The 144,179-nt window shown below is 44.0% G+C and overlaps 2 protein-coding genes across 2 annotated transcripts; both read right to left on the bottom strand.

Annotated features, from left to right (window-relative positions):
• Positions 1-33,088: 33,088 nt before the first annotated feature.
• Poc1b (POC1 centriolar protein B) lies at positions 33,089-123,595 on the bottom strand. The gene is made up of 12 exons (XM_051206371.1): positions 123,428-123,595; positions 122,833-122,917; positions 105,013-105,184; positions 100,641-100,820; positions 81,736-81,843; positions 81,491-81,606; positions 73,076-73,209; positions 70,506-70,574; positions 69,565-69,717; positions 62,219-62,299; positions 36,378-36,593; positions 33,089-34,007 (listed from the first exon to the last, which is right to left on the bottom strand). The coding sequence occupies exons 1-12, from the start codon at positions 123,440-123,442 to the stop codon at positions 33,903-33,905; spliced, it is 1,434 nt and encodes a 477-aa protein (XP_051062328.1). The 5' UTR covers positions 123,443-123,595; the 3' UTR covers positions 33,089-33,902.
• Galnt4 (polypeptide N-acetylgalactosaminyltransferase 4) lies at positions 117,660-122,720 on the bottom strand. Its single transcript, XM_051206369.1, has one exon. It carries the CDS (start codon positions 122,289-122,291, stop codon positions 120,555-120,557), a length of 1,737 nt encoding a protein of 578 aa, XP_051062326.1. The 5' UTR covers positions 122,292-122,720; the 3' UTR covers positions 117,660-120,554.
• Positions 123,596-144,179: the final 20,584 nt, after the last annotated feature.

Below are 144,179 nucleotides of genomic sequence, written 5' to 3'. Positions count from 1 at the left end.
GTAGAGAGGCATTGAAGGGGTTGCTAATGATATCAATACAGTACTCGTGTATTAAATTATAAAACAATTATTAAAAACCTTCCTATAAAGAAGATGCTGCCCAAACCAATGCTGTCAGAATACACTGTCTAGATGAGTAGGAAGAAAGTCAAGGCAGATGCCTTGTTTTGCTTCCCTGAAAAATTCTTCATCTCACATCCGTGGCCAGTAATCACTAAGACCAGTTGAGCCTGTTTGTTCTGACTCTGGCATCGGCCCTAAGTCCTCCATCCCTCCAGGCTATGCATTGGGTGTTTTTACCAGCATTTGCTTGGGTTTATTCTGCTAACATAAGTTATATTCTACCTCACTTCAATAACCATACCTCACCAAGGGGGTCTTTTCTATCTTCCCGTTGTTTAACACCACAAAGTGCCTGGCGGTGTTTCTATACACTCTTAGGACGGAGCAGAAAACTTATAAATGGTCAGAACTGCCTTGGTGGGATGAGATGCTCCACATTCCATCCAACCACGTGGTCAGTACTCTTTATCCAACCAGTGCCTGCCCATCATTTCCCCGTCATCTCCCATCTACTTTACAAAGCAAGAATTCCATGCATGTCTTTAATCCCAGCACTCAGAAAGCAAAGGCAGGTGATCTCTGTGAGTCTGAGGCCAGCCTGGTCTACAGAGTGAGTTCCAGAACAGCCAGGGCTACATAGAGAAACCCTGTCTGGAGAATTTTTTTTTAAATTAAAATTTAAAAAATAAAATTAAAAAAGTTGGGTGGCTATTTGTTGATAAAGGAGCACTAAGGGTGCCCACATTTAACTTTGTTACCAGACTTTGCACAGGAAATCAAGGTGAGATGGATACTGAGTTGTACCTCAGCACATACCCACAATATGCTGATGGTAGAAGAGGCATTTTAGTGCACTACACAGTCTATTTTAACTTTTCCCAATAGCTTCTAAATATGTCTTCTTCCCTGGATATGAAAGTCCTTGAAGAAAGTACTAAGCATTCATAGTATGGTATCTCCTTCATCGTTGTATGCCCAGACACTGATAGACATGCACAAATTGCTCACTGGAGGAAAGAATGAATCAACTGGATGCTGTGCAATAATTCTTCTGTACACTGTGTAAATTATGCTGTGATTGGTTTGATAAAGAAGCTGACTGGCCAATAGCTGGACAGGATAAGGTTAAGCAGGGAACTATACTAAAGACACTAGGAAGAAGGGCAGGGTCAGAGGAGTTGCCAGCAAGACACAGAGAGGAAACAGGAGGTACAATATGAAAGAGGTAATGCCACGTGGCGGAATGTAGATTAATACATATGGGTTCATTTCAGTTGTAAGAGCCAGTTATTTGGGACCTGTAACTGTAAGAGAATGCTTCATTTTGGCTAGTCTCTAAGCTTTCAGAACAGATTCCCGAATCCAAGGTTCCATCTCAGGAGTCCCTTCTGAGGCAGAGCTCCGCATCACTAAGTTCAGCAGCTGTCACTCTGCTACCCTCCAGGGGCCCATTAAGGGAATGGGGAACCACGAGACAAAGCCTCTCTTTTGAGTTCCACGCCTCTCTGTCTTTCAGCATCACTTTGAGCCTTCTCAGGCTCTCTGCATGTGTACGCCTGGTGCTTAGTGGTTCTCAACGAACTAATATCTAACTATTACATCTGACATAATGAACAGATCCTGCTTTGAAATCTGGTAGGTGCGGGGTCCAACACCAGCTCACCAGTTACTAGCTCTCTGAGCCGGGGTACTTTTAGAAAACTCTCTCTGGGTCTTGGATGACTCATATGTCTGTGACCAGCTCTACAAGTGTGAATGAAAATAACGTAAGCAAAAAAGACACTTTGCTACAATGTCTGGCATGTGACGGGTGTCCAGTGAATGTCAGTTCTGTCCTGACTTGGTGCCTCATAGCTGTAGTGACAGGGACATAAGGGGAAATCATGTACTAGGGTGGGTAATGAAACTGAAAGAGGAAATAAGAAATCCAAAGGAAGGTAACCAGTTGCTCTAACAAAAAATCAAAGTCAGTTATTAGCTTTTTATATACTGCATAGGAGAAAGTTAAAAACGGAAGTTTTGAAGAATATAACAAACAGGATTAGGGAAGAAGTATGCCAATATATTTACCAAAAGAACAACGGACTTAGCTATTTCTCAAGCTAAAATATGCTTCAACAGCACCTCATTGCGTCATCTTAAACTCTTCCCCATGTGTGCACAAGCATACACACACCACACATACACATACACCATGTCATGTTTGTGGAGGTCAAAGGTCAACTTGCAAGAGTGATTTCTCTCCTTCCAGGGATCAAAAAATCAGTTCATTGTCTGGTGGCATGTGCCTTTTTTTTTTTTTTTTTTTTTTTTTTTTTGTGCCACCTCACTGGATTTATTTTGTTTTCCTTAAACAGGCTTTCAACATATTTCCTAGGCTAGCCCAGAACCTGCAACACAGACCAGCTGACGTTCTGATCCCCCTGCCCCAGTCTTCTCAGTGTTGGGGTCACGGGCCTAAGCCCACCAATCCAGGCAAGCATGATATTTCATTGAAAATAATTCTTTCCTAGTATCGCTGTTTTGTTCGCCTCGGACACACTTGGGTGGGATCTTGGGTGCACTACGGCCCGATCGTGCATGTATCACCTAAGAGGTCATCTGTATGGAAACTGGGGATCATAGTCAATCCTGAATCTCAGAGTTGGGCAGCGGCTTCCTTGAAAAAGGCCAGTCCAGCAGCTCTCCTCAGCTCCTTCAGCGCCTTCGTAGTGTTTCGTTTGTCCAATCGATGCGCCGTATGATAGAATGAAACATTTAGTGCAGTCCGTTCTAGAAAACGGACCGAGCAAACACATCGCTGTCGGAACACACAAGCTAAAGCCACCGTGCTGCTGTGGATATGGACTTCAAGTTCTCTCGAGCTAAGTCAAAACTCTGCTGCTTTTGCGGAAAACTACAGACTTTATCTCCTCAAAAGGCCGCTGAATTCAGGGGGAGGGGGAAGGGTTGTAGGTCCTAGTGGTGTCAAGAAAACCCACAAAACCCACTCACCTGGGCTCATAGGGGTTCACAGAGACTGAACCGACAGCTAGGGAGCCTGCATGGGTCTGACCAAGGAAGGCCCTTTGCTTATATGTTACAGTTGCTGTTGCCTGCTCTTAAAACACATTCCCCCTTCCATGTTGCCCCATCCAGCCTTAACAGAAGAGGGGGTGCCTATGTCACTGCGACTTCATTTACCATGGCTGCTCATATCCATGGGAGGCCTGTCTGTATCCGAAGAGAGTCTGTGGAGGGGGGATAGAAGGGGTGGGGGTGGGGGGTGAGGGAAGCTCAGGGGAGATGGGGAAAGGTGAGGGGTGGGAACCGGAAAGAGGAGAGGGGGAAGTTTGGTTGTCTGACATGAGGCAGAATGTAAAGACAAAAACCAAACAAAGAGTCAAGGTGTCTACCGTGTTGGCAGCCAACGTCACTGCCGTTACCCATCTCCGCTTGCCTGCCATTTTAAGCTGTATACCCGGGTGTAGCCTTTCTCGCTCCTGGGTAGAGGGAGCATACACTAGCCTGCTGGTTCAGAGTTTGTAAGAAAGAGAAGGAATGAGGCTGGACCGGAGGCGTTGAGCTACTTCTGCACACCTCTCGTCACAGCAATCATCTCTTCCTGCGAAAGAAGCCGCTGCATGACAGCAGGGTGTGCAAAGAGATCTGACTTTACAAGGGAGCCATGTTTCCCTTAACAAAGAGATGGAAGTAATTTCTCCACCCCAAACAAAGTGAAGCTGGGCACCCAGCTAAAGCTAGGCCCGTGGAATGCTCTTAACCTGGAATTCCAAAGTCCAGAGAAGTGTCACCCACGCAGAATGGTTCAAATAGTGTCGCCTTAGTTGTCTCAGATCACAGGAAACTGCATGACTTCCCAAAGCTGAATTCCTAGCTTTTCTTAGATTTTTTTTGTTTTGTTTTGTTTTTGTTTTAAGAAACCACTCTTTAACTTCTCCTTCTTTACCGTGAGCTATTCTAGATTCTTCCAGTGCATTTGTTTGTTTGCTTAGCATATCCTATGTCAGCTTCTGTTGCTCATATCCCAGGATTCTGACCAAAATAGCTCCTCATATGCTTCCGGCTCCAACATGCAAGGCTAAAGGTTAAACTCTGGGGGTGGGAGGTGGAGTTGCTGGGTCAAATATTTACCAAGCCACCAAGGTCAATTTGTTTTCCTCTCTCAAATGTTGCCTTTACAGTGTCCCTTCCAGAACAACAGCTATGGAAGCCCGAGGATGAAAAAAGACCATGGAGCCAAATTTCCTGGCCTTGAGTTGATTGCAACCACCGGGCTCCCTAGTTCTGCCAATCATGGGTCCTAGAAGCTAGGGGCAAGTTTCATTCTGTCTTAGACAATGACAAAGTGGCACAGTAATTACATGACAGGTTATGACGGAGGAACAGCCACTGGGGTTAGACCAACATGTATTTTGAAAAATCACTGTGTGGGGATGCTTTCAAACTCAACCCTCCTTTAGGAGCCTCTCCCTTGGAAGATCTCTGCTCTGCCCACCCCCACCCCCCCAACCCCTGCCCTTGCACGGTAAATCCAGAGCTTCTCTGTGAGGGCCAGATTGGTGGTTACTTTTATAAAATAAAAGGAAGGAGAAAATGGATTACTCAGAGGATGCATATGAAACATTGCCACCTCCTAATTGCCACATTCCTAATGTGTCCTAATGTGTCCAAATGCACCGTTTCTTCCTTCTTTCCTTCCTCCATCTTCCCTTTCTCCATCTTCTTTCCCTCCCTTCCTACTTCATCTTTGCTCTGGGTGCCAGTTGGCATTCTGTCGGGGAAGTGATGTCTGAGTGTTCTTTCATTCGACAAACATTTACTAAGGACTCACTAAAGGCCATTGGCCATATCCTGTATGAGGCACAGTGGTGAATTAAGCGGGTTACGTCCTGGCCTACTTGAGTTTCTATTCCAGTGGAGAGAGGCAGAAGCAAACAGGATGGTTACAGATCTTCTTGGCCCACAAGGAGAAAATGAGTCTAGAATGGTTGGGGTTTTGGATGTCTTTCCAAGTGGAAATGGGTATTTGTGTAAATTAGCAGTTAGTATGTGACGTAATCTTAAACCAAGGAAATTGCTGATTTCAAAGGAATGCAAAGGGGTAAAAATCTACCAAGGAGGCATTTGTTTCCACAGACTAATTTCAGTGTTTCCTTGTCCTTCCGGTTGAGGACCTTATCACAGAACCTCGCATTTGTGGAATGGTCTGTGGTAATACGGAGGCCCTTCTTGCAGTCGAGAAGTGCTGACCAGGAATTTTCCTGATGTTGCAGATGAAGGAACTAAGGTTTAACTTCTTCAAGCGCAGTCAGTTGTTTCAGATGTAACTGGAAGCTGACCCTTCCCTTTTCCTGGTCACCACCATGGCCCTCACACCCACCCATCTATCTTATCTCCATCTTTTTCATCTATCATAAAGTGCTGTGATGCTGTGGGCTCAGTTCATGTAGGGTCAGCTATTATATTCTGACTGGGGCACACAAAACCCCTTCCCAATATCAATCACGCATCCCTATTGAACACACATACCTGTACTTTGCAACTATGGCTTGTCAAAACTATTATTTTTCACATATATATATATGATGGTGTGGCTAGAGATCATTCAGAAAGATCCATATTTTCAGAGTATTTGTTCATTCATGCATTGTCACAGGAAGTCAGAGGACACATATATCTAATTATTTTACATAAAAATATTAGAAACAGAGATGTTGATGGAATACTCATTATATCAGCCTATGGAATTTAAAGGGCTTCTTCACCTTCCCATACCCATCTTCCTGATTAATTCATCTTTACAAAACTGATCAGGTGGATGGTGGTGGTACATGCCTTTTGTCCCAGCACTCTGTGAGACCAGCCTGGTCTACAAGAGCTAGTTCCCGGACAGCTTCCAAAGCCACAGAGAAAGCCTGTCTCGAAAAAACAAACAAAACCACAAAAAACAAAACTGATCAAGTTGGCGAGAACAGGATGGAAATTACATAAATAATTACAAACCTGTTTTCTTGGCAAACAGAAGCTAAAGTTTTTCTCACATACACTATAAAGCCAGGCAGTATGCGCAAAGTTTCACGGGGTGATCTCATGTTATCATGTACCTTGCCTGTTCATATATAGTCCTATTGCTATAACCATTCATAGATGAGAAAATCAAGGGTCCAAATGGTTAATAAGTTTGTGCCAACATAGTGGTAGAGCCAGCGCCATCTAATTCTGGAATTCTCTTTTCTAGTTACTGTTACTATTACAATACTGTTGTTGTTAATTCATTGGAGTTATAGACAGAGTGAGTCGCAGTTCAGATCCCTATTTCGATGATAGAGATCAGAGCCCCAGGAGGTTAGGGATCTGGTGAAGGCACCAGGCTCTGTTCCCATCACCGGAATCAGACATGCTACCATATCACCTTTCAACTCTCAACTGAAAAGAGACTAGAACATATTTTTTCTGCCTAGAGATATTTTTTAAGATTTTATTTATTAACTATGCATACAGTGTTCTGCCTGCAGGCCAGAATGTTACAGATGGTTGTGAGTAACCATGTGGTAGCTGGGAATTGAACTCAGGATCTTTGGAAGAGCAGCCAGTACTACTCTTAACCTCTGAGCCATCTCTCCAACCCCCTTGCCTAGAAATTACAAAAGAATGTCTTTTGAGAACTTGAATAGAAATATCTATGTCATGTTGAGTGCACTCTTGACAACCTTGTGCTAAAACCTCAGCTATGGGGTTATCTACTAAATCATGAGACATTTGTTTTGTCTTTTTTTTTTTTTTTTTTTTTTTTTTTTTTTTGAGGCAAGGCTTGTGTAGCCTTGGCTGTCCTTGAACTTACTCTGTAGAACAGCTTGGCCTCGAACTCACAGAAAATCTGCCTGCCTCTGACTCCTGAGTGTTGGGATTAAAGGCATGCGCCTCCACCACCTGGCCCAGAAGAGACATTTTTAAGGGATCCTCAACAGGTCATTTTCTAAGAGCCTCCAACCCTTTATGGGTCACTTGGTAAAAGTAGCCACAGAAAAGGATTCTTTTATAATTATGTATTTGTCTCAAGCTTTCATGGGAGTCATCTTTGAAAAACTCATAAGCAGGCAGTTAGTTGTTATAATATGCTGATCATACTAGTTGGAATTTTAGTACTTTTATTTGGATTTTTTTTCCTTTATTTTTTTAATGGCTCCAAATACACACAAACACACACACACACACACACACACAGAGAGAGAGAGAGAGGATGCTAGCAATCTATTATTTCTAAAGGAAACATTTTTAGCTCCAAGAAAATTCCTACTGAATCTGAACCTGTAAGCACAAAAGCTCTCTGTCTGAGGCAAAGGCTGAGCGTCGGCTGTTTCCATTACATTAGCCCATTGATCTGAAGCACCTGTGCTTCTAGAAACATAGGACATTATCAACTCTTTTTTTTTTTTTTTTTTTTACCATTTGTTCAGGAAGTTGTGCTTGGACTAGTAGTATTTATACAGCTGGGTATGCTGACTAGGAAGGAGAAGATCAAAGTGGCTGGTGATTGCATAACATCTGAGATGGGCCCCTGATAATCAATCAAGCCTAGAGCATAAGGGCCTGATTACCAGACAACAGCTTATGCTCCGGGTCAGGATGCTTTGCGGCAGCCAGAGCAGGCAGTAATCCACTTCAGGCAATCGGAGGATCTTTCTTTAGTTCAGTGTCTCTCTCCACTTCATTCTCTGGATAGTGAGCACTCAGAGAAAGCATGAGATGAGAAGCCTAGTATTGAATTTGCATCTGAGGATCCTGAAGTTAAGAGAACACATCCAAATGGGTGTCAGAGGTCTGTGCCATTCAGCTTCACACACACACACACACACACACACACACACACACACACACACACACACACACACACACACACACACACACAGAGCCCCCATAGGCCTGCTCAGACACTTCTAGAGAAGGATGAAGGATGCAGGGCAACTATCTCCTCTCCACGGGAAAGCAACAGGAAGTGCATAAGAAGACCCTCATTAAGGGAAACAATGTTTCTGTCCTCCTGTCCAATCTTAATTGTTCAGTTAAGATCCTGGGGCTGTAAGGAGGGGCAAGACACCCAAACAGGAAGAATCGGATGGTTTAGGCAAAAAGCAATAAAATAAAACAAAATGGAAAGAGCCCCACTTGCCAAATTTAAACACAAAAATAAAACACCAAACAAAACCCGGAGAAAGCAAAGAAGCAGTTTCAACTAAAGGATGCAATGTGCACTCCGGGAGCCCCCAACGCCTTCTCCAGCGAGGGTGGGAACAGCCTTTCAAACCGGGCACCTGGAGCTTGGCAAAGGTCTGTTCTCTGAATGATGTCTGGCCAGCTGTGTGAAATAGAGTCTGCACAAAGGTAGGAGGAAAGGAGGGCCAGCATGCCTCTTCCCTGTCTAGGTTGGAATGCGGCTCTGAGGACTTTAAAGGCTGACAGCTAAATTTAATCAGGGTTAAATCACTGAAACGAAGAAGGCGTTCTTATGCAACAAACGAACAGCCACTCTCCCTACAAGGTAATGAATGGTGCAGGCTCTTAGGAGCGCTCCAGCCATTTGGAAATGTTATGAATTCGTGGGGGGGGGGGGGGAAATGCAGGAAATGTGGAAGTCTAGTTCATTGCTAATGCTGTCTTCCGGGGATTGTAGGCCTGTAGGTTGAACAGCATGGTTCCACAGCTGGTGTGGCATAATGAACTGGGCATGCGCTGGCTCTTGGTGCAGCAAAATGCTCCACCGACAGCACCCTAGCTACATTCCGTTTTTTAACACCACCGTTTCGGCTAAGGAACTCCAAATGTTTTCTGCAAGTGACTCGACCCGGACTCAATGCCATCTCACGATGTGTTTGCCTCACGACAGCTTGGCACTCCATCTGTGCCAGCGCAATAAGTTTAGAGACTATGCAGGTCTACTTCTAGCTGGGGGGGGGGTGGCTTTCCACGTGATTTATTTTCTTTAAAAACAAATGTTAGATCAACAGCAATCAGTCATGAATACTTGGTATGGAGTGATGAAAAGGGCACTTCACCTTTGAAGTTCCCTTCCAAAATCCCATGACCCTTGTCTAACCCTGAGGAAAATATCCAGTGAGCCCATACAGGGAAATAGCCCACAGACCGCACCAGTGTTCCGCAAGTCACCCAGAATAAGGGGAGCCTGAAAAACTGTCAACCCTGGAGGGGCCTCACCAGTCAGTGCAACGAGAAATCTGGATGGGATCCCAGAAGGACATTAGGAAAACAAAGTGTGGAAGTCTGGGTCAAGGGTATGCTGTCGATTTTGTTTCCTTAAGTCGTAGCAACCTGAGTGTATGCACTCAGGTAAAATATTAATAACAGAGGAGGATGTGCCTATGAAAACCTTCCCAGCGTCACAGTTTTCTAGAATTCAAAACTGCTCTAAAAACTGTTTATCAAACAGCAAGTGGGCTACATTATTTCTGTTTGTGCTTCTTCAAAACTACTCCCTCCCATGAGTCCATTTCAGTTTCAGCTTAGGTCAGGATAACGTCTAATTCCCAGGGTCTGCTAACTATTGGAATTTTCCAAGCGGAAAAAACAGGACATAAAGATAAACGTAGTTTAAGGAAAGGAAGGGCAACATAACAAGGAGAATCTTCTAGTTCTTAGCCATCTGCCATACATTCTACAGCTTGGGGTCTGGGAGCTGATGTCCAGCTCTCTCCACGGGTTATTGGATAGTAAAGGAATTTCAAATCTGATTTTGTTCACGGTTTATGGCTTTTTGTTTGTTTTCGTTTTCCGAGACAGGGTTTATCTGTGTAGTCTTGGCTGTCCTGGGACTCACTCTGTAGACCAGGCTGACCTCGAACTCACAGAGATCCACCTGCCTCCGCCTCCCCCATGGTCCAGCCGGTTTATGTGTTTTGATAGGGTGCCCAGTGGGATTTCTAGTAAAGAGGCAGCGAGGATGGAGAGTGGCTGTTTGTACCCAAGCCCATTGCACTACTCAGGCCAGCTGCTTTTCATGTGACACAGGGCCAGATAATATTAGGGCAGTGACCATAAATTCAGACTCTTAAGGTTATGACTTCCTGAAGTGGACCCGGAATAGTGGACCTTTTCTTCTCAAAGGTATGAGATACAGTCAGTGTAGGAGTGGCCCATGGGGCTCGTGACAGCAGAGGCCAGCCTCCGAGAGGTGACTTGCACCTTGCCTGTGGTCTTTAATAATCTGAGATGTTGCTGCTCTCAGCAAGCTCTTTGGTTGTTGCCACGGGACAACATAACAATCTTTGGACCCATAAAGCCCTGAGTTGGACTTGCCTCCTCCAAGTCTGTTATTTCCTGGTTGTGTGACCAGGGTGGGGCTAATTAATTTATCTGACCTTCAGGTATTCCAACGGGGACAAGAGGGCTGGTCACAGGCTTGCCTTGAAGTCATCGAGAGAAGAAACCACTGAAGATTTCTGGAATACAATAAGTCAGCCCTCCCACATTCCCCCTTCCTTTCTCACACAGGTGAGGCAGTGGGCAGCTCAGGCCCTTTCAGAACCACCCTCATGAGGCTCACATCTTCTATCTTCTAGCTTATTAGAGCTAGGTCATTGGTTATCAATGCTCAGCTTTGCAAAGAATCTCCTCTGACGTGTGTAAAATCAAAAATTAATACTCAGCCTCTAATCCCAGCACTTGGGAGGCAGAGGCAGGTGGATCTCTGTGAGTTCAAGGCCAGCCTGGTCTACAGATTGAGTTCCAGGACAGGCTCCAAAGCTACACAGAGAAACCCTGTCTTGAAAAACAAACAACCCCCCCCAAAAAAAAACAAAAAACTGTGTGCCTGTGTGAACTTTTAGGCAGAATCTTTCGTTTGCCATCTTATCCCTAATCTCTATGCTTAGTTAGGTGTATATATCATGGTAGTCAGATGTATTGTGGGGAAGGACATGTGCATCAGAGGAAATGGTTATACAACATAGTCTATCAATCAAAATAGAGGATCATCCAAACTAAGCCCCTAGTAATCAAACTTCTCTTTCTGTTGAATCCCATGGAAAAAAGATCCAACACTAATTGCAACCCTTGAGTATGCTCACTTATATGGGCAGCTGCCACTCCTGATACTGTGTCTGACTTGCCTCGTTGTTTTATGAATAAAGTTTCCTTGCTGCTTTTGAAAATCCACATAAGCCTTAATTTCAACTCTCTGATTAAAAGGCCAAGCAACTGGAAACACTAAGCTCCGTCCCCAGTTGCTGATAAGAATCCTGGAAATAGCATGCTTTTGTTTATGTCAAATTGTGTCTATGCATATATTAGACATTTATTGAGTGTTTCATATATGGAGGGTACAGAGATAGCCAATGAATTAGACACAGGCCCTGAACTTAGAGAGTGCGGTAATGCAAAGAGGCTGGTACACACACAACATAGTTTGATTGACCTTCTAGAAGGAAGTTGCAGGCCTTGTGAGCTAATGTCCAAAAGTCATTTTTACTGTGTTTGGAATATTGTGAGTATCCAATAACAAAATGGTGATGATTGCAGTCAGCCAGTTTCCAGTAGAATCATCTCATCTAAATGCATGTTTCCATGATCCGGATAAAGTCAATCCAGCAACAAGAAATTCCCATCAATTAAAAGAGGTTGCTGTGCCAACATGTAGCAAAGACTGTCAGGTTCCCCGTAGTCCATAAGAACAGGGACTCCGGAGGTCAGTTCTAACCACGCAATGTCATCCCAGTGCAAATGCTGTCAGGCAGAATGAGCTTGCTCTTCTGTACGCCTTGGGTCAGATAAAGCCATTTTCAGGTAAGAGATAAGTCGTGGTAGCTATATGTCTATTTCTGAAAACAACCAAACAGCTGTATATACATACAAAAAAAAAAAAAAACTCTAAAATTTTCCGTAGGCACAGAATTCCTGATTTCCCTCACTGCCTTCAGCAGCCAGGACCTCAGACCCGAACAATGGTTAATGTTTAAAAAAGGTACAGTGTGTTCTGTTTAATGACCTGTTCATTTCCCCTTCCTGCCAGAGCAGGCCTCAAGTAAGAGCTCTTTCTGGGACATGAAAATACACAAGAAGAAATGGTCAGGTCACAGGAAAGTTGCTTAAAGATAAGGGAGCTGCATCTTTAAGGAAACACTCGAGTTGAGTTGGCGTGGACCTCCGTGGGCGTAGGTTTACTGTAGTTTGTGGATATAACCCACAGCCACCACTGAGATGTGTGTCTGGGTTGCAGACAGGAAATACTGCATTAAACTGCAATGGTGGGGTTTCAAAATGCCAAAGAGAGACTCTCCGGGGAGAATTTGGTCAGAGCACCACGGGCCATCAGTTTACCCTCTCATCTGCAGTTGTGAAAAGAATTACATGGTGTAGTCAGTTGTCAAGTCCAGCATCCAGGATGTGTTCAGCCCTCCAGCTATCCACCTTCCTGTCAATTGTCCCATTTCTCACTAATCCTCCATAGCACCGTCTTTGAGGGCCAACCAGCGCAGAGCAGACCCTAACATTTCCCGTACATATCCTCAATCTGATTTCCATCCTACTACGTCTACTTTTGGTCTTTACAACTCCTAACTCATCCTTTCCTGTGACCTTATCAGCCGCAAACAGCAAACCTTCAGCAGTTAGCTATCTGACGATTACTTGTTCATTATGACTATGTGTTTACTTGTGGCTGGCATTGGGCTTGGTTCTGAGGACATAGGTAAATGCAAGTCACTGCCCTCATGGAGGGCACAGTTCACTTGGAAAAAGAATTCTAATAAAATACGGCAAGGGCGAAGGTCAAGACAGGCATGTGTAAGAGAGCCGTCCTCTGGGGTGGAGGAAGGCTTCCTGGAAACACTGATGCCACAGCTGAGTTTTCTGGGAAGAGGAAACATTGAGCAGGTGAAGGAAGATGGGGATGCGCAGATGGATGAGTCTCTAGCCATGTAGGTTGGTAAAGGTTAGATGAACTAGAGCGCCATGTCAGGCTGTTAAGTATGAAACGTTCACTTCATAGGAATTGTCTCTGAACATGGTGGTCTTTGCCTACAGTTGAGTTAAAGGAACTCTCTCCCAGGGCCTTTATTTGTTGTCTTTTCTCTGTGGATCTGTTCTAGTCCCCAGTGGATTTCCAAGGAACACAGTTTACTATTCTGAGAAGTGGTTTTGCACGTTCACTGACCACCTCCGGCCACAATGCCCACCATTGCCCTCGAGATCCTAAGTGGCCATGGAAAGATGTGTCATACTTTAAGTTCAAGCTTACAACCAGCTGTCAGGGGGGCCTCATGTGTCTCTGACTCAATATAGGCATGTGTGTCTGAGTGGAAAACCATCCAGACCTCACACACTCACTCCACAGGTCTCCACAATCTTTCTACCATTCTTGGCTTCTGAAGCCTTTGCTATGATGGTTTATAGTTTGAATTTAAGACCCCACTTAATGATATGATATTAATAAAAATATCATATCAATTAATATGTCTCTGGGCAATAAAAAATATACCAAGTTAAGAATAGAGTGAGGGTTTAGCCATCCTACAGACAGGAGGTAATTATTTTTAATTAAGATTTGAAAGTTGATGTGCTAGATACATTTTACTGATATGCTTCTTAATGCCAACATTGCCAGCCAGCATTGGATGAGCCTCTGTCTTCCTCGACTCATCTGACTTTAAAATGAGGAAGTTTTGTAGGCAACAGACAGTGTGGTTCCAGAGAGGAAGCCTACCTGGCTGAGTCCATCTGCTTCACAGAGAGAAGGCTGGGCTCCTGAAATGAAGGCATGTGTGCACCTTCCCTCGCCTCATATTTCCTGGCGCCTAAGTAAACAGACTCCGTACATCCCGCTGCTTCCAAATTAACATCGTTCATGCTCAGTTAAGTTCCAACTGTCTTCCCCCAAGGCCTAGCTAGGGTCAGAGGTGGAATGAGAGAGAAGAGGTAGAAAAACAGGATAGATTCAAATAAAACAAAAAGACAGAAACCAGCACTGGGCAAATTTTATAGACTCACCTGTCCTAAAACAGCTACTTCAAGGTTATAGCTTTAAAATCACACACACACACACACACACACACACACACACATTCTAAAGAAAGCATCATTTTCTGTTTCATCTCTTCCTTGGAGACTGAGGGGAGGGGGGATGAAATCTGTACGGAGGCCAGTCCTTTTAGGACTCATATAGCAAACAGGAACTTCGTTTCTTATAAGCCAAGGAGAGACCTAAACAAAACTGTACTGTGAGAAGCAAACTATTGACCTTCTTTAAACGCTCCAATTCCAGTTTCCAAACCTTGGTGGTGTCTTAATGAGCAACTTCCCCATGATGAGACGGTTGGAAAAAAAAAAGCCACTTAAGCCCAAGGCATCGCTGAAGACTGAGAAGACAAGCAGTGATTTTTGTATCCTTAGCAACCAGGCCAAACAATCCATTTCCAACATCTTAGAAGATGTATGTGAGCACTTGGAGAAAGCTACATGTCCGTGCTGTCTAGACAGTTATTATATAACTCACCCAAGGCATTTCCTTGTTCATGTTTTCCTGCCTGGAAGGTTCTGGAGAACAAGACAAAAATCCTTGGCCGCCATGATGTTCTTTCTGACTGAGGACTGCTCCAAGTAGGTGTTCAATTCCTGCTTGTTTCTGTACCGTCAGTGGAATGCTTCATTCTTTCCTAACCTTTCCCCTCTCCCAGTCATGTGCATGGGATATCAGGAACTCCTAAATGCTTCTCCAGACTTTAGTGGCCTTTTAACAGGGATGGAAACAGAAACATCAGGGTTGTTCCTTAGCACATGCAGAGATAATTACAGGACAGTGTCTGAATTTCTCAACCAGAGAAGCATCGCTCAGGAGAGTCCCTTCCAGATACCGTTTGAAGTGCAGCTGTGGATAAACCCAAGTCCAAAGCAGTTATCCAGCTGAGGGTGCATTTTACAGATAACTTTATGGTTTTGTTGAAAACACTTCTTTAATCTATTGCAAAATACCAGCAAGCACCCTTTCAGGGATTTATTGATAACCATCAAACACCAAACAGGGAAAGTTTGGGAAGTTCTGAAATTCTTTGGATAGATGAATCCTGCAGATGGAAACAGGGTGTTCAGAATTACCCAGTCTTCCCTTTCACAGGTAAACAAGTTAAAAGCACTGGAAATGCAATCGGTGCCAGATCATAAGGCCAGTTAGAGGTTAAGTAGGATGGATGAACCTGCTTCTGATGGGCAACAGTCTGAGGGATCTACTTCTTTAAAATGTATAATTAAATGCCTACTACATCCTTAGCGTGTTTGAGATACAAAGACTAGCATGGAGTCCCTACAGTAAGGACTACACATCCAAAGAAGGAATGAAAAACAAGGGTCTCTCTGTGTAACAATTTAGACTGATGGACCCCGATCCAAGACCCAGGTAGAGAGTGAGGTACTCACTCTGAGTCCAAAATTTGAACAGACACTGATAAGCTGGCTCAAGACTCGAAAGAAATAGTATCAGCCTTGCTGAGTTTTTTTGTTTGTTTGTTTGTTTTTTATTTTGACTCAGGCTCCCTGTGGCTCAGCACTCGGAAGGCAGAGGCAGACAGATCTCTGAGAGTTCAAGGCCAGCCTGGTCTACAGAGAGAGTTGCAGGACAGCCAAGTAGTGTGGAGCCAATTGATGAACCGTCTATGTCTGCAGCTGGCTAATTCACAAGTCCAAATTCAAACAAAGCACTAGGCTTGATTAATTTTAGCAAGCTATCTTTATGCATTCAGGAAGTTTTCTCTAGTGTGTCCAGTCATTTACTGGCCAGGAGAGGTGTTTATTTGTTTGGTTGGTTTTTGATTTTGAGACAGAGTTTCTCCGTGTAGCCCTGGCTGTCCTGGAACTTGCTCCGTAGGTCACACTGTCCCTGGACTTGTTTTGTAGATCCGGCTGGCCTGTGCCTCCTGAGTGCTGGGATTGAAGGTATGGGCCACCACCAAATAAAGTGACAGGGAAATTCAGGAAAGTGATGAAAGTCAAGACCGCTATCAAAAGGAGCAAAATACCGCTGTCACAGACTGTCATCAAGATGCAACATGGTGTTTTTGAAAGGCTATTTGAATGGGTGTGTGCGGATGGCTGTGCAAAGTCTAAGTAATAACACATCAAGAGAACTGAAAGAAGGTTTTAAAATCACATATAGACTGACTTCTCCAGAGCTACATGCAAATGGCAGCCTAAATGAACTATGGGCTGGGGAGTTCAGAAGCATCGGTATGATAGTGAAGCCGAGATCCTGGACTGGGAATTAGTAGAAGTCATTCCTTAGATAGAAGATATTGGGAAACAGTGAATGAAGACACTCTTTTTTCCTGGAGTGTTGCTAGCAAAAAGGATGACTTTTTAAGGAAGGGAAGGATGAGAATTGTTTGAAGGTTAATGAAAACGCCCCACAGGAAAGAAAAGACTGCTAACAAAGGAGACATTGAAGGAGAACTAGCAGAGCGGTGTGATTGGATGGGCCAGGAGACCCCGATCAGAGCTAAAGAGAAGGCAGCTCTCCGGCCTCAGGGAACAGTTAAGGACATGTCACGGAGTGGAAACTGGGTAGAAGCATTGTGGAAACTTTCAGTAACATCTATTTTCTCACGGAAGCAGGAAGCAATGGTATCAGCTGAGAGGAGGAAGCCTGAAGAGCAGAAGGAATTACCGAAGGAAATGCGATATGGGATCCAGAAATGTGAAGGAAGGAAACAGATATTACTCAGGACAAGGAAAAAAGAAAGAAAAACACCTTTGGACTTTCACTGGGCATCGCTGCATCTATTTCTTAAGGAAACAACCAAGAATCTTTGCCAAGGTGTTTACTGGCAGGAGTTTCCACGACAGGATGGGCTTGGAACAATTGGCTCTAGCAATGGATGGATCAATCAGTGTGGCTCTTTGCCATAAACAGTGAAGATAATAACATACAAAGCTGCAGTCATGGCGCTATAGTCCCAGCCCCTCGGGAAGCCAGGGCGGGAAGATGACATAGTCAAAGCTTGTCTGCACTACAGAGGTCAAGACTAGCCAGGACACACTAGTGAGGACCTGGCTCAAAAGGATAAAAAGGAGTCTGCACTACAGAGGTCAAGACTAGCCAGGACACACTAGTGAGGACCTGGCTCAAAAGGATAAAAAGGACCACTTGCTTGGCACATAGGACCCTGGGTTTAGTCTTCAGTATAAAACAAAAGAAGGAAAAACAGACCATATATTTAGAAGAAAAAGCAACTTTTACATCTATCTGGTAAGTACCTCTGTCAGTCAGGTCAGTCAGCTATGATCCACCAGCTGGCTCCCAAATAACCACACACAGACCTAACACTAACTGTAAGTGCTCGGCTGATAGGTTAGGCTTTTTTTTTTTTTTTTTTTTTTTTTTTTTGCTAGCTCTTATAACTTAAATTAACCCATTTCTATTAATCTAGGTGTTGCCATGAGGCTCATTTACCTCATGTATGTACTTCCCACCCTGCTCACTTTCTGTCTCATGACTCCTCAAACTCCGCCCATCTCCCCAGTGTCTTTAGTCTGGTTTTCCCAACTAACCTTATCCTGTCCTGCTGCAGGCCAGTCAGCTTCTGTATTAAACCAATTTACACTGTGTAAAGAAGGATTATTCCATAGGATATGTCCATGTTTAAATTTGTTCATCTTTCTTAGCATGGATGACAGAATACCATTCTTTTTGGTGACTTTGTTTTTCTCTAGTAAATAGAATGGAAATGCACAATGAAACAAAAACAAAAATCTGTTTCTCTACCATGTGTGTTGTAGGACTATCCTTTTGCACACTGTGAAGATGTGTCTCTGCCAAGGCACCTTCTGATTGGTTTAATAAATGGCCAATAGCTAAGCCGGAGAGGAAACTTCTGGAACTAGGCAGAACTTCTGGAAAGAGATAGGAACTCTGGGAAGAAGAGGGGTAGGATTTGCCAGCCAGACATGGAAGGTAAGATGTAGCAAACTTTCTTTTTGGACTACCTTTAGACTGACAGCCCACAACTAATGACCTGGAGACTTATTAATTACAAAAGCTTGGCCTTAGCTTAGGCCTTTCCACGACTAGATCTTATAACTTAATTAACCCATATTTTTTAAATGTACACTCTGCCATATGGCTCCATTACCCCTCCTTCAGATGGCACAGTCAACTTATTCCAAGTCTACTGGCAGAATCTCATGCTTAAATTCCTCCTCCTAGTTTCTCTCTCTCCCCAAAGGTCCTGTCCATTGCCTCCTGATTAGCTATTAACCATTTAGCTATCTTTTAACCCAATCAGAAGACACCTTTGGCAGAGACACAGTGTAAACAAATATTCCTCAACAGCAATGAGCCACCTGATAGATTAATATAAATGGGATCATTTCAGTTATAAGAGCTAATTGGAAACAAGCCTAAGCCAAGGCCAAGCTTTCAAACTTAATAAGAAGTCTCTGAACCAGGCGGTGGTGGTGGTGCATGCCTGTAATCCCAGCACTCAGGAGGCAGAGACAGGTGGATCTCTTTGAGTTTGAGGCCAGCCTGGTCTACTGAGCGAGTTCCAGGACAGGCTCCAAAGCTGCTAGGAAACCCAGTCTCAACAAAACAAAAACAAGAAACCAAAATGAACAAACAAATAAATAAAAGTACTACTGGACTGAAAAAGCCAAGATTTTGATGAATAGAAATGAATATATATTGGCAATATTGAAGGGAGCAGGCAAAGGCACCTTGACGTAAGTACTGCCATTTTGACTTCAGACTCCATTTTACCTGTAGGGTGAAATGAAATTTAGGTTCCTAAGCCCTAGGGGACCTGAGAAACTTCAATGGATGATCAACCTCTACCCTAACCCATAGAGATAGTTGTTATGCATCTTTAGTTCTCTAGAAACATCATGCCTGTATTCCTAACCACAGAAGGAACAAGTGAATCTGATTGGTTGGACTGAAAGGTTTGCATTGTATGTATGCGGGTTGGCAACGATGGAATACTCAAGGAAGACTGTAATCTCTAAATCCTGATTGGTGGAAATTGTAACTGAAACATGGCTTCTGTGCTTATAAACCCCACTGCTGCTCCTGCTCAGGGCTGTCAGGAGAAACAAGAGCCCCAAGTCTTTGTCCTGCAGCCCTGACCTATCAGTGATCCGCTTTTGTGGTGAATTATTAGTCTCTGGGACCCATACGTGTCATCTCCCTCCTTCTTCATGGCACACAATGGACTAAGTGTAACGCTATAAAGAACTCTTAAAAGGCATCCCTAGATTTAAAGAAATAATTTGTATCATCAGTATTATTTTCTGCCTGCAATACTAAATTATTGATCAGAATGAGTAAAGAGATGTCTGTGTAAAATATTCTGGCTTGCGCATTCAAGAGAGGAGACTAGAAGATGTGGTGGTATATGTAGCCTTTAATATTAGCATTCAGGAGGCAGAAGCAGGTAGATCTCTGTGAGTTCGAGGCCAGTTTGATCTAGAGAGAGAGATCCTGTCTCAAAGGAACAAAAACCAAAAGAGGAGACGGAAATGCTATCTCAGTCTTCTGTCTTACTTTTTATTTTCCACATGTCATATGCTGTTTTTAATCATCGTTAGAAAGAAAATAAAATATTTCATATCCACCTCCTGCATTTTGGCATTAACTCTAATTACCAGTTCAAGGAGTGAGTAATTAACATACAAGGTGACCAAATAAAAATCAACTCTTACAGTCAGTTATTTAGCATATGGAATGTATGTACAGAAGCCAACGCCTGAAGGCAAAGAGAATGTTAGAAGTAATGATTTGGCGAGGAGGGGATCCGGATCCCTTTCATGGGCAGAGTTGTGACCTGGCTGAGCTGGACATTCCGTGCCCACTCAGGTCTGGTAGCTCTTAAGCCTGGGTCCCTGGACTCTATGGAACTTTCTTTTTGGATCCAACTCAGATATTGCCTGTAAATCCTGTGGTGAATGTGTGATGAGGTCTGGATCGCACCTGGATTATGCTGGAAGGTATGGACATGCATAACTAGTGGCTAGGTGCCAGTGGTCTACAGTCATGCCTGCTTGGCCCTGGCTCTTACTACATGTATTCCGGGTATCCCTCTGAGGCTTACCTTGGATTGCGAAATGCAATTATTTTGAATCAAATCACACCTACCGGTTTGTTGGAGGAAACTACTGAAATTTACTGGTAAGAGCATCGTAACTTCGTGCTGGCCAGTCACTCCATGTAAGAACAATGTGGTAGACATTGTGTTCATAGGGTAAAAAAAACCAAAGTTGGTATGAGCTTATAATCCCAGGGCTTGGGAGTTAGAGGTAGAAGATTAAGAGTTACATCAAAAATCTGAAGCCTGCCTTGGTTACTTGAGGCCGGGCGGTGGTGGCACATTCCGTGATCCCAGCACTTGGGAGGCAGAGGCAGGCAGATGTCTAAGTTTGAATCCAGCCTGGTTCCAAGACAGCCAGGGCTACACAGAAAAACCTTGTCTCAGAGAAACAACAACAAACCATAAAACATAAAACAGACAAATAATTCTTCAGACAAATAAATGAGGAATAAATAAGGGACGTGAGTAATATGAAATCACAAAGAATTTTGCTTTTATCCATTTATCATTCATAGCTTAAATTTAAAATGTGTATCACCTCTGACATGACATTAGACAGTTCTCCACTATCTTTCTTTTAAATCAATTGGTTCCCTAGGTCCAACTCTATGGCTTCTGGTGCAGCCTTTCCACGGGGGGGGGGGGGGGAGAAGGGCGCGGTCAGGGGTCTTGGTTCTGCCGGAGGCCCTAACTTTTTTCCAGTGTGCCATTTCCTTTGGAAACAGCTTCCCCAGGACTCATAGTCCCAGTACCACGCCTCTGTCTCTCTGATCCCCTCTCAGCTACTGTTAATGTTTAGACTACCGGGACACATTTGGAAGTTGACACTCATGTAGGATTAAGGTTGGGTCTAGCTGCAAAAAGCAGGGTGGATCAATGGATATGTGAATAGGCAGTAGAAATATGACCTAGAGTAAACTCATGGTTTGATATTACACAATCACATTGTATAATTTGTTTAACAGCAAACTTGGTACTTCCTGAATGTGTCACTCATAATACACCCTTTTCTATTAGGAGAGAAAAAAAATTGTATTTTTCTTCCCACACCTAATCAAGGAAATTATTAAGATGAGGAAATATGATCACTTCAGTACCGTACTTTCTTGGGGTGTATTATTTTTTTCTTGTTCCTGTACAGGGCTGGAGTAAGGACAGCTTATACTTGAAGTGGTGACATTTAATCTCTACTCTATTGTGTCAAGCATATCTGCTTGGTTTTGATTCAAGAGAGCAAGGTGAATGAAATCATACTGGGACAAATTGGCCTTGATTGTCCCCTGATAGGACATTCTGAAGAAACATGACTTTTGCCTCATACCTGGCTAAATGCATATATCATTCAAGGGGACATTTCACACATACCCAAATTCTACAAAATATTGGGTCAAATCTTGGAAAAGCACAGAGGTCACAAACGAGTGCTGATTAGAGACATCAGAAGTAAATGTCACACACAGTCTCAGACTGAGTCTCAGAAGTGGAAGGAAACCCTAGTTTTCCATGTGTATCAGACCAGTAGGTGAATGTGAATGGAACAGGCGTTTTACATTGTGACCTTAGATAACAGCACCATACAAGCATCGACTTCCTGTTCTCATTGACTTGCTTTTGGCCCTACCTCCAGCTCCCAATTGCTGGGATTAGAGGTGTGTGTCACCACGCCTGGCTTATATGCCGCTGGCGCTCTACCAGCTGAGCCACGTCCAGCCCTAACGTCTTGCTTTCACAACTGAACTGTGGTTATGTTGATGTTCTTACTAGAAATTCCCATTGAAAGTTCCACTGGCCTGACACACCTTGTCTCTTGTTTTCAATTGTGTCAGGAAGATGAGCGAATGGTGATCAATCAAAGCTGACAAACTTTAGCAGTGGGAGTTAGGGTAAAAAGTGTATCACAATCTTTTGTATATTTTTTTTCGTCTTTTCTGTAAGTTTGGAGTTTAAGACTAGAAAGTTAAGTGGGGTTTTTGTTGTTTTTCGTTGTTGTTTTGTTGTTTTGGTTTTGTTTGGTTTTGTTTTTTGTTTTGTTTTGTTTTGTTTTTTGAGACAGGGTTTCTCTGTGTGGCTCTTAATGTCCTGGAACTCTTTGTAGAACTCAGTGATCTCCCTACCTCTGTCTCCTGAGTGCTGGGACCAAAGGCATGCACCACTATGCTTAGCCTATTTAGTTTATCTTGAACCCAATTAGGTGACTTAATCATTGATCGAGATTGCTCACAACATTTCATAAAACCCACTGCAAATATCTCTCCCCACAGAGGCAGACATGCTTAAAAGTGTTGCTGAGTAGATTATATGGCAACACCTGAATCTCAGACACGCGCATGTGTCATAGCCATCTGCAGATCTTGCCGAGGACTATGGCTCTGGGGGAATGTTGGCACGTGTGCCTGCATGGTAAGCCGACCTCAGAGCTCGGGAGTGGATCTGGGAAAGGGGACATTCTGCTTCTTGTTCTAGTTTTCTTTCCACACTAAGGTATAAAGCTCGGCAACAACCCAATATGGCATCCCAAACTCTGGTCCTCAAAATACTAAGGTATATCATAAAAACAGAAACAGAGAAACTCCTGTGGGTCCCAGGTTAAAGAAGCCCACATAATGCTTCACATAGGGGTTCTGGTGGGGAATTTATAATCCACATATGCTTATTAATGGCTTTAAAATTCACCCCCTTTTTTTTTTTTCAGCAAGATGTCTCAGAGGGTAAGGGATGTTAACGCCAAGTCCAATGAGCTAGCCTGGATCCCCAGAACTCACATTGTGGGGAGACACTACAGACTTGTAAGTGATCCTCGGACCTGAACCTGTGTGCTGAGCCCTATGTGCATACTTAATCTGCAGTGGGTAACTTTTCCTCCTAAGAGGATAGACACCAACTGGCTGCAAAATCAAAAGCTTCCCCCTTCACAGCCAGATCTGGAACATATCTGGATGACATTAAGAGTCTCGTAGGCACAATCACCTCAGAGGGAAGTGTGACTCTCCCAGTGACCTCCAGGGTACCACTGGTGTGCACTTTACAATGTGGCGAGTGCATGGAAAGGTCATTGGGCTATCCTCAGAATCCCGAAGTGGGATGAGCGGTGCTCTACGCGCTTTGCTATCCCTGGTGACCTGGTCTGGGGCAAGGAAGGGGGGTCCCCTGTGTATTATACCTTCCTCCTCTGGGATGGAGGACAGAGAACTGGGACAGGCGCTCCATCAGGCGCGACAAGGCGTGAGAGGTCAAGAAGACAAGCACACAGGGGCAGCTTAGTGAAACAGCAACTGTTCAGCACGTGGGAGTCCCCGGATTCCATTTCACTAGGACACACGAGGGAAAACACAAAAGACAAGAAAGCCCAACAACAAGTACCCAGCGGGCTTCCCCTGCCCTTCCTCCCTTTACTCAATGCTTTCACACACTTGGGTTTTCCTCTTTCTCTAGCCCCACCCAGGTTTCCTGTCAGCCCTGGCTTTGGCAGACACTACTTAACATTGACCTACATTCAGGACACTTCAGAAAGGAACAGAGTTTGCTTACAGCTTCCTCCCTGGAGCTTGCATTCCAAAGGTTATTTTCTTTTAAGCCTTAATCTTAACCTTTCGCCGCATAACCTTGGAAGAAAACCCTTCTCAGGATTGATCCCCCACAAAGTGCTAAGACCCGAACAATGCATCATCATGATGCTGGCACCCATTTCCAAGTGCCACCAGCCAATTTAAACATTGGTAACTTTGTGTGGGTCAGCCAGGCTGTAATCACACTGGAGCTTTTGGGCTGATCTCATTTGAACAGTAAGCAGAAGCTAATTCAAGTCAAATGGTCTTTCTTTCCCTGTGAAACAGCCAATATTAATATCACAAGTTCAGTGCTTTCACAAGACTGGACTGGCCTTGAATGTGGGCCATCTCTTTCTTGTCCCAAAGTAGATGAGAGGTCCTAGAGCTCAGAGTATCAGCACATCCCAGGCTTGGGAACAGTTGTCTAATTTTATGTGACCTCCCCCCCTCCTTGTGCACGTGTGTGTGTGTGTGTGTGTGTGTGTGTGTGTGTACGTATGCACACGCTCAAATGTGCTGGAGCCTGTGGAGGTCGGAAGTTACCTCACTTGAGATGTCATTCCTAACAGGCCATCTAATCATCCACCTTGTTAGTTGAGGTAGGGCCAATCACTGGCCTGCAAGATTATCCATTGGACTAGCCTTTGAGCCCATCTCTAGACAAAGCGTATTGAAAGTTTTCAGACCAGGTGACCTGAATATTTGGGGACTGCGACAATTCTCGATTCCCACACTTGATCTTGGCTTTAGGTTCAGGTAGTTCAGCCTAGACCATAACTCATTGCTTTCATAAGCCGCATACGCCAAATGCATCTTTAATCCGTCAGCCCCTAGAGCCGAACAGTCCTCAGTCTCCCTGCCTCCTGTTCTGCAGCTCTGCATCAGGTAGCCTAGCTTTATGAGTCCTCACCCCTTCCGTCTGCTAGTCTCCCCCAACGCACACTTCTGAAGTTCTGTCTTACCTCTACACCGGCACCAATGAAGGGTGACCTACTCTACTCAGAGTGGCAAGGTCTCCAGCAGAGTGCACAAAAAATGCAACAACGCATCCCTTTCCATCTTGGGAATGATGGGAATAAAGCCCTCTCTGTGAGTGGTCAGTGGCATGGAAACCAGGCATTGTTGGACCACGCTTGCGCAAGCCAGCAAGGGGTGGGGGGTGGGGGTGACTGCCAGCACGTCCATGGGACGGAATGTGATACTGATTTTCCTCACTAGCCTTCTCCATTGGAGCAGATACTCAACGGTCTAGCTCTTATTCCAAGTTACTGAGGGAGCGGGGGGGGGGGGGGGGGGGGGGGTAGGTAAGTAAATGATAATGTGTCTGAATTGCCAGAAAACAATGAAACACACACACACACACACACACACACACACACACACACACACACACGAGCTGCAAATAACTGAAAGCCTCACAGGGCTTAATCCATTGGGCCAATCTTTAAAGTAATGCAAGGCTGGGCTCTGTTTGTCTACCACAGTACAAAATCTATAATTTTCCTCTAGAACTCTGCTTAGCATGATACAACCATGTTTAAGACTGGAGGTTTTTTAAGTCTTGAAGCACTAGAAGATTTCTCCTCACCCCTCATTAGCCTGCACAAGGGTACATGGGAAATCTGAGCCCCAGGGGAGGCAGGGAAGTGAGTATCTATCTGGCAAATGGAAATGGATTGTCAGGGCCAGGCAAAGTGACAGTTTCCCTGTGTGTAGAATCTGTCACTACATAAAGCTTTATTATTAAAACGAATGGAAAGCTGGGGAGTGATGGTGGTGACGCACGCCTTTAAACCCCAGCTTCTGGAGGCAGACGCATCCCTGAGTTCAGAGCGAGCCTCGGCTACAGAGTCAAAGTGAGCTCCGGGAAGGTCAGGATGACACAGAGAAACCCTGTCTCGTGTGTGTGTGTGTGTGTGTGTGTGTGTGTGTGTGTGTGTGTTGTGTGTGGGGGGGGCATTCTTCTACTTCAGTCTCCTGAGTGTTGATATTATAGTCATGCACCAACACACCAGCTTAATGTGAAATTATTAAGGTCAGGAAAAATACAAGAAAAACTTCCTCTCATGTTGGCACCCAAAGACGCTTCTCAATACATCGTTTTAACTGCTCTAATCCCATTGCATGGAAGAGGTGGTTTTTCTTTTTCTTTTTCTTTCTGCTTAACACATGATTATTGAAGACTATGATTTTTGAGATGTTTAGTGTTTGGAAAAGTTAAATATAAACTACAGATGGCAGCATAGAGCTGAAGAACAGTGGTTTGAGAGTGAGGGATGGTGCTTTTGGCTTGGGTACTGGCCATTGTGGGTTTCCATCTCCTTAAAACAGAAGCAAGCCTCACTGGTTCTGTAGTCTCAAGCCTGGGAGACTTAAACGGAGTCACACTATCTGGATCCAGAGCAAACCTGTAAGCGTGGCCGCAAAGACAGTCGGTCAGGTGAGTCAGAAGTTGCTGCCTGTGACACAGACTACCTAATATTAACAAAGCTCTGTGCAAAAGGTGACACATTACACCAGGCCTCCTGGTTCTCAACAGAAGCCAGAGATTTACCTTTCAATGTAAAGAAACAACAACAACAACAAAACAAAAAAAGTATTAGCAACAAACAAATGAAACAGGAGACCAAATCAAATGTGTCTACTGTTAAGTTTTAAACCAGGGCCAAAGGCTGGGGTGCTTAGTTAACATGTCAAAGCAGACCTGGCTGCCAGGTTCTCCCAGCATCTCTTAGCTCCTACCTGTTACAGGGTATGGATTACAACACACCCCACCCTCTACCCTGAATTCTCCAGCTCAGGGGCAGGGCTGCCCTTCCCCAAAGGCTCTTCCCTACAGAATCCAAACATTTTGGTCACCCACCTCCTAATTCTTGTACTGTTGGTCTCCTGGCCTCTGACCCTAGCTCCCCTCTCTCCCACATGGTCCAGCTCATCTGGTCATGTCCACTCTGGACTCTCCCAGATAACCCTGCCTCTGACTATGCTCTCCCATATATCTACAATAAGCGTTCTCCCCCACCATACCTAAAGTGCAGCCAAGGGTTAGGTTGGTCAAGCTTGATAGGGGATATAGGGAAGGGGGTTAAGAAGGTTGAGTTTGTTGGGAGGTGGCTCACATCTTTAATTCCAGCACTTGGAGGCAGAGGTGGAGGCTGGCTGTGAGTTTGAGGCCAGGACATGCTCCAAAGATACACAAAGAAACCCTACCTCAACAATCAAACAACCCCCCCCCCCAAGGTTGAGCTTGGTGAGGGATGTAGGGAGAGGGGTTAAGAAGGTTGAGGGGGTTTAGGAAGGTTGCCGTATTAAGTGCTGCACCATCACCATGGGAAGATGCCCATTGGTCAATACATAGTTTCCCATTTGTAGCTTTTTACTTTGGCAAGTAATCCCTCCCCTTGCTGGACCAACAAGGCCCTTTGGGAGAGAGCAGGGCTTTGGCTGGCACTAGAAACAAGTCAGGGCCTCCTCTGCTCCCCATCAGATCCAGTGTCTTTTGCCTTAATGGCTGTTTGAGCTGAAAATGAACAGGATTAAGTCTCGGACAGGTGCTGCCCTGCACGAGAATGCCACCGGGAGCGGCTGAGACCGCCTTTCCTCATCAGGCTCCCCTCTTCACACCAGAAACAAGCCTCCTTCTCAGTGGGAGCCTTGCAGAAAGGGGATTTAATAACTTTGAACTTTCCTCCGTGTGAGTGCTTTCCGCCTCTGACAGTCTTTATTAGAGAGTGCTGAAGGAGCAACGCCCCCCTGCAACACCGCCTTTCTAAAGGATTCACCTCAGAGACCTTGATATTCCATCCAGGTGTGGAGTAAACAGGACAGCCCTCTGCTCTATCCTGGGGCTTGGGAAAGCTGCTGTGAAATTCTATAGCAAGGGCCCCCAGCACTTCCCCGACATTCTCTTTGTTCTCCTAACTTTTTATCTCTGAAAAGCAAAGGGATTTCCTCCAGGGATTACGAAGAGGAAGCAGCCTGAGGTAGGATAGTGTTTCATTAGAACTAATTCAGGCAAAAGTATCCTGAAGCCGCCTCAGCAAAAAGTCCTTCCCCCCAACTTTGGGCTGCTCCCCAAAGTCCAGCATCTAGTGGCACAGGCAGGCCCCGCTGAGGTCTCCTCTCAGGATCCCAGCAGGATCCTGGGCAAATGGGGAGGAAGCTGAAGACTGAGTGTCTTACCAGAAAACACGCTTTTCCCCCTCGCGTCTTTCCCCACAAAACTTTCAAGATGTACTATTTTGCGGACACTAAATTATTTTTGAAATAACTTTAAAAGCAGTAGATGCCTCTTCATATGCTTTTGCTTTAAAGAGATGGAGGGAGGAGACCATTTTTTTTTTTTTTTTTTTTTTGTCTCTCCGCCTAGTTATGGAATACATTTAATTTTAAAAAAATCTCAAAATCCTGACTTGCGTTTTAAAACAGGATTCACTATGCAGCCCTGGTTGGCCTCTGGCTCAGAGATCTGCTTGCTTCTGCCTTTTGAATGCTGGGAATAAAGGCAAAGGCTACCACACAGGCTAGGGTGTCTGCTTCTAATAGGAACATGCTTGAGATTTGACCTCAAGGGAAATAGAAATGACCTACCTGTATAATAATATGCACACACACTCCCCCAACCCCCACCCGAGTTGACCTCTGCCTCTTGGCAAGCCATTGACCTATTTTCCTAGTAAGCCCGGGCTGCAGTTATTACCTGGCTGAGTCATAGCTGGAAGATGACCTGGTAATCACACTATGCTCCTAGAGTCCAACGTTCACTGTGCTTTCATAAACTCTTGGTATGTGAAATCTAAAATCTTCGACTTGCTAACACAGGAAAAGCCATTTGGGAAAGCATACCACGTGTTGGTACTGTACTGCCACGTTAAAATCTACTGTAGAGTCATCTAGTTTTTGTCTTATTATTAAATTTGCTCGTGGGTTAATTTTGACTGTTTGTTCAAAACATCTAAATATCCGAGTCACCTTTTCCTTTTGGTGGTAGTTCAGTACTCTAGAGACAGATGGCTTATCTTCCAGTCCTCCTGCATGTGTGAAATTCCTCCCACCCAAGGAAGAATGTGAGGTGAGTATCTGGGCAGGCTTATCTTCACAGAAATAACAGTTAGCAAATACTATTTTTTTTTTTTTTTTTTTTTTTTTTTTGCAAATAGCCAAAGGGCCTGGAAGAAGAGTTGCAGACAAATCTTTCTGACACTCATTCACACTCCATCTCCCTCCTCCACTTCCAGGGCTTGCCAAGCTTGTAGTTAGGATAATCATGGAATTAGTACTCGAAGGCTGTGTTCCTCTGGAGTTATTCAATGGCTAACATTTGGTCAGCACCCTAAGGTTTTCTTTGTATGAAACGCTACTTTCTTTTATGTGTGTATTCTTCTTGTTGAATTTAAAAAACTCAAACATTAATATAGTATTAAATATCACACTTACATTCCAGTGACAATGGAAATCATACTACTTGTAAATGGGGTCCAGTGACACGATGGACAAATAGCAATAACAGCTAACAATTACTAAACACTTTCTGTGACGGCTACTATACTTATCACTTCTCAACCGAGGCGCATAATTATTTTCTCGTTCCAAAAGTAAAGAAACTAAACTTCGTGGATATTTCCCTACAGGCACACTGGTAGAGAACGGCCCAGCTTGAACCTGGCTTCAAAGGCAGCAGGTAACTGCTGAGTTACGGAACAAACAGCAGGGCATGAAAATGCCCACTCATTCTCAAATTCACATACATTAAAAGTTGTTTTTGTGTGTATTGGTGTTTGTTTACATGAGGGTACCCTGGAACTGCAGTTACAGACATCTGTGAGCTGCCGTGTGGGTGCTGGGAGTTGAGCCTGGGTCCTCTGGAAGAGCAGCCAGTGCTCTTAACCACTGATCCATCTCTCCAGCCCTCCACATTTAAAAAATTAACAGAGGCCGTCCCAGTTCACTCACTCTACTTTAAACTGCTTTTGGCTCCAAGAGAAGACCCGCACTTTGAAAAAACCCAAAATGAAAAAATGAAGCCACTCCTTTATTCGACAGCCCTTTGCTGAGCCACTCCTTACGAACCAAAGCTCAAGATGAGAATGCTTGCCTTTTGGGGCGGTCAAACAGAGTGGAGAAGGCAGAGCTGCTGGCCACACCCATGTCAGAGGGCAGATGTGGGATGGTGAGGGTGCCAAGGAAACACAAGAGAAAGAAATCTTGTGAAACACAAGCCATTTAAAGGCGTCTGTGGGCACACAGGTTCCCGAGGACGCTGCCCAATTTTCTAGAGTAAGAATTACAGGAGGTTGGGAGTCACATGGCAAGGTACTGAGAACCAAACTCGGGTCTTTCTGGGAAGAACAGGAAGTGCTTAACTGCAAAGCCATCTTCTCACTCCCCTGTGAGGTGTATGTTTTCTAGGCAGAGAAGAACTGCGGGGGGGGGGGGGGGGTGACAGCAGGCTCAGCCTAGATGGGGGTGAGAACAGATTGCGAAAAGTTAGGCAAGGCTAAGATGCATAGCACTGAGTAAGAGGTAGACCATGTAGAGATAGGCCAAAAGGCCAACTCAGATTTCAGAAAGGGAAAGGCTGGGTACTGATGGCGATTGCCTCGGAATCTATGCAAAAATCCTCAGTGTGTGTGTGTGTGTGTGTGTGTGTGTGTGTGTAGACATCAGGAAGTGGAGATGTCTATCCCAAAAGAGGAATCTCTTCTCCCAGAATTGTGTTCCATAGATTACACCAAGTTCAGTAGCCCAGCTTCTTCATCTTTTTCTTGTTTTGTTCTGGGTTTTGAGATAGGGCTCCCGGGCTTCCCTGTGAAGTCCAGATTGGTCTTGAACCTCTAACTTTCCTGTAGGAGCCTCCTGGGCACTGGGATTCCTGGCACATATCATCCTAACAATTCTCTTCCGTCCAGTTCGAAAACAGAACAAAAATACTGCACTTCAAAATTAAAATCAGAGACTTGGGAGTGAGCTGCAAACTAATCTTTGGCACGCTCAAGTAACAAGCGAGAGGCCATTAGACTGCACTGCCTCATCCTCCTCATGGCCTCAGTTAAACAACTCACTCAGCACAACCCCAGAGCTTCAGCCAATCAGAAAGCACCTTCAGTGGCACCCTAAACTTGCAGATGTTTTCCCTTATGCTGCCTGATGAAACGACAAATGTCTTATCATTTGGCGACGCCTGATTCTTGAGTTACTATTCACCCAAACAATTAATAGAGGAATGGGAACGTGAAAGTAGGAGGGTTAGGACTTCAAGGCCAGCCTGGGCTACAGGAGACCCTGTCTCAAAACAAAACCACAGCTGAGAGGGAAAGGGTCTCAGTTATGGAGCCCTGGCTGGCCTGGAACTCGCTATGTAGACAGAGCTTGTCTCAAGGTCACATATCTCCTCTGCTTCTGCCTCACAAGGACTGAGATTAAAGACATGAACCGCAATGCCCAGCCAAAAAACCTCTTGATAGGCATCACCAAATGTCAGGCCCCAGTCACCACATCCCTTGGCTAGTTGTCACCATTTCAATGAAGTGACTGCCTTTCCTCCCATGGCTCAGATCCAACCACACTAGGAGTGACCACCGTTCATCCCTTCAGCAAGTCTTTTTCAGAGTGTACAAAATACCCGATCATCTCTCCATTTGCTGAATAATCCAAGCCACTGCCATCTCGTGCCTAGGTCACTCCAGGGCACCAGTTGTCTCCCACCCTCCGGTGGCCCCTTCGCACCTGCACAGCTGGCTAGAGTTGTTCTTAAAAAAACCTGTGTCAACAAAGCCTTTGTCTCATCCAGCCATGGTGTGGCACAGACCTGTCATCTGAGTGTTCACCAGGCTGAGGCAGGAGGCTAGCTGGGTTACCGAGAGAGACTGTCTAAAACGCAATTGCAACAGGGTGAGCCTGGTCCCATCTCTTTTGAGCAATGGCTCAAATCTTAACTGCTCATTATCTGCCCAACCCCGGCCCCGATTGGTTCCTCCATCTGGATCATCTTCATTATCTCCCCTCTGGCTGTAGGGCGTCCTTACCTCCCTTGATCGGAATTGTTTGCCTTGAGGGAGTTCTCCAAATGTTCAGCTCCTGTTCATTTGCAGACTCCTGGACAGAAGTAGGAACCCTCCCAGCACTTCCGGTCCCTAGGTAGGGCTTCCTCCATGACACCCACTGTCATCTGACCTGCCTACCTCTCCTGCATACCTGTCTTCCAGGCAGGAATTCTGCCTTGCCATTTCCTGATAGTACTCTGGAGCTGAGACCAATGCCCAGACTGTAGAGGGCCTGCACATCGAAAAGCATTTTGGGAAGTTAGTTGTGAATTTCTTCCTCCTCTGCTCGCGCAATGGCTCCTGAGCAGCCCATTGCAAGAATCTAAGTTTCAAGTGAGTTATGTGAGAGACCACCAAAGGAACCAACTTGCCACAGTTTGATACCATCACTTTCTCCTTTAAAACCTCTTCAGCCAAATGCCTGTTAGCGCTCTAAGAGGAGATACTCCAGTTAGCAAGGACAGTGTGCTGGTGCTGAAGGCCAAGGACATTCCTTAAGAGCTAGAAAGGGGAGGGGGGTGTAAAATGACACTCTTGAAAAGGTTCCAGGGTGTTTTTATTCTCATCATCACCTTTTATCAAGGTTCTGTGGTGTGTGGCCACCTCAGGTGGCCAGAAGCAGCTGAAGCTGGGTCAGTGGTCCCTAAATGGAGGCCTTGGGCCACCAACACAATCACCTTCACTTGTGGCAGACACAGGGCACAGCACAGGGCCCCTTCTGGAGCTGGTGAGTCATACGCTCTAGAGATAAGGCTGGGGAAGCCGGGAGCTCTCCGAGTTTGCCACACGTACGTACTGCAGTCTAGCTGAGTGCAACGATAGCATTTCTAGGTTTTAAACATTTTTGGTTTCAAAGAATTTTTTTTTTTTTTAAGAGAGAAGCGTCTTTATTGTCTGAAGCACAAAAAAGAGTAAACAAAAGTTAGTATTACAGTTCATTTTTTATGTAGTCTTCTCAATGAACGTATAAAAATACAAGGCCACTTAGTTTTGTGAGCTCGTAAAAAAAATGTCTAGACAATCACACAGGACAGAAAAAGCATTTACAACATACAGTGACGTAGAAGATAAAACCAGCTCCTAGGTATAGGATGGAAACTACGTGGAGAAAGGCTTCTCAGTTCTCACACTGCCAGGACTTCATTTTCTGTTCCTTTTCAGTCCACAAACAGCATCTGCCCCTGTTACACACGCGTGTCTGGCTAGCTGCCTCGAATTTGCCTTTTTTCTACTCTGATTTTCATTTTAACATAAAGAAATATTCTTAATTTGTAACCAAGGTCTTTTAGAACTCACTTTCATGTCAAGTCATAATTCATTAAAATAAAAATAGAAGATGCATTCTTTAAAAAAAATAAAAATAGACTTAGTCAGCCACCAGCACTGCCCTAAGTAATAATATACATGATTCATATATATACGTGAGTATATATTTTTTTATCATTTTGGCTTTTTAACACACTGGAATCACACAAACATAATCTCTGTGAACTTTAATCACAAAGTTCAGTATGACCTAGACCACTCAGTGTGTTCGTCTGTAACTCAAGCCTCCTGTGCTTCTCCCGGAAAATGAGGAAAACTCCTGCTCTGTTATGTGTGCCCAGCTCCTAACTAAGCTCCCTCTTGCTGTGGATAGTCTCTGTGAGTACCTTCTCAAAGCAGTTTTTCTGGCCTGAAAGAAATACGGGGTGGCTCAATAACACATTCCCTCCATGTAAGATGCTGTTTGAAAGGAAGTGAATTATTTCACATGGAGGGTGTGTTCACCTAAGAATTACATTCATTATCTTCAGAAATTGCCTGGACATGGTCAATCTGAAATGATTTAACAATGAAATCTAGAGGTCTGGTTGCTTTCCTGGTGGGGCTTTGCACTTTATATAAAACCTGACATTTCAAATATTATGGGGCTGGGGGATTTAAATGCATTTATAACTTTATTAGTGCAATTATAACTGGGAGGCGCTTAAATTGATCCTTGACATTGATTCATGTGTTTAAGTTAGCTCTTAGAAAAATGACTTTGACCTCTTGCTCTGTTACTCGCCCTCTGAAGAAGCTGTGGTAATGAGTGCATGGTGGGGGGGTGGACCGCCTCTGCTACCTGCCCGACCGTGTGAACACTTCTTCGTTTATTGGCCTGTGCTCACACACTCTCTTGGTCAAGTTCTCTGCTGGATGACACTGAAAAGCTTTTGCTGATTCTCAAGGCAGCCTTTCAGCTTATCTTCGGTCAAAGTCAGCCGCTGCTCCAGAATTGAAACGGTCTGGGGGGGAAAGAGAAGGGTGACCCCGTCAGTGCTTTAGAGCGATGCCTGCAGCTCCACGGCACATCTTGCTGGACTTGGGTATCCATCACCTGCCCCCAAATTGGCTAAAACATGGGCCCCAGTCTTACTGTGCTGTTGAGCCCAGGCACAGAGCAAAACATTATCAAGTACTAAAGAAGTTGAAACAAAAACAAAAACCCAACCCAAACAAAACAATTGGTGTGCATGGATGGCCATGAATTTGGGAAACGCCCTTCCATCTGAGATCCTGTCTTCCAGGCCATAGCCAGCGTTCTAAACGACACAGGTGAGCTACAGATTCCCTACTGCTGACATGTCACCACTGGCCATCTTGTCACAGTCCATTCTGCAGTGAAACATCCCTACAGCACTGCAGACTGATGGAAGTGACATTACTATAAAAACACCACGATGGCCAGCGGCTCCCTCGTCCAGGTAAGGGCACTGGCGGCATGGTTGGAGAACTAAAGAGCAAGTGTCTAAGCTGCTGGGCACCAAGGACTTGGCAGAGCCTAGCTCTCCTAACTCCTTCAGCCTAAGTTCACATCCTCATGACAATACAGTCATAGGTTGATGTTAAATTTGGGGGAAATAATTGTGATATTGTCCACTTGCTTATAACTTCTCTTAAAAAAAACAAAAACCCAAAACTCAAAGCCCAAAATCAACAGCCGGGGGTGGGGGGGGGTGGGGGGGTGGTAGTGACGAATATCTTTAGTCCCAGCCCTGGTCTAGAGTGAGTTCCAGGACAGACAGGGATACACATAGGAAGCCTGTCTTGGAAAAACAAAAACAAAACAAAACAAACAAGTAAAATCAAACAACTCAACAACCCCCTTTTCATTATAAACTAATACAGACCAGGAAGCCACACAAAACGTATGTGTTACTTAGCAGTTCCCTTAAGAAACCAGTTGTCACAATTTTACCTTTCCCTGTCTATACCAGCTGACCTTTATAACCACTTTCTTATATCTCCTTGGAACCACAACTTCACGTTGCCAGTTTCAGGTCTTGGCATGTTACTTTTAACCCACAACTTCACACCTCTGTCTGCCTTTCTTTTCTTGGCAGTCAACAATCAGCAGGTTCAGGCCATTTGTACATGCCATTTACAATAATCTATACTTCGGGACTACACTGTTAGGATACAGCTCAGCCTGCTAGCTTCCTCTGCAGATCCTGTGACTAGCACTAGGTTCCTAACCCTTAGTCTGACCAGAGCCACTGGTGATGTATTTTGTCACTAGAGGACACATTGGTAATGCCAGGTGTATCCCCTTCAGTGATGGTTCAGGGACGAATCAAATGGGGAAATGGAAGTGATAATCTATCATTAACATTTTTTCTTAATTGATATATTATATAAATAAGAGTTCCTACAATATTTCTAAGAGTCCAGTGGTAGATGCAGAGTCAGTGTTGACAACAGAGGTAATTCTATACAGGAGGTATTTGGGATTGAAATATTTATTCGGGGCAAGAAACTGACGTTGCTCTCTCTCATACATTTACTCCTTGCTCTGAATGACTCATGGCAATGTGTGCACTGACCAATACTGTACACAGCAAAGATTAAGTGTACACAGTGAGGAGGACAACAGATGTCTCCAAAGGACACAATCAGCGGACAGGGCAGAGAAACTATGATTGCATCCTTTTCAACACAAGACTTCCCTTACATTAGGTATGTATCTCTCAAGAGCTGGGAGATTTTCAGAACAACATTTAAGGAATGGTACTTCTTATTGGTAAAGGCCTCAAGACTGGCTATGATTCTAAAATGGACAGACAAGCCATCTCCCTGGGAAGAAACTCTGGAGAGAGACATCACACACTCAGCAGGCAGAGGATTTTCAGTGAAACACTATAAACTTTGGCAATATTTTGTACTACAAAGGAGTGTTGGCTTACAATAAATTTTTCTTATGCTATTTGATATTTCTTAATAAATGACTAATATACATATACTACATCACAAATTCAAAGGATGAAACATTATTGCTTAAAACCAAATACCATTTATAGCACAAAGTACCACTGCTATTTGCACAGGTGACACAGGATGCCAAAGAGAGCCCAGGATGCTTTGTACACACACACACATGAGAGAGAGAGAGAGAGAGAGAGAGAGAGAGAGAGAGAGAGAGAGAGAGAGAGAGAGACAGAGAGCACTTCTGAGATACTTTGTACAAATTTGCTCAGAATACTATAGCCCTAAGTGTCTTGCTAATGACAATTTGAGTCTGCCTTGCCAGTAAGAACCACCCCTCTTCCCTAGCCTCACATCCTGCTATGCCCAGGCCTGCTCTACACATCTTACCCTAAGGCAGAAGGTCAACCTACCTGTGTTAAAACATTGAGCTGTTCCATGATGTGTTCTAGGGCATCAGTCACAGCAAGAGGTACACTTCTTTGGCTGTCAAAGGGAAGGTCATTTAAGTCTTCTGCTTTCTTCTTCACAGTTGTTGATGCGCAGTCTGGTATTAAGGAAGGGTTCAAGAAATACCCAGAAATGTCTTCACCCTTCTCAGGCGCAGCTCGGCTAGTGGAATCCGTCGTCTTTAAATGCCACGGAAAAGGCAGGGGCAATTAGAGTTTCCAAACTTAAATAACACATACACACATATGCATATATAAATATATATCTAACAGTTCCAGATTACAGTGAATCATTTATCTTCTTCTTTACATAACAGAATTATAAATTACAATTACAATGGAGAAACAAAGCTAACAATAAGTAGAAAAAAATTTACAATGTTCATTCATCTTCTGTGAAGCACTTCCAATATGCCTGTCTCATTAGGGGCTTTTCCATTTAAAAAGGTTGCGGAAGCTGTGTGTTGGTGGCGCTGGCCTTTAACCCCAGCACTCGGGAGGCAGAGGCAAGCAGATCTCTGTGAGTTTGAGGCCAGCCTGGTCTACAGAGTAAGTTTCAGGGCAGGCTCTAAAGCTACACAGAGAAACCCTGTCTCCTTGAAAACAAAGAAAAAGATTGCCAAATGAAGTTTATTTTTCAGTCTAAAATGAACTTCTTCCTCTATTAAGATGACTATTAATTCCACCCCCCCAAAGGAAAATAACAGTTGCTGGTGAAGATGCAGAAAATGTAAGTTGTCACCCTTCACTGGGAAAGCATGAACCGCTGAAGCCGCCATGGGAGGGAGGCTTGGTAATTCCTCAAAACATTAACCATAAAATTGCCATGTGATCCAGCAACCCCACTCCGCAGTACACATCCAAAGGGACTGAGAGCAGAGGCACAGGAGTCCAGAACCCCAACATCCATGGCGGCCATCCTCACAACAGCTTAAAAGGGACCTGACCCATGGGGCTGGAGAGATGGCTCAGTGGTTAAGAGCACTAACCGCTATTCCAGAGGACCTGGGTTCAGTTCCCAGCACTGTCATGGCAGCTCACAATGTCTGTGACTCCAGTTCCAGAGGACCCAATACCCATGGCAAAACACCAATGACATTAAAAAAAAAAAAAAAAAAAAGAAAAGTGTGCAGACAAAATGTGGTACAAACTGCTAGTGAAACTGTATTCGCTGTGAAATGAAATTCTGATAATTCTACCACGGGGGGGGGGGGAACCTTAAAAACATTACGCTAACTGAAGTAACTAGACAAGCAATGACCCATGAACTGAACGCAGTATTTCAAACAGAGTCAGGGATGAAAGTTACTAGTGTCTGGGAGAAAGGGTAATGATATTTATTACTTAATGGGAAAAAAAAAAAAAAAACCCAAAACTTTCTGTTTGGGATGCCAAAAAGTTGTGGAAATGAACAGTATGAACAGTGGAGACAGAACGTAGTGAGTTTTGTGAATGCATCCCCAGTAAACCAAAAAGTGATTAAAAAAAAAAAAGTTACTTCTTTGTTACATATAACTCACTACAATCAAAATCCCCCCAATTAAATAACGGCAAACTACTAGAAAACAAACTTAAGAAACTAATTGCATTTAGAATAGCATAAAAAAGTAAAATATTTAGGGACTGATTAAACAAACTGTAAGCCACCACTAAATGGAATTAAAACTCCAACTGAATGGAAAGACACTTCATATCCTATGCTCACAGATCTGAAAATGAACACCGTTAAGATGCTAACACTGGCCAGGTGTGGTGGCGAATGCCTGTAATCCCAGCACCTGGAAGACTGAGACTGGAGGGCCACAAGTTTCACTACAGCCTGGACTAGCTACATACTGAGATTCTGACATGAAAAATAGCTGTCCCCCCAACACTGGTGAAGGCACTCAGGGCAATCCTTACCAAACTGCCAGCCCTTTTTGTCTTTGCTTTCTCTGTGTAACAGCCTTAGCTGTCCTGGAACTCGCTCTGTAGACCAGGCTAGTCTCAAATTCAAAGAGATCCACCTGCCTGTCTCCTGAGTGCTGGGATTAAAGGTATGCACCACCACAACCTGGCTCCAACTACTTTCCTTTACAGAAAGTTTAAGGTGACCTTAAAATTCACACAGAAGTGTAAAGAACCCACAGAGCTAAAATAGCAGGAGAAAAGAGCCAGACAACATATTGCAAACAGAAAATGTTACCAGCAAATTACAGTCCCTGATGCGGTGTTGAGCTAGGATGTAGCACAATGGTAAGGTTCATGTCTGGTATGTGGCTGGCCCTGTGTTTTGATCCCTAGCACCTTCAAAAGATTCACAGACCAACACGACAGATTTGACAGGTCAAAAATAAACCCATATATTAACATATGGTCAACTGATTTCAGACCACTGCCAAGAAAACTTATTTTGGAAAACAAAAGATGCTGGGGAAACTAGGTACACTTAAAGGAATAAATTTGTAGCTTTACTCCACGCCATATACAATATTAACTCAACAAAGGTCAGAGACTTAAATAGAAGAGCTAAAACTATAAAACTGGTCAAGGTCAGGAAAATTTAGCTCTGTTTCCTTCTACAAGTTTTATAGTTGACTCTGCTACATGGCAATTGTTTTTGGCCACATTCATGGCTATCATGGGATGCATGTGGCCTGGCTTAGATATTCCTGAACTAGACAAAATTTCTTTATGTACAATATCAAAGTCAAGATGACAAAATAATAACTACATTGGACTTTATCATTTGTATGTCTAAGATACCATCAAGATAGCAAAAAACAAATGGAAGAAAACATCTTTGGATCAAATACTTGATAAATAACTTGTACATAGACACAAAGACTTGCAATTCAACTATTAAAGATATATAATCTAATTAAAATGGACAGAATGTTTGAATATACATTTATCTAATGATACGTAAATAGCCAATAAGCTCACAAGCATACGTTGAACTCCATCAGCAACAGCAAATCAAACTACAAGGACATTTACTTCACATGCACTAAGATGGCTGAAATAAATGATACACAATAATAAGTGTGTGTTGGGGGGGTCGGTGCTGAGAACCTGGAACCCTCAGACACTGCTGGTGGGACTGTAAAAATGTAGACATTGGGAAACATTCAATTGAAACACAGAATTACCATATGACTTAGCAATCCCATTCTTAGATATAAACCCAAGTTTATAGTAAAAACATATCCATACAAGCTTGTGTTAGGAACAATCCAAATGTCCAGTGCTGTGATAATAAAGAAATACTATGATTATTTGTTCATAAGGATCGGCTGCTGAATAGTTTCATAACACAGATGAACCTTCTAAGCATTGAGATACATTAAAGAAACTAGACACTGAAGGCTACCTATTACATAATACTCTTTATATAAGACAGTCAAAATGGGAGAGTATGATAATATACTAAAATCAGTGGTTGCCGGGGCTAAATGCAAAGGAAAATAAAGAGACACTGGCAACACACACGGTAGTGATAAAAATGTTCTTAAAGTTCCAAAATTAGTCATAGCAGGGCTCAAGAGACGGGAAGCAGTTATGACCACTGACTACTAGAGGACCTGGGGTTCAATTCCTAGCACCCACAAGGTGGCTCACAACCATTTGTAACTCCTGTGCCTGTGGAAGCTGTATGGGTGTGGTGCACATTCTTACAAAATGCCCACACACCTCAAAATAGATAATTTAAAAATCAGTCATAGTAGCATAACTTAGTGAATTTATTAGATAATAGTGAAAGGCACGTGTCAAAAGAGTCAATTTTATAGTATATAAATTCCCTCATTAGAACACAAGTATAATACATGCCTCAGAGTTTTTGGGTGTCCCCCCATCTTAAATCCAGGGGTCAGGGGTTCTTGGCTGAGGTCTCTCTGGGTATTTCTGTTGATAAGGTGATACGTGGAGCTTGCTGCAAGTTTTTCCGCACACCAGCTGAGCTCACCCTCTCAAGGACCCCACAGGTAGACTCAGATAGCTTCGATGGCCTTCTCTGGTGTCCCAGCAAGGCTGAGTCCTTTCTGACTTCCAAAGTTTACTCTCAGTTTTCAAAGCAAGGAAACAGATGCTGAGCAGCTAAACAGCCTGCCCAAGGACATACATGTCGGAAAGAACCAAGGTTAAGCCTAAAAGATGCTAAAGCTCTCCACATGCCAAACTTTAGGACAAGGCTTCCCACGATACTCTACTATTTTTCAGGAAAGTGAAACTTTCAGATTTCCATCTCATAAAATACAACAATTCACTGTTTGTCAAAAATAATAAAAATAAACCAGAAATCCACTATTATCATCAGCTAAGGTGAGGCCAAGAGCTCTGTGTACTCTAAGGTCTCAACTTAATTACTACAGCAATTCAATCAATGGAGTTGGGCCATACCATTAGTAGGAAAAGAGAGGGGTAAATGACTTAGGAACATAGAAAGTCAAAGCAATAAAGGAACTCCAATAGAGTCTTGTTTGGAGAAAGAAAACAAACAGATTACTATCACAGAATGTATGGGCATGACAAGAGAAGGAAGAAAAAAACCTATCAATCCCCATGCCAAACATCAGTCAACTGATATCTGTATTTCCATCAAAGGAACCAGAGCCTACATATCAGCTGATTCGTCCCTACCAACCAATCCTGCCTTTGCTTCCTGAGTAGAGGAGAAGGATGAGATGCGCACATCATAAATTAACAATAAATTATGTTACCATCAAATTGAAAAGAAGCCATATGTAAGATGCTGTGCTGACAAAGGTCACCAAATGAATCTATGGTACCTCATCTTCCCAAACATTCCTGGTAATGTTTGGTGTAAATGCATAGAGGGCTCTACATCACACCGAATATCTGCCTGTGACAAACATGGCTAGAGCTGAGGGAGCAGAAAACAGAAGACCTTACGACTGAAGAAAGGACACGGCTGTGGAAGGTTCACAAGGAAGCCATCACGCTCCACTCGTCCCCTCTAGTGCTGACATGTGAACAGTGGGGACAGCAAACGCCATCTTCCTGCAGCACAAGGAGCATGCCACACTTGGCACTTCCTTGGCAATGTCTCCAATTCTCCACTTTATGGAAGAAGGCGCCAGGGCAGTCTCCAGTCTAAGAAGTTCTCCTTTGGAGAAGAAACCTACCGTCTCTAAAAAACAACTTGGCAAACAATGCGGCCTAGGCAACGTCCAGACTGAACTGGAGGAGCTCCAAGATCAAGATCCCTGACTGTGGTTAAAAGGACCCATTTTCACTTAACAAAAAATAAATAAATAAATAAATAAATAAATAAATAAATAAATAAATATAAAAAAATAGAGGAAAAGAACAAAGCTGCTACTCGATGTGGACAACCCTGAAAGTCACATTCTGTAGACATATGTCCACCAATTCTTTAAAGGCATTATCACTTACAATAGCTGATACAAATTTAAAACATTTAATTTACATTGTATGTATGTGCATGGGCATCTGTGTGGATTTATGTGGGCTTTGTGGGCAGAAGCCTACAGAGGCCAGAAGACTTCAGGTCCCTCAGAACTGGAATTATAGATGACTGTGAACCTGGGTCCTCTGCATGAGCAATAAGCATGTCTAACTGTTGAGTCATCTCTCCAGCCCCAATATATATATTAATTTTAATTGTCCTGAAGTGAGCATCAGGAGTCTTTATCTTACACACGGAGGTGGCAAATCTCATTTGAACACAGGGTTTGCCGTTACAGCAATTCTGACTAGCCAGCTTGTTCTGGGATCGCCTGCCTATGTGTTCTAAGTGCTGGAATTACACGGGAGGGGCCATCACACCCAGCTGGCATTTATGTGGGTTCTGGGGATCCAAACTCTGGTCTCCTTGCTTACGCAGCACGCACTTTAACTCTGCAGTCATCTCTCTTGCCTTGATGGGAACTATTAAGCATAAGGAAAGCGTAGATAACACAGGCTGGTACAGGTGTACCAATTCATTAATAGGCAAGGTGGCATTAGCAGACACCCTCCTTCCCCCCCCCCCCCGGGCTTTTAGGAAGTGATTTTAAGTGAGACCAGCCAACCTGGTCAGGCAAATTCAGACACTTTGGTGTTGGAAGAGTAGACAGGGAAACAATGAACCCAGCTGGAGTTGTGTGTGTGTGTTTCTTTCTTTTTTCTTTTCTTTTCTTTTTTTTTTTTTTTTTTTTTTTTTTTTTTTTTTTTTGTGGGTAAGCACAAAAGAAGGACAAAGAGTCAAGAGCAGGGATGTAAAGGAACCCAGCAATCTAAGCTGCCCAAATAGACACACAGACACAGGGGACCAGCAATGAAAAGGCAGGAAGTGTGGTGGCTAGAGTCTCTTGGGGGTGGGGGCCTATGCATCATCAGATGGGAGGGGAAGGGCAGAAGTGGTGGTCTCGGTGGGAGGCATCTGTGCAGAGTTTCCCATCAGCACCAAGCCTGTCACCGAGCTCCTCTGAGAACCCTGACAAAGGCAGGATGACTGTCCTTTAAAGGATGACTCCCACTCAACATGTGACTCTTTTCCTAAGATCAAAGCCAGGCTGACCAAAGTGGACGGGAAGCCAGAGGAAGAGCAGTGGCCTCCCCTGCTCAACTGGTCACAGGGTGAACACGGAGAATCCATACTCAGTCTTTAACATTCTCAGAACCCTAGCCTGCGTACTTTGAACAGGAAATCACATGATTTATGTTTTATTATCTATACAGTGTACTACATAATCTTGCAAAAAACGACCCATCTGATCAAGTCTGATGGGCTTCAGTTATTTCTAGCATAAAAATTCGACAAGGCTAAGACAACCACACTCAACCATGATGGATAATCTTCAATGTTAACTTCATAGGGTTTAGAATCACCTTGACATTAGCCTCTGGGCAAGTCTGTCAGGAATTATCTAGATTCGGCCAATAGACGGAGAAGCTGGGTGGCAGCATTCCATGGGCTGGGGTCCTGGATTGAATAAAAAGGAGGAAGCGAGTTGATCCCAAGTATTCAGTGCTTACAACTTGGGCGCTCTCTCTTCTGAATCAAGCCTAAACTAGAGCCGCTGCACACAGATGCTTTCTCAGTATTCCCTGCGAGGTGACGAGCATCTTCACATTATGACCGCCCTACCACGATGGACTGCACTCTCAGCCTCAAAGCCAAAACAGACTCCTCTTTCCTTAAGTTACCTTTGTTGAGACAACAAAACAAGTAAAAAAATACAGCAACAAAACCTACCAACCAGTCAGCCAGCTAAATAAACACATATACAAAACCAGAAGAACACAAAAGCTTTTGGTATAAAGTTTTATGGAGGATTTGAAAAACACATCCCTTATGAAGATGTCAGCTAGGATTATCTGAATGATTTTGGTTCTTTGGAAACAGTTGAGGACACACATCCAGTACTGCCATAGTTTCTAATCATTATTTTTATTTCTATGGAAATTGATCTATTTTGAAGATATGAATGTGTAGAATACTAATACAAATGAGATTTATATAAAGAGATAGAGAGAGAGAACATAAAAGAGGGAGCCATTATTGGTTTGAAGAGAAAACTGAACCTAAAGAAAAGTCTAGAGACCGACAAGACTGACCCCATCTAACAATTTGAGCAACAGTGGAAAGGCTACCATAAATGCCCTTCCCAGATAATGAGATCAACAACTAACTTATCCATGGAGCCCTCATCTAATACCTGTTGGAAACAGAAGCAAACACCCATACCTAAACACTGAATCCAGATGCAGACAGAGAGGACAAGACCAGGTTGCGGAAACACATAGAGACAGCTTACCTGAACAAGGAGGAGCTAACGGGCCCCCCAGACTGATAGCTGGGACTCCAGCATAGGACGGATTCAGGCCCCCCTGAATATGGGTCTCAGCCAGAAGGACTGAGCAGTCTAAGGGACCTCAGACAGTGGGACCAAGATGTATCCTGGTGCACAAAAGGACCTTGCAAACACATCCCCCATGGAGGGATAACTGCCTTAACCTAGAGACAGGAGAGAAGTCCTAGTCCCTACTTCAAATGACTTGACAGATTTACATGACCCCACCTGGATGGCAGACATAAAGCAAAAGATACCCAGCCTATAATCCATAACACCAGAAAAGCTAGAACTCTCTTCCAGAAACAGATGGAAGCAGATGTCGAAATCCACAACTAACCATTGGGATGAACTCTTGGGACGAACTTCTGGAGTACAATCGAAGTGAGGAATGAGTGATAATATGAACAAAGGAGTCAAGCTCCACATTCCGGAGAAATGCACAGAATCAGCTGATCCAAGCTAGTGAGAGATCCCTGACTCAGGTCTGACATAAGATCGAACAAAACTCCCTTAATATAGGTGACAATGGTGCAGCTGGAACAATCTATGAGGCCACTGGCAGTGAGTCCAAGATCTAACGCTAATGCACACACTGACTTAGTGGAGTCTGTTCTATATGAGAGTTACCTTGTTCAGCCTAGACACGGGGATGTGGGGGGGGAGAGGGGCCTTGGTCCCGCCTCAGTGAGATGATGGGACAGACTTAGTAGACTTCCTAGGGGAGGCCTCACCATTTCCCAGGAGCAGATGGGAGGTGGTGGTGGGAGGTAGGGGGGGAGTGGGAAGAAAGGAGGGTAGAACTGGGGTTGGGAAGTAAAAATAAATTAATGAAAAAAAAATGTGAAGTTTGTCAGCTGAAACCCTCATAAGAAAAAAAAAATAACCTCATACTTTCACTTATCACTTCATGATTGAGAAAACACAGACTCTATTACCAGTTCCTCAATGGAAGATCTATTTTCGAATGGCCCACCCGGACTTGGAAAGCTGTGCCACAGCAAACAGCCCTTAATTAATGACTTGAGCCCTGACTACCACATCTGGGGATGGGGACAGAGGCAGTGATGGAAACAGACTCCAAGCTCTCCCTTCCGAATTGACAGCAAGCTACAAGGGCTGCAGATGTTTGCTTTCTCAATATTCCGGGCAAGTGTGACAGCAATAAAGCTTCCTTGCCAGTTCAAAGGAACAATAGATGACCACTACTTTTTGCTACTATTAAACTTCAAAGGGCATTCAGAGTAAGAAATCACACTTCATCTCTCTTTTACAAAGAATTTCACAAGAATAGGAAACATAAATTTCATATATATCATATATATACACATAATATATATAGATATATACATACACATAGTGTATATATACATATACATATACATGTGTATATAATGTGTATGGCAAAAGTGTATAGTTATCTTTCACTGTTTTAAAAAGGTATATATAGATGCAGAGTGGTGGAATGCTTGCCTAAAATGACTCAAGTTCTAGGTTTGATTCCCTACGAATGCAAAAAAGTCAGTTAAACAATGGTGCCTGCTGTTCTTCCAGAAAATCTGAGTTCAGGACCCACCATCTAAGTCAAGACTCAAAACCACCTGTAACTCCAGCTCCAGAGGGTCTGATGCCCTCTTTTGTCTTCTGCTGGCACCTGCACACACACACACACACACACACACACACACACACACACAACTAATTAATTAAAATATACATCTTGAAACTGATATTACTTTTACCAAGATACTTTATATTAAACTAAGTTATACACTAGAAAGAATGGTGAGGGGACAGGGCTGGAGGGGCGGGGCTCGGGAAGCCACAGCTGGTTTAATTTCATTCCTATCATGTCTCAGAGAACTGATCTGTTCACCCTTGAGAATGCAAGCAGGCCACAGTACTCCACTCCAGCACTAATTAATATTCCTCTATGCAACATAGATCCTTGCTGTTCTGTAATAGGTAACGGCTGCTTTCTTTTGTAAAGTTCCAGCTATGCTTTTAAAAACCCAATGGAAATCATATGGAATAACAAACACCACTCTCTCAGCACAGAAACCAGTGTGTACCTTCCCTGACTGCGCCCTTTCCCCCTTACATTATTACAAATCCCTGTCTGTCAATCTAACTCAGTCCTTTGTCACTCACAGACTTTCCTACTAGACCGTCAGTCACATAGTATGGTGTAACATAGGGATTTCTAATAGTTTTAGTAGTCTGTATTAGTTAGACTGTCCACAGCTATGAATACAACTCTATCACTGACCAAGGTGACTTACAGAAGGAAGCGTGTTATGGGGACTTCCAGTTCCCGAGGGACAAGGGTCCATCACTGCCATGGCAGCAAGTATTACAGCAGGCGTGGTGTTGAAGTAGCAGCTGAGAACCCACATCTCAGTCTACAAACAGGATCCACAAGCAAAGACAGAGGGACACTGCGAATGGAGTGTCTCTTTGGAAATCTCAAAGCCCGGCCCCGCTGACACACCTCCTCCAACAACAAACAAAGCCACACCTCCTCACTCTTGCCAAACAGTTCTACCAACGGGGGACCAAGTTTTCAGACATATGAGCCTGGGGGGCCGCTCTCATTCATACCATCACCTGCCCAACAGTATTCCAGTAACTAAGGAAGGCACATCGTGTTTCCCTTCTAGTAATTGCTAACCAACAACACATGCTAGGCTGAGTTTTCTTGTAGACGTCTCCTGTGTGCAGATGAGATGTCTCTAGAGTTGAACCGTTGTCAGTGTTAGCAAATGCTGTTCAGTGTGGTGGAATCAGCTCGCTCTTCGAGTCTCTCATCTACAAAGATATTTAATTATTCCAGGTATAAATTTCTGCCTAACATAGGCAGGAATCCATGTCATGGCCTTAATATCACTGTGTATTTCTTTGGTTACTGGTGAGTTGAGTATATTCAATGTGTACATTAATAAATTCTATACATGTGCCAATTTGTTCTTTTGCGGTGTGTTAAAAATATTTTATGTGTTTTTGAAATGAAAATATAATTACATTGTTTTCTCTATTCTGTTTGTTTCTTCTCTTTAGCTTTTCCCATGTACCTGCTTTCCCCTTGCTTTTAAATTCATACTTTTAAATTCATGTCTTTAATTGTTGTTACACACACACACAGCTAAATATATAAATACAATTTGCTTAGTCTGTGTAAAGTTACTTGTGTATATATGATTTCAGGGCTGACCACTTGGTGTTGGGACAGCCAACTGGTGAGCTCAGACCATTTCCTTAGTTACCTATAAGTCTTTGTCTAGGGTTCAGGTTCCATTTGATTTCCCCCTTCCATGTTAACATGTATATTGGTGTCACTCTTGTGCAGGTCATGTTGAGGCAGCTACGTTGGTGAGAATTCATTGGTGTAGCTTCCCTAGCATTTTTGCAAACGGAAATCTCACAGCAGATTTCCTGGTCCTCTGGCTTTTACAGTCTTTCTGCCCACTTGTGTGCTAGGATCCCTCAGCCTTAAGGAGGAAGTTGTGTTGTAGATTTCTCAGTTAGGTCTTGGCAGCACACGACCAGTCACTCATTCTCTGCATTTCGTTTGGCTGTGGTTTTTCTATAATGGTCTCTGTCTGCTGCAAAGAGACATTTCATTGCTGAGGGACTTTGCTAAGTTTTAATGGGTTTATTTCTATCTTTCCCAGTGTTGGTTTAAGAGCACTCTATACTCGTCCTCTGTTCTTTATGTGCACGATGCACTTAATATTCTGGTTTGTTTTCATTTTTATCCTATAAGTGTTTGTCTTGGGGGTGTTTATCTGTTTGTTGTTTTGAGATTTTTTTTTTTCCTGAGGAACAATCATGCCTCAAACTTGTGATCCTCCTGTTATGATTATCATGAGCCCATGTTGTGAGTCCTGGCATAGGCATCACACCAAGGGTTTATTGTTTGTTTGTTTTTGAGACAGGATTTCTTTCTGTATCAGCCCTGGCTGTCCTGAAACTCACTCTGTAGATCAGGCTGCTCTTGAACTCTCAGAGATCTGCCTGCCTCTGCCTCTGCCTCTGCCTCTGCCTCTGGCAGTTTTAGCTCTTTAGTTTTGTATATACATATTAAAATTCACTCGTGAAGGTTCTTCAAAAATGTTACTGGTCTGATTAATTAGAACTGCTTCATATTTACAAATTGATCTGGGGGAGAATTGACAGTTACATGTTATCCTGACATGGCAGCTGTTACGGTAGTATGTCACTATACACTATGAAGATGTGTCTTTGCCAAGATGCCTTCTGATTGGTTTACTAAAGAGCTGAATGGTCATTAGATAGACAGGAAGAGACTAGGCAGAACTTCCTGGCAAAGAGAGAGGAAGAGGAGATAAATTTAGGTACAAGAGAGCCGACAGATGACTCAGCGAGGAAATAATCGGGGCAAGATGGAAGAGGTTAAAAAGCCACATGGCAAAATGTAGATTAATATAAGTGAGGAAAAACCCGCCTACAGGTAGCCATTCTAATAGTGTCTGAATCATTTCAATGAGTTCTAAGGAAAAGAGCATGCCACCATCCATTTTGTATCCTGCTATGTATATCATAGAAAGCCAGCCAAACCAACAGCTCAAAGCATGCCTTTAAAAAAAGAACAGAAAAAAATCTATCATCTTATGAATGTAAAGTTTACTGAAGATGCATTTTTGAAACATTAGTTTAGGCTTGCTTAATCACTGAGAAAAGTAATATTGGTTATTCTTACAAGACACTATTTGCTGTTTATCAAAACTTCCCATGCCAAAGTTAGCAAAGTATGTTAAGTCATGAGGTAATTCTTAAAAGACACACAGATCAATTAATGTAGCCATTCAGCCACCAGGAAGGTTATTTCCCTGTTGTAAAGGACACGATGCATGTTTGGTCCCCACAGTCTTCTCCAGACGGGTTCTCAATTTCACTCACTGTAAGCTGCCCAGTCTCTGGGCTCCAGTCTGTTTTGGTTCTTACCACACTAAGCAGGATGGTCTCTGCACGAGCTCCTTCTTCCCACCTCGCTCATCTCATCTCCCGCTGAAGCTTAGGCTAGCCCTTCTCAAACTCTAATATGCACAAGTCTCGGGGCTCTGGGTAAAAGGTGTCAGCTGATTTGGTTAAACCTGGGGTGAGGCTGCCTCTTCAATAAGATCTCCTATGATGCTCAGGGCAACCATCCCGTGGTCAGTGTGGAGGAACAATGCTCCAGCTCTCAGGACACTGCCTCGCAGGAGAACCGGCTCTGAGGTCAGCTGGTGCTTCAGATTCACCTTCCTGTGGGCTCATGACACATTCCCCGATAGTTCTTGTTCACCGCTGTAATCCAGTCCAGTCCCCAACCCCCCACTAACCTAGTGTCTGGCTGGTTGTCTCTTGTGAGATGAATACCATCCACTGAATCAGTCCCTGACTTAGGCTGAGTCACCTTCCTCCACGAAGCTGACACCACAGGTCCATTGCCCTAAAATCTTAGCAACCACCCAACTCCAGCTCATCTTCGGTTAACACTCAAGGTATTTTCTGACTCTGCCGATATTCACTCATTGGGGGTTTAAGAGCAATGGCCACAGGCCTGTTTGATTTGCTACATGTTGACTTCTCTACTCTCACAGGCTAGTTGGCACTAGTACAGCCTACTAGTACTCCAGCCAGGCACAGGAGAAGCAGGAAAAAAAAAATCAAACAAATAAAACAACAACAAAAAGCACATGCCAGTCACTGCTGTCAGATCCAAATCTACACCTTAGTGGGAAGGATGGCTCAGAGGAGGGCAGAAGCAGGAGGAAGAGATACACATTGAGAACATCCTTACTTTTTGTCATTATTAAAAAAAAAAAAAAAAAAAAAAGATTGCTTAAGCCAGGTGTGGTGGTGCAAGCAATCCCAGCATTTACAAGGAAGAGACAGGTGAATCTCTTTGAGTTCAAGGCCAGCCTGTTAGACCATAGCAAGCTGCAGGCAGCAAAATCTACAATGAGATTCTGCCTCAAAATAACAGCAACAACATCCATACAGATATTAAAAAAAAAAAAAAAAAACCTGATCTAAATAAAAACATTGCTGAAATTCTTACAAAATTCATTTTTCCTCATATTTAGAAATAAAAGGACTGGCTAAAATGCTATAGGCAAATTATAGGTTAGCAGCTGAGTAGAAAGACTCGAGCTTCTGAATAAAGTAAGTTGCGGTAGGGGGTATAGTACAAGAGTTTAAGTGTACAAAGCATACAACAGGGAGAGGCAACAGAGTTCCTGCCAAGAGAAGTGCCAAAGCAAAAGCTAAAAATAAACAAGCATATGCACAAACATGTGCATAGTTTGGATGTAAAGCCCAGAACCATCATATCCTTTGACTAATACATGAGTAACGGCAATGGTCACATTTAGTATCAGAAGGGAACAGCTCTTGACAATTAAATATATCAATGCATTATCTGAGAAAACACCACTGGTCTCGAAATCAGAAGTTTTCAATACATCCTCACTACAACGGCTTGTGGTTTACTTTTGAAATCAATATTAAAACGACTTCATACAGTCTAACAATTTGGTAGACTTGTTGACATGTTCAATTAAAAATAAATCTGGACTGGGGTTGGAGAGATGACTTAATGGTTCAGTTCTCAGCAACCACACGGTGGCTCACAACCATCTATAGTTTAAAAGATCTGATGCCCTCTTCTGGCTGACCTGTCTGTCTGTCTGTCTGTCTGTCTGTCTGTCTGTCTATCTGTTTGAGACAGTGTTTCTCTGTGTAGCTCTAGTTGTCTGGAGCTCACTTTGTAGACCAGGCTAGTCCTGAACTCAGATCTACCAGCCTCTGCCTCCTAAGTGCTGAGATTAAAGGCGTGGTGTCACCACTGCCCATTGAATTTAATTTAATTGTGTATCAGTGAGATTGTTTTTCCCCTGGATGGGAGTGGGGGAATGCTCCTGACACATTAAGTATCCAAAGTGTAAGACAGAAGAACACCAGATGTAAATGATTACTAGAAAAGTATAGAACAAAATAAAATTTAAAGTACTGTCAATAGGGACTAGCAAGATGGTCCAGCTGCCAAGACTGTGGAGCTGACTTTGATTCCTAAACCCATAATGTGGACGAAAGAACTACTACAGACTATCCTCTGGCCTCCACTCATGGATTATATTCACTCCAACACACACACACACACACACACACACACACACACACACACACACACACGAGTTAGGGTCAGGGTTAGGGTTAACGGAACACATCAGTATATAATGAACTGTACAAACATACACAGTTTCTTCTGGAAGCACAAATCTGGAAGACTGTATTTTTTAGACAAATGTTTCTTCAGCTGACATTCCCAAGTACACAACTTTATCTTAATGATGAATTCACAGTTCTGCTAAAAAATAAGGAGTTATTTTAATTATGTATGACCTCAACATTTTATAAATTATTGTCCCCCATGCATACTTCCAATTTTGGAGTATCATTTAGTCAACATTAGCAAATGCCTGATGTTAGATGACATTTAATAAGCAGAGTTACTAATCCAGCCTTATTCTTTACCAGACTACAGTGAAGAAACACATACTTGGTTAAAGAACGAGAGGAAGGAAACAAAAATTAAGATTCTTAATGACAAGGTAGGTGGCCAAGGTCTTAACTGTTTGGGGAGTAAGGATAAAAGTCCAGTCCAGGGCTTACTTGTCCTAGCTGCATAACTCTGGGCAAACTGCCTGATCGCTTTAAGATGCGCAAACGGCCTGACCTCTTTGAGACTGATTTGGGCAATGAGAGAATCTCTGTGGATGCTTACGTAGGGAGGTATAATAGTAGCAGTACACGAAAAATGAGCCATTTTTATTGGGACCACAGGAATGTGCTGAGAACACATATGAATCTATGTAGTAAAGCTATTAAATACTCATCTGTAATACTTCATTCCCGGATGAGTGGCACACGCTATTAAAATTGGCAATTATTCTCAAATTATCTTATAAGCCGAATGCTAAGCCAAGAGGTGCTCTGGTGGGGTGTTTTCTGGGAACTGGCAAGTAATCCTTAAGTTTACATAGGTGAAGAAAGGGTAAGGACATTTTAAAGCTACAATTAAAGCATTAGAGAAGATCAAACAGGAGACAGAGCTGAAGGTCATTAAAGAGAAAATATATTAGCGAATATAATTCAAATAAGTAAAAAAAGGTGCACCAAGGGCATGTTTTAAATGATCAATCTGCAGCTGATGACTAAATCACTATTTCTAAAATTTAAAAATCTGTTATTAAAAATAAAACTTTAAAAATAATAGAGATGCATTATGGAGTTTGAGAGGAATTTCTGTAGAGTTGAAACAAATCATAAAGATAAAACAATCATTCCCCAAATGTCAATACAGCTATCAAGAGTCAAGACGGAAATGATAAATGAGGAAAGCATGTTTGTAGCTTCCAGCAAAAGGTCAATGTTGTGAATTAAAATGACTTAGAGACCAATTTTTAAATGAACAAAACAATAGATAAATCAGAAAAATATTTTTTAAAAAAAAAAAAGGCAGCCTGAGAAGCATGGATGAATCTCTAAAAATGAAATTAACCTGGCAATACTTCCTGTTTGAAATTAACTTGGTAATACTTCCTATGTATCACAATATAAACGCTTGGCTAGGACGATGGCTGAGCAGGTAAAGGCACTTGTCCCTGAGCCTGACAACCCGAAGACAGAGTGGAAAAAAAGAACTCTTATGTTTGTCTCCATATGCACACATGCAAGTTCTGCCATAAACCTAAGGGAGTTGGCTGTGAGACTGTGTCTCCTGGGAATGCCGGAAGCTACACCCATAAAGTCTCACCAACACGATTGCCCAAACATGAGCGGGACAAGGACAACACTCACGGCCATGTCAGAGTGGACAGGGAAAAAGTCCCAAGGCCTCAGAACTACTGGCAACTGAGACATGCGGAGCATGTCTTCCCCAGGGAAGAACACACCAACTGGGTGTCCCGCACCAAAGGTCAGCCCTGAAAACAAATGCGTAAGTAACATTATGCAGACTGAGCAGGTGATATTCAGGAATATAAACGTGTACACACACGCACGTGATAACCATCAGTAAAAGAGGGCTAAATGGGAGGGTTTGGAGGGAGGATGTGAGGGCTGGGAATGGATTCCAGTTTCCGCTTAACTGCTGAGCCATCTCTCCAGCCACCAGAAAATTCTCTATTGCTACTGAGAGGAAATATATGTACACATATTTTAGAGTGAAATTAATGCCCTGAAGCTCCTTTTAAAAGTTTCTATCCTCTGGCCCAATAGAGCCTCATACAGTACGGAGTGTATTTCTTGGTACCATATCTTTGGAACTGTTCTGTGAGGCAGACTGGCACTTCTGCAAATCACAGCAGATTCCCCTCAGGCTTTGTGAATGGGAGCCGTGAGATGGGGACCCCAGGTCAGTGTAGCAGAGACTTCCTTGCCTGCTCGCTCTTCCCGTCAACCTCTTCTCAGCACCAATTCTGTTCGACCCTGGGTATTTTCAGTGTTAGTTGACCATCAACACCGAAGGTCCCAGTACCTTCAGTGTCTGTCCGCTAGCTCCCAACCAGGAAGACAAGGCCTCTACTTCAAGCTTTTAGATTCTAATGATCCTCTTCCTGGGTGAACAATGTCTGCTTCTGGCGAGGTAAAACATCTGTTTGTTGGATGAGGGCACACATGTGTCTTCTAATTTTTTAAAAAAATTATCATTTATTCTTTATAGAATATAAAAACTGCTGTTTGTAAAAGCATATGCCTGCCACACAGTGATTAAAAGCACGTATTCTAAAGTCAAGTAGAAGTAAGAATCCAGCTTCATTATTTGCTGACTAGATGGCCTGGGGCAAATTTCACAGATGAGGTTAACATATGATAGATAGAAGGCATGGAGAAGGAATTTTAATGAATAGATAAACACACTTTCCACTGTTACAAAATTAAGATTATATGTATGTATGTATGTATGTATGTATGTATGTATGTATATTTACAAGTTCTTCATATGATGTCTGGAGGATTTTCACTTGTGACATAGAAAAATGCAATTTTTGTTCCTTAAACTTTATTTTGAAACAGTTTCAACTTAGGGAACTGTTGCCATAAAAACAGTAACAGAGCAACAGCAATAATAATAACAATGTAGATCCTCTAATTTTGTTACAACTGTCATGTAGCTATAAATCTACACTGGTAAGTAAGTCCCCTCCCCCAATCTCCTGACAAGTTGGTGGAATTGTGGCCTTCCCCTGCACTACGACAATCTATGTTCTAACGAGAAGACTTTCCCTAACATAACCACAGCACTCACTATTATGAAAGCCAGTAACCAACATTGGCCTTCTCACCTAAAATTCAGTCTACATTGAAATTTTGTCAATTTCCACCCTTTGGTTGTGCAGTTGAACCCAGTCCTCAGCTAAGACAGGCTGTTGTCAGTCAGATGTATAGCAGTGTTCTATAGATAGATTTGTCTACCCGGCCAGGACCAAACAGAGATTCACATTAGACACATAATATTCCATCTGCAGACACCCTATCCTTTGTCTAACGAGTGTCTTTTAAAGGACAACTGTTTTATGTTCTTTTCTTGCTGCTGTTGTTCTAAAGTGCTGGGTAAGCATTCCTGTATAGAGATCTTTGTATATTTATATCTTACCCTTCGTTTAGGGTGACTTACTATGTATCACTCCGTCTAGCAGAACAGCATAAGCTCAAATGGCAAAAACTTAACCCAAGGAACTCCTTACAGAGGTCTGGAAGTTTTGTGAAGATAGAGAGAGCTGGGAAGTAGGATGAAATGGTACATACACTGATAATGACATTTTAAAGGTCAGGGACCATAGGAAGGGGACTGGATCGTTACATACTAGACACTCAGAGGGCCCTTGTGAACTAAAACACTTTGTTCCTAAGGAGGGAAGGGGAGTGTTCATTAAAAAGGCATTTTAGAGAGGAGGAGGAAATGCCTGACATTCTTTCTCCATGTCCTCTTCAACCTAAAACAAACAGTAAAGAATCTTGCCACTAGAAACACAAAAACTCACCAAAAAATTGCAGTGATTTGGAAAAAAAAGTTTTAAGGTGCATGTAAACCGGAGTCTTATCATTATCTCAAGTGAAGGAAAAGGAATTAGGAAAAATGAAGTCAAACTACTCTGAAATACGTTAGATGTAAAAATCAAATGAAATAAGTCAGAAGTTTAAGTAAGTATTGGGACTGGCTCGTTGGTTCAGCAACATGGTTCCTTATGTGTGCTTGGGGACGTGCGCTTATGTGCCGTCTATCGTCTTCTATGATGTCTGACTGTCCCAAGAGTAGAAAGGAACTGGAAGGAGACTGGTAGTAGCCCGAATAGCAAGATTATGAGGTTGTGAATGTCTCGGAAGCCCCAGGATTTCACAGCCTGTAACTTCATGGAGAACCAAGGACTGGCGCGTACTATAGCAAACTCACTATGCCCACCCATTGTCAAAGAAGGATCAGAGCCAACTCACTTCAGTAACTCAGACCCTGACGGCGCAGTGCACAGGAGGGGTAAAAGTAAGGTCACTTGATGCCACAGCTCCACAGATGGCCTTGCATTCTCTGGGTGACAGCCAGGAGAAGAGCATTTTCAGAGAGCTACCCCAAGTCATTAATCTCCTGTGTGAGCCCTCTGCTGCTCTTACATTCCTCAGGGTGCTTGTCCTCTCATCCCAGAGGATGTTGCCCTTCCACAGGAAGAGGAAGGAACCAGTTGTCACTGGATGTGTGGGCTGAGAGCTGCGGGCATTTTCCGCATGCCTTTGCCTCAGCTGTGGGAACTGGGGACTCAGCTTGGATTCTCAGGCAGAGGGGAGCTGGCGGTGTGGCCGGGGCAGAGTCACGGCTTAGAAACACAGGAAGTCAAGAAGCAGAACTAAGATCTGCAGCATCAACACCACCAGAGCCCAGAAATGTGCTAGTTTCTAAAGGGATTTGTGATACTTATTCACTAGGCTAGGCAGCCGATAGCGTATTATAAAGAATCCTTTTGTATAGTTTCCTGTTACAGTAAGAATGCACTTAACAGAGAAAAAGAAACCACTATTGTCATCAGTAGTAAAGAAAAAGAAACAAGTACTATCTAACTAGGACAGTTTATATAGATTTGATTCGTATACAATTTTTGGTAAATTCATTAAATCTTTCCCCATGACTTTGAAACATAAAGTATCTCAAATTAGCATTTGGGGGCGGGCTATGCCTGAATGAAATAACCTGGACTTATGATTCTACTGAAGGACAGGTTAATGTAGGTGGAAAAGATGATCCTGGCCTGCACCATTCCCTTCACAGAGAAATGAATTGAAGACGAAAACATGCGAGCTCGTTCAGAAAACAAGGTGCCATGTTCCTTTACCACACTAAACAGTTCTGGTGTTGGAGCTTTAAAATCAATCTCCAAGTACACAAGGGAAAGTCGAGTTTCACACTGAAAAAGTTAGTAGTCTCCCTAACGTGTGGCTGTGGTGTTCTTAAAGAACAAGGATCTAACTGATTTGGCAACTTCCCCCGCCTCTGGTTCTTCTGTTTTAAAGATGGGATCTGAGGAGCTAGAAGACATGTTCTTACTTCGGACAGGAGCCCCGGGAAGATGCAATTTTTCCCTCCTTTATGCACTCTGTTTCCTCAATGCCTTTGACAATTCAGTTGTTTCACATATTTCAATTTTATAAAGAGGACTAAGCTAAAGAGATTTCTTAAATCCTTTAAAATTCCCCTGCTATTCCTACCAAGCACCACCCTCGAATCTAACGTTCAATATCACTGTATAACTCTAATGCATTTTCTATTGGATGAAATAAAGGCCTTTAATGTAAGGAAGCTACACGGAGGGAGGCAGCTGCTAACAGTCAGTCCAGCCTGGGTCCCACAGTCACCTGTGGTGTACGAGTAGGACGCAGACACTCAGGACCACTGAGATGGAGCTAAAAACACAAACCTGCCTGCTTATTATGAGCCACTAGAACATCTGGCTTTAGAAATCATATATGCTAGCCGGGTGGTGGTGGCGCATGCCTTTAATCGCCAGTGCTCTTAACCACTGGGCCACATCCCCAGGCTGCACGTGCATTTTAAGCTGTCAAAGTTATACATTTTAGTTTAGAGACATTTAAGTTTGCAGACACTGTGTTCTTTCAAACAAGTCTTTGCTTACATAAGCAGTTAGGAACTGAAATAACTCCGAACAAGTTACACAATGTTGTCTGGTAACCAGGATGTACTGTTGCCACAACACCCATGGAAATACTCTGTGTGCAAGTCTACTCTCCCTGTGTCCACATATGTGTCAATACAACACTGTTTTCTAGGTAGCATGTGTCATCTGGTTCATATAAGTGGGCAACTTTTCCCTTCCCTTGAATAGGCTGATGGCAAAAATCTTTGCAAAGGAGAAATATGACTCTAACTGACATTGAGCTGTGTACTTCCTGAAGTCACAGAGACAGCAAAGAACCTCTTTTCCCTGGTTCTAGAATTCAAGACAAGAAAACCACAATTATTTTTCTCTTCATGGCTCTTTGTCAAAAGAGGCTGAGCCAGAAGATATGCCCAGCTGCCCTTAGATTATTCAGGGCTACACCTTACTGTCCCCTGGGAGAGGAGATAGGGAATCCCACAGCCGACATCCAATCTGTCAGGAAATCCTCTTGGCTCAACCTTCAAAATGTCTTCCGAGCCCTGCCATCCGTTACCACATCCTCTGAGCCTGCCTGTGTCAGGCCACCAGTGCCCAAGGCGGTTTCCTTCCTTTTCTAGTTACTGCCCTTGTTCCCATTCTACTACAGTACTTCCTTCCTCAAAGGGCACCTGCCATGTGATACCTCTCTCTCTCTCTCCCCCTCCCTCCCTCCCTCCCTCCCTCCCTCTCTCTCTCTCTCTCTCCCTCTCTCTCTCTGTTTCTCTGTGTAACAGTCCTGGAGCTCATTTTGTACACCAGGCTGATCTTGAACTCACAGAGATCCACCTGCTTCTGCCTCCCAAGTGCTTGGGACTAAAGGTGTGCGCCACCATGCCCAGCATAACTGTTGACTTGACCACATGCCTGCATCCTCTTGCTATTGTCCAAAGCCTTCAATGCTTCTCCTCACTTCCTACCACATCATATTTTTAGTCTGACTTGCTGTTTCCCTGACTAGGATGAAGGATAGAGCTTTTCTGGGCAGGCTCTAATCGATTGCTTTCTCTCGTTTCTTTAAAACTGAGAATGGGGACCAGTACAAACTATCTCCTTGATAAATATTTACTGAGGGACATGGATGTATATGAGTGGGCATTCTTTCAGGATTCTGTCACATCTGCCATCTGCTGGGTAAGGCAATGTAAAGGACCCAAACTAGCCAGGTGTGGAGGGAAAAGGCCGAGCGAGTTTAAGTTCACCGAGAACTACAAAGCCACACCTCAGGAGGGGAGGAAAGGAAGTGTGCGTGCGTGCGTGCGTGCATGCGTGTGTGTGCATGTGTATCAGGGAGGAAAGACGTCTGGAAGTAAATTACTGTGCATTTTATTATCATGGTGCACATTTTCAAAACTTTTAAGGGAATATACTAAACTTTGCTTTGCATACCTGAAATCCTAGCCATCTCTGCTCAGGCTGAGGGCTGATTTCTCCTGCAAAAGTCCTCTATTACTGTCTCAGGTGACTAAGAATCTCTTCAGGGACACTGCCCTTACCAACATGTTATTGGAAAGTCTCTATACTTGACATCAAGAACCCTGAGGCTGGTGCTTGTTCCCTCCAAAGCTGGCTGATTTTCCACGACTCTCTCTGAGGCTCATTTTTGTTGCTGTTGTTGTTTTGTTTGTTTGTTTGTTTGTTTTGTTTTGTTTTTTGGTGAACAGCTCACAGCACTGCACAGTCTGACTTTTTTTTTTTTTTTTTTCTTTCAGCAATGTAACTTTAACTTCTCGGTTTATTATAAAGAAATAATTTGACCTGAATTGCTGTCCCCACCTCTAAAGAAAGACATACATGTTACATTTACACTCCGCATCATGGCTGGGATAAAGAGAAAGTATAAAGACTGTCTCAGCTTTTGAGAAGAATCCAGTGTTTGGGCAATCAGAAGAACAACTCTAAGAGTGCTAACCTTGAATTTTTGTTCATCTACATGTAGGACAGACAATAAAACTAATGCACTAAAACTTAAGACCAATTCACCTAAAGGTAATAAGCTTCTCCCCCGACCCCCCAACCCCTGCCCCCTGCCCTCCTGTGTGTCCCTGCAGGTGGAAGCATTCAGGTAAATGTGCAGACCAGAGATCAAATTCAAGTGCCATTCTCAGAAGCCATCCACTGTCTTCTGAGAAGACAGACTGGCCTGGAACTTGCCAACTAGGAGAGACCATGCAGTCAGAGAGCCCCGAGGATCCACAGATCTAGCCTCTCCTCTGCCCGGAATTACTGGCTGTTACCTCCATGCCCAGTTTATACATGGGTTTTGGGAATGCAGACCCTCCTACTTACATGGCCTATACTTTACAGAAGGAGCCATCTCTTTAGTCCCAACAGATGCCTTCAGTGTTAATCATATTCGACAAGAGTGGTGAAGAGAATCTAGGGCACCCTGTGTAGTTATGGTAGATGGCAAATACTAAATGCCTAAGTACAATCTTTTTTTTTTTTTTTTTTTTTTTTTTTTTTTGAGACAGGGTTTCTCTGTCTAGAACTCTGTCATAGAACTCACTCTATAGACCAGGCTGGCCTAAAACTCCCAGAGATCCACCTGGCTTAGCCTCCAGAGGGCTGGGATTAAAGGTGTGCACCACCACTACCCCCACCACCCAGATTATCTTTTCCTAGTACAATCTTGTCTGTGTTAGGGATGGAATCCAGGAGTTTAAACATGCTAGCCAAACCTCAACGGCTGAGCCATATTCCAGCCATCCCTAACTCACAGTTTGATGGCAGAACCTTGGTCTAGGTTTATGAAAATACTGAGTCAAACCAGGATCCCGAAGAAAAGATTCTTTAAAAGGCCAGAAAACTATATAGTAAGACACTTGATACAATCAAAATAAAGATTAAGGCATTTGAGGAGATCAACATTTTAAAACCATGTCTATATGATAGCCACCACCAATCTTTTGCTGAGAGACTTTTTTTTTTGGTGGTGGTGGGGGGGAGTAGAGGATACAACTAAGCTTTAAAAATACAGAATGGTAACATCTTATTTTGACTCCCAAATATATCAAAATTTCTACCAGGCATTAGAGACAGAAGTGTAAACCACAAAGACACCAACCGTTACACTGCATGCCTGGAGGATAGCTAAGTCTCACTTTCGGGTGCCTTCCATGTTCGAGTCGAGTGCCTATGACACACATCCACAGCCCTTCATCTTCTGGCACAATCTTACTATCTAATTCAGGGTGGTCTGGGACTCAAAACCCTCCTCCTCTGACTCCCAATCCTAAGATTAGAGATGTGTGCCACAGGGCTTGGCATCACTACTTTTCAAGTCAACCACCGGCAATGTTTCTTGTCAAGTGAAGTCATTTATGTTGTACCAGCTTTGTTACAAAAATGCAGTTTCACATAATTCAGGCTCCCTTCTTGTGGATAATGAATGCAGTATTCGATCTTGTTTGTGCTTTATAGCAACTGTCAATCTTGGCATGTTTGTTACCCAGCACTCCTTTTCAGAGTCTTACTAGTAAACTAGTTGATGCTGGTATCTCCGGGTTACCGCCAAGGGATAGACAGACACCCTTTTGCCCTAGCTGGTCACAGGCCCATCTTTCACAGCAAACTTGAGGATGCTGAGAGCCCTCAAGCCACGAGTCTTTGCAAAGTTTAAAGGGTGCTCGCAGAGAGCTTGTGTCTCAGTAAGTAGAACAAAAAGTTTCTAGGACAGGAACATTAAACTTCAGTCTGCCGGATGTGTCACAAGGAGGGAGCCCATGCTACAATCTACCTAGGGCAAAACACTCAACTCACTGGAATGCATAAGGTCAAGGGCATATGTTGTAACAAACCCATTGAAGCCTTACGATGGGGAAAACACTGTGGCAAACACTGGGGCAAGTTTTAGAGAGCTCGTCAATGCTTACTTTGACACGTCATTCACTCATGCAGAAATGCTGAGGGTTTATATGCTGGAGCCCTTTAAGTGCACAGGCCAGCTCCACCGGGGGAAGCCCGGCTTTCGCTCTGGTAATGAGCTCCCGGTTGCCACCATGTGGTTCCTGTTACCACTACCTCTCATGAGAACATGTCCTCTGCTGGGCACTAATGCTGAGAGGGCTCTTCGAAAGTGGAGTGTTTCCTGGTGCAGGCAGAACTCCTCTGCAGTTGATACTATTACGGGCAACTACGCTAGTCACTGTATCAGGCTGTGCTTCACCTACAATATGGAACTACATGGCCAGCTCAGGAGCAGGATTGTTGAAGACAACGCTGTCCTTCCGGTTCTTATAGCAAGGCTTGTGCAATCAACTCGGGGACCGGTGATTTGCGTACAAGAGTGAGCAGACTCAGAAGCAAAAGGCTCAAGCTGATTCTGAAGCCTAAAGGCACCCAGCATGTAGAATATCAGATCATTTTTATAAGCAACACTGCAAATATTAGGGATACTTTATTTCTGGGTAATCCATCAAAAGACTAAGAAAAACAAAAGAGAGGAACTGCTGACCTTAGAGCTTCTAAAAGCAAATCCAGAAGGCAAGCATGCAGGTAGTCTATGAAAGCAGTGTAACGCCCCAGGGGCAGGGGCAGGGGCAGGGGCAGGGGCAGGGGCAGGGAGGAGGAGGGAATCAGCCTGAGTTTAAGGTCTTCAAAGGAAAAGCTGTTCTGGGAAGGGTTGCTGCTCCTCCTTGTGGCTGTCTAGAAACTTAGAAATGTTGTGTAAAAGCCTTGCTATGCTGAAATGTTAGGCTACCCAACCCACATTTTATCCCCGCCTCACATACATGTTTAAGGAAATAGATTGTGATAAATAATTTAACGCAGCTGAAGTTAAAGAAAAAGTACTTACTGTGGTAGAATCAAAAGAAAAGACATCCACAACAGGGGGAGAAGAACTCTGCAAATCCATTACCTCAAGTTTTGGATTTATCTGTGTGCACACAGAAAATAAATTAATGTGATATTTTCTATCGTAAAAAACCCACAAATACTAGTTGTAAAAAAAAATAGCACTTAATATATTCTAGAAATAAAGCATATATTTGTTGACATGCACACAACTATTGGCAAAATATGAATTCACTAAACCTACTTACTAGTGGACGTGATACTGACTATGTTGAACATAAGCCAGAACTAGTTCTTTTCACAATATAAAAGCAATGCAATTCACCTACAGAGGAATACTAAAGTAGAAGGACCCACCTCAAAAGATGCAGAAAAAAATCCTAGCCAGTACATTAAAAAGAAAAAAAAAAAAAAGAAAAGAAAAGAAAGAAAATGTTAAGATGTAAGAAGCAGAGGAAGGAATAAACTTATTTTAAAAATGGGTGATTACCTATTGGGAAATAAACAGAATCTACTGCTGTGTACTCGGCCCCTCTAAGAGGACCGAAGAACACTGCTAGCCCCAACCAGCACACGACCCAAATGGATTAAAATACAGACAGATCAAAAGATAGCATTGTAGTACTATAAAACTAAAGAAAATTCACCAGGAATTCATGGGAAAGCCTAGAACTTCTGTTGATGTTAAAGAAGTCTCAAGTAAACAGAAAGCTGTACCACAGACAGTTCAGAAGCAAGGTGCATTATAGATGGGAAATAAACACAGTAAGACACATTGGCTACACTAGCTAACAGACAGCGACCAACAGTTCTAAACACTGGCTAGGTACGTGGATCCCTGCTAGGAAGGGTAGGCAGGAAATAAATAGAACCCAAACGTGTTGTCCACACTGTAGACTATTCCAGAATGAACAGGTAAGATCTTTATTATAACCAGAGTCAGAGAATGACATTTGAAAAGCTGCAAAAGCAAACTACGAGGCAAGGTGTGAAAGCATCTGTGATGACACCTGATATGGGAGATCACAATGAGTATCATAAAATTAACACTTAGAAATGGAACAGAGGCGATATTATGGTATCCAACATAAAAGGGGCAGATATCTAAAATCTATACAAAAAGCTTATAGGCGGAAATGTAGAAAACGGAAAGCCCATGGAAAGCAATGTACATGAGCGAGGGCTAATGAGCTTCCGAAGAGGCTCTCGGCAGCATCACGCATGAGAAAAGTGGAAATTAAAAACCACCACTGGAAAAACTGGAGCGTTTGATCCGTCAGCAATGCCCAGCGCTTTGTAACAGCACGGACCGTGAACCACACTGTGGGGAAGCCGAGTCACTGACATCCACACAGCGGTGAACTATGAGCAGAACACAGCTCTGAACAACATACAAACGTGTCAGTTCATAGTATATGCACATCTCAAGGTTTTTATATGAAATGAAAAGGCTGCTAACAGAAAAAAACAAAACGAAACTCAATACGGTCCAGTTTACCCAAAAGTTCCTGGCCATTCAAAGCGAAACAATATTTAATTACAGAATTGGAAATATGTATGTAGTAAAAGTAGAGAAAAGGGAATGGTTTTCTGGACTAGCACTGAGGGAAGTTGTTTCTAAATTCAAAAGCCCCAAAACATCCCAAATAAAACCCACTCACCCTCAATACAAAGACGTGAACCAAGGACAATAAGGATGGCAGAACTTTCTAGCAAATCTACCAGCACGCAGCACACTTAGGGCCCAGAAGGAAACTCTAGCCGATTGCTCAGTGACAGGACATTTATGAAGGACATACAGCTTAACAGGACTTCTTCACACAAAAACAAAACCAAAAACTGTAGAAAACAAATCAGAGGGGCCTGGAGAGATGGCTCAGGGGTTAAGAGCAGGGACTGATCTTCCAGTGGACCCAGGTTCAATTCTCAGCACCCACATGACAGCTCACAACTGTCTGTAAGTCCAAGATCTGACACCCTCACACAGACATACAGGACATGCATGCAGGCAAACGCCAATGCACATTAAAAAACAAAACAAGTCAGAGAGACAGAGTGAAATAAAGAGCCTCCCAGGCCTGGCAGAGCCTAGGCCAGGTACCAAGTGTAAAAGCTCAGGGTAGGAGAAAAGACAGAGTCAGACTAAAGTTTGACAAAGGCCAAATCACAGAGTGGAGAAATCTGGGAAGACCACGAGGTTGGAGCCTAAGTGTTTTAGAGAGACCCACCTGGGAGAGACAGACACTACTCTAACTGTAGGCTGAGAGCCCACACAAAATAGCCCAGTGGTGGCAGCACACACCTTTAATCCCAGCACTTGGGAGGTGAGGCAGGGGGATCTCAGTGAGTTCAAGGCCAGCCTGGTCCACAAAGTGAGTTCCAGGACAGCCAGGGCTTCACAGAGAAACCCTGTCTCAAATAGCAAAAAAGAAAAGAAAGATCAGAATGACTTTTAAAGTACCCAGGCTTGATGGGCACAGCTGCAGTGGTAATTACTTCATTTGACTCATATATGTGTGTGCCAGCGCATGCACACTTACACATGCGAGTACACCACGCTACATGTGTTACAGGCTTAAGGACAACTTGTGAGAGCTGGTTCTTTGCTTCTACCGTGTGGGTCCCAGTGACTGGACTCAGGATGGCAGGCTGGGCTGCAAGTCCTGTTACCCGCTGAGCCAACTTGCTCGCCTGGTTTTGTTCCAGGGGGCTGACCCACCCTGGCTGTGCATCACAGCTGGCTTTCCTGTGTCTCCCAAGTGTTGTGATTATAGGCACGTGTGTTGCTATGCTCACTCCCATAACTGTAGTTTTAGGGATGTTAGCTATAGCTTCTAATTATCCAGGCCACCGGGGTATAGTGGAGGTGCATGGCTGGAGTTCAGCAGGGATACATTTGAGTACGAGAAAGATGGAGGAAGACTGGCTCAGTCCACCAATGCCTCTTCCTCCTCCCAGCTGTTCCTCAGCAGAAAACAAACTAAGCTCCTCCGCACCCATCCATCTCTGAGAAGAGACACCTGGCTGACTTCATTCTTTTTAATCGAAGGTGAGCTAGCCAGAGATACTTTACTCCTTCCTCTACTGCCACCTAGTGTTGCGATAAAAAACGGTCAACGAGTTAGTTTCCTCTTCTGCAATAGAAAATACTCAGGAAGTTAAGTTAGGAGGAAAGAGGAGCCACCTCCTGAAGGAAAAGAAAAAAAAAAAAAAAAACCCTTTGGAATGTATGTAATTACTAGCATTTTACTACAAGTTAGCAAAAACTGCTGCCACATAAAATCAAGTTGTCTTGAAATGGGTGGAATTGTGCGGCTGGCTTCTCATTGGCTGAACGGGGGGCGGGGGACAACTGTGTAGTCCCTACACACCTGCTCTGAGGGTCTGCATCATGGAGGAGTCCAAGAGCATCAGCACCTGTGCTAATGCAATCGGTAATGTTTCCCTAGACTAGTTCCTACAGGGCAAGGAACAGGTCTTAGGACCTCCGCACAGAGACGTCATCAGTGTCTGCTGATAGGGCCAGCTTTGAACTTGTGTTAAACCAAAGCATGGCAACAGATGGGTAAAGATGCACAATGAGCCACAGTGCCAGGGTCACAACGCCACACTGCCTGCCAGCTGCTAGCTAGCTTCAACTCAGACTCTCTCCAATTCTCACGTGGACAAAAACATTACTGACTTCCAGTATTTCTATTCGTAGCCATATGAAATAATTTATGTAAAGACACAGAAAAGCACTGTATAGGCATTAAGTATTCTTCTTTTGTAAAATTGTGCATGTTATGTCTGTGTGAGGGTGTCAGATCCCTTGGGGTGGGAGTTACAGACAGTTGTGAACTGTCATGTGGATGCTAGGAATTGAACCCAGGTCCTCTGGAGGGGGGAGGGTCAGTGCTTTTAACCTCTGAGCTAACTCTCCAGCCCCCAGGCTTTAGGTATCCTTATTACTATTATTGTGTACTATGATGTAGACCCCTCAGGAGATGTACTGAGGTTAAAGCAGTATAAGCACATACTTCAGGTAGAATTAAAATACAGAACTAGCAGATAGGCAACCATATTTCCATCCTCAATGGTAAAATTCCTAACCTTATTAAGGTAAAAATATGACCTAACCTTATTAAGCAGATGATGCTAAAAATCTGACTTAAGACTTGAAGGTTGATATTGATCACAACAGAAATTTCAACAATGAGTCATGATCGGACTATCAAAAACTATTTAGTTAAATAAAAGGGAATGTCTTGTCCTGCTAAGTAAACATGTTGAATTTCATATGCAATTTATAGATGATGGTAATATTCAAATGGCCATTTTGAAGTTGAAAGCATTCAAGATAATTATCTGATTAGTAATTTTGACTTAAGTACTACGCCTTCTAATAGTCTGCCAAGTTTAGAATAACTACTTGATCCCCTAGTTTCACATGGACATGTCCCTTAGAATGCTTTCTGCTTTTTCCCTTAAGTTCTCAAAAGGGGAGAAGACTACAAAGGGCAGTGTTGTACAAATGTAATATCTCAATCACTCTTTGAGGGCGAAGTTCTTTTTGTCTGTTTTGTTTGCTTGGTTTTTCTTCCTGGAGTAGTACAGGGCAGATGTCTCTCGTGGCAGCTGACCACGTTGCCATGAACTAGAAATGTGTACGGGCTAGGTGAAGACCCCCATGTAAAAACTGTTTTCCCAACGCTGTTTTCATGTTTAATTTTAATTACGGCAGACTGCTGCAACACCATGTGTATCAGTAGGTTAGAGAGGGACACATAAGGGGTACCCACACAGCAAAGCTTCTACGCTCCATGCCTTCTTGCGTGTGGCTCCCTCTAGTGTCTTCTCAGAGCAGTTTGGCTGTCACCCCTCTGTCCATGTAAGGATTAGTAGATTACACATCCGAGACTCATACCAATGGAGCCACTAAAGCTGGTATGCTTGTGGGCTTTGCAAAGACCACATAACTTCATGCAGAATGTGAAGAAAACATATTAAAATATAAATCACAGGGGATTGGTACTGTTCCAAACTCAAAGATTAAACACTCATCACTACTGAAAGAAATTACTTCAATACTTTTTGTTAAAAACAATAATTTTATATATTTTTAAAATTCTGAACACTCAGAATGTTTTCAGCTTTAAAGTATTACTGAAGTAATGTAACTGCACCTTCCTAAAGCTTTGAAAGAAATTTTAACCTAGAGCATTAAGTATTTTCAAACAACTTATCATTAGTAAGCATAGCAATTCTTTCCTTATCTATGCTACATTTATATGAAAGTTTTAGTTTTAAATTAAACAGGTGTCTACATCCATTAATTTGAAGATTTTAAAAATAACTTGATAGTTGGGTGTGGTGGTGTACATCTTTAATCCCAGCACTCAGGAGGCACAGGTAGGTGGATCTCTGTGAGTTTGAGGCCAGCCTCATCTACAGAGTGAGTTCCAGGACAGCCAGGACTGTTATACTGAGAAACCCTGTCTCAAAAACAAAACAAAACAAAACAAAACAAAACAAAAAAAAAACCCAAATAAAATAAAACAAACAAAAAACCACCTCAAAACCCTGATACCCAGTTATTGTTCTAACACTAAAACCTATACTTTCTAAAACAAACAAACAAAACCATTATACTTTGCTTTATTGTGAGCTTACTTTTAAAACGAGATGGCTGGCACTTCTCTGGCACAGCACAGGAGAGTGTTTTACAAAACTCAGTCATGCTAGACAGTTAACTCAAACAGCTATGACACCTCCAGGCAATTGAAACTGGGTACCCGCAGCCAGCTTCCTCTGGACCACATAAACTGTTGACATATTCTCTGCATGATGTGCTGGGCAACTGGCCTCTAGTTCCATAATGAAAGAACAGCTTTTAATAGGCATGTAAGTGCACGTGTGGGAAGCAGTCTGGGTCATCCTGACCGTATCACACAAAGGAGCCTGCCTGGTTGGTTTCAGGGCTCTCGACCAAAGAGTCAGAATAAGCTGCTCAGTCAACCTGTTGACATTTTAAAGTCTAGCTCTCTTACGTGGACGGGGCCGGACAGCAGACCACAGAGCAAACAGCTTGTTTTTGCCTGGGCCTGTAGAGGCTGATGCCAGGGAACTACTACTGGGCTGGGAACACGTAGCTCTACCACACATCACTTGGGTGGGTACCACATAAGTGACACGGCCAGGGGTTTCTTTATCCTGATCAAGCCTAGCAAAGCCCAGCCAAGCCATAGAAATGCTAAAGTAAAGGCCACCAAGGGCCAACAGACTAGCTTTTAACACAAGAAAAATACACTCAAGGAAAATGTATGTATCTCCATATTTATTTAATGTTCTATGTGGTCACAGAAAGCCAACCCATATACTTAACAACTGTAATGCCTGAGGGGTTAAGATCACATTCTTGAGCTACAGAGATGGCTCAGTGGTTAGGAGCACTGGCTGCTCTTCCAGAGGACCTGGGTTCAATTCCCAGCACCCACATAGCAGCTCTCAACCACTTTTAACTCCAGTTCTAGGGTATCTGACGCCCTCTTCTGGCTTCTAAGGGCACTGCATATACATGGCACACACATACATGCAGGCAAACACCCACACACACGAAATAAGAACAAATAATTCTTTTGAAAAATTATATTCTTTTGTTCAAAGAATGAAAGAAAAAATGGGGGCTAGGAAGGTAGCTCTGTGGTGAATCACTTGTAGCATGTTAGTGGCCTTGAATTGGATCTACAGCATCAAACACACAGATACATACACACAAGAGTGCACACACACACACACACACACAAATGACAAAGTATGAACATGTAATAAAGCACAGTGATTAATACTCAGAATATTGTTCAAACGGATAAAAATTACAGAAAATAATTGAAAAGTTAACACTGCCAATAAAAAGTAACAGCAGAAACTCCCAAATACAGCTGGATTACACAAAACTGAAGATGGAGTCTCCTGGGTGTGATGGTAAACACATGGAAGTCTCAGCACTTGGGGATAAGGGATTCCAGGTCAGTCTGAGCTAGCATTGAGACCCCTGTCCCGAAACAAGCAAAGAAGAAAACCCAGGGTATAGGTGTGCCGGCATCGAGTGAGCGTAGCGGAAAGGCCTGAGGACGGTAAGGAAGCCCGATCTAAAGAAGCCACTGAGAAGTGACTCCAAGAGCTATTCCCATTAGTACACACTACTGTACACCCATAGTTTTATTTTAGTAGTGAAAACAGAGTTTCTCAAAGCTCTGCTGTTTGGGGTTTTATATAAATCAGTATAATTTTAAGCATAAGGTTCATATTCAGTACCAGCCCTGCAATGATGGTAAAATATAGGACAGATGAGCACAGCATACTCACTTCAATAATCTCCTTTTTCTCTTCATGGGGATGCGGTGATCGAGGGTAGATGTCGAGAAGGTGTGGTGAGGACTCAAAATGCAATCTTTTGAGGTTTCTTTTATTAGGGTCTTTACAGTGCAATTGATTAAAGTTAGTCCTCCATAACAAGACCTACAGAGAGTCAACGGTGTTGGTAGTTAATGGCCAGCATATGAAATCACAAGGTTAAACATCCAAAGTTGCTCTGAGCACTCAGCATTGTCTATGTGTAGAGATACACGTGTCTGTCACTGTTCTTCAGTATTTAAAGCATGGCAGGGAGGAGATTTAGCATTCTGAATTGCCTTCACGCCCAACTTAAATTTCTACTTTGAGCTGGGTGTGCAGAGTATGCACTTGGGTCAAGCAGTGAAATACAGTGAGACCCTGCCTCAAAAATACTACCCAGACCCAAAGCTAACCTAAACCAAACCAAACCAAATCCTTGCTGAGGTAATATTTTATACACTTAAAACATTTCTCTCTGACCCTCACCAAAAGCCCCACACCCTGCTTTTGACATGACCACTCGCTCATTTTGTTCAATAACCTGGCTATGAATGACTTGTGGTCATCTCATGTAAATGTAGAGTTGCCGTGTCAATGATTTCAATTTATAGCCCTCAGGCAGCTCAACAAGTACAGACAAGATCTTAGGCAGTAACTTGAGTAAAAGGGCAATGAAACTAGGCATTCTGTGGCAACTAAAGGTACTAAGTATAAAATAGAGCAAGAGGAAATACCTGCAGAATTCCTGGAACTATTTCAGCTATGTGACAGCAAACCCAACACTAAGTTAACATAAACCCACTGGTCATCACCTCAACATATACAGGCTACCTAGTGATGAGCGTGCTAAAGACATCAAAGATCTCTTCATGTAAATCAGGTCCTTCCATCCAAATCAAAGATGTACAAACCTGGGCATCTGCACCTCCTGATGTGAACAGTTCTCCATCCTTTGAAAATGTAACAGTAGAGACAGGACCCTAAGAGACAAAGGAAAATGTAACAGTTAAGATAGGACCCTAAGAGACAAAGCAAAATGTAACAGTAAAGACGTAACAGTAAACACAGGACTCTAAGAGACAAAGGAAAATGTAACAGTAAAGACAGGACCCTAAGAGACAAAGGGAAGGGGAGAAATGAGAGCCAACAGGACTGACTGCCACTTCTGCTTTCTAAATTGTCACACAGTGACTAGTGTCTGATGGACACATTCAGCAGCTAACAATGAGTCCAAGTAAAGAACCAACCCAAGCATGTCAGAAACAAGTGATAATAAGCAAAAGAAGGAATGGCTTTTTCTCCTTTGAAGAAAAGCTGGCACATGCATAAGCTGGTAAGAATTTCTCTTAAACTTGTTTCTGGCTTTCTGGTTTGTATTTAACCAATTACTAAAAAAAAACTAAACAACAGATTTGACGTGATGGCACGTAAATACAGGCCATTTCTTGCCCTCAACGGCTCCACTGGGGACCTCTTGTGAAGCAGGTTACAGGGAGCCAGGCCCCAGGAGGAGAGCAGTAAAAGTCAGCAGTACAACCACAAGGGTGAGCAGTGGGGAGGTTACTGAAAGTATCTACGGAGAGACAATAAGCACTTAGAAATGGAAAATTCCTGTGACATCTGCACCTTGCATGAGGTCAGCCCATCAAGATTGGAGGAATTATTTCTCACCTTGCAATATTAACATTTCTTTAATTTTTTTTTGTTTTTTTTTTTTTGTTTTTGTTTTGTTTTGTTTCTCAAGACAGGGTTTCTCTGTGTAGCTTTGGAGCCTGTCCTGGAACTAGTTCTGGCCTCAAACTCATAAATATCCACCTGGTTCTGCCTCCCGAGTGCTGGGATTAAAGGCGTGCGCCACCCACACCTGGCTTCGTTTGCTTAATTTTTAACAAACACTTTAACTAATATGCAAAGTTTTGGAAAGCCCATTTTGCTTTATTCACATATGCCCTGTGTTATGCATTGAATGTCCGTCTGGTGGTGCCGTCTAGGAGGTATGGAGTCTTCGGGAGGTGGAAGTACATGGCTATGGGTGTGTCTCGCAGTTGTATCACCAGGTCCCTCTTCATGTTCTCTCTCTTTCTGCTTCCAGACTAGCAAAGCAATGTGACAGGCTGACCTCGTGACTCTGCTGCCAGGGTAGACTGTTCCCCTTCAGGAACTGGAGTGGAGTGAGCTACTCTCTCTCACTTCAGTTGCCTGCCAGGGTTTCTTATCTCGGCAACAGGATAGTAACTAGGGTGCCCTGTTACAGACTCACAAACACCTCTACCTCTAGATGAAAATGTTACCTGTGTGCAGAGAGTTTTTCTCCTAAATGCTGTTCTGGCTTTTCCCTAATTATGTAGTATTACTTAGCCATTGTTAAGGTTGTATTTGTTTTCCCTGAATGCACGTGTCTCTATGGGACTGAGCCGGTTCTGCTTTGCTCTAACCCTGTTGTAGAACAAAAGACCAGAGCAGGAAGTTGGTTGGCTAGGACAGATCAGACAGGAAGAAGCTTTCTCTTCTAGACCAGAAAGTCCATTCTATACCTTAGAGCTTATATTCACCTAAGGCAGAAGACAAAGACTTTGTTCTAAAAAGTTTACACGTTTGAATATTTTTCCATAAGACTTAATGGACTTAGAAAGTATCAACGTTTTATAAACCAATTGAGAAATAAGACAAAAGAATAAGGACTACCAGAGCCAAGACATCAGCTTCCTCTCCAGTAAGTTTGTTAAAAGCAAACTATTGCCTATCTGGAAGGCAAGTGGGCGTTCTAGAAACAATATTCATAATGAGCCAGGTGTGATGGCCTAGTGACAGGTGACACTGGATAATGACACGTCTTTGTACAAGAATTATCAGTGGAGAACAGTGGGGGCAGGCTTCCCAGTCAAGCGCGGGGAGCAGAAGGTGTTAGGCTCTGATAGCTGAATTTCTCCTAAACTCACCAATAGGACAGAAGAGGGAGGATGGGGAGATGAGAAGCTCAGGGTCAGAGCTAGTGGACTAGCATCCTCTGCATCGTATCCACAGTGTGTGCGCGTGCGCGTGTTACTCCATCTAAGCAGTATAGCCTGTGCTACACACTGACAGAGAAGTAGTATTTACTAACGAATGGCTAAAGTCTCTCATTTGAAAAGTTGCAATAAGTATTATTTTTGGGCGGGTTTTCCAAGACAATATTATTTTTAGGAGTTGCTTCTAGAGATTAAAAAGTTAGAAGTATGCCAGGCAGTAGTGGCACATACCTTTAATCCCAGCACTTGGGAGACAGGTAGATCTCTGTGAGTTCGAGGCCAGTCTGGTCTACAGAGTGAGTTCCAGAACAGCTAGAGCTACACACAGAAACCCTGTCTCAAAAACAAACAAAACTGAAACCTAAACCCAAACCAAATCAAAAACCTCTGAAACTTAAAAGTAAAAAATCAAATCCTAGGAGTAGCAGCAAATGTACATTAGTACTAAAAAAATAATAACTTAGTGTTGATACCGTATGTCCTTGGAGTGTGTATATGAGTCTTCCCTCCACGAGGTCCAGAATCTTGAGTGTTCCATCAGAGGAGGCTGTGACCAGGCTGTTACCCAAAGGGTGGAATGACAGACAGTTCACACCGCAGCTGTGAACTAATAAACACAAAAAATTCAGGAAACAGTGGTTTCTTTATGATATCTTTGACATCATGACTGTAATTTGATATAACTGGCTTCTCTATGACCCTGTTAATCTTTTTCGGAGAATGATTTTTAATTTCGGAGCATTTCCAAACTGCTTGGTTTGCAGCATTACTGTGAAAACAACCAGCCAGAGGCAGCGTCTCGGCCACAGCAACATCACAGCTCACTGAAGCGAGTTAAGTATCCTGACTTCACGTGGCATGAAGCTTCCAGTTAATGAGAATGAATCGCTTCAGAAAGGAGAGCATGTCACACAAAGAGAGCCTTATTGGGTAAAATCTTTAGCCATATTACCAAAGTAACTAACAGCTGACTTTAACAGCTCATATAGGCTCCCTAAATCAGCCTCAGATTAAATGTAAAGAGCAGTTGGGGGTTTGGGATTAGGGAGTGGCGAGTGTGGAGGTGAGTGTGAGGGATAGCCCTTCACTCAAGTATGAGAATTCACGTCTGGACACAGTCCTTCCACTAGGGGGCAATATAATACGATGATCAAAAAGCATGAGAATTCATGTCTGGACACCGTCCTTCCACTAGGAGGCAGTATATAATATGATGGTCCAAAAAAAAAAAAAAAAAAAAAAAAAAAACACGTTTTCCTATACACGATGTTGTCCCACAGTCTTAACTTTATTTCCATCAATTTTCTTACCCTTAAAACGAAAGAAGTAATGATGCCTATTAGGAATAATGTCAGGGTTTGCTTGTTTATATGCTACACAGAAATCATGGCATAAACAAGTGGCAGGTATTATTTCCATGCACAACGATGTGGCTTTAGTATATGGCTAATAGAAACCTAGAAGGCCATCCCCTCTCTTTCCAATTTAGTACACCCACACAGAAGGAAGCTGTTTCCTCCAAGTCAGTTATTCCCATTCATTTGGATTACATCACTTACAGACTCTCCCACAGTGAGACAAGCAGAGCCTGAAAACAACCACAGTAACTTCATTTTTACAGTCCCGGGTTAGTTTTAAAGTCCCTTTATCTCCTCTTCCCAATGTGGCACCTCGGTATTCATCTCTTTAATTGGCACACTGGAGATGTGTGGCCTAGCCAAACTTTTAGAGTTGCTAGGACTAACACTCCTGCCCTAAAAGCTCTGGTGACAGCTCTGTCAAGCTGAACCATGATCCATCAACGACACCTTTTCAGCATCAGCCACTCAAGCAAGTGCAGCCTGGATGGAGAAGACAGATGCCTGGATGGAGAGGACAGACTGGTGATCGCACACAGCAGCTGGAATCACTTTTACTCCAGGAACTTTCCTTATCTCTCACTTTGGCTTTCTGCTTGGATTTGGCGAGGTGGAGAAGGGAGTGGATGGACTCTTGAAGCCCTGAATGCTGACCTTTAAGCTCTCCCATCAATGCACCTTAGCCCTGCCCTTTCTCCTCCCTGTCAGTCTGGAGGCTTTTCTGAGCGACTGGGTTCCTTCTCTGTACTAGTTTGAAGCTCTGCAGTCCCTTGCCTTCTGAGCCACTATGGAGTCTTTAAACCACTTGGGAATTTTCCACTGTGATAGGGATAGTTAAGTTCTATAATTCTGTGTTGGTAACTAGTAGAGAGTGGATATAAGGTATGCCGAGAAATAGCAATGTTTGGGAGATCTTTTTTTTTTCCCCACAGACAAGTATAAATTTATTTAGATACTTTTTTCCTTTTTTTAAAATTTAATGTATTGTTTTGCATGTCGATTCCAGTTCCTCTCTCTCCCTCCCTCCCTCCCTTTTCTCCTCTCTGCCCTCTCTTCAAATGACCTGTCAGATCTACATGACCCCACCAGGATGGCATTGCCCTACATATGGAATTGGGGTGGGGGGATGGGAGGGGAGGGTGGTCTGGGAGATCTTTATATAGTTTGTACAAGCATGGGAATTGAAGTCTGTGCTATCCTGGAACCCCTGGGAAGTATTCTCACTTGTTCTGTGTAGCTCTTTGGTGGCTTATCTGAGATTGCAACGTGAATCATATAAGCTGTTTTCGTGAGCAATACTATTTTTACTCTTTTAGAGTCTATAATAATTGGCTTAATGAAAACTGGATGGCTATAGCAACCATCCAGTTGGAAACTGATTGAACAGAAGAGACGAATGCCTGTTCTGGGTGACTATCGTCTTGATGGGGTGTCAGGCCATGTGCTGCACTGAGGTCTCAAGGGAACCACAAAGCACATTCTGTACTTGGAAGGATCCCAACAGGTTCAGCCAAGAGGTGCTCACTTTGAACTACTCCTTGTTGTTGGGGCTTCCTGAGACATGTCAGAGGGGCTAGCTGTCCCATTGGTGACATTCTAAGAAGGAATCACTATTAAACATTACATCTTACTGTCCCCAAACTCTTGCTCAGTATTTGGACTTGCTTTGGCTTCCAAGATGAGCCACTAGTCAAAAGACTAAGAAAACAGGGACAAAAAAAAAAAAAAAAAACCATACACTAAAATTGCCATTCTTGGCATGTCTAATTTGAAATGTATAAAAGAGAATGTAGAGAATGTTTCTGGGTGATTTTTAGACTACATAAGTAAATAGTAATTGCTGCCTTGTCTGTCTGCCAGCTTACCCCCCCCCCAATTTCTCTACTTTGCTGATACCATTTTGTTCTGTTATTTTGAAAGGAAAATAAAGTAGCTTTTCAAGATCTTTTATTAGTGAGGCCTGACATGTAAGCATTTAAGAGTTAAAAGTAGATGTTGGAATTGAAGGAAGAGAGGGAAAGGTCATTTAAAAACCAAGCTGTTAACACCTGCTTAGATAAGGCTTGAAGGGTGAATTTTAATTTAGTTTTGTTAAGTAGATAATCTTAATTTGTTTCATTCTGTCATAAACCCAATTTGAATTCATTTGTAGTATATTTGGGCTATTAACAAATGTGTTTTTATAAATTGCCAGTGTTTAGAGAAGGAGATTAAGATTGCTTTTTTCTGGAATTTTTGCTGAAAGATTATTTAAAAGTAAATTTATAATTAATACATGGAATTCTATATCCAGGAAATATGAACACATTTAAGCCATATAGATGAAAAACCTATTAAAAGGCATAAGGTATTTTATTTTATTAAGAAATAATTTTTGGACTGGAAATGTAGTAGAGTTGCAAGGCCCTCAGCTTATTTCTCAGTATTCAAAAAAACTACAGTTTCCATGACAAGATTTTTCTCTCTCATCTCTCTCTTGTTTTTGCTTTGTTTTGTTTTTGGTTTATCTTTTCAATTTAGTTTTGATTTGGGGGGCAGAATTTGCAAGGGCTGAGGTGGATGCAAGGGACACAGAGGATATGAATGCATGATGTGAAATCCATAAAGAATAAAGCTTAATAAAAGAAAACAAACAAACAAACAAAAAAACCAATTGCCTAGCTTCAAAAAGCTTTTGGAAAAGGTGTTTCAAAATATAGACTTGTCTACAGGATCTTCTAAGGTCAAAAGTTAATGCATGTTGCAAGAACAGAACCTAACTCTTTATGTCTAAAACAGTAAGACTTTAGAAAGATTATTGCTCTGCTCTTAGTAACTCATACAAAAAAGAGTCGTCATTAAGAACACAGATGCACCTCTGTGAACACAGAGACCATGCTGTCTGTTGATGGTAAGGGCTTTTGACTCAGTCTTAGCAACGCCAAGGTCCACTCAAGTATCTGTTGAGATTAGAGCCCTCAAAGCAATCGATCACCTTAGAAATAACTAATATTTAAATGACATTCTATTACATTTAGTACTTTATATGTCTATGTCTGGAAATAAGAGTGTATCTCTGAATTTCATCTACCTATTATGTGAATAATGCCGACTTAAAACCACACTAGTACCTTCAAAGTTACCAGTAAGTGTTCCTTTAAATATTAATCTGTTTGGCTTGAGCGAGTAAGCATCTTGGTCTTTGATTATGAGATGCACATGTGAATGTAAGTCTGTGTCACTAGTTCTGGGGCCTAAATTTGTAAGCAACCTAAAATTGTACTTTTTGCCTGTTATCTTACTAAATCAAGAATTCCAAACTTTTGCTTCATAAATAAGAGATAAACTTATATTCATGAAATGTGTGGCTCTGGCACTAGTGGCTAATGGGCTCCTTGGTAGGTTGAATGTATTTATGTTTCTCAAATGTATAAGCTTTCTGGAGCGTAAATCTTGAGAGTTGGTGTCGTCTTAGCTAGAACTGTGTTATGTGTGTTCTCTGGGCCAGGCCAGAGGCTGACTTCAGACAGTCAGTCTTCTTTTATCACCCTCCACATTATTTTTTGAGAGATGTTTTCCTCGGAATCTGTGGCTCATCATTTTGGCTGGACGGGATGGACAGCAAATTCCCGGGATTTCCATCTCTGGCCACGCAGTGGGGTTGTGTGTGTGTGTTGCTGCACTGGGTGTCTATGAGTCCTGGGGACCTGAACTCAGGTCCTCACACTTGCACAGAAAACACTTTACCCACTAAGGCATCTCCTCTACTCTCTCTAGAGCTGCTAGTGGTACTAATCTTTCCCAGGCTTGTATTTCCGAGTTCCCCGCTTGTATCTTGACAATTATTTCTAAGCAAAGTTAACTAGAATGCCTCACATAATGTCCTCCAAGCTTACTTCCCTAGTCTTTAACAGCACGGACAACGGGCACCTAAGGGGGACTGCTATGGGACAATCTTTGTACTCTGTAAATGTGTAGTACTCTCATTGGGTAATAAAGAGATGACTGGCCTATAGCAGGGCAGGGAGAGATTAGGCCGGTGAGCCAGACCAGGAGGACACTGGGAAGAAAGGCAGAGTCTCAGGAGACAAGGGAGCAGGACCAGAAGTACATACATGTGGTAAACGAGGCTTGGGGCAGCACATAGACTAATAGCTACAAATAAGCCTGAGCTATTGGCTGAGCACTTGCAAATAATATTAAGTCTCTTGTGTTTGTTTGAGAGCCACTACAGAAAAATGCCACCTACAGGGGACATCTCCAAAGAAGTCCATTTACTGTATTTAGAAAATCTTTGTTTATTCTTAGAAGGCAAAATGACTTCTATGTATATGTTTTTCAGGGTCATTTGTTATCAGGTAATCAATTAGTGTGCTATTCCCTAGGGAAGACCATTTCTTTTCTTCTCACATTCCTTAGTTGCCTGTAGTTCTTTGTCTAGGGTGGGGGCCTCTCGAGCTCTCTCTTTCCATGTCAGCTTGTCTGTTGGGGTCATCCCTGTCAGCTCCTGAGACTTCATGAGTGTGGCTTCTGACATATTTAGGAGACACATATCACAGCAACTCCCCGTTCTCTGACTCTTCGAAAAATCTCTCCACTTCCTCTTCTGCAATGATCCCTGACCCTTAGGTGGAGGGGTTGTATTGTATACATACAAGCAACATGTACAGACTCATAGGTTGTAGTTATGATTTTAGGAACACACACACACACATACACGTTTAATAATGATTAGAGAAAAAGAGACAATGGTTTGAAAAAATTGGGGGAGGGGTGGGATGGGACAGGTGAGGTGGGGGGTAGAGATGTCATGGGGAAGTTTGGGCTTGGAGGCAGGAAAGGGGGGGATAATATAATTTTATTATAATCACAAAAATTAAAAAAAAACTCCCAAAAAAGACAAAATTAAACAGGACTTTTAATATATACAATTAGCCTGTTACTGATAAATTATACCATTCTTTTAGTGGACACAAATTTAAATGTATTTCTGAGAAGAGAATTAGGACAGCTTAATGGTTATAACTCTGTCAACTGCAATACTGGATGCAATGAGATTATCAAGGCCATTTTGTCAATTGTTTAGCTTCCTTTTTTTATAAAAAAAAAAGACTTAATTTAAAATTGTATGTGTTAAGTGTTAATCTGTGCACGTATGTAAGTGCACTGTGTGTGTACCTGATGCCCAGAGGCCAGGGGAGGAAACTAGATCCCTTGAAACTGGAGTTCTAGGCAACTGTGGGTGCTGGGAACTGAACCCATGTCTTTTACAAGATCAGCAAGCTCTTTTATCCACTGAGCCACAGCTCCAGGGTCAATCTACCCACTTCTTGTCATGTTCTAACATGAGTGTTCTAAGATTCTTGGCTCCCTCACTGTTGATCCTTGTCCAAAGCCCTTGGAATCAAACTCGGACAAAATGACCCAATGTGCAGTTAGTTTTGAATCCCATGTCTTTCAATATTTGCTCTTGTTGGTAGTGACTTCTATTTTCCTAGTAAATTTTTTTGACTGCTGTCTGCTAATATTCTGTATAAATACATCTTCTAACAAAATGACCTAAGCATTGTCAAGGTGTCAGGCTGTCACCCACAGGACAGGTAGAATTAAATTAAGATGGAATTCCAGCCTAAGGTTCTCCCATGTTTCTTATTGATTTGAATTTGGCTCCAAAGGGAAAGGGTGGCAATTAGGGAGTCTTTTGACACTGACCCGGTGTCATATTTCATCTCCCCTCCCCTACCTGACACAGGATCAGATCAGATCAATGGGGACAGCTCTTATCCCAGTGACTAGGGGCAGTTACCACTACATGATTAATCAGCCATGCCTTCAGAGAAAATTGTTCCTAGATAAATGGGGATGTCTTCAGAGTCAAACTGGTCACGCTAGGCATGGTGGGATCTACTTATAGTTGCAGCACTTAGGAGAACAAAGTAGGAGGCTCATGATTGGGGCCAGCCTAGGCTACATAGGAAGACTCTCTCTCAGAGTGGACAAGAGAAGTTACTTGTGTGAGTCCTTCCAAAAGCAACTAAGCCAAGGAAGCGTAGAGATTCAGTTCTTAAGCATGGTCACCCGACACCAACTCCCTCCCACTACGGTTCATTCTCAGTAGTCCATACTCAGAGCAATTAGCCAGGAAGATGCCTCCCTCTAGGTTTTATTTAATTGGATCTATTCTGGCTTTGGATGCTAGCATTCTATTTTCTGTGGGGATTTCCACTTTTAGACTTAAACATCTGGCTCATTTCACATGGATCCCCGGTCATTACAGCCTGTTCTCGTCTCAAGCACTGGTTTATCACTGAGCCAAGAAAACCTACAAAGCCAGACTGGCCAGACACACGAACTCCCTCAAGATTGAGCAACATCTAAACACAAGGGGAAGTGAAAAGGGGCAGAGAAGCTGCTCTTGCTAAAATGTCAACTCACGTGGGCCACAAGCAACTGAAAGCTTGGGATCCCGACCCTCACCTTAGCTATGGCTAAAAAGACCTACGTAAACACGTATATGTTGGGGACTATTATTTTCAGGTGTGTGACTTTTGTTTATGCTGCGTTTGTTTAACTCTATGAAGCTGGGTTACTGTGCCTGTCTAAAACACCTGGGGTCCTAATAAAGAGCTGAGCGGCCAATAGCAAGGCAGGAGCAAGGCTAGGCGGGGCTGGCAGGCAGAGAGGATGAACTGAAGGAGAAAGGAGGAAGAGGAGGAGTAGGAGAACAAGGAGAGGAGGACATCATGGGCCAGCCACTGAGCCACCCAGCCACTGAGCCACCCAGCCACTGAGCCACCCAGCCACCCAGCCACAGAGCCATCCAGCCACCCAGCCACCCAGCCATCCACAGAGTAAGAGTAAGATTTACAGAAGTATGGGATAATTAACATTAAGAAAGGCTGGCTAGAAACAAGCCAAGCTAAGGCCGGGCATATATAAGTAAGAATAAGCCTCAGTGTGTGATTCATTTGGGAGCTGGGTGGCGGCCCCCCCTCAAAAGAGAAAAACCATCATACAACACACACATGTCCTAAACTTGTAGTCGCCTTGGATCCCTGGAAAAACAAAACCTCTCAGAACAGATCCATCTCCCAGGGCAGAAAGGAAATGAATGTTGGAAGCAGATTTGTCCCACTTAGCAATGGAATTAGAAGGAGTCTCTCTGCCTCCTTGATAGATTCAGACATGGACACCCTGGCCGGGACTGCTTCAGACTGCATACCTCCTTGTGTCCTGCCTCACTTCCTCTGCCTAAGTAGGAAGCTCATGTCACTTATCCCAAGACAGACTTTCGGGTCGACTGCTCCTTTATCTGTTTCCCTCCCAACGTGGCCACACTGAATACGTTTTCTCTCTCTGGTTTTCATTAAAACGTAAAGTAAAATAAACACTGTTTGTACCTCTCTTCCTCGTCTTGTTTCTTGTGGGAGTCAACTACTCTGCTCTCTAGCCAGCTCAAGCGCGGCCTCTGACCCCTGTGTAGAGACCTAAAGCCTTTCCGGTAGCAGCCATTGGATAGTGAAACTTCTTTCTGGTTGGGGGAACCGTTACCTTGATAGTGCTGGAGTAACTTGTTCACTCTTATATCCCAGATTTTCACAGTGTGATCGGAACCTGCTGAAGCTATGCATGTACCATTAGGGCTAAAGTCCACAAAATTTGCAAATCTAGGGAGAAAGAACAGGATGGCTTGACATTTCAACTCCTTTACCCTCACTTTAAAGTCTGAGTTGTTGATAATAGAGTATCTCCTTAGCAAGCAGACCCGTACAAATGTACAAAGGGAATGGACTTACCCCACAGAATCCGAGAAGTTATTAACACACTGCTTACTTGCAGTATCCCAAATTTTAATAGTTTTATCCTCACTACACGACACGATTAATCTTCCTTCAGGTGAGAATCTAAAAAGAGGAAGATTTTCCATGTTAGCAATTCTGGGTAAACACCACCACACATCTCCATATGACACACAAGTCAGCTAAACAGGGTAGCAGGGGCCACTGTCGGCATACCACATGGGCTACACAGCAAACTTACACTTTGCAACCAGTATCGTTGCAACTACTTACACCATAGTAAACACCGGAGACCCTTGAAAGACCAAACATGTCACATAAACTAACCACATTCCTTTTCTGTTTGTTTGTATTCAGTGATTAATTCAGTTTTGTGGTGCTCCTGGAGGTTTCTGACTCAACTCTGCCCTCCTTTCAGGCTAAATACCCTGTATTTTAAAAGTACTCTTTTCTTATTTGTTTTTAATTTTCAATTTTCTACTTTTTTTTTCTACTCACCCCACCAAAGCTGGTAGTGAAGCTTTTGTTTAAAAAAAAAAAAAAAAAAAAAAAAGGCCCATCGGCTTCCTGGGCTCGGAACAGCAGCTTTGTCCTGCTCTAGCTGACGACCCCAGTGCCAGAGAGAGAGAGAAAGAGAGAGAGAGAGAGAGAAGACAGAGACACAGAGAGAGAGACCTTGTCTACCGCTCCTATACACTTTTCCACATTTATTCTTTATTTTGTAACAGTAATTGCCCTTTAAAGTCAGAAGAGCTGAAAAGCAAACAAAATGAAGTTTAGACAGGAAACTACAACAGCTTTCTTACTAGTGTATTGCAGCAGCGGCAAAGCTTGGAAAGGACAAAGTCATCTAGCACCCGGTGACTAAGTGCATTTATGTGTAGTTTTACTCCAGCCCAATGCCCAGACTTTCATTGAATTTTCAGCTTGGGTGTGGAATACAATTAAAGGTTTTATTTTGTTTTCTCTGCACTCCCAAACTCTCCCTTACATACATACATATAAAAATTTATATATAATTTATTTTTATTTAATGTTCATTGGTGTTTTGTCTACATATATGTCTGTGTGAGGATGCCAGAAGGGCTGAATTGGAGTTACAGACAGGTGTGAGCCTTCTTGTGGGTGCTGGGTATTGAACCCAGGTCCTCTGGGAGAGCAGCCAGTGCTGTTAACCACTGAGCCATCTTTCCAGCCCCCTAACTTATTCTTAAGAGAGACCTAGAAATGATGCATGACTGAAACTTTGAATCCTATACTTCTGATTTACCATGTAAAAAAGAAAATCATACACAAATATTGTTAAGCTCTGTGTGAAGCAATCTCTTAAAATGTATGAAAATAACCCTTCAAGGAAGAAAATCTTTAATTCCTAATTGTTTTCTATGATTTTAAAATGACATTATATAATATTTTACTAATTTTCCTCCAGAAAATACACAAGAAATACCCAAATATGGGGAACAATATTATTCAAATATTTAAAATAGAAAGCCTTATCTGACATGGACTTGGAAAGAAAAACTGACTCATTTAGCTTTCTGGAACTAAATTTTTCACAATAAATATAAACTAAGCAGGAATCAATCCAAATTGCCTTTTTCTCCTCCTTCTGTGAGACAAGATCTCACTATGTATCCTGGTTTCCCTGGAACTCTGTGTAGACCCAGGTGGTCTTGAACTCACAGACAGCCACCTGTCTCTGTCTCCAGAGTGCTGCAATTAATGGTGTGCCACCACACCCAGCTATTGTACTTCTTAATCAGCCTTATTTTTGAAAATTACTTCCTATGAAAATCTTAACAAAAGACATGAAGTTATTCCAAACATATTGAGGAAGTAATGCTAAAACATCTAATCAACTGGAATGATCCAACTGCAAATAATCCTATTATTATTGCTGTTGTTTTCATTGTGGTGGGGGTCACAATCTGAGCCCTGTGTATGGTAAGCAGGCACTCTTCCACTGAGCTATACTTTGATGACATTACTGATCAAACCTACCACCATCATTACCCTATCTAATCCATATTTATTGAGCCCATACATTACAGGATGGCATACTCTGGTACACTTCAGCTACAGAAACTAACTTAATATTCAGAACAATCATATAAAATAGATACTATTGCTTGTCTCCATGTGCAGAGAAGTAAACTGAGGCACACAAAGGAGTGTAATGGTTTGGATGATAATTTTCATATTTCAAATTTCAAAAATCAAATACACAGCCTCATGTTTTTGACCACGTGGTCCCCAGTAGGTGGTGCTGTTTAGGGATGCTCAGTAGGTGTGGCCTTATTGGAGGAAGTAGACCAATGACTTCAAGGACTCAGGCCATTTCCCATTGGACTTTTCTGTAAACTCTCTGTTTGCTGATCCAGGTGCCATAACTATTGCCTGCTACCATGGCCTTCCTGACATTGTGGACTCTTAACACTATATCTTTAAGTCCAAACAAAGTCTTTCTTCTTTTTTAATGATTTTATTGTTCTGCCTGCATGTATACCCCCATGCCAGAAGAGGGCACCAGATCTCATTATAGATGGTTGTGAGCCACCATGTGGTTGCTGGGAATTGAACTCAGGACTCCTGGAACCTCTGTTTTTTATTTTTAAATTACAGCAACATAAAAGTAATTAATATACAAGTTTGTACCAGGAATAAGGGTGTCTTTGTTCACAATGACCACATTGTTTATTGGAACCTGGCACTAGAAACGTGTTTGAATCTGTAAGCAGAGCCTAAAGGGCCATCCCCATGGAAGGCTTGCAGATAGCTGTGCTGAGGCCAATGCAGACTGTGGGGCCCAGCTCAGGAGGTCAGGGGAGACAAACAATATTAACAGTTAGCCTAGAGACTGTTCCTGTGATACCTGGTCATGAGACAGCGCCCCTAGGAGAAGAATTGGAAGAGGCCATTTGGTTTAGACTTGATCAAAATACATTACATGCATATAAGAAATTTCAAACAATAAAAATGAATAAAAGGAAAACTACACACACTGCCACTGGTTGCTATTAGCAATTACATAAAACAAGCATGGTCTCTGTGTGCTGTGTCTGAAGGGGCAGGATTATTCATGAGATACAGAGCACCTAGCAGCTCCCAGGGCTGGGTTGCTCTTGGCTGTAGGAATGGAGTTGGAAGTGAGGTAAGAGTTCTCTCTCTTGAAGTTATCACTAATGATATAATTATAGACATTGGCCTCAGGATATCTGAACAAAAAACAAACAAACAAACAACAAAGCCTGCTCTCCAGAAGCTCCAGGGAAGAAACGAGGTTCAAAGAAACTTGCCAGTAAGAAAAAGCAGGTTCTCTTCAATAGTGAAAGCCTACCCTAAGCAGGAGGCTCAGGCCTGGGAGGAACTTCTTGGTACTAACGGGAAGTAGGAGCTGTGGACCTCAGGTCAGCAGAAAGGGCAGGGGCAGCAGGGACGCAGATGCTGGGGAAAAGAGGGTCCAAAGCCCGGGAGCTCAGGCCTTCCCCTTCCTCTCACTTTAACTCCTACATGTCCCTCTTCTTTGAGAGGCTGGAAGTTGGCATGCTGTTTTGTACCTCCTTCTCGTCCTTGATTTTTAATTAGAGACATCAAAAATAAGTTAGCACCCAAAAGACAGGTTTCTACTTGTCCTGACTTTCATGAGGAAAAGTCAGACTTCTATTTTTATTTTATTTTTTTAATGTTAGGAGTACCTAAAGTTTATACCGAGGATTAATAGATTTCCATCCTCAATTCAGTTCCACCCAAACACCTTTAAGACTCCAGGAATTAGTCAGTGGTGACTAATGGGTTCTCTGAACAGCACTTGACAAGTCCACCCAAAATTACTGTTGAATCCCTTAATCATCACTGGCACACCAAGAGAATGAAGACATGTTAAAACTTTTTTTCAAGAAAAACTGGTTTACAGGTCTTTGAGAGTACCCCAAATTAAATAGCAAAAGCTCTCTAACTTTTGCTATTTAATTCTCTCATATAAATTCTCATAAAGTTGTATGTCCACATTCATACTCAAGGAGTTGTTTCCCTCTGAATTATTTTCTTCCTTCTTGTTTAGGTGGGTGTTGTGATTTAAAAAAGCAGCACAAGACAGAAAGACGCCATTCGACAGAGCTCACGTGGAGGGGGCTTTTTATTAGGGGAAACGGAATGGGAAAGGGGAAGGGGGAGATGTCTCTGGGGACAGGAGCAGCAGAAAAGAGAGGCGGGGGCAGGGAGACAGTGAGACAGGCAGAGAAAGAGGGAGACGGGGAGAGAGAGGAAAAGAGAGAGGGGATGTAGCGAACAGGCACAGGCGGTGCTCTTAGTGGCTGCAGCTGAGGGCGTGTCCTGTCAGAACCCCAAGGGCAGGCCAGCACAGATGCCTGAACACTAACAGTGGAGGTGGAGAATCAATGCTAGGCAAAAGCTTGATCACTGAGCTACAGCCATAGCCCTCCTTTGACTATTTTGACTATTCAATATATTTTCTATAAAAACATGGTCTCAGCATTTACAGCTCTACGATGGGAAAGCATGTCTGTACTCGTTCTTGTTTGGTACATAGTATGTCCTTAGCAGCAGGAGGAGGAAGCCACTCAAAATAGTGAAGTTCCCAGGACAGCTCTGGTTCCAGAGAGAATCTCGTTCGCACCCTCCCTTCCCCATGGAGCCCTGTGAAATTCACTACCACATGGGACACAGTTTTCTCTCAGGGTAGTGAGAATCCAAACTATAGTCAGATTTAAAATTCCCCTATATGCACTGCAAACTAGCCGTCTCTGACTTTTCTCCTGAGGGTGCTTACATCCTGAGGGTGCAGGTCCAGGCTGTTCTCTTCTCAAGAGAGAAGAGAAAGAGGGGTGGCTGTTGGCCAACCGAAAGCAAGAGGGAGGGAGGGAGGGAGGGGGGTAAGGGAGGAGAGCAAGAGCAAAAGAGATCTTAAATGGGTGGGGTCTGTCTTTTAAAGGGGTGCTTTACACCTGAGTGCAGACTGGTACTCATGGAACCCTGGGCTGACCAGAGCACCGCCTGAGTGCATTCTTCCAGATGACAGGGGCAGGCCGGCGTAATGCCTGAATCCTTACAGGGGCAATGAAGAAAACATTTATATTTCCTTAACTGGCAAGAAGAGAAGCCATGGGACTGCATTAGTAGAATCCATTCCTGCAACTGCCAGGAAACAAAAATCAAGTGAAGATGATGAAACGAGAGTGAATGTGGGATCAAACAGTAATCAATTTTTAGGTCATTTCTCACTTACATTGGATCTGCACCTGGCACACAGCTGCCCTCAGGGCCATCCCCTCTGGAGCAGCCGGGTGGTGCCCTACACTGAACTCCAGTCTCTGTGCATCACTTTCCTTCTTTAGCCTCTTCTCAGGTAATCGTTTCTCTACCCAGACACTGCGTTCTCGAGGCTGATAGAGAGCCCTCGCTCATGTCTCCGACCTTCCCTCCAGTGTCATGGTCTCCTCCACCCACAACTGGTGCTTTGCTCTCTCGTAGTTCACAGCCGCACAAGAGAACTTGAACTCTTAAATCAAATGCTTTGCGGCTTTTCACTGGCTGTGGACACACGTCTGGGTCCTGCCTGCTGAGTGGGGCTCCAGGGTCCTGCCTGCTGAGTGGGGCTCCAGGGTCCTGCCTGCTGAGTGGGGCTCCAGCACTAGCCTGTTTCCTCATCGGCACTCCTGGGCTCTTCCTAGCGCTGTATCCATCTTTTCTCAGGTCCTCACTCTTCCTCACAGGCTGCCTTGATGCTGCTCCTAACTTTTTACCTCATTTAGAACAGCAAATGGGGCCAGGGGACCAGGGAGGTGATCTTCAGACCTCCACTCCTCCTCATCTAATGCCCTGGTTGCATCCCCAGATATGTAGCAGAACACTTGCCGTGGCCTCCCCTTCCGCTCTGCAGACCCCTCAGATGATCTCCCAGAGCCTTACCCTACCACCTCTGTCTCAGCCTCCGACTTCTGCAGGCATTCTGTGGGAACCCGTGGGACAGCCGGCCACCATCCCCGCCAGAAAGCAGATAGGCGAGCTTCAGATCATCACTCCAAACCCAATCTGCCAGTCTCATCCCCAGATCTGTAGCAGGTTACTAGCTGTGGCCCCTCCTCCCTCTCTATCCCTGTTGCCAGGAGACTAAGCAGACCCTGGTGGCACACCTGCTCTCCTCCCTGCAGTGGACCATCCCAGGCCCTCCCATCTAGCCCATCTCCATCCCTAAGTGTCAGCTCCCACCACCAGGAAAAGCACTCTACTCAGAACCACCAGTGACCACACCTGGCATTCCATTCCAGGCAACTCACAGCCACCACGCTCTCTGCTAAGGACCAGAAAAGACAACAGAGACCAAGGAACTGAACACCCAGCCAATAAAGAGAAGACCAGACATCAGCACCTAGAATTACAACCACCCCAAACCCAGACACCTAGATACTGGTGTAAAAACACAATCAAAAACAGTCAGGAAAATAAGTCTCCTCTAAACCACAGAAACGCTATTACTAAAAAAAAAAATGAAATACAACTGAAGCATAAAAAAAGATCTTAAAATAGTCTTTATGAATATGTTAGAGGTCCATAAACAGGAAATGAATAAATCCATTAAAGAAATCTATGAGATTGCAAACAAAGACTGAGATGGAGAAAACAATTCAAGGCTTGCAAGTGGAAATAGAATCAATAAATAAAACTCAAACTGAGGGGAAACTGGAAATGAAAAATGTAGAAACTTAAACAGAAGCCTCAGAGGCAAACCTCACTACAGAATACAAGAAATGGAAGAAATTTCAGTAATGAAGACAGATAGAAGAAATTTTTTTTTTAATCTTAAAAGGGGGGGGGACAAAATATCCAGGAAATCTGGGACAAACTATGAAAAGGCCAAATCTATAAATAATAGGAACAGAGGAAGGAAAGGAAATCCAGGTCACAGGTCTAGAAAATACTTTCAACAAAGTCATAGAAGAAAAATTTCCTAACCTAAAGAAGAAGATGCCTATTAACGTAAAAGAAGCATAGAAAATGAAGTCCACTTGTCACAAAATAAACAAGACACTATATGTATAGAAAAAAAGAAGAATTTTAAAAGGGGGAAAAGATCAAATTACACAGGAAGGCAGACCTGTTAGAACAATACCTCACTTTTCAGTGGAGATTCTAAAAGCCTGGACAGATGTTCTACAAACTCTAAGAGACCTCAGATGCCAGCCCAGGCTACTATTCCCAGCAAACTTGATCATAATAAATGGAAAAAGAAAGACATTACATGATAAAACCACATTTAAGAAGTCTATCTACGAATCCAGCTCTATAAAAGGCATTAGAAGGAAAGCTTCAACCTGAAGAGGCTAACCACACCCAAGAAAACATAAGAAAAAAAACACCAGACCAGCAAATGACAAAAATCAGTATCTCCACTATATACAAATGACAGACTACCACCTATATAATAGCTTCAAACAATATAAAAAAATTGGGGGGTAAGTCTAACCAAGCAAGTCAAAGACATGCATGATAGAAACTTCAAGTCTTTGAAGAAAGAAACTGAAGAAGATATCAGAAGATGAAAGGAGCTCTCATTAGTAGGATAAATATATTAAATATGGAAATCCAACTAGAAACAATATATAGATTCAATGCAATTCCCATCAAATTTCCAACATAATTCTTCACAGAAATTTGAAAGGACAATTTTCAGCTCCATATGGAAACACAAACCCCTCAGGATAGCTAAACACTCCTGAATGATAAAAGAACTACTGGAGATATCACCATCCTTAGCCTCATATTGGACTACAGAGCTATAGTAATAAAAAATAGCATAGCATTAGTACAAAAACAGACACAGCATCAATGAAATAGAATTGAAGACCCAGGAATAAGTCCTGGTCTTTGATAAAGAAGCCAGAAAGGCAAAAATGGAAAGAAAAACAAATCAGCATTGTCAACAAACCATTGGATAACAGCATGCAAGATAGATACACACTTAGCACAAAACTCCACATGGATCAAACACCTTAACATGAAAGCAGATACAATGAGCCTGACAGAAGAGAAAGTAAGGAACATTGACCTCATTGACCCAGGAAAAGACTTTATGAATGGAATATTGTTAGCTAAATCAACAGTAAGTGGGACTTCATGAAACAGAATCTACTGAATGGTAAAGGACACTGTCATTTGGGCAATGAGGCAGCCTACGGAAGAAGAAAAGACTTGTTACCATGTATCAGATAAAGAGCTAATATCCAAAACAGAGAGCTCAAAAAAAACTGGACATCAAGGAAACAACCCAATTTTTAAAAAAAATGGGGTACAAAATCTAAAAAGAAAATCCGCAATAGAGGAAATTCAAATGGCTGACACTTAAAGAAATGTTCAGCGTCTTTAGTCAGCAGGACAATGCAAATGAGAACTGCATTAAGATTTTTTTTTAATCTTAAACCAGTCAGAATGGCCAAAACCGTGGTGAGGATGAGGAGTGAGCAAAACAATTGCCCACTACTGGTGGGAGTGCAAACTTGTACAGCCACCATGGAAACCGGTATGGCGGTTCATCAGAAAAATAGCCATCAATCTACCTCAAGATCTAGCTATACTGCTCTTAGGCTCCTAGAGCTAGAAGTCGGAGTGGACATACACCCCTATCCATAACCCAGAAGCTCCATAACTACTTGCAAATGAAAACTTAAGTTGTCTCCAATGGAGTGTCACTGGGGAAAGAGCCAACCCTTAAGGGTAGGCCCCGTGCCCAGCAGTAGACGGTCATACTGTTAAGTCAGACTGTCCATTTTCTTCCCCTCACCCCCTCCTACCTTACAGGTCCTTTGCATACATATGGCTTCCAGTTTTATTTTTTTTATGGTATTCCTGAGTGTGTGAACATGTGTGTCTCTGCATCTATATGCCTTTTCTTTGGCTTATTTTCTTGTTTGGTTGTTTTGTCGTGTCCCAATTTGTTTGTTTTTGAAATTTTATTTTATTATAATTCCTTACACATGCTTGTTTGTTTTCTCACAGAGACAGGCAGGGTGTGGATCTGAATGGGAGGGGAATGGAAAGAAAGTGGGAGGAGTCTGGAGGGAAACCATAATTAGCATGTATTATATGGGGAAAAAATCTATTTAAAAAAAAGAAATGCAAAAACAGACCTTATATATCCTTTAAACTATCGACTGACTTGCTACCTCGTCAATACTCCCCAAACTGTTTAACTCCCCAGGACATAATTTTACAGTGGTACGTAGTCGCAATCACACCCCCTAGTAAGAGTTTTGTTTGCTTCCTGAACATAGATAAGGGAGAAATCTGCCCCACTCACTGGTGTGACCCCACATAATGCTCCACTGTGTACTTCCCAGGGTGCACCCAAGAAAACAAAAAAGGAAAGAATTGACGCGAATATTATACACATGCTTAAAGTATTTTCAATTCATTGTGCAAAAATGTCAAGTGCAGTCGATGGGATGGAACATGCATGCAGGAAAAATAGTGGAGATGATAAACTTTATAAAGATGGTGCGACTTAATGACCCCTCCAACTACACAAAGACTGGAGAAATATTTATTTGGTAAAAATTTCTACCTCATCCCACGCTTGTGATAAATATACAATACCACGTCCAGTTTCCACGTGGTTATTTGGGAGCTGGTAGATGGGACAGGAAAAAGTCTGACTACACACAGGAACATGTACACATGTACACATCATCACACCATACACACAGAGACAGGCTTTGTTTTTTGTAACCATGAGTTCAAAGGAGTATTTGAAATAGCAACAACATCTAAAAATTAAAGGCAGATTTTTTTTACTGCTAAAATTAATGCTAGAAAAACAGTAATATTGTAAAATTTCCCTCATTCTACTGTTTTTTGTTTTTTTACTATGGATATCATAAAGAATCCTGTTGTTTGCAATATGTATCAGGTAAGAAAATAGAAGGCTAGAATTAAACTTGAAAATATTCCCTTTCAAGGGTTAATCCTCTCTGAAAAGGCCCTCAAATACATACATACTCCAAGGTGCGTGTCATAAATGGCCCGGATATTTGTTATAAAATCACTCAAGCTGACAACTAAAATAGCAGTCACCATTCAGTCCCAAGAATAGGGACTCATTACTTGTCCTGGACAGAAGCGGTCCAGGCTCTGCAGCTGTTGGCTTTCAGGATGTTCCAGATGCCACCCCACCCCACCAAGTTTGCAAGTGTCTGGCCTGGAATGAAAGTTACATCATTGCTTTTCCTGGTTGCACTTGACTGTGTCGTGTTACCAGAATCTCAGGGGCTTCAGACTACTGCAATCACACAGCCACCTTCCTACTATATCATATCTCCTGTTACCAGAATCTCAGGGGCTTCAGACTACTGCAATCACACAGCCACCTTCCTACTATATCACATCTCCTGTCATGTATCAATACACATATCCCATGGGTTTATCTAGCCAGAGAACCCTAATATAAAGACCATAGCAACTGGCACTTCAAAAACTGTGATTTCCACCTCTGCAAAAATATCCTTTATAATCTTGTAACAAACAGAAAGCCAGGGAAGCTACGACCATGAAAATGGCAATATAGAACATGATAAATGACATTTTCCAAAGCTCAAGAAATGATAGCAAATGGAAACCTGGGTGTATATAAACCAGTAAATTCTGCTAGAACTGGAAAATATGGACACAAAATGTATAAGTAAATTCTCTCATTTTCTTTCAGGTAAAACTGGTGGCTTAACAATCTGGGCTTTTATCATGCGTACAAGTTAAAACTGTCAAGAAGTGGGTAGTAGGGATATACTGTAAGTTCTGACATTTTGTCTAAAAGAAGAAATAATGGGAACCAATATACAACTGCAAGGAGAGCAGGAATGCAGCAAGGCACTGTGGAAATCACAGGCCCACCCTCGGGAATTACATGCACTGTGAAACGTTGCTAGAGAGGAGAGATTCCAGTAGGCTGAGGCAGGGCAAGCTCAAATGTAATGCCAGGCTAGCTATATACCGAGAGCCTGTCTCAAAGCAAAACAAAACAGACAAACAAAAACAATGCAAAATTGCAGGTATGGCTACTTAGAAATAAAATTACCTTTCATGGTCAAATACATAAAGTGCATTAAATAGATGATACTCACTACCTTAATACCATTCCCCCAAATAATATGTAAATATGCCTAATAACTTTTGAACCTCACAGAAAAGTGACCCCAGCATAGCCCTAGGAGGAAGAATTGAAGGCAAGAGCAATTGATGGTTGATACTTATTGATACCCCACTAAATGAGGAAAGTACATCAATTGTATTCATTTTATGGGACAGTGATTGAGGCCCAGAAAGGTTAAGTTATGTGCCCAGGATCACGTGGTTACTAGCGAGCCCATTATTGTAACCATTCTGTGTTGTCCCTCTGCTCTGACCAGCCAATGGTACTGTACCACTGAGGGTGGGACTCTATTTCAACAGACAGAAGCTGCCCAGCAACAGCAAGAGGCAAAGAGCCAGAGCAGCCAGCATGACTGCACCCTGGCTACAGGGTCACCAGGGCAGCAGAGACTCACTATCTGAATGAGAAAGCTACCCCTGAACATTTTCCCAACGAACCCCTCTTGCTTTAGTCCGGGTTTTATAAGCAGCCTTCTGTGTAGTATTCGGCCCTCATGGAGGCACGTGAGAGGTGGTGTCCTAAGTATGAGCACTGGCTTCTGTTCCAGATTTGCTAACTGTTTAAGCATGACCCGGTTCCTGCTGAGCTCCTCTCCCTTGACAGTGGCCGCAGAGAGGGCTTCAAATCCTACAGGCCTTCCCAGTCCTGCTGTAGGACATCCTCATCAAGAAGACATCCTGAGCAGTCCGCTATTCCTCTCAACAGTTTTCAGCCCTAACCTCGTAAGATGAGCCACGATCAAAACACAGATGTAAAAAGAATCTGTAAGAGTGTTGAGCGTGTACACCGACAGCTGCCAACAAGTGAAACGCATTAACTCTCACCGAGGTGTTTATCAAGGAATACTCCTCGGGCTGGAGAGGGTTCCGCAATTTCATGAGTCAATGCAGCAGCAGCAGCAGCGGAACAAGCCAGCTTTAACCAGTCCCCCAGAACCGCAGGTGCCTGCTAGACAGAGGCATTCCATCACAGTCGGGTGTGAGAGTGGACAACCTCTCGGTGGGAACAAGACCCAACCAAAAAGTACAAGGAACAGGTGGGACTGCATAAACGCCACGGTTGGCATGCATATATAATATTCCTGAGATTGTATTAAAGGCTCCAAAAATGGCCTTGCCCCCAAGAAACCCTTGGGCGCCAGCACCAAAGCTATCTGAGAGCAGCATCTGCCTACCCTTGACCCATCCCATCTCATTTCCGGGTAATGATTCCGAGTTCTCCTTAGCCCATAGAGACAGTGGTTCTCGTACTGCATGGGACTGTCTCAAGTATCTACTTCCCGGCTACTCATGTCACCGGCTCCCTCTGTTCTGGCGGGTCTTAGTTCCTACGTCACACTAGTAGATGTGACTTCTCCAACCTTCGTGTGTGTGTGTGTGTGTGTGTGTGTGTGTGTGTGTGTGTGTGCGCGCGCGCGCGTGCGTGTTAAAATAGTCATTGTTTGCCTTGCCTCCCCTTGGCAGAAGGGGCTCTACCAGCACAGGAAGGACTTCCCTGTTTCTGTTTCTCTTGTAGCCACAGAATTAAGGATAGGACCAGAGAAGCGAGCCCAGCATGAATGACATACTTCTGACTCAGAGTCTACCAGGGAAGAAGCCATGTTAATAGACCTCCTAGACACAGTGACATCCATAGGCTCAGGCTGGGACAGTGAGGACCCCTGTTGGAGGAAAGGAGGCAGAGCAGGGTTAGAGCATAAGGCTGCAAGCCCTGCCTGAAAAGCAGAAGGTACAGAAACTCAGGACACACAGCTGCGCTCGAGGAGCCATGCACAGCTGTGGGAAGGCAACTGAACAGTGAAAGCAACAAAGAGGAACAGGTGTCACAGAGAAAGAAAAAAAAAGCACATGTGCCTTGGTAAAGGGTCACTCAGAGGTCGAAGCTGGGAAACAGCACCGTCAAATTTGATTTTTACAGAAGCAGTAACAGGTGCAAAGAGGTCTGTGTGTTATGTGAGAGGCTGTGTGTGTGTGTGTGTGTGTGTGTGAGAGAGAGAGAGAGAGAGAGAGATAGATAGAGAGAGAGAGAGAGAGAGAGAGAGAGAGAGAGAGAGAGAGAGAGAGAGAAATTCGGTAGCAAGGAAACCATTTAAAAGATGACCTTAAAAACTGCTGGGTGTGGTGGCACACGCCTTTAATCCCAGCACTAGGGAGGCAGAGGCAGGTGGATCTCTGTGAGTTCGAGGCCAGCCTGATCTACAAAGCAATTTCCAGGACAGGATCCAAAGCTACAGAGAAACCCTGCCTCGGAATACTGAAGGGGAGTAAAAGGGAAAAGTGATGACCTTAATTAAAAGTTTCCAAAGGGCGATACTCAACTAAGACAGCAAGATTGGATATGGAGGCAAAACAGGGACTTTGACTAGAAATTGCTCCTGCTTCAGTATTATCCGTGCACCTCATGTGCACAAGAACAAAAGCAAAGGGAATATTCCAGGAATTCCCTTTTTCTCCTTCTCACCCTCTCAGGGATGGGCACGTGCAGAGAGCGGAGCATGGGATTAGAGAACAGGCCATTGCTCCGCCACAGGCTGTGTCCCACTGGCAAGGCCGTCCCCATGGGGCACACGTGAGGAAGGCCGGGCACTGCTACACGGACAGCGGGAAGCTTGGCCTTCCACCGTGGCCCCCCTTCCCCTGCAAACGGGAACAGCATCTTCAAGGCCTCTGCTGAGTCTTCCCATAACTGACAGTGCCCAGCAGGAGAACGCCGTTCCAACAGCAATGCTCAGTCCCAAACACCATGAACTTCTATTTCCCATTCTACAACAGTCTATAAAGGCGTGCCATTAGTGTGGCTGAGAGCAGGGCTACAGTGGGGTACAGGTAGGCATACAAATGTGGGCCGTCTCAGCCCACCACATGCCTGTGTTCTAACCACACCAGGGCAATAGTCCTCCCATGGGTACGCGAGGTGCCTTTCTCCTGGTCTCCTCTGCCCTCCCCTCCCCGCACTCTGGACCCGTGTCCGCTTCTCTTTTTCCCTTCTTTCCACAACACCTAGCCCCCCTCCCACTCCCTTATTCTTTCATTTATCATTTTCCTGTAAATCACAGCATTTTCTAACAATTTAGCTTCCTGAACTCAAAGGTATTTTTGAAGGTTTTTTTTTTTTTTGGTCTCGTTTTGTTTGGGCATTTTTTTTTTTTAACTTGTCTTTTGCTTGCATATTATGGTTCTGGTTTTGTGTTTTCAGAGGATTTGGGTGAGTGCTTTTTCTTTGTTTTGTTTTATTTATGTATTTACATAGCCCTGGCTGTTCTGGAACTCTCTCTGTAGATCAGGCTAGCCTTGAACTCACAGAGACCCACCTGCCTTTGCCTCCAAGTGCTGGGATTAAAGGTGTGTACCACCACACATGACTTGTTTTGTTTTATTCTTGTTTTTATTTTATTTATTTATTTTCCATTTTACTTGCCTGCTTATTTTCTTAAGAAAGAAAAAGACGGCATAGAATTGGATGGGTGGGGAGGTGGGGGAGGGTCCGGGAGGAGATGAGGGAGGGAAACCATGATTAGAATATAGTGTATGAGCATGTACAAGGCTGTTATGAGTAGTTTTTCCCTGCCGGTCTGGCCCCACCGCCGAGCCAGCCCCAAATAATACACAGACACTCTGTATTTGATATAATTCTGTTGGCCGGTTACTAGTTTCTTATTGGCTAGCTCTGTCCTAAATATTAACCCATTTCTATTAATCTAAGTACTTCCAAGTGCTCTCATCTTACTGGAGAGAGGGGCTGGCATTCTACTCTCCGTCCTCCATCTTGGATCTCCTCCCTACCACTTCCTCCAATCCTCCTTGTCTCCTAGTCCCGCCTATCTTGCTTTCCTATTGGCCAACAGTACTTTATTCATTAACCAATAAGAGAAACATTTACAGAATGACATCTCCCATCACAAGGCAGCTCACATAACTCCAATTCCAGGGGATTCAATACCTTCTTCAGCCTCCACAGGCAATGCTATAAGTGATGTGCTTATACACATGCAGACAAAGCACTCATACACATGAAATAATAAAAAAAAAATAACTTTAGCTGGGTGGTGGTGGCTCAAGCCTTTAATCCCAGCACTTAGAAGAGGAATTTGAGACGCGTGTGTGTATGTGTGTGCGTATCTCCTTTATTAAATACAGATTTTTAAATACAATATAATCTGAATACTGGTTCCCCTCCCTCTGCTCCTCCCAGTTCCTTCCCACCTCCTCCCTCCTCTCCCATCCAGATCTACTCTCTTTTTGCCTCTCATTAGAAAAGAATAGGCTTCTAGGAGAGAGCAACAGAGCATCATAAGATAAAACAAAACCCATCATATTGAAGTTGGACAAGCCAAGAGAAAAATAAAAGAGCCCCAAGAGAAGGCACAAGAACCAGAGACACAATTTTTCATGCATTAGTCCCATAAAAGTACTAAACTGAAAGCTATGGTCCATATTCAGTGGGCCTGGTGCAGGTCCATGCAGGCCCTGGGCGTGTTGCCTCAGTGTCTCTGGGTTCATATGAGCTTTGCTCTGTTGTTCTAGAGGTCCTTGTTCTCCTGGTGTCCTCCATCCCCTCAGTCTTCCCTACTCCTCCTGTCTCCTCTATTGTGGGGTTCCCTGAACTATGAGGGAAGGGATTTGAATGTCAAACACATCACCTTACATAGAAACTAATTAGCACCGTGTACAGTGATGGTGAGGATGAAGGCAAAGGCTTGTTAGTGACTCCCGTGTAGGCAGCGCTATTCCAAACGCTACCCACATACTTACGCATTGAAATGTCCTAAGGCACTCGCATGTCCATCCCATTACAAGTAAGAAAACAGACAGAAGTAAAGTGACTCCCCCACAGGCCACACAAGTGAAGAACGGCAGGGCTGGGATTGCAACCCATACATTACTTGGGTCCAGATTGGCCATTCTTAACCACACAGAAATGACACTGAGCTGGCTGGAGCCCAAAAGTAACTGAGCTCTTCTGAACCAAACACGGTTCACTGAAAGTGTAACTTCATATCTTTTTATTCTTGTTAGGCTCCTTGCCATAGATCATAATCAGTACCTCTTGAGTAATAACACCCATCGAGACGGTAGCAACTGTGAAGAGTGTGAGTTGTTAGTTAGGTCATAGATGTCTAGACTCAACTCCCACCCTGCTCTAACCTGCGTGGCACTACAAGGACCAGTTTTGCAGGGAGTATACCTATGCCACACCATTTCTGTGAGGTGGCTCCTCTGTCTCCAGGCTAGACTATGGGGTCAGTCTACTCCTGGCCAGGGCAGCCATTTCTACCGGGTACTTGACTTGGCTTGAGGGAATGACCATTTCTCGCCACTAGGTGAGGGGATGAACATTGGACTCTACTCGGGCCTGAGTCACTTCTAGCCATTTTCTAACAGAAATAGGGAGGCAAGAGGCTTTTCCTGGGCACCCTCAAAGCTGGGAGGGTTTCAGCGTGGAACAAGCAGTAACCTCAGTACCAGTCTGTTTGAAAGAACAAAGCTAGCATGCAGAAGGCCAGGATCATCCCTGGTTCCGTAGTTTTGTTTGTAATCTAACAAATAAGGCTTGCGTGAAAATCAGAGTGCAGAGCCACGCCACTAGGTAGCCACACACCTGAGCCACTAGTTAGTCATAGAGCACAGGCAGTGGTGACCACACCTTTAATCCCAGCACTCAGGAGATAGAGGCAGATGGATCTCTGTGAGTTCAAGGCCACCCTGGGCTACAAGAGAGTGAATCAGTCAAAAAGAGAAACAGAGCTCTCACCTTTGAGCCTAGCACTTGGGATGACACACCTTTAATCCCAGCAGTAGAGGGATATAAGGCGGGAGCTCAGTGCAATCTCAGGGCAGTCTGAGGTTTGGTGGAGAGCACTGCAGTCTGCAGTCACTCTGAGGACAGGATAGCCCCTCCGTCGAACCTCCTTTTTGGTCTGAGGCTTGGTAGAGGTGAGAACTCTCTAGCAGCTGGGTTTCTGAGACTGTATAAAATGAGTCTTAGCTTCAACTCCTAGAATGGAAAGCAAACCACGCCTTCCTTCCCAGGCAGCAGATCCAGTCCTGCCTCATATTGCTCGGACCCTGGAACCTCGGGGAAGCCTCCATGAGCCCGGCGCTCTTTCATCTTCCATCATTTCATTTTGGTGCCGTGCTCATAACACTGACAACGTGGTTGCCAGCAGGAGGTGTAGAGCGGCCCCGCCCTGAGCCAAAGCTGTAGCGGCCCGGCTGCAGTGTGCCTAGGCGGTTGTTCCCCAGCAGGGTAACCCAGTTTCCTCAGTTCAGGTTCTCTAATCACTGGAGTTTGCATTTTTACAAGCTGCAGCCTCCAATGGGTGGAGCTGTGCCCTCAGGACAGGACACCTTCCCTCTTTTCCCTGGACTGAGTGAGTTTCTCTAACGATGCTCATCTATCTCTCAATTACAGACGCTTTGTCTTTGCGCTCCTCATCTGCAGCTTTGAACTTGCAAACACACCTTTCCTCAGCAGGCTTCACACTTATCCCATCTTGTGGCTCTCTTACTGCAGGTCTGACTGAGTAGGGACAGGCAGCAGTGGCCATCACACCCTGAATGCTATACAGTCTTGACATTTCTCCCACAAACAAATTAGCCATTACTTTTGAGTCCAATTTCACCCAAGTTCTCAGGGCATGGGCAGAATGCTGCCAGATTTGCCAGGGATTCAAATGGTCTGTAACCCAGTCCTCAATAGAGTCCGGTTCTGCTCTGAACCACCACCACCACCCTGGACTCTCCCACCAGAAGGACCGAGTTAGATCTGCTTATCGGGCTGTTCTCATCCAAAGTTTCAAACTCTTCCACACTCCTCCTCCAAATCAGTTACAAAGGCTTAAGGACCACAAGGTCAGAATTATTACAGCAACCGCGCACTTCTGGCCACCAGTTTTCTATGTTGCTTTTCTTCAATGCTTTGACAAAAGCAAGCTAGGGAAGGGAAGGGAGGGTTCCTTTTGGCTCTCAGTTACAGCTCTCAGTCCATCGTGGCAGGAGCAGGGAACCGCTGGTCAGACTGCATCCATACTTAGGACGCTGAGACACACTGATGCTGATGCTCGGCTAGCACCCTCCTCTTTCATCAGGCGCCCACAGAACAGGGATGCCTATAGGTAGAGTGGGTTTCTCGGTCTAGAAACTCTCATAGCTATTCCCAGAGGCGACTCTGCACCTCTCGAGCTGATAATAGTTATCACCACATGGCACAACGCCCACCCCGTTACTAAGAAAGCTGGAGAAAGGAACACATTCTACTGGTGTTTTCTCTCAGCCAGGGCCTTGGTCTCAGCCTTCTCGTTCTTCCACTATCTTTTGGTCCTCACTCTTCTCAAACAACCACCAGGCTCTCGCCTCCTTTGACAAATCTCCTCAAACCATAATCTTTTCCTCCTCTCCCTCCCTCACGCCTCTACTTCAAGACAGACTTCTCTGTGAGGCAGACCCTGAACACCATTTACAACTGCACATTCAGACTTAGAGTATCTATTTATCTATCTATCTATCTATCTATCTATCTATCTATCTATCTATGATAGTTTTAAATTGCCTGACTCTGGAATGTAAGCTCCATGAGAACAAGGGATTCTTGTTTGTTTATAAGTGACCCCAGCACACAGCGCCCACAGAGTGAATATTACAGCGAATGACCAAGCATGAGCTCAATCCCTTTTCTGGGGACTGGGGGATCAGATTTAGTCTGGAGCAGGGCAGACTCCGTCTGAGGAAGCGTCGGCACTTACTTGGCACAGCGTACCCAGTGTGTGTGTCGGTACAGAGAGTAGAGGAAGCGCTGGCGGTACATGTTCCATATTTTAATCGATTTGTCTTCAGAAGCCGTAACCAGAAGTTGGCCATCAGCTGAAAAGTCCACACTTCGAACTGGAGCCGTGTGTGCTTTGAATTCAGAGGACTTCCCTCTCCTGTAAATGAAGTTCGATAATGACACATTAATTTAGTCGCCACACCGAGCTGGAAACTAACAAGTAGCTTAATGCGCATAAAACCTTACAAAAGTGTGGGAAGGTCATGTGGTGCTGTGTTCTCTGTTAGTCCTGTCACGCATCGGCTTGGTTTATGGAAGCCTCAGTTCATACCTAACAGGAAGGAGGCTGGTCCACCCTGTCCCTGAAACGCATGCGTTGCTGCTTCTGTCTTAATGGGAAGTGGGAAAACATTGTGTTGAACCAGTCTCTACACTGCCCTCTGGGTTACTTTAGAAACGGCGGTCTGTAGTTTAAAGAAATTCCGGCCTTGAAGAGCTAAGGTTGATTAAGGATGGCAGCCCCAGGGCAAGATTTTAAAACCACACCACAAGGAGTTCTGTGAGATAACAGTCCGGCTGGCCAGGAGAGGAAGGGATCTTCTGTGCTCTTGATAATCCTTCCCCTGTACCAACCAGTACCAATCACCAAGGTTCCTGTGTGTACCTACTGCCTTGCTGGCCTCATGGCACCAGTCTTGCACTCATGAACAACAGAAGGGCTTTGAAATTTCACAGACATGTCTACTATTAACTAGGGAAGCGAAAAAACACAGCAATGGAGAATACAATGTGAAGTGTTGGAGGCGAGGAAAAACTTTTAAAAATTGATGGGAGAAGCCCGCACACACGTGCGTGTGCACCATCCTCTTCCCAAGCAGCTCTCCTATTAATACGTGCTAAGTTAAAGAAATCTCTTTAAAAACAAACAAACAAACAAACAAACAAAAAACCCTCAACTCATTTAAAAGAAGAAGAAAACCTAGCAGGCTAAGTGGTGCTGAGTGCCAAGGTGAATGCTGGGAAATCCTGTGTCAGTGTTAAGTTCTCCGCAAGGCATGGTCACTCTGCACTACGACCGGGACTTTGCATTCAGTTCTTTGCAATTAGAAAATCATTTCCTGCAGTACATGGGGAGAAAGCCACAACGCTTGAAAGTGACAAGGCACCAGAATCCAGCCAGAGACATCTGTCTGAGCTTCTCAAATCTTTGATGCTCACAGGGCATCTACACACCTGTAGCTCACCCTGTATTTGCTGCCTTGGGATTGGAGCGAGCCACATGTCTCTAGCACAGAATTGCAGAGAAGCCATATGCACCATCCCCATGTACTGCATCCATCAACGCTGTGGTTACCGCTTCCCCCATACCCTCTGAATAGCTCTCCTCTCTCCACCCCAGTTCTGCTTGCCTTCGGGGACTTCTATCCTTAGCATCCTTCACCTAGATTAGTGCACAAGCCTCTTAATCGGCCTCACTGCTCTAATCCTGTACTCCACCCCACCCCCAGCCACCTACATGCTGTGCTTATCGCTTGTTGAAAAGGTAATACAAGCACACAAATCCCAGTGTAAATGTTTTCCTGGCTCCCTCAACATAAAGTACAACGCCCTAAGCTCCAGAGCAGGATATCCTGCCACGGAGATGAACTTTGTACCCAGAGTGGTCAGGGAGCTACAAACACATCTGTGCCTCTGCATACGAACTCCTAGGAAGACCGTTGCCCATCTGTGGACCCCTGACCCAACCGCCCTGGCCCTGATCCTCTACAAGGGGGGCTTGAATTACTGCAGCACATCCTAACTTTGAAAACTAAACTCATTTCTCTCCTACTAACGTAAGTGTTCTGAGGACAGGGATGACCTTACATATTTCTGTGAGACCACCATTTCACACATGTCAGGTACAGAGCTCACTAACTACCTACTGAGGACAAGGATGACCTTACACATGTGTGAGACCCCCATATTTCACACATGTCAGGCACACAGAGAGAGTTCAATCTAACGAATTTCACTGGGAAGAATCAATACTTTAAAGCTTCGTAGATTCAGGCTGGAGGCAAATGTGGCTTTGTCCTTATTTCTATCACCAGGCAGAGGATAATACATATAGAATAATTTATATTCATCGTAAATATCTGGGAGAGAATATTCAAGGACTAACCCAGTCAGTTTCCAAGGGGATTCTTGTGAAAAGAAATCGGGAGACAACAAAGACTCGATATCCGCAGCGACCAGGAAGCCACAGCCAGTCAGTCAGTCAGTATCATTAAACTAGTCCCTGAACTTCAGTCCACACCCCACCCAGCAGTCTGTGTTACTACACAGGTATTCTGGGGCCTCGCCTGAGCGAGGCTGGCCCACCCTGGGCCCTGCTGCACAGGAATCCCAGCAGATACCAAGGCAGCAGCAGAGCGTGCTGTTTGCTGGGCTGCTGCTTCACTGCTCTCTTCTTTCCAATCCGGTCTGTGACTCACTCTGTCCAGCACAAGGGACACTGTGCACTTGAGGCCCAGGGGCTTTTGCTTCTGTGATGCTGGAGCTCACCTGTCACTCTGCAGGGAAGTCTAGGCTACTCTGCTGGATAAGAAGGCTCCAGGAAGACCAAGGCCAGGGCCTTGTGACTGAGGCACACACTTCCGGCTCAGCCACCAGCTCATGAGGCTGTGTGGTAACCTCAGCCAACACCAAACGGGGAGAAAAACATCCCAACCACCCACAACGTGAAGAGAAGTGGTAGTTTTTAAATTAAGCTACTCAGTAAGGGGGCTTTTAAGCAGTGATGAAAAACTAACCACTGATAGATAAATTCCCCACTGGCACGATTCATCATTGCCCTGGCCCCACTGTGACATTATTTAGAAAGAGAAACCAATGTACAAAAATACAATCACTAGGTAAATATCGATACCAAGTTAATGATTCAGTGCGATTTTAGCGCACCCACCCCCGGAACACTTTGTTTCTCCAATCAGTATTAGAAAACAGGCTGCAACTCTTTAAACAGTGAATTAGTCCTTTCCACAGCGAAGGCTTTTCAAGAGCACGCTTCCTCCTGCGCCTCAAACTCACCTCTTCCATCTGTGAGTCTCCCTCCAGTCCACGCACTTTCATGTCAATCCCCTTTAAGAGTTTTTACTTCTGTCTCCACAATGCTTGGATTTTTCCAAACAGAATTTCCCTTGGGTGGTGGCAGCATAAAGTACCTAGAGGCAGGCCATCACTCACAAGCTTTTATCCTCTCTGAGTGCCTGAGCCCATTTAGTTACAGGCTGCAAATCAATCCTGCATCATAGAGTCCAGGGAAATGCTGATGTTTCTATCCTCTGCTACAGGACAGAGGAAAATTACAGCACATATAGGAGCCACTCAAAAGTAGAGAAAGGAGAGGTAGATACACAATACAAGCATGGCTGGCTGTGGATGGGCATGGAAGTGAAATTGCGCTATTCATTCTTTATGGATATCTGAAATTTTATATACTTAAAATTTAAAACTCAAGCTAGGCGGTGGTGGCGCATGCCTTTTAGTCCCAGCACTTGGGAGGCAGAGGCAGGATGATCTCTGTGAGTTCGAGCCCAGCCTGGTCTGCAAGAGCTAGTTCTAGGACAGGCTCCAAAGCCGCAGAGAAACCCTGTCCCAAAAAAAATTAAAACTCATAAAGATAACCTGCTCTAAAGCTTTTAACAATAGCTCAACAGAGTCCCACAGAAGATCTGTTATCAGAGAATGTGACTTCAGCAAATGCAAAGATATATACAGGGTTTCTCTGTGTATCCTTGGCTGTCCTGGTATTCTCTCTGTGCACCAGGCTGGCCTCGAACTCAGAGATCTGCTTGACTCTGCCACCCAAATGCTGGGAATAGAGCTGTGTGCCACTACCACCAGGAAATGATTTATATTTTTGTCCAAAATTTTTTAAGATGAGAAAATCCTACAGCTCCAAAATGAATGATAACAAAGGACAGGACAGTTAAGCAGAGGGGGTCAACAGGTTTCCAAGCACCCCTAAAAGCCACGGATGGGCACAAGGAGGCTAATAAATTACACACTTTTGAACTATGCCACCGTGTTTCTTTTGGATTTACACAGAGATTGCTAGCCATCTCCCAAAGATTCAGACATACTGTACATATCTCCAGGTTAGAAATGGTTTCTCAAAAGAAGTACATAATTTTGAGTTGAATGACATAGTTTGAGTTTAAAATCGGGGTAGTATTTCTGTGACCTGAATGAGTAGAGGTCACTAAGGAGTTGCGGTATCCCCAAGAAGTCCATTAGGAGCAGCCAGGCCTCAGTAGCCTCTAACAGTCCCAACCCAAACCTTGTCGAGTGTTCGCGCCTCTCACCTATCAGGGACCCAGAGCCTAACAGTTCTGTCTCGTGAAGCAGAGGCTAGTAAGTTTCCTTGTGGAGAAAACTGCACGCTGGTCACGACGTCCTTGTGGCCCACATATCTGTAAGCTCTAGTGTTTGGCTTCAAACTCCATAGCATGAGAAAGGTGTCCCAAGAAGCAGTGGCTGTCAAGGCAGAGAAGAACAAACAAGCCAGGATTATGACAGGAATGCACACGTGTCTCAGCAATAACAACCTGTAACAGAGACGTCGGAGGTTGTAGGGCTAACCAGGTAATGGCGAAAAGTAGTTTATTGTTTAAAACTATTTTTACTTGATTATGAATAGTCAACCTTGGTAGTGCCCTGCTTCCCAGCAAGGGTACTAGCCCCAGGATCCGAGGAGAGTGTAGGAAATGCTTGCTACAAGAAGGAAGCAGCTGTAGAAAAATGCATCAGGCTGAGTCACCCCATCTGCCCGGGTGACTGGAAGTCACTTAACCTCAGTTAGGGGGTAATTAATCTTTTCACAAGGACAGATGAACTACTTCAAAACACTATGTGGAAGTGAGTTCACCCAGAAGTCATAAAACCATAAATAGCACTAATACGCCCCTTGCCTAATCCTACCTGTCGTTAATATTTTGTCTGTGTGTCCTTTGTGTTTCTCTTTGTGCATGAACACATGTGCATGCAGAGACAATGTTTTCCTGAACCATATGAAATGCGTTCTCATAGTCATTGCTAAACATTTCCATGTGCTTTCCCTAGGAATACCATTATTCTTGCACATACCCATAGTACAGGTAAGCCTGAGAAATTAACCACCCACCAAAGGCATCTTACTTGTCAACTGATCCAGAAATACTTAAAAAAAAAGATGTATTTATTTATGTATTAGGTATAAAGTGTTCTGCCTGCATATTTGCCTGCATGCCAGAGAAGAACACTGAATCTCAATATAGATGGTTGTGAGCCCATCATGTGGGTGCTGGGAATTGAACTCAGAGTCTCAGGAAGAACAGCCAGTGCTCTTACCCTCTGAGCCATCTCTCCAGCAGCAATGCTTTTAAAGAACGGGTGAGATGACCTTCCAAATCTGTTTCTCATCTGTAATTTTAGGACATTTGATGATTAATAAAACGACCTGCATGTCAGACATTAGCTTAAAAAATCTTTAAGTGAAGGAAACATGAATATGCTCAATGGTGGAAATAAATTTTCTGACAAAGAATGGACAGTAACCCTTAGGAGAGGTGGATTTAACTTATGCCTACAGAGCAAGTTCTACCATACACACATCCCAGAACAGCCCCAACAACAGGAATCAGGTCACTGGGAATCACATCATACAGGATGCTTAAGGGAAAGCGGCAGCTTTGTAACCGGTAAGTACAGTGAACATCAATGACAGGCAGAAATGCGGCCCAGCTATAGGAACTATGGAAGTTTCCTAAGTTCTCTAGCCTATATGTTATCTCCATGCTTCCGGCCCAGTCCAGTGAGTTTCTAGGCTTCAAGCCATAATTTTATTCAGTGTCTTTCCATTAAAAAAAAAAAAAAAAGGATGGGGGAAAAGAATGCAAAAAGGCTGATGTTGTGCTACAGATGGTCCAAACTGTAAACATCTGTATTGGGGTCTGTTTACCGGGGATTAGCGCTGACAAACAAGGAAAACAACTGGTAACGTGCACTGTACTTAGGATCCGATTTTCGTTCTGTGTATATGCTGCAAACAGGATATGCAATGGCAAGACGTAACCTCTTCCCCTCTAAGAAAGATCACACAGGGAGACAACTCACGTAGTGAGACATCCTTAGCACCATCATACATGTAGGGAGCATCTTAACATACCATTTACTCATGTTAGACACCATGATGAGAGAGTCTGTTCTGGGGAAGGTGGATGAGTCATCTAGCTAAGCTAAGAGGGCAAAAAGGGCACTCCGAGCAGAAGGAATGCCACTTCGTCTCAGCCAAAAGGCCTAGAAGCAACTGTTGTTGCCATTCTTATTTTATCTTTAGGCAGGGCTTCACTTTGTAGGTCAGGCTGGCCTCAAACGCGCAATCTTCCTGCCTCGGCTTCCACACAATTGGGAATACGGGCATGAGCACTGTACCTGGCAGGAGGGAACCAAGTGCAGAGCCAGAGACTGGTGCTGGGCAGGCAAAATGGTGAGTGGTGTCACAGGGCACAGACTTAGGTCAAGGAGGCGCAGGGGTCGGTACAGTTTATTCCAGTGCAGTAGGAAGCCACTGGGTTCCGAAAAGAGGGGCCCGTGCTCCGGGTGGGAAAATCCTCACTGACCCTAGAGAAGAGGTCTCTTCTTTGCTTGTTTGTTTTCAAATGAGTAAATTCTGTATGTATTATGGGTCAAAATGTCATTAAAATGGTAAGACAATAAACTCCTAGACAACCTAGAATAGCTTTATGCCCTTGAGGTAAGCCAGGTTTACTTAAACAAGATATATAAACTGCTAATCGTAAAGAAAGAGAAAGACATTTTGTGCTATGTTAAAATGAAAATACTTTCCTCCCTTGGGGGGGGGGGGTCACTGTAAGCAGGGTGTGGCTGCATATGCCTTTAACCCCAGTGCCTGGAGGAAGGGGCATGAAGGTCTCTGTGAACTCAAGGCCAGCCTGGCCTTCACAGTGTGTCAGGCCAGTCAGGGTTGCATAGTGACACCCATGTCTCAAAAAATGCAAAGAACAAAAAAAACAAAAAAACAAAAAAAACATAAAAAAAAAACAAAAACACCACAGTATGAGTTAGAGGCCATCCTGGGCTACAGAAAATTCCAGGTCAGACTGAGCCACATTGGGGATATCCTAGCTCAACTCAACTCTCTCCTCCTCTTCTACCCACCCCCCGACACACACTGCTAATCAAGGGAGATGATGTTTGTATCTATGTATGAATGAATGAATAACCCAATAGCTAACAAAAGTGTGCTTAGAATCTACAAATATCATACAAAGCAGTAGAAAATGCATACGGCCTAGCAAGGACAGGCAAAGGGTTCCCAGATGACTCTTTTATACACCACATGCCAGTAGTCATCAGGAACCTAGTTGTGTCATCACACCTTCATCCAAATGTTAGAAACTCATTGCCCATCAACCCCAAGTAGGTAGAGTCATTATGTAGCCCTCTTCCTGTACGACAGAAGCAAATTAGTTCTGAGCTTATGAAAACATTACATCAGGGACAGGGAGCTTTCAGAACAGCACACAGTCAACACGCCTTACTGGTGGCGACTCAGCCACCAGCTCTGGGGTTGGTTTAAAAAGCATATCACACAGGAAGCAGGGAGAAGAAGCGTAAGAAAGAAGTCAGCTCCAGGGTTACAATAGGGCACTTTGGAGGGGATGATGCTGGGTCTGAGGCTGTGGCAGCTGGAGGGGTAGGGATGTGGGGTTCGTTAATGAAGATAAAGCACAAGGGTCCTGGCTGCCAGGCACCCAGGGAAATCTGAAGATCATTTAATGAGATGGGAAAGACCGGGATAGAAGGGGCTCACAGCAGTGGTTCTCAACCTTCCCCACACTGCGATTCTTCAATACAGTTCCTCATGTTGTGGTGACCTCCAACCACAACATTATTTTTATTGCTCCTTCATGACTGTAACTTTGCCACCATTGTAAATCGTAACGTGAATATTTTTTGGACATAGAGGTTTGCCAAAGCGGTGTGGAAACCACAGGTTGAGAGCCACTGGCCTAGGGGCAGCATCAAGTGAAAACTAAGAGTTTGCTCAGAGATGCTAATGGGACACTAGTGTGAGCATCAGGTAGGGAGCGCGGACCTGCGTGGGACCTAAGATGTTTAACTCCAGTGTGATGGCTAAAGGATTAAGTGTAGAATCAGAATTAAGAGAGGCCTGCCAATTATGACACACCAGAAGTAGAGATGCCCCGGTTACAGGTGGAGCTTGGTAATACTTTATGCCTTCTCTTACATCTCAGAAAAACCATCAATGTATTGTTTTTATTATTTTTAAATGGGGCTGGAGAGATGGTTCAGCCATCAAGAGCACTGGCTGCTCTTTCAGAGGATCTGGGTTCAATTCCCAGCACGTACATGGCGGCTCACAACTGTCTGTCAACTCTAACTTTAGAGGATTTGATGCCTTCACACATGCTTGCATGCAGGCAAAACACCAATGCAAATAAAATGAAAATAAATAATAAACCATTTTTTAAAAAAGTGAAAAGTGAGCAAACAGGGCATGGTAGCAAATGCCTTTTCTCCCAGCACTAGAGAGATAGAGGTAGGTATGTCTCTGTGAGTTCGAGGTCAGCCAGCTCTTCATAACAAGTACCAGCCAGGGCTATTACACTGAAAGATCTTGTCTTGAAAAAACAAAAAACAACAACAAAGTACAAACATTCATACTAATATGTAAACCAGCATTGAATCTTTTGCCTTTGTCCTGTTTTTTCTTTTCTTTCTTTCTTCCTCTTCTTTCCTTCCTTCCGTTCTTTATTTTCTTTCTTCCTTTCTCTTTTTGAGGCAGGGTCTTAGGTAGCCCAAACTGGACACAAACTTGTCATGAGCCAATGATGACCTTGAATTTCAGATTCTCCTCCATCCCAACTGCTCTAAAGTATTGAGATTACGGATGTGTGCAACCTCACCCAGCCCTTAATCTTCTTTCTTTGTTAAGAACTGTTCTAGTAAACTATAGTATTGTTATTTAAAAAATGGTATTGGAGTATGGATGTCACTGTTGGGAACTTTAGAATTAGCTTTCATACATTTCTATGGAACCACACCCTGTGTAAACATTACCACATTATTTAAAATGTCAAAGCTTACAGTATTCATCACTCTATTGCTCTGTTTTAAGATAAAATGCCAAAGGGAGGAAGCTAAGAAAAACGTTAGCTAGTAAATCTATCCACCTAAGAAAAACTTACTTAGATATATTATCTGCATACGTAATATCTGCAATACATATACATACATACACACACACACACACACACACACACACACACACACACACCATATAAAATACATTATCAAAAAGGCAATCCATTGTTAGAAGGAATCCTTGTTAGGACACAGAACAATGTCTGTTGTCCTGCTTAGGCGTCTCTATTCCTGTGACGTAAACACTAACCAAACCCTGCTTAGAGAAGAAAAGGATTTATTTCTTTTCACAACTCCCCAAGTCACAATCCATCACTGAGGGAAGTCAGGCGAGAGCTCAGGCAGGAACCTGGGGGCCAAAACTTCAGGGGAGATCACGGAGGAATGCTGCTTAGTGGCTTGCTCAACCTGATTTCTTACTGCACCCAGGGCCACCAGCCCAGGACTGGAAATGACCACACACCCTCCCCTAGCAATCAATAATCAAGAAAATTCCCCACAGAGATGCCCCCAGGCCAACTCTGATGCAGGCAATCCTTCAACCGAAGTTCTCTCTTGCCCGGTGACTCTAGTTTGTGCCAAGCTGACAAAGATGAGCACATTCTGCTGCCTCCAGCTGGGCCCTGGCTCTGGAGGGGACATCAAGACCATTCCAACCCGAAATGACTGGAGGAGCAGACCGGATGTTTGCTGTTTGTCACTTCATGGAACAGTGCCATTCTGTGGTCGACGTAAGTTCTCTTCGTCATTGATTCAACAAAAACTTACCTGCAGTTACTTTCAGGTTTATCTAGGTGTGGTGGCATATACTTAGATCTTTGAATACGTGGGGCTAAGGCAGGAGGGTCGTGAGTTCAAGGCCAGCCAGAGCTACATTCCTGTCTCAGGACACCAAAAGTGAAATAAAACGAAATGCTATTTTTTAAAACTAAGTGACATTTTCTTCAGTTTGATTATCTCCTGTGTCCTTTCAGTTGGTAAAATCAGTACCTGTTACAGAACTTGAATACTATGAAAGGTGCTTAATGAGCTTCCTTCTGCTTCTTGGCCACAGGGTTCCTGTCCTGGCACATGACCACCAGGAATTCTATGTGCTCACAGACACTGGTGTCCTTTCTCGTACATTCCGTATAGGAGGTATGCTGGAGTTCGTGTCCTGTTAACACACTTAACTATCTTACCCTTATAATTCCAAGCCCATAGAAAAATTACAAGGCAGTACAAGAGACCCCCACACCTTCTTTCCCTACTGGGGATTGTGTCATAGCTACATATAGTCTGTTGACCCTATCATTTTTCTCTCTATAGAAATACCTTTAAATATATTTTTTTCTTAATCATTCGCCACGTAGAGTTGGTTGTTTTACTCTTTTGTTGGCCCACCATCCAGCTCCCGGATAAATTCACATGGAGTCTTATTATTAGTTGTAAATGCCTAGCCTTGGCTTAGCGCGTTATTAATCAGCTTTTCTTAAATTATCCTGTCTACCTTGTGCCTCTGGGCTCTTATCTTTCTCTGTTTCTGCACATCTTTCTTTCACTCTTACTCCATGGCTGGGTGGGTGGCTGGGTGGGTGGCTGGGTGGGTGGCTGGGTGGGTGGCTGGGTGGGTGGCTGGGTGGGTGGCTGGGTGGGTGGCTGGGTGGGTGGCTGGGTGGGTGGCTGACTCCTTGCATTCTCCTCTCCTAGTTCTTGCTTCTTCTCCTCTTTTTACTCTTTTTATTCTGTCTACCAGCCCCGCCCATCCTTGCTATTGGGCATTCAACTCTTTATTAGACCAATCAGGAGTTTTAAACAGGCAAAGTAACACAGCTTCACAGAGTTAAACAAATGCAACATAAAAGAATGCGACGGGTCTTTGCATCATTTTTGGTTGTGAGCATAGCCTTTAATGGCTGAGCCATCTCTCCAGCCCAACATCTTTGCATCATTAAATAAACGCTCCACAGCAAAAACGAATGTAACACATCTTCAACTAATAGTCCACAACATCAATGATGCTAGAACTTAAAGTTCTGTCCCAAGGTGACAGTGTTCACGGGTGGTGGGGCTTTGAGAGGGAATCCTACCGGCCCTGCCCTCCCAATGGAGTAGCCTGTTCTGTCTGTGTGCTTCTTGGCTGTCACTCAAAGCCAGTGGGACACAATGTTCCAATTCTACTGCCCTGCTATCCTCCAGGGAGAGTGTGGCTAGGGACAGAGCCAAGGTGCAGGGCTCACCCCGTGTGCTGCTCATTCTACAAAATCCAGCGCTTTGCACTCCACATCTGTGCCTGAAGAAGGTGCAGTGTGTATTGAATCTTGTTTTACTGTTACTTTCAGATCCCAATTACTGTTATAACTGAGGAGAGAAACCTCTGTGCATCCCATTGTGTAGCTATCCTTCAGATTGTTTAATAAAGCCACTCTATTTAGGTTGGTTGTAATGTTGCCGTTTTTTAAAATATATGATGTTGCTATGTAAATGGCATGGTTATCATATAAGCATATCATTATGGTGAATCTGTATAACAAGTTCTGCTGGGTCTAAGTCAGAGGACAAGTGTTAGAATCTGCTAAAAAGGTTCCCATCCATATTTATCTTTAAAAGGGTGTGTGTGTGTGTGAGAGAGAGAGAAAGATGTACATGTGTGGGCCGTGTCACAGTGCACGTGTGGAGGTCAGAGAACAACTCTGTGGAGTTGCTTATCGTCTTCCACTTCCATGGGGTCATGGGAACCGAACTCAGGTTGTCAGGGTTACAGGACAGTGCGTCATCTCACTATCCCCATATATTTTTTTATAAATTTGAATTGTAAGTCCCCCGGGTCTTTTCACTCCACGGTCAGGAGGAGCCTGGTGATTCAGTCACATTCCCATCTGAGGTCCTGAGCGCCACAGTTACTTCAGAAGTCCTTCTGTGCTCTCTCCGCAATTACTTCGGAAGTCCTTCTGTGCTCTCAGCTTCTGTCCTTTCCTGCTACAAGTTTGCAGGTTCGCCCTCTGTACCTGCTCCTGCATTTACAGCGTCACGGTGGCCTTTGGGCCACAAAAGAAAGCAATGGACTGCCTTGCTTAGGGAAAAATAAACAAGGAAATCTAGAGAATGCAATAAGAAGGCATTCTCTATCAATCATCAAAAAAAAAAAAAAAAAAAAAAGAGGTAATCCTTAGGTATACACATTTACAAACCCAAATGAAAGAAGGCTGCACAATAAAATCACAGTACCCTAACCGGAACTACAAAATGTAAGCAACTTAATATTCTCAGAATCTGTTTTTATTTCTAAGCACTGAACCATAGTTCAATTAAGTAATGGTCCCAATTTAAAAATTTCTCTGCCCTGGATGAGAAAAAAAAAAAAAAGAAAAGAAAGAAAGAAAGAAAAGAAATTCTTGTCTACAGGAGCTGTAGGTGCTTCATAAAATAAACTTTCAGTAACAATAATCTGAAGTGGGGGACAGGTATGGGGGAAGGGGATATGAATATATATGTGTTCCACCACGCTCCATGCTTGCCTTCCTCCAAGCATGACCAGAGTTAAGCCTTCCGTCTCTATGCTCATCAGTCATGGTGTGAACTTACACTCCCATAGTGCTTTGCATATCCCTTAGCTAAAGCCCTGTACTATGCCTTATCTCCTTCCCAAATCAGGCCTGAGAAGCATGGATCCATGATCTCTCTTAGAGCCAGAGACCTCCTCAGCCACTTCTGACTGCCTGGGGACACCAAGTCCTCTGAAACCCTTTAAATCCACCGTTCTTTTTTCCTTCACAGTTCACCCTCTTCAGGTCATGGCTGACTCCAAGCATAATTAGTTTATTCAAGAATGCTGCCTTAGGCCGGGGAGCCGGCACAGGCGGTAAAGCGTGCTTGCCTTGCAAACATGAAAGCTTAACTTCAACACCCAGGAGCCATAGGGGGAAAAAATGACATATACCTGTAATCCCTGGGCTGGCGACGTTATTAGCCAGCTAGACAAATCAATAAGCCAGCCAGCAAATCAATATGTTTCAAGTTCAGTGAGAGACCCTGTCTCAAAGCAATAAAGGTTGAAAAAGACTAACAAACGACACCTGCCACCAAACTCTGGCCTCCCCAAAATGTGCACACATGCACCTACACACAATGGAACCAGTAAGTACATACTCCACACACGCACAATACCATCACAGTCAAAACCTAACAAGGCAGAAGTGACACCTGGGAATAATGCCCGAGGCTGGCCTCTGGCCTCTGCAAACAGGTATACATATGGGTGTCCCCTCCCACCAATAGTATCTGACCTTTACGAAGAGTGAGGTGCAGTGTGGGGGGGAAGGGAGGACACAGGGTTGTGCTAGTGTTAAAAAAGGAGAGATCTCTAAGTGAGGCATCCAAGTGGAGAATCGGCAAAGAAATCACATGCATATCGGCAACATGTAATTTTTAAAATTCCTTTTATTGAAAAGAGACTCTTGGCCAGGTGATGGTGGCGCTCACCTTTAGTTCCAGCATGGGGACGCAGCAGCAGGCAGATCCCTGTTGAGCCCAGCTGGGTCTACAGAGAAGAGTTCCAGGACTGCCAGGGCTACACAGAGAAACCTTGCCTTCCAAAACCAAAATAAATAAATAAATGAAAGAAAATTGATCCTTTTCTCATATGATATATCCTGATTATAGTTTCCCCTCCTGCTATTCCTTCTAGTTCCCCCACCCACTGACCCCCCCCCCGCCCGCCAAAATCTGCATCCACTCCCTTTACACTTATTTTTAAATCGCTTGCCTGTGTGCTGAGGGGGGTGGCTAACAACTGCATGCTGCTGTGTGAGCGACACCGGTGATCGTGGGTTCATAGCATGGGGGGGGGGCAGGTGTGTCTAGGAGTTGTCACTGGCTCAAATGTTATCTCAGAGAATCCAGCATGATTGGATTTCGCCTGAAGAATGTGTGGGTGGGGTGTTGGAAGCTGCATTTGTGAGGGGCAGGCAGAGGAGTCCCGAGCGGAAGCTACCCACAAAGCCGTGGGACGGAAAGCAATTCCCCAGGCCAGGTGTAGAACATGGAATGAGGAAGCAGATGCTGAAGAGGCCAGGGAGACACTGTGTGGACAGGCCCTTCTCTCACACCCTGCTCTCGCCACCCTGACTCCTCCTGCAGCAGAATCCTCCACCACAGACTTGGCCCGCCATCCTATACGATGGCGCTCTTCCAGCCTTTCCGATTCCTTGTCTATCTCTTCTGGTCTAAAGCGTGGAGCTAGGAAGGACTGGAGCCATTGGCCCTCAATCTTCTGCTTCTTCCCTGTGACCGGATCCCTTCCTGTGACCTTCAATGTCCTCTATGCACTTACACTCTCTAAAGCCTTACACTCTCTAAAGCACACCCGCACCCCAGCTCGAGGATTACCGTCTTCACACACACCAACTTCTCGGATGGCACTTATCTAACAGCTTTTGAGGACTTTCCTTACTACCTGCTGTTTCCACAGAAGCCATGACGATAAATTCCAAGCATAAATCAGATCTTAAGCCCGTAGACTAGAAACCCTACACAGGTTTCCGGTTCCTGCGGCTGCCACAACAAATTGCCACAAACTTAAAACAACACAAGTTCATCCTTCACAGTTCTGCAGGCCAGAGGTCAAGGTGTTGACAGAAAGAGTCCATCCAATGGCCCTGTGGAGTCCCATTTCCTTCCCTCTGGGCCTCCTCTGCTGTCACCGCCTCAATGCAGTCTGCCTCTGGCCTCTGGCTTCCTATGGCCTCCCCTTATCTGTTTTTTTTTTTTTTTTTACTTGTTTGTTTGGTTTTGGGGGATTGGGTCTCTCTATGTAGCCCAGGCTAATCTAAACTCTCAATAACCCTGCCTCGGCTCCCCTAATGCAAGGGATTGCAGGCATGTAGCCTGGCTGGCCGCCTGGCTGACTACTCTGGGCTTTTCATTTGAGCCTGATTCCCTGTGCATCCCAGGCCCCCCTCACTCTGCCTCGCCAGAACTGCATGGCAGCCATGAGCTACTGTGCCTTTTTTTCTTTTAAGGGCATTTGTCACAGAATTTACCACTCACATGATCTCACCGCAAGGTCATAAATTATAATTATATATTAAGAAAATCTTCTTGCCCATATAAACACGCATCATAGGTCCCAGGGACTAAAACTGAGGCAAACCCTCTATCCAACCACCAGCCCCCATTTCACTGGTTCTGGTCCATGTCCTACCTAAACTCCTGTCTCCCGTCTCCCTGAGCAGCAGGCAGGCTCTTTCCTCTAGGGCCTCTCCCTACTTCTCTAAGAGAAGGTCATTCCCACCCTTGGCCTTTTCCTGCATTGCCCCCTTTCTGCTGTCTACCTAGCTGACTCTTTCGGGCTTCAGTTAAATATTACTTCTGTGGACAATTACGTTTTTACCTCTTGCTCTGCCGTCACCCCCAAACACGCTGTTGCTTTTCCTCAACACTGACTGTCCCTCTGTTCCACCACGGCAGGGTTAGTTACACAGGGGTTTGTGGGTTTCCTTGGGCAGATTTGTCTTTCCCACTGGACTATGAGCTCTTTATGTCATTTTAGGAAATGCATCTGCTTTGTTCTCTTGTGCACGTACATTCAGAGCCCATGATAGCATGAACGAAAAGTATTAAGTCAACAGCCCCTCCCTTCCCCCCTTTGCATGGGTTAGAGAACTGCAAATAAAGGACTCAGAATAGTGAGCAGACAGCACAGAACACCTCTTACCTATTTAAGAGTTACTGAGCCCCGCCCACCCTGGGCAAGCCATAAAACTGAGCAAATGGAAAAAGCATATCTGATTTTCATTAGCAGAGTCTAGGGATTTTCCTGGCCATCTATTCAGTTGGAGGAGTAAGGTATTCGTTCCCCATTTTGTACTCTTCTCCTGGCCAAGGGGATGGACTGTAGTGTCTCAGAATCGCTAGGAGAAACTGATATAGACTTTCACCTTCAACCTCACACTAAGCTGGAAGATTAGCATATGTATTACCAAAAAAAAAATCTCTTCCTTGGAATGCCTGGAATTCCCCAGCCTCTCTTCTTCTCCACAAGTCACTTTTAAATTGAAATATGATTCACGTACCATAAACCCTACCCTTTGCTACACGATTCAGTATTTTGCACCAAGTGGAATCACCTGTTACTCATTCCAGAATATTCTCAACACATGCAAGAAAAGAAAAACCCTCTCTGAGCAATCATAGTCTATTCCTCCCTCTCTAGAGCCCTGGTAACCACGGATGTACTGCACACAATCTGTCTGGCAGTCCCTTTTATATTCATGAAACTGAAACACAGACACATGTCATGATTTACCAAGAGTGGCTTAGAGAAGGAGCACCTGCATTTACAAAAACGTTTTGTATGTAAAAGCAAAAAGCAAAAATGCTTACTGTATCTAGCACATGCCCTTCAATGTGACCACAATCCATCTGACAAGGGCAGGGTATAGCAATATTTTCAGAACAACACAGCTCACTAGAAAGGGGAAGGATATGGGGGGTAGGTGTTGGGTAGTAATCTCTCTTAAGAGGTGGAGCAGGAGGAACAGAAGTTCAAGACTTTGAAAGGAAGAGTCTCTGTGTCCAGGGAGCCACTTGCTTCCTGTACAGTTCATTCATATTAGCTAATGCATAATAGTGCTGACACCATTTCTGCATCCTGACTGGTTAATGACGTCTTGCCTGACTTTCTAGATAATCCAGCTGAACTTTCCAGTAAAGAAAATATCACATGTTTAGGTAACTATCACACCACCATCATAAATGTGTACACAGGAACATTCATTCTATAGGCTCAAATCAGCAGACTCCATTTGCAAAAACAATTAGGCATACATTTTATTGCATGTCTTAATCAACATTACATATACCACTAACAAAAAGAAATTGTCACCGCTCAAAATACATAAATCTCAACCTCAGTTTTAATATTCAAAAATATTAAAATAGCAATCAAAAGGAAAAGTCAAATCTAAATTTTACTCGTTAAAACAGACACTAAATGCCTGGAATATTTTAATCTGCTAACATCAACACACATACAAGAGCCTACTACTGGCTGAGTAAACACGCTTTCCCTTACAAACAAGGTATTTAAAGTTATAGAAAGCCTTATGACTATATCATCATTTTAATAAAAAACAACTGCTAAGCTGCTTATGTAGATAATCTATTCACAGGACTGCTCAGTAAATGACAAAATGGAAACTCCTTGCTTATCAAATACTTCCATAACATTTAATTTAAGCATGTAAATTTGCTTGAAAAGTCAACCCCCAACTGTCTATAGCAAATAGAGAACTTGAGTAACAATAAACTGGAAATAAGAAGTGAAAGAATATTTTGCATATTTCATTATGGTGTATCTTTGGAATGAAATTAAAATACAACTACATATAAAAATACAACTCTAGTTTCCTTTGTTATGCATTATGGATATAAATAAGCCCACCAGCCTAAAAAGTCCTAACCACCAATTCAGAGAAAAAGGTAAACACAGAATTAAATAGTCTTAAAGACCTTTTCTCTCTTTTGATAGGGACATCAAGCTACTAAATAAAAGTCATCTCAATAGTTACTTTCAGATTGCATCCATTTTCACTCTGTCCCATGATAGGAGACAAACAACAAAAAAAAGGCAAAAGAGAAATTTCAAAAAAAAAATTGTTTTCAAGGGGACATGGGCAAGGCGAGAGAGCATTCAGGGGAATTTCTTTCTTGAGTGTTTTTATATATTTTCCTTGAATAAAATCAGGGTCAAGCATTGCCCACAGAATCTAGACAAATTGTTTATAAACTTTGAGGTTGCTGGGTAACTTACAGAAAAGCAGCAACAGATTTTTATTCTAAGAGTTAATGAAAACAAAACAGTCACTAGTACACACAAATTTTAATGTTTTGAAATGGTCACCCTGTGCGATTCACTTAAATCCCAGGTTCACAAAGGTCCCTCTCTCCAGGCAAGCTGTCAAGTGAACCCTGAAAATAATTTCCTTATGAATCCCTGAGGACTGGGTTCTCTATGTACTGTGCACTTTTTCATACCACAGTCAAGAAGCTGCAACTCACTCCCAAATTCAGCTCATGATTTCTCGATAAAACCGTTAGTAGGGAGCCAGAAGAAATGTCTTAAAAACATATTTAGTTCTGAAATAACTTAGTTTGGGAAGTATTTATATTCCTAGTCAGAGAACTCCTTTGAAAGCTTAAAACTTTTCAAAGACACAGCCAGCTCAGCGATTGTTAAAGACAGTGCCTGTAAAACTAACGACCAGTGAGAGACACACTGCTTCAGGTGAGCTCGGCTCACCGCAGTTCAAAAGCCAATTCTCCGTTTTCATAACTGAACACTGCTCAGAGGTCCGGCGCTACCTATGTTAAAAGTGAACTAGAAATCAGCGTGGGTGAGGAGGGGCCAGGAGGATGGATCTTTCAGATTTAATCTTTCAGATTAAAAGGGACCTTTGAGAGCCGATCCAGCTACTCAGATGAGGAAACTGAGGCCCAGCAATATAAAGGACTCAGCCAAAGTCACGAGGCGGCCAAGCCATTTGTTCACCCCGGCTGCCAGGAGTTGGCTTGAAGGCAGCAATCAACAGCTACCAAGACAGTCTCTTTTTTTCCCCCTTACAATCTTAAGACAAACCCTCCGAATTTCCAGGTGAGCAAGAGCTCATGGGGGAGATGAACACTCTCTGCAGAACTGGGTCCACTGTCGGTTTCACACATTGGGGTAAACACACTTGGGGCTGGCTTCAGAGAGGCCGCAATTGTGTTTACTTGAAGTGATTAAGCATTAACAAGGGGAGGCACGGCATTCTGAATGAGTGCCCTTCTAGTACATTCACAACATAGGGAAGTGCAATCAGAAAATGCCCCATGATCACAAATAAGTCCACAGAGGGGACAGCTTGCAGAGTGCTGTGAGGTATGGATATGTAGGTCAGTCAGTCCAATAGCTCTCGTTTACAGAGAACAGAATGGGAATGTCTCGCCATTTCATGTTAGCTCAAGTCAAGGTTTCTGAGACATCTGTCCAAAATAGACCTCCAAACTTGCATTCAGACCAATACCCTCTTCCAATGAAATGTATTTCCACACCAGGCCTTTTTCTCAAGGCAAATTTCCTCAACTTCTATTTGATCAAAGACAAATCAGTTTTTAAAAACCTCAAAGAATTCAAATCCCGCACCATCAAAATAGTGATAGTTCTAATTTCACATTCACAAGTTTTGATTAAAAAAAAAAAAAAGGACATGCAATGAATTTACCCATCAGCATGAATCCTACCCCATTGTGCCTGGACTTTTACATTCTTTAATACTAAGTCTTGCACTTAAAATGTGTATTTCCTGGTGCTGTGGATCAGACACGGGGTCTTGCACACGCATCTGAGCTACACACACAGCCCACTCCCCCAGCCCACATCTAAATGCTGTGTGCATCTCCATTCACAGCAGCTTCTTCAAAGACTGGGCGTGGGGGGTACATAGACAACGCTTTTCATGGAACAACCCATGAGGAAAGAAGGGAGAAATACTGAACAGCAAGCAGTGTTCCGTGCTCCTGGTTTCAGAGTGACATTCCCAAATGAGCCACAGCTTTCCAGTGTCCTCACTGCCAGCTGCCGGGTGACTTCTGGGGAAAATACAATCATCACGGGTCAGCTACTGTCAGCTCCCAAAAAAGAAGACTCTGTTCTGCTCATCTACTTCTCAAAGCTCCAGATCTGATTTTTATCATGGGCATCACACGTTTTCATCTGTACACTGGGTCGGCCTTCGGATGTCCGAAAAGCACTGAGACACAGTCCGGTGTGAGGGTGGAAAATAGTTCCGTCTTCTTTAAAAAGCCAAATGATGTTTACTGGAGCAGGGAGACCATCTTTGGGACAGTTTTGCATCCCTACGTGATTTTTTTGTTCGGGGACCTCCGCACATAATTCGGTCACAGAATTAAATCTGATTTCTTTGTTTGAAGTATATTCAAAGAATTGATTGCCTCCTTGACCGTGGCATCCAAACAAGGAAAGGTTGGCACCTGTAGGGTTGTTATCAGGGGCATTATAGTCTAAGCACTCGGAAGAGATGCCTTTGCTTCGAATAGCTCCATGCCAGCCAGGTCTATCCTCGGGGACATGTAAGTTAGAGAACACGTTTTTCAGATACCAGTCGAAGCTCTTGCACTTCAGCCGCTCCCTCAGTAACTTCCTTTCGGAAATATCACCATAGGCCTCTTTCCGAGCCGGAGGGTTTCGGTTGTAGAAATGTTCTTTGTATTCATCCATCCACACTTCGGCAGCCCGGGCAGTGTTCTGTAGGAAATTGGGGCGTGCATACGGCGCCCGCTTAGGGAACACATGGCCCACATGAGAACATGGGTGGATCTCCAGCTTGCCACCACACTGCCAAACCCTGAAAGACAGCTCGAGGTTTTCACCTCCCCATACTTCCATCCCAGTGTCGTAGGTCCCCAGGTACTGAAAATACTTCTTGCTGACAGCAAACAGCCCTCCTGCCATGGTGGGTGACCTGATAGGGTCAATTCTTGATGTCCGCCTGTTCCTTTCGTGTTTGGGGACAGAATGCCACTGGAATGTTAAACGCCAGTCAAACCCACCAATCATGGGCTCCCCAGTCTGCATGTAGAACTCAAAAGTATTCCAATCAATCGTATCAATGACAGGGCATACAATTGCTGTTTCATCTCTACTAATTCTCTCCAAAAGTGGTTCCAACCAACCAGTATTACACTCACAGTGGCAATCCAGGAACGTGAGGACATCCCCAGTGGCAAAAGTGGCCCCAATTAGGCGGGCCCGGACCAGCCCCTCCCTCTTATTGGTTCTAATCAAGCGAACTCTGTCGAGATTGCTGATGTAAGCTTCAAGTTGTGCCTTCAAATAAGCTCTGTCGCTCAAGTCATCTACCAAGATGATCTCTTTCAAGAGCACTGCAGGAGAAGTTTCTAAAACACTGTGAATGGTTCGAAGCAGAGTGGACCAGGCTTCGTTATAGAAGGCGATGACAACGGAGGTGGTGGGGAGCGACCTGTAGTGGAACTTCTTCGCTTTACACTCAGGCATTCTTTTATCCTCGATGTGGCGGTGCAGGGAGATCCTGTCACTGACATAAATATTGATGGCATATCTCTCAATGAGTTCTTCTTGCTGCTTCAGTCCACCCTCGTTGAGCTGGAGTTTGCTCGCTCTTCCCCACTCCCCAAGAGCATGGGAATCTGCAGGGGGCTTTATGTAAAGAGGCCGGGACAAATCCTCTCCCCTGGTCTCATGGTCTGAGATCTGCCTTGGCTCCAGATCCCTGGCATCGCCGGCTCCTGGGGAGGCATACAGAGTGGAGACGGAAAGCTCCACCAGGATATAAGCCAGTGTTAAAAGCGCCAGCAGCAGGCAGCTCTTGCCTGCCCAGGTCCACCTCACGGCCATCCGGATCCTCAGGGGTCGTGCGCAGACGAGGCCACCCAGCCAGCCCTCGGGGGAAAGTGCTGCGGATCCTGCAGCTGGAGTTCCCGGCTCAGGTAGGGGCGAACTTCCAACCAGGCCCCTCCTGGTTTCATGTAGGCGCTCGGCTCCTTCCCGGACACCGGAGTTACCCGGGGGTCACTTGAGACCCCTCGCTCCTCGGCCTCCGGCGCAGCTCAACTAGTCGGTCCCCCACTTCCTCCTGCTCCTCTCAGAACTTTTCACAAACTCTCCAGCCAATACTCCACCCTCCCCAGGCCGATCGCAAACCCCTCCCCTTCCCACTCACTCCTCCTGGTGGTTAGTTCACGAAAGTTGTCCGTCAGGCCCAGACCGGCCGCGTCGGTACTGAGCAGGGGCCCGGGGACCAGGAGTGTCCCAGTGCGCCCCATCGCGCCTGGCTCCCTCAGACAGGGCCGAAGGAGGAGGAAAGAAAGGTTTTCAGCTAAGTGATCTTTGGTTACTGTCACAAAAAAGAAAAGAAAGAAAGAAAAGCAAAACTTACCCAGTTGTTTGCAGTTGGGGTTGAAGTCCACGGAGGTGATCGCAGCTTTGTGGCCTTTAAAATAACGTTCCAGAATCGGGTCCTCCTAGGACGGAAAGTTGTCAAGTTTGAAAAGCAGGTGCACCATTCGAACTCCCGGGCTCGGAGGCCGTCGCTGCCTGTCTCCCCAGATAGCAGAGGACCCCCGCCTGCCTCGTCGGTGTGCAGCGTGGGAGGAGGGGGCATCAGCTCCGGGGTGACAGGCTCCGGAAACTGCCCCTGCCCCCTCCGTCCCGCCGCACCCCAGCCAGCCCGGGCTCCGGAGCGCGCAGCCCAGGGACCCGCCCCGGCTCGCCCTCCGGGCGCCGAGCCGCCGGTGCACGCCGCAGGCTCCCGCGCCCTCTCCACCTCTCAGGTGATTCTGACGCACTCGGGCCGCGCAAACCGGCCTGGAAGTCGGGGATCCCAGCGCCCAGCGCCCCGGGCGGCGGTGATCGGCCGAGCTCCGGGACCCGGCCGGCTCACGCCTGCCTCCGGGGTCCCCCGGGACGAGCGTGGTCCCCACCATCCGGCCCTGCCGCCGTGGGGCCGGCCCGGTCAGCGGCGGGGACCTTACCGGGGCGGAGGCCATGGGGGCAGCGGGCAGCTCCGGGGCCCCGCGGGAGCCAGGGAGGGGCGGGACCAGGGGGGACCGTGCGGCGCCCGGAACCGTCAGCCCCGAGCGCCGGCGCCTCCCGGTCACTACAACAACGGCGGTCCGATCAAAGCCCGCGCTCCAGGCGTGGCCAGGCGAGCCCCGAGACGCCGCCCGCGAGGCGGACTGCCGACGGCCTGACGGCGCGCGGGGCCCCGCGCTCGCACGCAGCCGGGCCCGCTTGCCTCCGGGGTTGCGGACCCCGCCAGGGTCGGCGCCGCGGAGCCGGGGGTAGCCCGGGGAGGAGTGTGATCCGTGGGGGCGAGGCGGATGGCAGCCGGTGATCGATGCCATCGGAGTTCTATTACACCTTAAAGAGACCGCGCCCACAGCGCGCGACGCCGCCCGCAGCGGGAACTTTGAGCTTCGGGCGTGCTGCTGACTGGTGGCTGTGCGTTCAGAGGAGCCGAGTTCCTGGAGGAAGACTGGGTTTTGTTTAGCTGCAGCCTTTGCAGGTGCTGTGGTATAGATAGAAATGCTGCTGGCAGCAGGCATGGAAGGACGTCATATCCAAATGTCCACCCGTTATTCGCCGTCTGTCCTATTCTCATCTGCTTACTTGCAGTTTTGTTTTGTTTTTGTTTTTCGAGACAAGGTTTCTCTGTGGCTTTGGAGCCTGTCCTGGAACCAGATCTTGAACTCGCAGAGATCCTCCTGCCTCTGCCTCCCGAGTGCTGGGATTAAAGGTGTGCGCCACCAGCCCCGGCCCTGCAGATGTGCCCGGCCCTGCAGATGTTTTCTCCGCACACATATTTGAAGCCGGACGCTTTGAAGATACTAGACCGCGTGCTTACTATAACGGTTGCCACTGTAGGCTTTCTTAAGTGTCGTTTCTGCTTCGGCAGCATGAGGTTGCTAATGCTACAAAATGTTATCGGTGGCAATTTATAAAAGGGAGGCCTCATCTAGGTGATTCCACAAAGCCCTTGACACCAAACCCCAAACCCTGCCCTGAAGCGTCTAAATAAAGGACTCACCTGAAAATTATACACAGAACAGACGTTCTTGGCAACAAAATGTCATGATAACTGGTAAGATACACGTTCTGTGTAAATGGAAGATGTCTTAATTACAGGTTCTTTAACTGGCTGTATTGTGATTGCATTTCGTCTTAACCACTTTGTAGCAATTAAGTAGGTAGAGAATGACTGCAGTACAGTGTTAGTTTAACACACAGGTGGGTGGTTGTTAAATATAACTTTTTGTGTGCTTGACCCCAACGGCTATAAAACAAACAAAAACCCACCAAAATATTTTCCCTGCCCTCAAGAACTTGGCTATAGCTCCACTGGAGGAGAGTGCTTGCCTAGCATGAACTAAACCTTTGAGTCTACCCCCAGCACCACACCAACCTAACCTGGCACTGGGGACTTAGAGGCAGGGGTATATAAGTCCAACCTCATCCTTGGCTACATTGTAAGTCTGGTGCCAAAATGAGACATATGGACTCTGTTAATCAATAGCAAAATGCAAACAAAATGCCCCTCAGTATTCTAACTTGAGGAGTCTCATATTTTAGCATGTTTAATGCTGGTTTAAGGAGAGTAGGGGGGCACTCTTGTCAAAGATGCCAATCCGGTATTTATGAGGCAGGACCTAGAGCCCTACGGGCACAACAAACTCCTTGAGTGGTTGCTATGGTATATCTATGGTAGGTATTTCACAGCTATTTGTTGAGTTTCTTTTGCATCAATCATTTATTGCCTTAATAATGCTGTATAACAACTATGACGGTCAGTGGCATACAAAAGTGGCCTGTTATTTAGTTCATTAGAAGACAAGACATACTTTACATGAGAGGCCCTAGGGTATAGTCTGCTACCGTTACTTTACTAAATGTTGATATCGTCAATTTACCTTCTAAGCATTTATTTATGTTTATACCAATAAGCCTGGGCTACTCTCAGCATTGGTTAAGAAGCTGACTTATGCAGTTGACTGGAGTCAACGAATAGACCCATAACTGGCGAAAGTACTGAGAACAAGAGTCTAGAGTGCTTAGTCCTAAACATGGCATCTCTATCACACCCCACCCCGTGGCAGAAGAGGGACCAGGGGGTAAGGATGAGGAGTGCAGTGAAATGCCCTCTTCTGGCCATGGCATGGCTATTGCCTGTGCATAGCAGCTGTGGTTACCTGCGAAGGATCAGACTGGCCCAAATTCTAGCACAGATGTGGGTGGTGCTCTCCAAACCCCACCCCCTAAGGGAGGGGCTTATAGGCCGTTGATGGCTACTGGGAAAAGGAGGAGCATTCTTCTTTGGCGGTGTGGCTTCGGTCAATGGCCCCACACCCAAGCACATATGGGCAGCTCCCATATGAATATGAAGTTGGGAGAGGGGCCTCTTGGGAAGGTTATAGGGGAAGCTGTAGGGGGAAAACAGAAGGTAGGTATGTTTCATTGTATACATGCATGATTTCCTCATAGAGTAAAAGTATTTCATGCCATTACCCAAAGCTGACCTTAAAACTTGTCATATTCCCAGGAACAAAACAACACAAGATTGTCACACCCTATGATGTACTCGCTGCAGCTAAATGCTCTTCTAAGTACCTGCTTACATCTTGACATTTAACCATCATCATAATCACTTTAGGGAGTCTTATATTTCCATTTGAAGTACAAAGACATTGTTTCTAGCCCAAGGCACACTGCTCAGAAAAGAGAGAGCTAAAAAATTTCAGGCATTCAACAGTCCTAACTGCAAAGTCCTGACATCTCTTGTGTGATTGCAAGTTTTTGTTTTATTTTATTTTTATTTTATTTTTTTATGGTTTTGAGACAGGGCCCCAATGTATAGCCCATGTTGACCTCAAACTCCAGATTCTCTAGCTTCTGTCTCCCAGATGTTGGGATGTCAGGTATCTGCCATTATGCTTAGCCTCCCGATTGTATGCATATTGTAAGTATTTGGCTCAGAGTGTAAAGGCACTTGCTACTAGGCTCGACAACCTGAGTGGAAGGCAAGAACCACGCCCCACTCATTGCCCTCTGACCTCTACATGAGCTTTCGTGACAGGAGCATTTCCCCTCTTCAGTAATTTTCTTTTTAACCCCCCAAAGCCAGGGTTTCTCTGTGTAACAGTCCTGGCTGTCTGAAACTCACTTTGTAGACCAGGCTGGCCTTGAACTCACAGAAATCCACCTGCCTCTACCTCTGGAGTACTGGGATTAAAGGCATTCGCCACCAGTGCCTGGCCTGATCCAGTAACATTTTAAAAATTGTATGCTATCCATGGTTTTAATAGTTTGACCAAGGTTAAAAAAAAAAGCAAAATCTCAGATACCTTCACCCCACGGGCCTCATCTGTTGCTCTAAGCTCCTCCTATACCCTTTCCATGTTTGTTTTTTCTCTCCCTACTCTTCTGCCAGCAGCAAGGGCTCATCGGTAGACACTGGGAAAACAGTGGAAGTCAAGGAAGTATTTCAGATCTCAAACCTGTATGTAACCCACTTCCTACAGCAATGGTTTTGCACTTCGCAAAATGTCAAATTTAGCGTTGGCATGGAAGTAGCCACAGGCAGGGTGAATCAATATTTGTAAACCTACAAGGTGTCATTGGAGACTGTATACTAGGTAGGCCAAAGTAGCCTTTAGGTGGCTCCCATTTCTCAGCTCTGCCTCAGACTAGATATTGAATGTGCCTGCTTGAGCCCTATAAAGGTTTGTTTCTGGATATAGATCGTTCCTAGGTTAGTGGTGTTCCACTTTGGAAATTCAGTCACTTAAAGCGCCACCTACTGTTCACGTTGCTGTATTGCACTTGCATTAAACAGCTGTTCATAGGGATACAAGTGCTCTCCTCTCCCAGAGTGTGGAAGACAACGTAGACAGGAAAAACAGGAGCTGAATGTGAGTCACTAAAGCACTGCACACGTTTCGGAAGGCTGTGGATGATTTATTTCGATCAACATTGGGTCTCTAAATCTTGCCAATTATATCCTGGTAAATATTTCTATCTTCCTATTTTCTGTCCCTCTACTTCCTGCCACAGAGATGGGGACATGCCCTCGAGTTAGGTTTCCATCCTCTATTTCCTAGAGCGTTTTAGTAACCTTGATGCGCTTTCGACTTCAAGGCTTTCTCTTTCTGTCCATCTTGTTTACACTCAACAGACACACCTGGCTGCTGGCTAACCATACAGACTCCTGAGCGCCCGCCTCCTAGTCAGGGGTTTTGAAGTAGAAAGTCCAGTGTGAATCCTAGAAATTTACATGTTGTAAAACAAGCTTCTTGATCAATTATAAGTTAGATTGCCATTTGGGAATCCTGTGCATACCGGGGGATGGACCTATAAAAATGCCTCAAATCAAGTCATTTGTTTCCTATCTAGTCACATGTACTCAGGGACTAATACGTAAGCCATTGAAGCCCACTATATGTACCCAGATTCTGGAGGTTTTTTTTAAGGGCATCCTGAAGCTGAAAATGCCTGTGCCCCCCTTCTCAACTGGCACATAAAGGGAGTACATGTTTATGCGACGTGATCTTCTCCAGTCTGTTCACCCTACAACACATAACCTTTCCCCCACTTCCTTCATGTCCCCTTCATATGTTATTTATGGTTCCACTTGGCATGGTTTGTGTTGTCGAATTATATCTGAGCTACCTTGTGTGTCTACCATCCGCCATTGCAGCGAAGGACCAATAAAGACAGCTGTGTTGCTTCCATTTGGGTGTTACTCTGCAGCATCCCAGCCCCTGGAAAACAGTGGAGGCCTTGGCATCATTTAAAGAAACAGGATACATTACATGAAATGATCAATGGGAAACCAATCAGGATGAAATTAAATTATGTAAAGCTATGAACAGTCTATAGTAATCAAGGTAGCGACCTTATTGAGGTTTTGTGGTCTCAGATATACTCAAGTCATTAGAGCAGTGTCTGGAGATGGTCTTAGAAAAGATTTTACTGGAGAAGGGACTTTTCAATAATCATTTTAAAGGCGCTTGACAAGGGTCATGACAAGCATGAAAAACATGGAGAATGACTACTGATGAGAAAGGAATCTTAAGAAGATGAAATGCTCTGGAATTAGTCACTAATGAATATGCTAAAAATACTTAGCACTTTAGAACCTTCTTCCTTTTATTGTTTTTAAGACAGAGGTTTATTTTTGTATCCCTGGCTGTCCTGGAACTCACTCTGTAGACCAGATTGGCCTCAAGACATGCCTGCCTCTGCCTCCAGAGCGCTGGGATTAAAGGCATGAGGCACTGCACCCAGATTAGAGGTTTCTTAACAATTGGTTGCAATAGATTTTCCAAGTTCTACCCAGAGTTTCAATTTCAGTAGGTCTGGAATAACACCAATGCAAATCTCCAAATGGAATGTTTATGCTACAACTGACTCTTCCAGTGAAAAACCAGTGGGCTAAACAGAAGTGGGGTATGAAACAAAATAGAATAGTAATAGTATTTGCCAGGGGTGGGGGGGGATATTGCTTAATGAGCATAGGGTTTCATTTCATGGATGTGAAACTGTTCTGTTGGTGGATGGTGGGGCTTGAGCAGTATGACTATACTTTTATGTCACTGAAATATAGTCACAAATTTGGTTGAAAGGGTTGTATGTCTTTTACTACCATAAAAAAGGAAGGGGGATGGAGAAATGGTTCAGTGTGTTTCAAAGCACTGCAGAGGACCTGAGTTTAGTTCCCAGCACCCAGCACTCCTGGAGTGGTTTACAACCATCTCTATCTCCAATCTCAGGGGATCCAATGCCTTCTTCTGATCTTTGTAGGCAGCAGGCATACACATGGTACACAGAAATACATGCATACAACACACTCATCCGAATTAAATGAGGTAAATAAATAAGTAAAGGGGTGCCGTAAGAGCAGACAGGATTAAGGTGTTGTTCATAGGATGAACTTTATTACAGTTGAGAACAGAGGAATGAGGGGCTTTACCCTGCTGCAGCAGAGGTAGGAGAAGTGTAAAGAAAAGAGAGGAAATAATAGCAGACATATTTGTGGAGGTATGAATAGAAATGAAGCTAGGGGCCTAATACTTGACTGCTGTCCTTGGTCCTGAACCAATAACGCCTCTCGGCAAATGCTTCTCACCTATCCTAATAAATTCGTAACTCCTCCATAAAGCTCACCATTTCAATATTAAAGCCCATTACTAAAGACATTGTAGTTTCTTAATATCTTAGAAACGACAGTCACATTCACTTAACCAATTACGTCTATTTTAAGTTTTAGTTTTACTTTTTGTTTTATTCATGTGAGCATGTGGGTGTGTGGTGTGGGTGTGTCCGTGTGCATGTGTGTGAAAGTTAAAACAACTTGTGACAATTAGATCTCTCCCTTGTTGATTCCAGGGATCACACTCAGGTTACCAGGCTTGGTGGCAAATGCCTTTACCCTCTGAGCCATCTTGACAAACCCTTTTAAATTTTTTGCGCACACACACGTGTGTGTGTGTGCGTGCGTGTGCATGCACGCCTGTGTGGCATTTGAGCAATTTCAGTAGATTTCTACTTAATGAACTCATGAATTCTCTCCCTTTCCCCACTGGGGATATCATGCTTGCTTTTCCCTTCCATCCTAATTAAGACGAGGCCTTGGCAAGTTCAGAGTGAAGCATCGCAGGGCTTCTCAGATGTCTATGCAGAAGATAAGGGGGTGAAAATGGAATGGGGGTGACTCTCAAGTCTTTTCTAAAGAGTCATTCCTCAAGGAGACTTCTTGAAACAACCTGTTTGCTTTGGCCTGGTATCCCAGGAGGCTTTGATCCTCTTGTCTCCAGAATTGTTGCAGAACTTTCATTCTTACACATTTTCTAAATTTAGTGCCTCCTCATTCTCTTTCATCCTACACTTCTGTTTTTATTTAGAAAAAAAAATAAACTTGTGCCTTCTGGCTTAAAATAAAAACGTAAATAATGGACTTTTCACCGAAGAAGGTACCTAAATGACCAATAATAAACACTCAAGGCAACTCCCATCTCAGCCACTAGGGAGTTGTAAATCAAAACCACAATGAGATACTGAATCACACCCACTGGGAGAGTTATAATCACAAAGAGTTGATAAGAAGAGCTGGTGAGGATGTAGAAAGGCTGAGGAGTTCTGATAATTTGCTCCTGTGGGTAGCCGTATCTAGCAATGGAATGTCTAGTCCTGTGGAAGTGTGCTTAATGTTGGTGCAACAGTCTTCCTTGGTTATTAAAGTGTTCAAACATTAAGGAAAAAATACAGAGCATATACGTAAGCTCTCCCATCTCCATGTTTCTGTTTGTGACAACCAGACAAACTTCCACTGCAAACAGACACTTGTTCATAGCAGAATTACTAACAAGAGCTGGAACAAACCATATGTCTTTGAATAGGGGAATGCTATCTGGCAACAAGAAGAAATGAAGTACTAGTTAATGCTACACCACACTGTGAGGGAAGCTTAAGAACATGGTGTTAAGAAGCTGACACTAATATATGATTTTACCCGTGTCTTGGTTTGAAAGAAAATGGCCCCCATAGGGTCTCAGGGAGTGACACTATTATGAGGTAGGGCCTCACTGGAGGAGGTGTGGCTTTGTTGGAGGAAGTATGTCACTGGACACAGGCTTTGAAGCCTCACAGTCTCTTCTGCTGCCTGCAGATGTAGAACTCTCAGCTCCTTCTCCAGAATGTCTACCTGCATGTCACCATGCTTCCTGCCATGATGATGATAGACTAAACCTCTGTAAGCCAGCCCCAGTTAAATGTTTTTCTTTATAAGCATTTCCATGGTCATGGTGTCTCTTCATAGCAATAAAACCCTAAGGCAACCCCTGTGAAATGTTCAGAATAGGAGAACTACCGGGACATAAAGTGGATTGGTGGCTGCCCCAAGAGTGAAGAAAGGAAGAGGGAAGTACTTAATGATGGCTATTCTTGCCTATCAATTTGACTACATCTGGAATTGAACCCAAAAATGGAGGGAATGCCCATGAGGATATTTGCTCAGTTTAAAGTGGGAAGATCCACTTCTAATGTGGATCTCTGTGGTGGCAAGACAGAGCTTTTGAGGTGGGGAGACGCCTCTTTAATATCGGCCACACCTTCTGCTGGAAGCCTATATAAGGGCATGGAAAAAGTAAGAGTTTTCTCTTTGCCTGCTTTCCTTTGCTTCACCAGCACATCCTTCACTGGCGTTAGCACCAACTAAGTCGGGATCCTGGTGTATACTGAAGACCAGCTGAGACATCTAGCCTCATGGAGTACACAACTGCTGGATTCTTGAACCTTCCACCCCGGGGCAGCCATTGTTGGATTAGCTGACCCACAGCCTGTAATTGTAAAAAATTCTTTATGTATATAGAGAGATATATTCTATAAGTTCTGTTACTCTAGAGAACCCTGACTAATACACACTTATAATGAGAAGGGGGCTTCCTGCTGGGATGCTGAAAATGTCCTGGAACTAATAGAGATGGATTTGTAGCTTGGTGAATGTAGTAGAAACTATCAACTCTCACTTAAAGAAATACAATGTGACCTTCTTCAAAATAAGCAAAAAAAAAAAGTTCCTTGTTTCCTACCAGAGTATATTTTAGGTTAGTGATTTGTTTTGGAAAGCAGTGACTTGGTTTGCAGTTCTTTGTGTGATCGGGGGGAGTGGGCCTCTATGACAGTAGCTGGCAACCTTCGGGTTGACGCCCTTTGTGGGGGGTGGAGGACCGTGTCTTAGTTAGGGTTTTCTATTGCTGTGAAGAGACACCGTGACCATGGCAACTCTTAGAAAGAAAACATTTCATTGAGGCATTAGTGGCAGCTTCCAGCTTTAGGGGTTCAGTCCATTATCAATAATATTGTGGGATTTTCATCTTTTCCTTTCTCTTTGTCCATAAGTAAGCAGTTCTCCTGTTACAGCCCCAAATAAACAGAGCCAATTGATCACACACTGGGAATTCCAAGACCAGAAGCCAAATAAAGCTCTTTTGTTTGTAAGTTGATTTTCTTGTGTATTTGTTACAGTAAGAAAAAAAGGGGGGGGGAAGCAAAAAGCAAGGAACACATAGCCAGTGATCCTAGGGAAATACAGCATACCATCCAAAGAATGTGCTGGACTTACTTTTAGGGCTGTGTTTGTCTTTCTAGCATTATGCCTACCATGCCTGACAAAAACACCCTGATGGAGGAAAGTTTTTTCAGGTCCACGGTTTCAGAGCGTTTCAGTCTAACAAATTACAATAATATGAAGCACAAACCTAACACACTTGGGCAGGACATCACAGCAGCCCAGGGCAACTGCATCACCATGGACCAGCTGGTGGCAATATTCTGGAAGACAATAAAACCTTCAAGAGGGGGCATCCGGCTGGAGGAAGTAGGTTAGCAGGATGGGCCTTTCCTAGTTATACCCAACTCCATTTCCAGCTTCCTGGTCCATGTAAACAACAAATTAGGCAGTTTCCAGAGGCAATATGGCTGCCCTAACTCAATTGCATCATCCTGGATACATCATTCTGGATGTAGCTGTGCTATTACTACCCTACTAATAATGGAATCCCTGCATAACAACTTCAGGTTTATTTGATATCTTTTGATATTTGCCACATCAACCGTGACTGGCTTGGAGCCAAGAAGAGCCAGGAAACTCAACCTTATCTGTAGGAGACAGCATCTGTGTTCACCCTCAGAAATGATTTAAGATAGATGCAGCCTCAACGATAGCGGATTATTGAAATTATCATGATGACTGTTAGCTTGGAGTTCTTGTGGGAATCCTAATAGTGGGAGTGTCTCTGACCTTTGCTTGTCCTTGGAACCCTTTTCTTCCTTCTGGGTTGCTTTACCCAGCTCTGAGATGAGAGTTTGTGCCTCATCTTATAGTAATTTGTTTTGCCATGTTCAGATGATATCACTAGGAAACCTACTATTTTTCTGAAGGGAAATGGAGGAGGAAAGAATCTGGGGAGAGGGGAGGTGGGAGAGGAACTAAGAAGAGTAGAGGGCGATGGGAAATTGTGGTCAGGGTAAGAATTTTTTAAAAACAAAGAAAAGGAATTTTTTTTTAATGAAAAAAAGGGGTGGTGGTGATAGGAAGCCATGCTTAAACATCTCCCCAAAGCAGGTGTGTGTGTGTGTGTGTGTGTGTGTGTGTGTGTGTGTGTGTGTGTGTGTGTGATAGGGGAAATTTTCAATGATCAGTGTGCCTGCGGATTTTGATAGATTTCACATGAGCCATAAAAAGACCCTTCTTTCCCACCTACGTATTCTTGTGCCTTCAGGTTTGTTTTTTCACCTGACTCAGACTCGTAGTTCAACAGAGGGATTGATGAAATCAGTGAAGTCCGTCAATACGCAGCCAGCACTTCAAGCAGAATCTGTTGCATCAGTAGAGAACACCACCAGCCGCACGGCACATTTGCACAGTAGGGATTCTTCCTGCCCTCTTTTTCTCAGTGTCTGATGAGGTCTTAAGACAATAGATGGCCTGTTCTCCTGCTCTGAGGGAAAGGGATGACACACCATGCCGGGCTTCCAAGAAGGAAGCAACACATCGCTTGCTTTCTGTGACTAGACTTGAGGGAGAGAAAAACCTCTCCGGTTGAGATGATGCAAAGACATGAATGTTTCAATTACAGAGAACCCCTCCCCCTTCCTTCCCCCTCCAGATAACTGAAGGATATCTTACTATCAGCAAAAGCACACATAGAGCTTGGGTCTTCTCCATCCCTACTACCACACTAAGATTTCAGCTAGTGTTCCCTTAGCTGCATTTGAATGGACAAAGGAAGAAACTAACTCAGTAATTGAGCTGGCTTTTTCTTCATGCAATGTCTTAAACATTCCAGGCTAGCCTTGAACTCCCTCGGCAGCCAAGAATGACCTTGAATCCCTGATTCTCCTATTTCCACCTCCCAAAAGCTGCGATTAAAAGTTTGCAGGACCACCCTGTGCAAAGCTGGAGATGGAACTCAGAGGTCTGGACCCAGGCAAGTGGACTCCAGGCAAGTGAACTGCATTCCCACTTGTCTGGGTAAGCGTATCGTATGAATGTTTGTTTCATCATTGGCTTGGTTAGGGTTTCTATTGCTGCGAAGAGACACCATGACCACAGCAACTCTAATTGAATAATAATAACAACAACAACAACAACAACAAATCCATTTCATTGGGGCTGGCTTACAGTTCAGAGGCTCAGCGTAAAGATTCAGGCATATGCTGGCCTGCCCCTGTCACCTGGCAGAATGCACTCAGGCAGTATCCTAGTCAGCCCAGGGTTCCATGATTGTGTAGTCTGCACGCAGGTGCAAAGGACCCCTGTAACGAGTATGGATTTTTCTGCCTGCCGCTGCTGGTCTTGTTTTGCCGCTGCGCCAGCCCCAAATAATACATAGAGACTCTGTATTTGATATTATACTGTTGGCCAGGTACTAGTTTCTTATCGGCTAGCTCTGCCTTAGTTATTAACCCATTTGTGTTAATCTTTGTATGTCCACGTGTTCTTCTTACCGGGAGCCGGCTGCCGCATACTGCTCTCTCCTGACTCTCCATCTTGACCCCTCCTTCCTACTTCCTATTTCCTCCTTGTCTCCTAGTCCCTCCTATCTTCCTTTCCTATTGGCCAACAGTGCTTTATTATTAACCAGTATGAGGAACATATACAGAATGACATCTCCCATCAGACCCCTTTAAAAGACAGGCCCCGTCCACTTATGCTCTCTCTTCCCGCTGTTCCCCTGGGGCAGATAGGACTTCTCCTGACTCCCTCTTCTCTTCTGTCCTCTCTCTGTCTCTGTGTCTCTTTACCTCTTTTCTCTTTCCTTCCCCTGCCCTCCTCTTTCTAATAAAATGTCTCACTTAAGCTCTGTCTGCCTGGTGTGTTTGTCCTCCACGTCCTCCATCACGCTCGCCTGCCACGGAATCCTCCATGGTCCCCCACGTAGTAACGTTCCCTTCGAGTTTTATCCTATCACTCAGTCCATTGCCATCAGGGCAGGAAGCATGGGGCTCACAGGCAGGTAAGGTGCTGGGGAGGCAGCTGGAAGTTCAACATCCGGTCACGAGGCAGCAGGAAGAAAAGAATGATCCTGGGCCTGACTTGAGCATCTGAAACCTTAAAACTCACCCCCAGTGACACACTTTCTCCAACAAGGCCACACCCTATGGGGATCATTTTCATGCAAGCTACCGCAATCATTCACCAAAAATGTTGCATATATTTACTTGGTTAAAAGCAAAACTCCCATGCCAGACAGACCAGCTTGCAAGACAGTTGGGACATAGTTTGATCAAGGGTATGACTCTGCTTTCCATGACCCGCTTAATTCTGCTAGTTTCTCTCTCACACTAACAGCCTTCTTAGTGACAAGGTGGCTCCCAGTGACAGGTGCAACTGTATGTGCCCCCTCACTGTAGAAGGACAGCATCACTTCCCACAGCCATGTAACAAACGTGCCGAGCAGAACACCTGTGAAGGAATCCACGTGGCTAGGGAAATGTGTGGGGGGTTGAATGAGACATTATTAATTAATCTAGTCACAACGTGAAGTTAAACTACCCCAAGATCCTCACAGACCCTAAAGAAAAGGTGAAACCAGCCAAATAAATGGCAGCTACTTAATAGGGTACACACTGTGCGGATGTCAGTCACATGAGGGCAGTCATATGCCAAAGGCCAGGAAGGACTGGTTAGAAGACATAGTTTGTCAACTGAAGGCTTTGCAATTGAAAATGAATGGGACTAAGTAAGGCCAGAGGGAGAGCAGGTTATGTGGGAGTTGGACAAGGAATACCAGGGCCCGGCTGCTGGAGGGGTTCTTCTTTTGGGGGATAGGGGGGATGTTGAGACAGGATTTCTCTGTATTGCTTTGGAGGCTGTCCTGGAACTAGCTCTGTAGACCAGGCTGGACTTGAACTCACGGAGATCCACCTGCCTCTGCCTCCTGAGTGCTGGGATTGAAGGCGTGCGCCACCAACGCCAGGCTTTTTTTTTTTTTTTTCTTTAATTAGAAGCAAGCTTGTTTTACATGTCAATCCAGTTCCCTCTCACTCCCCTGCCCCTCACCAACTGCTGGAGATGTTCTTAAGAGAATCCTGTGACAAAAGCAGCTAGGTTACATTATAGAAACTTCAATAATTGGTGTATTGAGTACAAGATACTGGGGAGGGGTTGGAGAGAGATAAGACTTACATAAAAAAAAAAATAGATACAGTATCAGTAGAACCTGGCAGAAACCAGGAAATAAAACATACTCAGACTGGGTCCCTTAGGAGAGCCTAACTCACAGCTGTTTAAAAGAAAGGCACAGTCAGGATTAAGGGGCACCAAGCTGAGACAGAACTTGCACCACAGGGCTAACCTCATCAGGAAGTAATTTGCATGTGGATGCGCTTGACAAGAGCTGTGGTGTTTGGTGGAGGGTCACTGCCTACCCTTGTCAGTCTGGCTTGGAAGAGTTGAGGGAAATAATATCCCCAGACCTGTACTGGTTAAAATCAAGCTAAGAATTGGAGGGGAAGGAGGCTCACAAATGAACCCTTCACAGATCGCCAGCATGGAGTTCAGGAAAAAAAAAGTGGAAAGAAATGGAACTAGATCTCAAAGGACAAACAGAACTCAGCACAAGAGGAGGCACAAACATTTAAAGAGACAAAGAAAACAGCAGGTGCACATCTGGTGAATGGTAATGTATCTGAGGTTTGGAGCCCTACTGTCCCCTAGAGGGCGCTCCCGGACTTCACTCCATAAGGAGGCGAACTGATTGCCACAGGCTGAAGACAGTACCTCTGCATAGGCAGAGGAGCTTGGAAGACTAAAAGGGAGTAGGTCTAGGATGCAGAGCATGCCCCTTGATGCTTAGATTCATCACACAGGGATTGGTGTGTACTAAACAAAGCTAGTGTTAAGTATCTTCTGTGTGCTAAGTGCTGGATTCCCAATAAGCACACGTTATTGGGTGAAGTACTAAAATAATTGTATTATAGAAATGAGGAGAGCCTGCCTTCAAACCGCTCACATATATAGTTGTTCCTTGTATTGTTCTGTTCCCACGCTACTGGGTTAATCCCTTGCACCAAAGATACCCCTTTCTTCAAGGGCTTAATAAAATCAGGGCAGGGTCTGTAGGAAACACGTATCACCAAAAATGTACAAAGAAGCCAGAACACCGCCTGGCAGATTGTCCGTGTTGCAGAGGCGTGTGTCGCATTTCTTCTGACACACCGCTAGTCCTTGGGGTCGGGAGACAGGGCACCCACAACAGGGCTTAGCAAAGAACAAGGGAACCCAACAGGCTACCCATCAATACGTCAGCAAAAGCTGAGGATGTAGGGGCAAAGAGTTCTGGAAGCTTTACTTGGTTCAATTCAGGTTTTGAATTTGAGGTCAAAGCTCTAATTCAAGAGTGACAGACAAGCTGTCATCTGGCATTCTAATTGACCTATTGATAGTGGGTACCTGACCCCATATGTTAAAAGAGATTCTCAGATGGCAAGGATGGACTTAAAGAGGATCGGGAAACACGTGGCATCATTGACTATGGGTGGGAAGGGAGGAACATGGCTCTATACCAGTGTCCTCCACAGCCACAGCTAGGCAGGACTCAAAGGTCCTGATAATAGCTACAGATTAACAATTCCAGTTTGTTCAGGTCTGTCCCAGTCTTAGCACCAATGGATGGTCCTGGAAAATCCCTTAACTTTGGCACCTACAAACCAGTTCCATAAGGTTTTGTTCTCGATGATAATGAAGGAATGTATATGTATATATATATATATATATATATATATATATATATATACATACATATATATAATACATACATACATAAATATATATGTATAGTGAGATCCGATCCTAGAGATCATTGTGTTCGTGTTAGCCAATTTCAGCATGTGAAAACGCATCTTCTCTGGGCCTGTTGTGGTCTTCGGGTTTCCCCCTATTTCACAATAGCTGACCCCACCCTCCTCTGGGCTGTTTTCCATGCTGAGCCATTGAAGTGTTGGGAGAAACAGATGGAACCAAAGTGCTTAGCTGAGAAGCGCTTCGGCTGGGGACAACTCAGAGAGGTTAACAGAAGCATCACACGACGAGGGCACACTCAGGAATCGGTCCTTACGTTGAAGGTCTGCTGCAGGGACACCAGGAGGCGATTCTGCCACTGGTTTGGCAAAAGCTAGACTCACACAAGAGAGGCCTCCCTGGCTGGCAGCTGGAACACTGCCCGTGGTGACAAGACAGGCATGGCAGACGAGGAGGACATCAGAATACCTGGCCTTCTTCTCCTCTGCTCTGGCCTCTTGCCAGGGACTCTTTGCAGAGAACGAGGAAAAGCAGGCCTAATGGAGGTCAGAGTCCAAGACCACAGAGGTTGACGGGAAAATGCAGAGAACACGTCTAAGGATTACAACCCCAGGCCATCTGATTGTCACTCGGCTTCCATTCTGGTCTTTCATAGGAAACTGAGGTCCGAAACAGGAGGCACGCAGCTCCATCATCTCCCACCACCCAGGGCAGATGGAGGCCAGGCAGATTATTTCCTGGAACCTGGGCTGTACTGTCAGTCATCAGCAGGAAGTAAGACAGTGAGGGAGGAAACAGAAACACCTAGAATGAAAACCCAGCACAGGCCCACATCTGGGTGCATGGAATCTGATAGCCATGGATTCTCTGTTCCTCTATTCATTCATCCCGTGATTCAGGACCCTCAGCCACTACCTTGGCAGGGCCTCTCACAGCATCCAGGTATTTCTGTTGCTTTTGCTGCCACCTGTTCACCGTGAATATTGGCATGCAGTGCGATGAGTCTAATGCATTCCAGAAATAGCACCACCCCCATTTTATAGCATTAATTCCAATTTCTCTTGATGGTAAAAGGCAAGCACGCTGGCCTGTTGTACCATTGTTAGCTCTTGATCAAGGGACGGAATAGCCTGGAACCTCCCTGGACTAGTCTCGTGTTTCCTGGCAGAGTTTCTTCGTGTGGCACAATGCCCTCAGACCCAAAAGGAGATTGTTCCAGGAAGAAAACAATACTCTTCAAGTGAAATATTAAGAGTAACGGCGAGAGGAACTGTTCCCATACTGTGGCTGGGTTTCCAGAGCGTATATCGGTCATTGGTCTGACCACCTCAGAGGCCAGCACCCTGACCTCACAAAGTGTCACCCTCAGGGGGCGTCTCAGGAGAGTTCGTTATGCTATTCTCTCATCTCCTTCTACATGATGTCAGAACAATACATTTCCACGCCACGAGCAGGATTCTACTCATGTCTAACTGGGAGTGGGTTCTTGGACCACTAGCATTGCTGGGTGTGATACCATGGGGGTGAATCAGCCCTTGCAGATGATAATGCTGGCAGAAGTGTAGAAAACAAAGGGAAGTTACTCTTCAGAATGTGCAGCCATTCCCATGGAGACGGATTACTGTCTTTTCTGGGACGAAGCAGCCTAATATAATTAGCCTGGATGACGGCTTCCCCAAGAAACGTTGTCAGCTGAGGTGAGAGAGACTCTACCAAGTTTTTACCCGTATTATCATCTCTAATTTAATTCCCACGTCCACTTTCTTTGTGGGCATAAACATGGCTAGTGTTTCAGACTCCCCAGACTACTGCAACAAAGTGCCACAAACTAGGTGGCTTATAAATACAGAGATTTAGTTGTCACAATTCAGGAGTGCAGGGGGTTCTGAGACCAAAAGGATTCCATATTTCCTGGTTCACACATAATACCTTCTGTGACCTGTGGTGGAAGGGCCTTCTCTGTCATGCTAGTAATCCTATTGGTGAGGGCAATGCCTTCATGAACTAATCATTTCCTGGGGTGCTTTGAAGAAAAGTGGCCCCCTTAGGCCCATAGGGGGTGGCACTACTTGGAGGTGTGTCCTTGTTGGAGGAGGTGTGGCCTTGTTGTTTGGGTCTCAGATGCTCAAGCCAGACCCCTGCTGCTTCCCAATCCAGATGTACAACTTTCAGCTCCTTCTCCAGCATCATGCATGCTCCCATGCTTATCCCCAGGATGATAATGGTCTAAACCTTGGAAACTGTAAGCCAGCCCCAGTTAAATGTTTTCCTTTATAAGAGTTGCAGTGGTCATGATGTCTTTTCACAGCAACAGAAAGCTTTACTAAGATATTTTGCAACAATTTGACCTTTAATGTTATCCTACTGGCAATTATGTTTCAGCATAAGAGTCTTGAGGGGATAGAGCTGTTCCAAATAAAGAAGCCAGGAGAGAGACTCCCTGACAGCAAGCAAGAGACCATCATGGCTGCCTCCTTTAGCCTTCCGTATATATGACCTCTGACAGACCAATGTGGGACTCGAACAGATTCATAGAGGATCATCAGATACTTCACTCTCAGACGATCTTGACAGCAATCTTCCAGTACTGGGATAAATTGGCCAACTTATTAACCACTCTGTATAAATGTCCCTATCTCAGGAAACCACAACTTATCTCTTGCTTCATGTGACCAACTATATGTACTTCCCCAAATCCTGTCTGTGATGAGATTTCCCTCCGACATTCAGGTCCAACCCAAATAGACACCGTCTGAAATCCGGCACTGTCCCTTCTTCCTCATCAAATGATGACAGGAAATTCCCCATGACATCAGAGTCATAGTTGGAGGGAAAGTCGGGAAGCAGCAAGAAGCCTGAGTCATCTGCTTATGCAGAGAAGGGCTGAAAATAGAGCTGGAGAGGTTAGGGGAGGCGAAACATCTCACCCACACATGTGCAGCTCTTTCCCCTTAAGTTAGAGCTTAGCAAGCTCCTTTTAACTGTGAGAAGAATCCCCAGAAAGGGTTCAACATTAGATGCCAACAAGGAATGGGAGGGTATCTCAGCTTATCTTGACATATTTCAGAAAATGGTGTATCTTACAGTCTTTCTTAAATGAACCAGAGGTCCAAAAGTAGAAATATCTAAAATCTGGGGATAACTGATTTTTGCTAGGAAGTGTTAAGAAATACGTTTGTGTGTATTTTGTGTGTCCGTGTGTTCGCTTGTGTATGGTTACACATGCACATGCAGGTGTACGTGTGCATACAAGTCAACCTTAGATGTCTTATCACAGCAGTTAGCTGCCTTGTATTTTGAGACAGGAACTGTCACTGGCCTAGAGTTCACCTATTAGGGTAGGCTGGCTATCTAGCAAGAGACCCCTGTCTGTGTCCCTCCACACCTCCACCCTTGTCGGGAGCGGTCTTTGTGGGGCTGTAACTGGAGTCAGCGGAGTGGCCCCAAGTCCGTACGTGAGTGGAGGAGTGTGGGTGAAGGAAAGGCTATCTATAAACAATAGAGAAAGACAGAGAGACAGAGTAAAGGTCAGGAGGGCAGATCAGTCAATACTGAATGCCACGAGTTTATTTTTCACCACTCATATCTGATAATCAAAATGGGAACACAGTATCATGTCTATGGAACAGACTTTTCTTCCTCACTTATTCTAAGGATTCAGTAACCACACCTTAGCTCCAACTTCTTGTTCCCTAGCTTTGAGGTCAGGAGTAGCCACACCTCAGATTCAGGTCTGTTGTTATTTAGACTAAGACAGCCGAAACATCCTTCTGTAACCACACCTTTGACCTTTAGGTCTTGTGACTTGTTGACAGCTTTGAACTCTCTGTCCTTGTGCCAAGATGGGGTGCAGCCATCTTTATGGGCACCTACACACCCTCACCTCTGCAGGGAAATTACAAGCACATACCAGCACGCCTGTATTTTTATGTTCTAGCTTGGGCTAGAATTCTTGCTCTTCTTGCTTGTGTAGCAAGCGTTTTACTAACTGAGCCATCTCCCAAACCCCCAGGAAGCCTGCCTTTAAGTGTGAGCATTTGATAAATTCATTTGACTTAAAAAAAAAATCCACAGCAGATGGAGAGATGGCTCAGTGGTCAAAGCACTTTGTGCTGTTCCATAGGACTGAGTTTGGTTCTCAGCACCCATACCAGGAAGCTTGTAAATCAGTACCAGAGGAACCAACATCTTCTGACCTCATTAGACATGTGCACACACACACACACACACACACACACACACACACACACACACACCCACACACACTCCCGCACACATGCACGAAATAATAATAAATCTTTAAAAAAAATACAAGTTTCTTGGGACTGGAGAGATAGCTTTTCTATTAAGAACACTTGTTGCTATTGAAGAGGACCCAGGTTCACTTCCCAGCACTCAAATGGTGGCTCACAATGGTTTGTAACCCTACCAGTTCAAGGAGATCCAACATCCTCTTCTGGCCTCTGCAGACACTGTGCGTATGTGGTGTGGCGCACATACGTGTTGTTTTAATTTCGGTAATCTCCTGCTATGTCAACCAGTAATTGCAGCTCCACAGTTATCAGCCTGATTACCTAGCAGTGGCCCGGATGCTCAGACTGCAGCCTGCTGAGAATTTCATTTCCACAGTCAACGGCCCTGTTGCTGCTGCTGAAGGTAAACTAAATCTCTTTTATTCTATTTATGAATAAGACTAGAGATTCAAAGGCTGGGGTAGAAACCTGCTAGCTCAGATAGGCTGAGTAGTGACTAGCTTCACCAAGCCAGAGAAAGCTGCACCACTGCAAATCCCTCGGTGCTACCCGGCTCCCCCCTTTCCCACCCCCTCCCCCGTCTCTCTCAGATGACCTCTCATGCTCTGTGATTACTTTCTGTCAACTAGTTGCTAACACAGCCTCCTGACCCAAGGTTAATTCTATTTAACTAATGCAAATGAAAACTCGGGGTTCACAGTGTGATTGAGTATCCCCCAACACATACACATATGCAGACAGAACACACATACATAGGTATGATATAATTCCTTACATATAGTATATATAAAAACTATAAAGATAAAACTTAAAAACTTCCATTTTTATAGTTTCTTTGTCAGTAAGGTGGGAAAATCCACACTATTTTTATAAGGCTGGCCTCATGCATGTATTAATGAAGCCATAAGATACAGTAGGAATAAAATAAAATGTGCCTAAATTTTGAAATTAGAGGTCAGGAAATGAAGCAAGAGAGGGTTACTGAGAGTTGGCAATGAATTTTTTCTCTTGAGAAATTACAGGGGTGACTTTTATTTTGTGAAATTACATGTTGTGCCTTTATGGTACATTTGCTTTTATATCCATTCATTGCCATAAGAAAAAATGAAATGTACTCTAGTGATGATCCCCTTCCTTTAAACGTTTCCATAAAACGGAAATTAGATGAGAAAATTTCATGAAATACCGTACAATGTAGTGCATTCTTCCAGCTGAATCACTAGTCTGCCAGAGATATTTATTGAATGCTTAGAGCACAAGGAATTGCTTTAAATACTGCCTAGCTATCCACTGGGAAGGATGACATATAGAAACAATCAACTCATTCACAAAACAGTTATCCACCAAGCATCTACTGTGTGTTAGACACTCATTTAGACACTTGAGATCCCACGAGTGAGCAATACAGACAGGACTCCTCATCGTGCGGAGCCTATCCCTTGTAAGAAGAGACTGCCAACTATTGGCAATCAATGAGAAAATTACAAGGGCTTCTCAAGAAAATAAAGCAGGTAACAGGGACACAGGGTGATTGCAGTTTTAAATAGGATGTTCAGATAGGTGTCACCTAGAAAGTGGTACTTAGGCAAAGAAGTGATGGAGAAGGAATCAACCATGTGCATAGCCCAGGAGGAAAAACTGGGGAAGGAGGGGACCAAGTACAAGGCAAATGGG

This window comes from Phodopus roborovskii, unplaced genomic scaffold (assembly GCF_943737965.1).
Source record: "Phodopus roborovskii unplaced genomic scaffold, PHOROB, whole genome shotgun sequence".
In the NCBI taxonomy this organism is placed as follows: domain Eukaryota; kingdom Metazoa; phylum Chordata; class Mammalia; order Rodentia; family Cricetidae; genus Phodopus; species Phodopus roborovskii.
This window is presented reverse-complemented; position numbering and strand designations above follow the sequence as displayed.

Bases quoted from the DNA above. Each gene is read 5' to 3' on its own strand.
- Galnt4 (XM_051206369.1), bottom strand. From the start codon at position 122,291: ATGGCCGTGAGGTGGACCTGGGCAGGCAAGAGCTGCCTGCTGCTGGCG.
- Poc1b (XM_051206371.1), bottom strand. The intron at 81,844-100,640 runs GTAAGTGCCGAC...TCCTCTTTTTAG, and splicing joins CACTGGGTACGCTGTGCCAA to ATTCTCACCTGAAGGAAGAT. The intron at 69,718-70,505 runs GTTTGTACATCT...GACTCTCTGTAG, and splicing joins CAGGAGGTGCAGATGCCCAG to GTCTTGTTATGGAGGACTAA.